Raw genomic sequence first — 106,030 nt, 5'->3', positions numbered from 1 at the left:
TGAAAAATGCCAATCACTTGTTTTTAAAATTTTAAAAGTTTAATAGTAATAAAATGGTTATAAAATAGTAATACAATTAGAGTAACAATAATTTGGACAATTTGAATTAGGACAATATGAGGCAATAGAAACAGAGTTACGGACGTCCAGGTACCTTTTTCTGGGCAGCATAAGCCCAATAAAGGACACACATTAACAGAGGATTAACCCTTAAAAACAATAGCCTGTTGCATATTCCTACATCTCATACATGATGCATAAATTCCATTCAAATACAGGATTCTGTCTGGTCATCGTCAGCTTCTTCTTCTTAACCCGAACGGCATCGTCCTGCCCGAGCAAGGCGGGAAGAAATTCGTTTCTCCTGGTAATGGAGCAATAAATTCTCTTTCTCTGAAAGATTTAGATATCCTGTGGCAGCTATCTCAGTCCTTTCTTTAAAAAAATATCTTACATAGCATAGTTTCTATTTTAACATTTTGTTATAACCTAAAACTATATTTAACATACTACTTAAGAGAATTAATATAGCATTATTTTCTAACACAACACATATAATATTCATTTTAATATTTGCGAAAAGCCAATCATAAAATACGCATTTTTCACATACACAACAATGGCTACGAACTTCCAGGGCACCGCTGGGTTATCTCAGAGCGCTCAGAAATACAGAAGCGGGTTGGCAGGACGCACCACTCCACAGCCGCCCGGGCCCCAGCCGGATCCCTCTCCTCGCAGGCCGCGCCGGGGCTGCCGTCACCGCGCCGGGCTCCTCCTCCCCGTCCCGGCCCGGGCTCCTCCCTCGCCGCGGCTGCGCGGCGGGAGCGGTGCCGGGCCGAGGGGCCGAGCGGGGTCGATGCTGCGCGGGGCCGCGCTGCTCCCCCGCGCCCTGGGCGGTGGCGGCGGCTGCTGCTGCTGCGCGGCCCGCGGCTGGGCGGGCGCGGCGGGCGGCGGCTCCCGCCCGAGGGCCGCCCCGGGGCTGCCGCCGGGCCGCGCCTGGGACCGGCCCGCGGCCGTGGCGGCGGTGCCGCTGGGCGCCCGCGGGCTGCGCTGGGCCGGTGAGCGCCGTGTCGGGCCCCGGGACATGGGGGCGGGGGCGGCTGCGCTGCGGGTGGGCGGGCTGGGCCGGGCGGGTCGGGGTCGGGTTCGGGATCGGGATCGGGATCGGGATCGTCGGGGCCTTGTTGTGTCCGGCGCTTCCTGCCGTGCGTGCCGGAGCCTGGGAGCGGGGCGCCGCGCAGCTCCGTGCCAAGGGCGGTGTGCTGGGAGTAGAGCTGTGTTCTCTCCCCGCAGGTAAATTGTACCAACATGCCCCGACTGAGAGCTCCCAAGCCACCCTGGCCAGCGTGTCTCCTGTTTTTGCCGTGGTAAGTACCTGCAGGCACTTCCGCCAGCTACGGCGGCCGGTGCAAGATGATGGTGCTGTTTTCTCTGTTGTTTGTTTGGTTGTTTTTTAATCTTAAGGCGTCATAAAAACAGGTGGATTTGTGTCTCGGAGAACATCCCTGAGTTCTAAATTGTTGGTTTGAGCTACTGTGATTTGAGGACCAGCTGGAGTACATAGTGTTGATGAAAATGCTTTTCTAAGGCCCAGCATCTGCTGGAGGTTCTCTGGCTCTAATTGTGAAAGCAAGTCAACTACTGGAAGTGCTGCAGTCAGAACCTTATTAGTCCTGTGTCTTGATAGCTGCAATTTTAAGCAGACATAGAATTTGGTGGAAAACAGGCTCTGTCTATGCTGTCTTTTTAAAGGTGACTGAAGGCTGTTTGCAAGCTGCTTGGTTTGCACATTATTGTTTTCTTTTAAATATATATATCGTGAAAAATCCCATTATTAGTGCCAGTGAAAAAAGATGTGGTCTCCTTGTTGATAACAAAAATCAGTCATTCTGCTTTTCAACAAGGTGCTATGTAACCTCCACTGCAGCTCTACTGGAATGGATGCTTAGGTAGGCTTAATTCACTGAAAGTCAGTTTAAAAGTCAGTAATGTTGAATTAAGCTATACAGTTTATGAGGAAAAAGAATAAACTTCATTAATCCAGAATGGCAGTCTTTCCGAGAACATAACTTTACTAGGAAATACAAGCATTAAGCGAATAATAAGAATGACAGATGCTAAGACAAGAAGTATTTAGGTGCAGGCTACAAGCTAAATAGTATGTCTTTGCAATACTTGATGTGGGCACAAAGCCTAACCATACAGTCTGTGGTAATCTTTACTTTTTAAGTTTCATTTGTAAATTTTTCAGAATGTTACAGAGAAAATAGCTGAATTTTCAATCCCAGATGTGGGATGCCTTGCTGGTCTCCTCTCCATGAGATCCACTGATGGGGATGTATGGGAATAGCTGAAAGCCGTGCCAGGGAGGTTTAGACTGGACATTAGGAAGCAGTTCTTTACCAAGAGAGCGGTCAGACTCTGGAACAGGCTTCCTGGAGAGGTGGTCAATATCCCAAGCCTGCCAGCATTTGAGGCATTTGGACAGCATCCTTAATATCAGGCTTTAACTTCTGGTCAGCCCTGAACTGGTCAAGCAGCTGGACTCTGATCATTGTAGGTCTTTTCCAACAGAAATAGTCTGCTCTAAGTCTGATCCTCTGTAAATCACCTTAGCAAGGTTTGTGTAGGAACACGGACATGCAGATGACACTGATCACAAACACAGTGAAACGTGGTCAATTCATGCAATTATTTTGTTTAATTGTGAATAGAGAGCATAAAAGTTGCTTTCTCTTCATAATGTGTTTTCCATTTGGCTTCTAGGGAAGTGCAAATAATTTTAGAAATTGATTTATTGTTTTATAGTGTTTCTGTGAAACAAATTTTTTTTTTCCCCATTCCTCCAGATGAAGTTTGACAAAGAGGGAAATACTACCTATTTTGGTAAGTTTTCATTGAATTTTGGTTGGATTTGTTTGAGCTTTTTCCTTGTCCAGTGCAGAAAAGCCCAATTGAAATCTACTTGGTTAAAAAAATTATGGTTTAGATATTTCACTGTGTTTATGTTTGAGATATTGCAGCATTTCTTCTGTTTTGCTGCCTTCCATTGGGCCTTCATAGCATCTCTATTGTTACAGTTTTTGTATATTAAGTAATATTTTGAAAATAATATATTACCATCTGTCACAGGAAGGTAATTTTTGCTTTGCCTTTTTTTTGTCTGACTACCATGCTACTTTTCTTGCCTTGTCCGTCCATGTAGGATTATATGTGCTTTCTTAAAGGAGTCACTTGTTTCTGATGTGAAATTAATTGTCATGGCCAACTTTTTCACTTATATCTAGAATTTTTCCATTCAAAATACAATCTTTTAAATGTTGTAGAAAATAATTTGAATTGAGATATCAATAGGAGGAAAACCTTTAAGAATAGCTGGGTTGTTTTGTTGTGGGACTTGCTAACAGACTAGGATGTAATTTTGGAACATACATGCTTGTCCTCTAAATGTTTTCATCTAAAAATATTTTCATGATAGAAAAGAAGAAAACAGAATTGTACCAGGAGTTGGGTCTTCAAGCTCGAGATCTAAGATTTCAACATGTGATGAGCATTGCAACCAGGAACAACAGGATCATCATGAGAATGGAGGTAGTGGTTTCCCTATAGCTGAATGTAAACCCTGTCTCATCCTTGCACCGTGATTTTCTTGCACAGCAAGAATACAGCAGCTTTCTGTGACATGCAGTCCAGCAGTAAATGTTTCTTTGGAGCTCTGCCTAGCAATGAACTGTACACATTAGTGACCATTTTCCTTGTTGGACCCTGGAGAAACATTACTAACATTGTCACAGAAGTAAAGGCTGGTGCAGAGCCTCTTCTCAATCCCTGGCACAGTGCTGTGTCTGAGCCTCTTTGCAGTTAGCATGAGATTTTGTTATTTTCCTGCCTGAAATTACATTTGAAGATTGGTTTTATCAAAGCCCAAATCATCAAATGTGCTACAGTGTTACGAGAAATCTTCAGTGAGGTTTTTTTCAGACTCCTTACATGTACTGTCTTTTTCAGTTCTTGAAGGCTGTCATAACACCAGAGTTTCTTCTGATACTAGATTATCGTAATTTAAGTCTGGAACACTGGCTCCTCAATGAACTAGCATCTCAGCTGGCCGGGGAAGGTCAACTAGTCACATATTCCCTGCCCTTTGAATTCCGAGCCATAGAAGCAATTCTGCAGTACTGGGTGAGCTATCTCATTTTGTAAAAATATTTAGGAAGTTCTTGCTACACAGAAAGGGCAGTATGACTTTAGTCTTGTGTTAATATTTACATGTATATATTTTTATATGTATTCTGCATTTTCACTTTATCTTTTTTGTTTTGACCCCTTAGTTCTTACCATTTTGTGTGTATGTGTGTTTTCCTTCCCTTTCCAATAAATGCTATTTGGATATGATGGCTTCACCATCATTTGGAAAATGAAAAAACAAGTCAGAATTCCTTTCTAGAGACATGTTGTAGCTGGAATGAAAATCACACAAATGTGCTGAGGTTTTGGCCTCTGAAGCAGGAGTTAGATGAGATTTCTAGCTATCATCTGTGCTTGCTAATTGTAATATAACATTTATAGACAATAGTGTTTTAGCTTTATTAGCCTTATTGGTGTGGTTGTCACTGGGTTTCAGTTCACTTTCTATGAAATACTGTATTGTGCACTGGCTTTGTGTTTATGGGGTATCCATATAGGAAGTATTTCTCAGGCACTGGAAAGCAGGTTGTATTAAATACCTATTACTGTGAATTCTGTGTTGAGAGACAGGAGTCAGTTGCCCAAATCATTCTAAATGAATTATTTTAATTCTTATGAAGGATCATGTTGTTATCTAGATCAGCAAACTGCAGGGAAGACTTAACACTTTGCAGCCTCAGATCCTTGAGACACTGGAAGCCCTAGTGGATCCCAAGCTTTTATCCGTGGATAGGAGTAAACTACATGTTCTTCTGCAAAATGGCAAGAGGTAACTAAGAATAAGTTGTGAAGGCACTAGAAGATGACCATAGAAAATGGCATGCATTAAAGTGTTAGAAAAATGGTATCTGATAATAATTTCCTAAATTACTGTAATGCTGGATTGCGCATCTTGTTTGGAAATGTAAAAGTCAGTATATTAATTACCTGTGATATGGTGGGAAAGGGAAAGAAATTCTGAAGAGTCAGAAATAGTGTCATGCTTCTTAAATAGCATTTGACAAAACAAAATAATACCTAAGAGAATCAAACAGTGTGGAAATGTAAACCTTAAAAAACCTTCCCTTTAATGTAAACCTTTGTAAATCTGTGTACATCTGTGCTTTGAAGTTACTTGTACAGTGCTACCTTCATGTATTGGCCTCTCTCATGTGATAGGGCAAACATGTGCTTGCTATGTGCTCAAAGAGTGCTTGTTTTTTTGGTTTACAAATACATCCAGAAACACATCTGGATGCCTTTAATGTGTGTCTGTACCTCACTGGTCCCAGACAGATCACTGCCACAGCTAAGTGTGTGGCTTGTAGAGCATGTTTTGAAGCAGCTCTTACAGCCCTGCAAGGAAGTCTTCCCTGGCCACTCTGTCTGATGAGGGTGCTGGCTGGCAAACTCATGTAGAGATTACCTTTGGGCACTGGTGCCATTGGGTATTATTTAAGCCTTTGCCTGTTCTTTCAGCTTGTCAGAACTGGAAACAGATGTTAAAGTCTTCAAAGAAACGATTCTGGAGATCTTAGACGAAGAGGAAGTAATAGAAGAACTCTGTCTGTCTAAATGGACTGATCCACAAGTATTGTATGTATCGTTTGAAACCACATACATTTTTTTTTAAACAGTGGATTTTGGTTGAGGAAAACTTGAACACTAAACTGGATGTTTACTGCTAAAAGCCAGAAAGGAAAAGTCTTTCTATTTTTTTTAACCCTAATGCTTGCTACTTCAGAAACCATTGTAGTTGCCATTTTGGAGAGGAACTCCATTGTTACACAGTTACAAATAGTTCTTGACATAGCAGGCTGGATCATCTAGTATGTGATGGGACAGGAGCCCGATGGCAGAAAAAGCAAATGTTATTTTTCAATATAAATCAACACATGCTGGGAGCATTTTCTTCACTTTTACCAAAATATAGCAGGTTTTAAAGCTTGTTTTGATTAGGTCAGACTCCACACTTCCTTTACTAGAAGTGTTCTGAACACCTTGCTCCTAGCTTTTTTGCTCACCAGCAGAACCTGAAAGAAGGAGGCCTTAGAGTAACCTTGGTGACCTGAAGGACAGCATTCTAGGAGATGTATGTGCAGAAACAATCCTATTGCACCCTGGGGTTCTGGTGCAGGACAGCACACAGCAACAGCAGCACTGGTCACTTTAATAAAAACTAAAAAAGATAAAAATAATGTATACAATTTCCACATATATTTTGGGCTGAATTGTATTTAAATCTCGGGCATAGAGATGTATTTTATATATAAGCAGACAACAGAAGTTACCTTCCAGGGTACTTTGTGAAGTGGCTGAATGATACTTTTGCCTGACTGCAGTGCCTGTATGTTGTAATCCTGTTCACATGGTGTGTGGGTTCGAAGTCTTGCCCTGCAGAGCTTAATCTAAATGTGCAGTTCTGGAAACTCTCTTCCAGAAGTGGGACATGGTTTGCATCTTCTGGAACAGTATCAGAAGTAGCTCTAAATTCTAGCTGCTCCTGAGTCAGCAGCTGGTCTCTTTCTGGTTTTGCTCACAGCCTTCCTTTATATTCAATACAGTCTGCTGGCAAAGCCTTTGTTGCCTCATCTTAGACAGTGTGTAGGGGATCTAGGAAAGATCCCAATGGCACCTTATGCTTGTGTCAAGAGAAACACACAGGCATCCCTTCTTTCAGACACCAGTGCACAAGGGTAGGAGAGGTAGTAGGGGGTTGTGTGAAGAGCTGTGCTGCAGGATGCACAAGGCACACCAGCAAACGCAAGCCATGACAACACATTTGGAGGCACATTGGCCATGTGTGAACAGCTCTTTTTGGATCCAGGATTGATACAACTGATGGGTGATATTTGGTGAACTCAAATTTGAGTTCATCCTGAAAGGATGTGGAGGAGCACAGTTAGGCAGTAGGTGCCATCAGAGATCTGCAGCAGAATGGTGAACTTAGCTCAGAGAGATGAGGCAGACTTGACTTGGTGTGAGGAATTGCCAGAATGTGGAAGAGTCATGAGACAGATGGAGACTAGTTAATGAAAGCATATCCAGTGGCAGTTATTTTCATGTCTTTGTGGCTGTCTTTATTTTGTATATCCCCAGAGGAGCTGATGTAAATGCAAAGATGCTCATCAAGAATGACCTTGAGCTGAATCTGTAATACTGCAGATAGTTCTCTAAGACTTTCAAGTCTGCAGCTCCTCTCATCTCCATGCAGTGCAGTGAAAACCTCAAGGTTTGGAGGGCTTTCAAATCAGGTTGGCTAACTCAGTTTCTGCCCCAGAAAGAGAAAAACTAGGTGCTCTGTTAAAGGTCCTCAGGGAGCTTACATTAATTGATTTGTAAGATGTAGCACTGATTTTTACGGAAAACCATTTCAGAGATGTTCCTTTAGCAGTCAGTAGTGCCAAGAGGAGATTCATTAAAAACTTCAGTCTCTCTAGAGAAATGAGATCATACCACAAAACAAAAAAATATTCAGAACAAAGCCAGAACAATCTTCCTGGCTTTGCTGCTTAGTTTCCAAGCTCTTGTGGACCTCAGATGTCTCAGTTTCATCTACACAATGCCAGAAACATGTATTTCAGAGGAAGGCTGCTGCTCTAGCAGCAGCACTCTGAAGTTAGATGAAAGTCTTTCAAAATTCACTTAAGAGAGGAGCATCTTTCATTAAGATAGTCACTCCTTGGCTGCTTCAGGATTGAAGAATGCTTTGGAGCAATTACTGTGGACAGCTCAAATACTTTACTACTAAACCATTTTAATATAAGCTAAACCATCTCCATCACTGTGTAATTGTGTATTGGCTTTGTGTTGTTTTATTGTTGGAGAATTTTTGACTGCACTGTTACCATCTCTCACCACTTGAGGGCACCAAAAAGTTAATATACTCAAGTTTATAATAACTTGAGTAATATATATATATTTAATAATATATAAATTTAGTAATATATAAAGTTTTTATAACCCTTTAACTTTTTAATATCCAAAAAATTAACATTTTTGGTGGTGTGCATACTTTGAGCACGTTAAATGTTAACATATGAATGTATATACATATATGTACATATAACCAGGAAAATATAAATTGTTGCTCACAGTGAGGAGAGTACATCTGGGATTGACCATGCAGAGGAAATGGAGCTGCTGTTGGAGAATTATTACAGACAAGCAGAAGATCTTTTAAATGAAGCTCGTGAACTCAGAGTACTGATTGACGACTCAGAAAGCATCATCTTTATCAACCTGGACAGGTTAGCTACCATCTGTTAGATTACCAAAATTTGGAATTTAGACTTTCTTGGCCTAGACTTTCTCAAATTTTACTACAAGGAAAGTTGGAGAATTCTGTCTTAGTGAGGGACTTGTAGTCACAGCAGCTGTATTGCACTTTTCTAGTCATTAACTGGATAAAACTAAGCAAGAAGACAGCCTAATTACTGAGTGGAATTAGTATGTAACTCTGTAGCTAGGCATCAGTCTTCTCTAGCAGCAAAACCCAGCTTCTCCTAGACTTTTCAGGGGAGCTGTCCAATACAGGAAATATCTGCAAATTGAGAAGCATATTAAAATTCTGTTCAGAAAAGATTACTAACTAGTAATCTAACTACTCTTTCTCTCTGTATGCTACATTTTTCACTTTTAGTCAGATTTCTTACTGAAAAAGAGTTGTAGTTTGCATTTGCACGAACATGCCCCCCTGAGGTCAGTATTTAATATTCTTTCTCCTCTACACTGAGGAGTTACCTGTAGAAACACTTTTTGGATGCTGTATCAGGAAACCACAAAAATCTTTTTGTGGAAGACTTGAATATGAAATTCACCCAAAAGGACTGAAGTTTGTAGTCTGCAGCATTTAGCAACTCCATTTTTTGTAAAATGTATTAATTTGCAAGGTAACAAAAAATTTTTGTTACCTTGCAAATTAATTTGTCACCGTTGTGAATACAGACATAGAAATTGCAGCCAGGTGGTGGTGAGAAGTTACAAATCTCAGCAGAAATTTACTGTTACTCTGTATATACACTTCTGAGAAGTGAGCAATACTGGAAAGTCTGATGATGGTTAAGCAGAACCTGCTGCCTTTAGAGGTGTCCAAATGTAGCAATGTCAAAATAATAGTTTCTTTGTACTGTTGTTTCATGATCTTTGCAACTGAGTTACATAATTTCAGCATGACTTCCTCTCTTTCGCTATTTGTTTTTAGTGCATTTTATATGGAATTTAAGAATTTAGGCAGCAAATAAATTTTTGGGTTCCCCTTACAGATGTTTCTCCCTTCTTTAGCCACCGTAATGTGATGATGAGGCTGAACTTGCAGCTGACCATGGGGACTTTCTCTGTCTCTCTCTTTGGACTCATAGGAGTTGCATTTGGTATGAACTTGGAGTCATCCCTTGAAGAGGTAAGGAACAAGTCCTGTGTTTATCATAAAATGTGTGTCCTGCTCTTAGAGCTTATTTCATATTTGGTACAACTTCATTCTTTCCATAGACAAAGCTCCAGTGATTCATGTGTTCATACAGTCACTTCTTTTGTAAGCAAATTACTGCAAGGCAAACTGCACAGTATTGTATTGCAGCCTTTTTTCTGTGTCATGTCCATGGAAAAGAAATGGGAAGACACATTTTTGGTTGTATAAGTAGTTGATTATAAAGTAGTATTAAAGTTTTGTTAATGATCATCTATTCTGACAAGAGCAGCTTTGTCTTCCAGACACAAGGGTATCTGTCAAGCAGCCAGGGCATTTCCAGCACATCAGAGGAAGTACTCTACTGTCAATAATTGCTTATACCAGCTGGGGGGGTACAACTTTAAAACTGCACTTACCACCTTTAAAACAAACAAACAAACAAAGCAAAGACTTCGTCCTTTTCAAATCAGTTAAATATAAGGATTGAATTTTCAGACTTCCCAATGAAGGAAGGAAAACTGCATGGAACAGTAACAGAATACAGTACAGTGATCCTAAATAAAATGCTTTGCTGTGAAACAGCCCTTTTTCCAAGGAAGGATTTGGCTGTTGATGGTGAAGAGTTTACTACTTCCTCTTATAAAGGAAGAAATACTGGTGGGGAGTGAGAGATTATCTTTGGATAATCCCTTTTCTGGAGAGATAATTGGATGACTAATGGGAGTGTTCTCTTGGTAGGACCCCAGGATATTTTGGTTGGTGACAGGGATTATGTTTCTGGGAAGTGGTCTGATCTGGCGGCGCTTACTTTCCTTCCTTGGGCGGCACCTGGATCCTCCGCTACCTCCTCACGTACGTATGGCTGCCTGGGGCTCCTGCCTACACTCTGCTTCTACACTTCATTCCTAAGGCAGAAGATAAGATGGCTTAGATGGATAGGCCACAAAGCATGGCAAAATTCAGCTCAGGGTCTGCTCCATGACAGAGAAGGTGCTCCATAGCTGGACTGGAGGAGATGGGGAGCCCCAGCACTGGGCAGAAGTGAAGCTGCAAGCTGTTCCATGAGAAGTGTTGTATTTGCTTTCACCTGGAAGCCCAAGGAGAGCTGGGACTAATGGTAGAAGAAGTCCTTTTCCTTCTACCCACATACTAACTCTGGATCCATAGTCCCTGACTTGTAAAAGAGTAAGGAGAGCTAAATATACATGAAGATGTATATTTACATGATGATGTATATGATGAAGATGAGCACTAGCAGTAACATCACTCTGGAGAATGATGCCGTGGTTGTAATGCCTGACTCTCAGTCTGAAGTTTGTAATAGTTTCTTACATATACACCAGTTATCTTTGTCATTGAGGGTACAGAGCTGTAGGAAGATTTCCAAAGAGACCATGCTCAGATTAGCATGTATGGGTCATTTTCCCTATTGACTGCACTCTCCAGGACTTGTGGAACTGTGTTGTCTATCTCATCTCTGCATATCAGTAAAGTCAAAACTTAAGTTGCTACAAATGACACAGGGAGGCTCAGATAAATTCTCCTTCCCTCTTCTCCTTTGCTACTAAGAATCAGCTGGCAGTAGTTGTGGATTGTTGCTATGGCTACAATTTACTAGAATAAGTGTAGTTCAAAACTAAGTCCAGCACATACTGACTGACTTGGAGAAAGATATTGGGAGGTATTAGGGAGGGAGAAGCCAAAGACACTGCTCTGAAAATAAGGGGAGCAAACTCAGGGTTCAAGCATCTGTGGAGCCTTACTTCCTTCTGCCACATGTAGAGCAGCTTCTCATGTAACCAGGCTATTTTGTTTCTTGCCTAGGTTCCTGCAGCTTTGAAAAAATCCCAACCAGCAGCTGGAAGAGTGGACATAAAGACCAGTCTTAAAGGAGAAACATTTGGGCTGAGCAGAAGCACATTAACAAACCAGTAGGAACAGCAGGAATGAAGAGACTTCCATTGTTACAGGGTGGACTTTGGACTCTTTCCTTGTATTTGTTCTTCCTTACTGAAAACTGCAAGAATTTCTAAACTTGCTAATTTAATATATATTTTGTGCCAAAAACCTACAACGAAATTTTTAATGCTCACACACATAAGGAGAGAAACATGAGGGCAAATAGCAAAATGCTTTCTATAGTAGTTTCACCTCCCCCCCATGTATGTGCCTTTAGTTTTCTGTATCACATACATGTACTTACTTTTTGGGCATTCTCATTTGTAGTGTAGTCAAATACTGCTTTGCTTAATGGCCTTTATTACAGAGAACAGAATTTTTGGCTTAAAGAAGGAAGCAGTCAGGATTTATCAATAATTCTGGTTCTGAACTGCAGATTTAGGAATCTGACTTCAAAAAAAAATCCATTCCAAGAGTGACTTCCTGAATGGATTTTTAAGACCCTATTTAATTGCAAAAAGTTTTTCCAAAGCAAAAAGCATACCTGCATCTCTCATGAAGCATGAGTTCTAGATTGGAGGCAATGAGAAAAAAGGAGCAATAAAAGGCTTTGAAATGTAGCTGCTAATCTTGTATGTTCCTTAACAATTAATTTAGGCTCCAAACAGCAGTTCTAGGAACAGGGCAAGTGGGCCTATGGGCCACTTGAGTTTTCCATCTGATACTGTTTCAACACACATTGGTACAGCTGCAGTTTAACACCTCCGTGTGTTGCCATAATTCAAATTCTGGTAAAAATCATTGGATGGGTTGTTTGTTTTTCTTAAGGTAGGATGTGCTTTCTCTCTTCCCTCCAAGACAAAGCATGGACTAGCCTGCACCACAGTAAGTAGCCAGGTTAGTTAAAGGTGTGGAAGCCTGTTGTCCTGTGATAGGCTGCAGGAAGGAGTAAAAGTCTTATGGCAACTATTTCTGTTGTTCTTAGGACTTCTCTTTAAGGGTGTAGTTCTCCACTGGTTTCTCTCAGGTTGTAGAGGAAGCATGAAATGTGTCTAAATCACGTCACATTCTGTCCATTTCTTCTTTGGGATTTTTTAATCTATCTGTAAACACAGTGAGCTGCTCCTTAGGTGCTACCATGTAAATCATTGTACTGGCAGGGTTGAAAAGACAGTAGCTGTAGCTGTGAATATTCTTCTCAGGACTAATGAGTCAAAGATGGAAATAAAAAGGTTCTTAAATTAAAGTTGTCCAGGCCTGTGATTCTGGTTTGGTTCAAGTCAGTTGGATGTGGTTACTTTCCAACAACAGTTCTTCTGTATGTGACTTTAAGTACAGATACTAATGGCATGAGAAGGTGAGAAGGATAATGGGGCTTGTAATGCTTTTGAGTTTTTTAGCTGATTTTTTTGCAGCCTTTAAGCTTAGCAGGTAAAGTAATAAAAAATCACCCAACTGAGCAGTCCAATGAAAAAAAAACCAATTACATACCTTGCTGATAAACCCCAGGAATCTCAGTGTGTGAAGGGAGATAGATGCTGATATTTTCAAATGAGCTGTAGTTTCTTTAGGCCAGAACTGATATTGGTGCAACTGTTAGGGAAGCTTTCTCGTAAGCTTTTTTGCAGGGAGGCTTCTGTGAACTCCTTTTGACTCTTTACCTGTACATAACTGACTCAAAGCACAATAAAAAATTGTGCGAAGACATGTCTTCTACAGGACTGCCTTTTATCTGTAGACATATGCAAATGTTTAAAGTTTTTCTTACAATTCAAGTAATCAAAATGCAGTCAAGTGCAATAAAATTATGTGGAGGTCATACATAGCAAAAAGCCAGTGGAGATTGTATGCTCAGAATGAAATTGCTACAGAACTGGTTTTGTCAATTTTGATTTGAAGAGAAATATTCTGCCCTTAAAAGCACACTGCTTGTTTTGCCTCATACCACGGTTAACAGATTTGTAACATAAGTACTGCAATCCCAGTTGTAGCCAGTCACTTCTTTCACAAAGTTCAGATTTAACTTCTTTTTTAAAGTGTTCTGCTATTTGGGCAAGTCCTCAAAATAGATACCAGAATGCATTGTAAATCAAGCTACTGTTCATCTTGCCTTTTTTGATGTGTTTAGAACAACATCCTTGAGAGACAATTCCTAGGAAGGTAAGTTGAGATGTCTAATTTTGGAGTATGACCTTTAGAATTCTGTGCAATTTTATTTAAAATCAAAATAATGCCTTGCCTTTGTGAAGGAGGCAAGAGAGAGAAAACACACATATGTGTCTACAGACTAGCATTGGTAATAACAGTATCAACACATTCTGCTGCTCAAGTTGTTTAATAGAGAATTGATGCGCACTGTTAAACCTGCATCGTACAAAATTAGTGTTAATTAGTTAAAGACAATACTGTTAACAATAAAAGCCATTAACAACTCTGTGTTACCATGGTCATGGAATTTTACACAAAAGCAGAAAGGATGTCAAGAGTAACCAGCCAAATTGCATTTCCTCAAACTTTACCAGTCTTGCTTGTTCTTTTTTTCCTGGGAGATGTGAGCTGCACTACACCCTCAATGCACGCCTCAAGACTTGAGAGAGAGAAGAGAGAGAGAGACAGTCCTGTTGATCAGCACCCACCTTTCTGTCAGTCTTAAAGCTGCCCCTGCTGCATGCTTATTATTTTGTCAGTAACTTTCCATAACTTAGAATCCTTATCACAGTATGTAAGAATTGTAAATGCTGTGCTGCAGTTTCCCAGTTTTGTCAAGAAGATACTCAAATCTGGTCAGTAAAGGTGGCCACTGAACATTCCTTATACAGCCAAATACTACTACCAAAAATGCAGCTGCTTGCTCATTTCAACCTCTCAAAGGTTTTCAGACCAGCTCGCTTGTTCTAGATAAGTGATGCTGCTGCCCACCACAATTCAACAAAAGCTTGCCCACACAGTTGGTTTGTGTGGGCTCAGGAAAGTAGCACAAATACTACAGAGGTTCATCACTACAAGACCAGGTGTGCCCTGGTCTTTAAGGCTGCTGCAAACTTCTAGAGTGAGTAGACAAAAAGCCTTCCACCAAGTCGAGCTTTCGCAGAACTTCTCTCTGCTGCCACTACAACTTCTTTCTGCAGGGATAAAGAGCAAAGGTTAGCAAATGCAACTGCAGGTGCATGGCTGCCTTAAGCTTCCCTCGTAGATTATGACCATCTCGTTAGTGTCATATAGAAATGTGATGGGAAATGAGAGAGCAGCCCACCTCATTGGAGTAGCAGTTAAGAATACAGTTTGGCAAACCAGACTATTTCATTTGGGGAACTGGAGCAAGCTGGAACCAAATGAAATGAGTCTCTTGCCCATATTAACTGCTTCTCAGGGCTAAGATCAATAGGGATGAAGGGGGAGTGTGGACTAGATGGTGCTATAGCAACAGAAAGCAACTGCTTGGAGAATGGCCTCACTTGCATTTAGCAGTGCCTGTGTTTCAGGTGTTGGATTATGCACCCTAATCTAGCTGAGAAGAATTTCCAGGTGTTTCTCCATTGCATGTTTTAACACAAGAAGTCAAGCACCATTTGTTGAAGACCTCCTCAGCCTGGTACTGAGGCTTCCTCAGAGAACCCCAGTCCTCATGGAGGTGATGTTAGAGTGAGCAGAACATTGGAACTCAGCCAAATAAGCACTAAGTAACCTGCCAGCTAAAAAAAAAAAGGCTCCTTAGTGCATCATACAAATGTAGCAATGCGGGTTTGGTAAAAAAATGGGCATCTGAGAGAAGCAAAGAGAAACAGGCAGACAAACACATCCTAAACCAGTCAGGTAGGAACTGGACCTCTGTGCTTAGAAACACAGGACATATGAACAGCATTCACTGCAGGTGATAGCCAGGACAGCAAGCCTGTAAAAACTAAATCAGAGGGATGGTTTTGAGGACCTGGTTTGCTCCACAGCTGAGCATCCACTTTCCATACAGATTGGCATGAAGCTGGGAGGCATCTATGCTGCATTTCCCATGGAACCTTTCAGCATACTCCCAAGCAGTTTAGAATTCAGGCTGCTTTAAAGCGATTCAGATTTTTTAGTTTAGGTGCCAAAATTGTAGCATTCCATAGCTCATCAATCTATAAAATGTGTTTAATTATTGGTTCAGAGAGTAACTATGTAAAGAACTTAAGACTTGAAAATGTGTAAGATACATGCGAGGTGTTAGCTAGTATATGCAAGTGAGGTAGAAGGATGATATGAAACCTCCAACCATGTAATTTTTCTCACCTTTCTTTCAGATTTCACAGTGGTAACGGAACTCCCAAATCTTGATAGTTCCTGTAAAATAACATTGCTGGTTATAATGCTGCAGGTTTTTTTAAGCAGGACTTTTTAGTTTCTCTCAGTAATTTGTTTCTGGCTACTTACCTCAGGAGAAGTCAGGACATACTGCGCCTATAGAAGAAAAGAGAAGAGGAAATAAAAAGTCAGTGAAAGAGAGTAGGAGACCAGTATGATAACCCTGGCTCCTAAACAGCAAAGTAATTTAGGAACAAACAGGAGGAGCCTGAGAGTTTTGCACAGATTCAGAAGCCTGAGAAAAACTTTTGTTTTCTGGAACGAAGGCAGAACACACTTAGTATTGGTACTGGATGTAATTAATTAGTTGTCATTCTAAACTTATGTCCAGAATTCATTTTCATGTATTCTTACCCAGTCCTCAGGACAAGGAGATGTCCATGATGTGCAGTGGCCTGTCACATTCCCTGAAGATGCCTGTCTGCCATTGAAAATATAAACACGGCCAGCAGCCCCACCAGCCAGGACTGAGGTGACACCATTAGTTCGCAGTGGGGATGCCACAATCATTTCATCTGCACGTATTACAAAGAGGATATAACACAGCAGAAGTGAATTAATGGTAGACCAAAACACAGAAGAGCTGGTATGTACATGCCTCTAGATAACAAAATTTCTATTAATGATGGCAACTAAAATGTTTCAATTTCTGATTGAGTTGCTTGGGATTTTAGAGAGGCCTCCCTGTAAGGCACAATGGAATACTAGTACAATTCAATTGAGCTGTGTTTAGCACTTGTATGAATATGTAGGTGGCCAATTTTCCTGTTGCCAAAAGTCAAACACTTCACTTTTGGTCTAGCCTCATCAAGTTTTACCTAGTCCATCACTATCCAGATCACTTAGGTATATGTCTCCTCCGAAACGAGAAAACCTCCTGTCCCCACTGAATGTGCTGAGCAGAGAAGGCTTGGTGCTGTTTGACAGGTCATAAACCAGAGCCAGTCCAGCTTGATGCAGCACTGAGGACATAAATAAAATCCTAGACAGGCTGTCTGGAAAAAAAACAAACAACCAAAAACCAGATGTTGAGCATCAGACATAGGAACTCAGGTATAATACTTAAAATTATAGGTAATACTGGCATTACATAAAATGGACAAAATTAATATAATGTATCAAATGACATCAACAATTATATGGGATTAACACTAATTAGCATAGGGAAAAAATTCTTTTAGTCATAGTACCAGGGGAGAAATACATTCCAGTTAGACTTCTGCAGTTTGACGTCCTCAATTCCTTGCTGTCTACTGCCACAGTGAGGACAAAATACTGTGATGTTTCAATTCCAATAAATATGCAGTCTACTAGAAAATCACTGTTACATAAATAATGCAAAGTGGTAATGCTTTTAAGCCCATTTTTAGGAAAGAAGAAGACCCACTGAAGTTGAGGCACAGTAAAGAGGACTCTACATATAAGGCATATAGAGGTGATTACAGTGATTTCTTTTTTTTTTTTTTTTTTAACTACATGGGAATTTAAAGGTCTCTTTTCCCTTAAACATTTTATCTCTTCTCAAGTCATGCAGAAACAAACATCCTAAAGCAGAAATGGTCTCCAATTTTCAGGACATACCTGCAGTAGGTGCACCCATCACTAAAACTTTCCTTGTGTTCCCCGCCACAGACAGCACACCACTGGCCAGAGACAAACCCATTCTGCCCATCTCCTGTTAGATTTTTAAAACATCTATGTAATTTCTACATTTCTACACTTGAAGTTATTCACAAATATTCACAAATTATTCCCATAGTAAAGAAGCAGCCCTACCTTGTCTCCAGTGATCTCAAACCAGGGCTCTGTACTTGGTGGGTTATACCCGTACACCTTCCCAACACTCTGTCTGACATCCAGCAAGAGGGGATTGCAGCTTCAATTACAATGCAAAATAAATTTGTATCTAGCAACATAATATTGTACACATTCTCCCCTTTTACTTTGGAATAACAATGCCTGACAAATTCCAGAAATCTACTTTAGTAATTCCCATACTTGTTCTAACTAATTACACAATGCTTTGAGCAGAGATTTGGTCTGTCTATCCACTTGTTTATCATCCAAAACATTTTCATGTTTAATTTGCTTTTAAAAATGCTATCTCAAAGCAAGAGCTATCCATATGGTTATTTAAGGCGCATTTACCCATCAGCATTTTTGTGATCCCTCTCCTCCCTCCTCAGGGAAACCCAAGAAATTCTTAGGTGTCTTTAAATAACAAAGACCTGCTCTAGAGGGTCTAAAAATCCTTGTCTTCATAAAGAAGGGTGAAGACATAAAACTATTAATTTAATAAAAATATTCTAAGCAGAACAAAAAGGAAAGTTCCTAAAAAAGCTAGAAGTCTAATCTATTGTAAATCTTAAACCTTGCAGAAAAAGAGCAGAGTGGAGAAGGCAGCAAGCTGTCACATGCAACACACCTAGAACAAGTCTTCCATGTAGGGCTACCAATCAGCAGTAATGTCATGTTCTCCAGCTGGCAGCTAGCAAGTGAAAATCCAAACCAAGCATAATTTTCTTCCCCCTGCACCATCCAGTTGGCATCCTGTACTGAGAGAAGTCCTGAGAGACCAGAAAAAAATATGAGTTAATTCTTGGTGTGCCCTGGCATTGAAAAACCAATTTGCAATCCTCCACTGATTCATCCTGTGACAACAAGTTTCTCTGTTCAAAGTTACACTGTTCATGACATGGCATCAGTAGTTGTTGACTTTGCTTGCTCACCGTGCAGCTCTACTGGCTGGTGAAAGCTTTCCTTTGACACAGCCTGTTTCTCAATCCTTCCAATAGTACATGAAAGCTACCACTCAAGACTGCCCTAAACTACTTACTGTTTATCAGAACTTGCAATTCTTCAAGGGTGCTGGGTGGGAGCATTCTGGCTATAATTTAAATAAGTAATTCTGTGCTTTGGTTTTACAAAATTGTCAGCAGTGTTTTCAAACCCATGTTCTTGTGGTTTCTAATTTTACATTTATTAGAACAAGCTGCAAAAATCATCATCTGTCCCCATTAACTGTATTCACTTGTAGCATTCCTCTTTAGCCACATGAAGAGGAATGATAAATATTCATTTGTAGAGGTTTATTTGCAATTTTCCAAGAGAGAGCAGTGAGCCTACCCTGGACTCACAATAGATGGTTGAATCCATTGCTTTAGTAAAGTTCCCAACAAAGTTTCCCACATTTGTTCTTACTTCCAAGCTGGGACATTGCAGTCCAGATGGACAGAAAACCAGATGGGAAAAACTTGGTAGAGATTACCCCTCTGACAAGAGCCCATCTCTACCAACATGACAACAAACATGTGTTGTTCTCTGAATGCCTGCAACAAGTGGAGTGCCTTCAGGGATCCATTTTTTGACTCATCCCGTTGGTCACTTTATTATAAAATATTTAGACAAGGCAACATGATGCCCTTTTTTGAAGCTGGCAGATAACAGGAGATTGCAGGGGTTGGTCTCATTTAGAGGCACTCAGGCAGGCTGGAGTAAAAGGCTGACAGCAACCTCACAAAATTGGGTGAGGACAAATGCAAAGCCTGACCCTGGGAAAGGAGATGCCTGCACACTGATACAGCTGGGGACACACTGGCTGAGGACCTGCCATGTGGAAAAGGCCCTGGAGATCCTGGTGGGCAGGGATTGAGTGTGAGGCTCTGACACCAGACAGCCAACAGTGCCTCAAACTATGTAAGCAGGAGCACGACAAAGAGACTGAGAGAAGTGATTGTTTCCTAGATCACGCCTATAATACGTCCTTCCATAACAGGAAAGATGTTGACAAACTGGAGCAGGTTTAGTAGGGGTGTTCCATGCTTTCTATGCCTGTAAGATCACTATGCAAGGTGGGAGGACAATAGACAACGAACATAAACTGAAACAAGAAAGCTTCATACTGGCTGTAACAAGAGGTTTGGTTTTTTCCCTATGAGGACTGCCAAGAAGTAGAACTGCCCGGAGTGTCTCTGCAATTTCTACCACTGGAGGTTTTAAGATGCAGCTGGACAAAGCCCTGAGCAATTTGGTCTGGCTTCACAGCTTCAGTAGGAGGGACACCCTCTGAGATCACTTCAAACCTGAATTATGGCTTGATTAATAAGGAACAATCAATCAGTCATATAAACGATGGAAGGGTTAATTTACTCAACAAATATTACCTTGGTGGCTCCTGTTGAAATGAGAGTAAAATGCAACCACAAATCCTCTCTGCTTTCCATCACCGGGTGCATATGGAGAGCCCACAACCAGATCAGCATTTCCATTCCCATCAACATCAGCTGCCAGGAGGGACCAACCAAGATTACAGTAGGAATACTGCAATAAACAGTTAGTTTAAGCCTGAAATAGATCTGAAACCATCAATTCTGTAGCAAAATAGAGCGACATATTTCTAAAGACCTAAATTTGTTTTTGACCAAATTACCCTCCCACTCCTTGGCTTCAATTTTGTTTTCTGAGGTTTTTTGTTTAGTTTGGGTCAGGGTTTTTTGGTGGCTTTTTTTGGTTTTGAGAGCTAATGCACCTTTCTAGTCATCCTGCTGCCTTCCTGCACTGGGGTATAAATGTCTTTCCCAAATACTGCCAATCCAACCAAGTACCTGCTTGCTCCATACCCATCAGTCTATATTTCCTTGCAATGATAAGTTGAATTTTAACATTCCTTTTTTAAGCCCATAAGCTCTTTTCCCCTTTATCTCACCTCCTGCCTGTGCAGCCCTGTGTTAGCCTGGCTAACAGGGTAGTATAAACAGGACATTACATTATCAATATACCTGACATGTTATGGTAACGTTTGGCTGAGGTGCCAAGCCTCTTCTCTCCATTCCAAAGTAGACATACACAGCACCCTGAACAGCAGAAAAAGAAAATAAGGCATGAGAGCAGCTGCATGTCAGTATCAAGTATGAAATGCAAGGTCAATCACAAGGAGTGGAACAGTTCTGCAAGGGCTGTTCATACTACTTCACTTTCCCTCTCAGGGCTTTCCCATAATACTTTCTTTCCCACCCCAAGCCTAAGAATATCCATGCATAATGGGTACTGCTGTAACCAAGCAACAAAGCAGAGAAGTACATGTTCATCATATTCTGTGTAAGGAACAAGGGCAGTACAGTGTATTTATACTCATAATACACATGTTCAGATGGCTCAAATTTTGACAATTATTATGTAATGCAATGGCACAACAGATGTACACAATTTTCCAAGTGGTGAGTCTAAATAAAAGCAACTTAAATTCTTATTTAGACAGCGAAATTAGAATCTAAAATTCTGAAGAGCTTTAAGCTTAATGGATATAGTCTAAATCAAAACATTTTGCCTCTCATTTTGCATGGCCTAAAAATATTCAGGGACCATTACACAGGCTTATCTCATAAGCTGCAAGTCATAAAGCCTCTGTAACTTGATTATTTGGCAAGAGTGTCTGTGTTCATATCACATTTTAGATATAATTTGTTGGCTTTGTGAAAGCATATGACAAAATTCATTGACCCATGAGGTCCATTCCAGACTCTCTGTTCCTAAACAAAAAGGACGTTTGCATTTCATTAATGGCTCCTTACATTTCCAGCACGTCAGTGCTGCAAAATTGCAATCTGGTTTGGATTTCTAATGTGCACAAAGGCCACTCAAAGAGAACTACAGGTAGGTGTCATTGCTGTAGTCAAAGTACCCACAAAGGTTATAAACTCCTGTTTAAATTACAATGTCACCTTGAGCCACAACAGAAATTCTCTTTTTCATGTCAATATTTAAAAATTATGTATAAATAAAAAAATTCAGTTTGGAGAATTAAAAAAAACCAAAACAAACCCATGTTTGTAGCTTACTTTGTAGGTAAGAAACTGAGATCCCACAGAAGGTGCTCCAATTGCCAGATCTGGCACTCCATCCTCATTGAAGTCCAGGACTGCCAAGGCAGAACCAAATCTTCCTGAAGGCTAAAAGAAAAGGGATTACTCTCATGTTTTCCAGTCAAAACCATGAAAACCAAATGTACATTTGCCCAGGGAATAACTGGCAACAGATGACAAAAGTCTATCCCAACAATTCTTTTTCTTCTACGTAATAACCCCCATGACAACACATTTAATTCAAAGTCAACTGTGTTAAAATTAAGGACAACTGAATATAATATGGTGCTGCTTTGCTATTTCATCTCCTGAGTCCAGTGCACCATTGATGTCAAGTTTATGGTATTTCTTTTTAAAAGCATTATGACTGGGAACCACTAAAACACTCCGTAAGAAGACAGAAGCTGTTACTCCAGAGTTTATAACCACAGAAACAAATAGAAATGTATCTCATTTCTCCATATTATCTTCTTTATGAATAAAATTATTTTCTACAGACCATCATATTTAACACCCAAAAGGGTCATTTGCCCTTACTACTTGGTTACAAACCAACCATTATCATGTCTAAGAGTTTTCTCTTTTTTTTTTCAATACTCTTACTACAGACAAAATTATCTGGGGAGAAGTTATCAAATAATGAAGAAATGTAGACTCAAATGAATTAAAACTTATTAAATTAATAATTTTAAAAGGACAGGAAACACAATATTTTCTTAAATGCAGGCACCAGAATTATCTATACTGTGACTTACAGAGACACAACCGGAGTTTTATTTAAGGGCACTTTGGTGCCCTTTGGTATTACACTATGGTCTAACACTCACTTATCTGGTACAGTAATGGAAGTGAACCTACAGATCACCATAATTTCAAATGTTCCTGGGACTTTAATAATTATTATTTTCCTTGAAAAGCATATGACATCAAATGACATCAGGAGGAGCGTTTCAGAAATAATACTCATACACATTAATGATACTATTGTTCATTCAAAACTCACCAATTTTAAGGCAAAAAAAAATTAAGTGACAAATTTTTGCCTTGACCCCTTACCTGATGACCCTGTAGTACTTGGTCAGCTTTCCCATCCAGATCCATGTCCCCTGGTGGCAAACCTGACTGGTTGCCATAGACCACATACACCCTTCCTATCTGAACTCGGCCCATGGTGCTGTACCCTGGAGCTCCAGCCACCAGATCTTCATATCCATCCTGGTTTAGGTCAGCTGAGATCAGTGCCCTGTACAGCAAGGGAGTCAACAAAATCAGCATTAGTTTCCAAACTACCTCAACATCAGTGGAAAAAAGCCCCGTAATTCAGATAAACCAAGACTTGTGTTTCCCCATATTGTTTTGTAAAGACCTATACAGCATTTTAAATATTATACATTTGGTTATGTTTTTTTGAATTAAGTGAAATCAGAAGAATCATCTTCCATCAATGCATCTGAGATGTGCAGGAAATGCTTTTTACTGCCATTAGGCACCTGAGAGAAATGAGAACAAGAAGCATTAAAAAGGACTGTTTGCATATGACAAAGAATACAAAAAAAAAAAAAAAAGAAATTAAGTATCTTTTAAACTGAACATCTGATTTAATCAATGGACTTAACAGGAGATAAGCAAAAGGATCCCAGGTCTCAGTAACATGCTGGAGTTTAGAGAGGGAACATGGAAAGAACTAATTACTATTAATTTAGCCAGTGTGAAGTAAACTCAAGAATTAAATCCAAATGTTGAGACAGCATAAGGGAAGTTAAATAAGCAGCAATGCAAATTTGTTTTATTACTCTTCCTTGTTGCAGGTCAAGGAAGAACCTCATTGGCAAGGAGAGAGAATATGCCTCTCTCTGTCCTGAATCTATCTTTGAACTCCTACTAGTCTAAAGTATTTCCAAGAGGTCTCACTAGACATCATCAGTCATCAACTCATGACAGATGATTAATTTTGCACAAACATCATTCAACAACCAAAAAAGGGTAGCAACAATTTTTTACTGTTCAGAACTAGAGACAATGGTAGTATTAATGTTGGTTCCCTCCTTTTGGAGCTTGATCAACACCTGAAAGAAAAATCTTATATGTTAACTTGCTGTTCTGGTCATACAATATAAGACATTTCCTCAAATTTGTACCACTAATTGATTTGCACTGTCACCTTAGAAGAATATCCAAAGGACCAACAATAACATTTTGGTAGATACTCAAAATTTTCAGAAATTAAGAGGAAAGTAGGATGAAAAAAATTACCAACCATCCAAGCCTAGCATAGGGTGAAGTCAGAAAATATGAAGCTGCTGGCTTGGAGATGTGCTTAGAAGATTTCTGATGTGTAGCTCCTAATGCTCTCCAGACATTGGTTTTAAAAGCATGGTTTATCAAGCGGAGGGATTTCTGAAATAAAAATAATAAAGGGACACAGCAGTAGTTAAAACTCCAGAAGCTGAAACTCCAGAATGTTTTGGGACACCTCAAAAATCAAGTCACCAACAATGGAAATCACCACACGGATTTAAGAGGAGTCTGACTCAGATCATAAGCACCATTTTAGAAAGACAAAAATCTGTATGCTTTAAAGGGAGCACTAAAGGGAGCACTACTAATCATTCACTGCCAGGTTTTGCTGGGAGTTCTTAACCCAAAAAAGCCATAATATGTCTGTAAAATGTAAATACTAAATATATATTTTGTAATTTTTGGCATTGCAGGATGTGTTCTAACTTCACTATACAATGAGCAAAGTTTAAAAATTGAGTATTTATGATGTATACATATACATTAGCAATGGTACTGGAATGTCCATGAAGTCAAAGACCACCCAGAGACCCTGCTACTTCATGCAGCATTTCAGACAGAAACAAAAACAATATTATATAGAGATGACTTTTACCTGACACATCTGTTACTTCTCACTTACTGTTGCCCAAGGCTGTATGTCAAACTGAACTCCTCTCTCTGTGTAGTTTATATTCTTCTCAAGTGTTTCTGAAAGCAAAGAAGTTGTATTCTTGTGATGTTCATGTTTTGATTGTTTGTTTCTGCTAAAATAAAGAAGGCAGTGATAAGAATTAATATAACTGAAATAAAGACTCAAGGTAAAAGCTGCTCTTAGATTCTGCCCAGTTCCTTTATACAAAATTTACTCATGCTAAGAGAATCTCAAATTCATACACAAAAAGATTACCCAAAATATCTCTAATTTTCAGTAGCTCACTGTCCACACTAGCAGAAGATTCTCCTCTCATCACTGAAGCTTTAAACCATCAGAGCTATACTCACATGTGGCTGTCCTTGTGCTCCTTTGTGCAGTTTATGAACAGAGGGTTCTCAGGCAGGTAGCAATCACTAAAGAAGAATACAGAGAATGCACTTTAAAGATTTTACCACAATGGAAATGAAACTAAAAATACAACTTTTATACTTACTGATTCCTCTGTCAGAAGTCATCAGTTTTCTCAAGAAAATCAAAATCAGAGCATCATCATAACCTTAGAAATCCCATGATGTTTATTTGATGACCTTGATTCGATTCTGTATGAATATCACATCTTTATAGAGCTCTTGAAGGAAACTTATTGCAAAATGCACTCATATGAATCTAAAGCACTTTTCATCAAAGTGTTACAAAGAATATAACAGATTGTGCCATTCTGTATTTCAAGCATAATTTCCCAAAATAGCAACAGTGCTATTTTCCATATGAATGGATGGGTTAATTGCCACTGTTGGTCTTCTAATGAAGAAAGGTTGTATTTGTTATAGAGCTGTTCAAGTTTAAACTTCTACAACAATATGAAATTGTGAGAATAAGCCTGAGCTTAAAGACTAGAATATATACTCCTACTCTTTCTAATCCTATTTGCCTTCAGAGTCTGAAGGTAATATCTGGCCTCTCCTCAAAAGGGACATCTTTGCTGAGTGATGGCAGCAGCCAAAAGGTGCAGACTCAGATTGTCAGTCCAGCTAGGGCATGGGTATGCAATATTTAAGCAAATACTTGAGTATGCCTTAAAGAATGCCACAAATTTTTCCTGGTGAGTATCACCTGGGCATGCCAGAGGCACACTAGGGAAAAGGAGCACAAACATATAAAAAATACAAATGCAAGGCCTGTGTAATCCTGCGCACCCAGGCAAAAGGCAGACATGGAAATCCCCTTGTCCAAGTGAGAATCTAAAGCTCAGCACCTATTCCAGGAAAGATCCACTCTTCAGAAGAACAATTAAGTGGGTGTCAGCACTTGACTACTACATTTCATAGTTAAGGACACACACCATACCTGCTTCCATTCTCTAGCATGTGGCTCGTCAGCTCAAAAATGTTGTTGGTCCAGAATGCCATGTCATCCACTCCCCCAAGGAAATATTCGTGGAACTTGTCCACCAGAAATGGAGATTTACTAGCAAATGTTGGAAAAAGCTAAGGGACAAGTAACATACTCAGTAAGATGGATCACATCGTCTCCATGCCCATTTTTCTAAAAAAACCAGAAAACCAACCTTGCCAACAAGAAGCCTTTCTCCATGCCTGAAAAAAATGAGAAATAAAACTTGCTTAATTTAATATTTAATTAGTTTAAATAGTTGTTTTCAAAAGTCCTATATGGTAAATACTATGCAAGTCATTACATTTCCATGTTGATTGTTTATATATTTTTAAAGTTGTAATGTAAACCAATATAAACTTCATTGCCCTTAATTTTGAAGGATTCACAGTTTTTGTAGATGTTGTGTGACTATTGGTAATTAACTGAAATACAAGACAAAGTTAAGCTGTTCAGGATATTCAAAAGCAGACACTACCAGATATCCAAAGTGTTTTATGAATTATTCTTGGACTTGAAGGGATCTACACAGAATGTAGATAAGGTATGTATCTACAGACTCCTTCAGTGCATGATAATTATACTGCTAACTCACCACAGTGCAATAACACTTGAAGACACAGCTGCTCTCAAATAAATAGGCATAAATACATTAAATGCAAAATGCATTAAATAGCCAAGATTTACCATCTGTGGTGTAGTAATTTGCCAGTCATTATGTAGCCCAAATTTGAATCCTAGTCATTAAAAAAATTCAGATGTTCAGTGATTTTGGGGTCTAGGAGGGAGTCTTCGTTGCTGACATCAATGCATAAGGTGTTTCAAATATGATTATCATATTTCTCCTATACATGTTTCACTTACAAAACTCAGGCAGAGATATTCAACTTACAGTTCAAAAAACAGCAAATAAGTACATTCAGCAATTGTGCTTTCAGTTATGATCTGTTTTCCATAAAATTCCTTATAGATAGCAGCTAAGTCTTTCACAGGTACATACCTGAAAACAAAAATAATGTATTACAACAGCAGATGGTCCACATCACCTGATAAAATATTGTGGTTCTTGTAATAACAACAGCCTATAAAATATTCCAAATTTCAAAAGACTACATAAGGTCATGAAGATCTACAAATATTAGGATTGCACATGCAACTGTGAGAAAAAAAATAGTGGATATCTAAGTTTTCTGCTCATTTTTATGCTTTTAAAACTGACTTCAATATCCTCAACTTCCCAAAGTTTAAATATATCTCACTGCGGTTGTCACTTAACTGAGTTATTTAACTAGGTGCTAGGACATTCCAGCAAAAGGTTTTCAGTAGTTATTTTACATATAACTACTTATAACTTAAGATAATAAGTTAATATAGATAAGATAATATAACTTAATCTTTTTTGCTGTGTTCCTATACATAAAACTCTCTTGTGTCCTTCCAGTTTTTATGTCAGGGAACAGTAAATATGCATATAAGGAATACTGAACACATAACATTTAAAAGAGTTGCAAGGGTTTTTTTTGAAAGAAAAATAAAGGAAAACATTTTTTAAAAACATTAATAGATAGTTATGTGATATTATATGTAACTATATTAAATATGATTATACAAAAAACTCCATTAAATATGAAAGAAGACAATCTCATTATCTTACCAACTCGATGCCAGGTAACTGAAGTCCAGCTCAGACTGACTCACTACATCTCCTCCTAAGGATGAAAGAATGAAAAAAACCCTACACAGCTCAAGAAAAAAAACCTGTTAGGTATCTGTAATGGGTAACAGTGTGCATGAAGTATGTATGGCTCTTCTATATGCATTTATAAGGCAGATCTTCCAGCTATATATTTAGAATACACAAATAGTTCACCTGAAAGTATGCTGGACATTTTATACCTCTGGAGAATAATGTACAATTCAAAATCACAGTAGGGACTCCATCCATATCTTAGCATCCTTTGGTCTGCATTTTGGCTTTAATCCAAATGTCCATATGCCTTATCACATCTCCTGAAACCTGAGGACAGGTACAGCAGGGCTTTGCAAGCCATGGGGGAGGGCAAGAATAGAGTGTCCATATACCATCCTTAAGTTCTGCATTGCACAGGACAAGAGCCAGAATCAACCACCCTGGTTTTGAAGAGGACTTATTCCAATACAAGGATCTATGATTGGCAAACAGAAACATTACCAAAATCTCCAACACTGTGAGCTTCTGAGTATGAACCACGAAAATCAATCTGGAGAAAGAGAAAAACAAGAGAACTGTCTGTTTCTTTTCATATGAGCAGAAACCAACCCTCCAACAACACTAATGGTTACAGGTCCCAAACCTGGACCAGCTTCACTCTTATGAAGTTTGTGACATTGTGTTTCTCCAAAAATCTTCCTGAAACAGGGCTCCAGCTTTTCTCTTACCTCCCCACCACAGTCCAAAGCAAAGATATCCATTCCAATAAATCCAGTTGTATGAATAAATAAAGTAATACAGGCTTACTTCTCCCATGGCCTTTAGAAATCCTTGGTCGATGCCCAGGCTATGCCAGCTAACATCTGCCACCATATGTGAAGCAATTCCAAACAGGAAAGCCACCAGCTTCTCTGTAGCCTTCACAACAACAATCCATTTGTCAATAATTTGACTCCCGTCTTTAAGAAAATGTTAGCATTTTCTATAGATGCGTTAAACAAGGATACAGCTAAGAAGCTCTTATAGTCCAAGAGTTTACCAGGACAAAGTGCTGACTGCTCATTGCTTGATGCTGTGGTCAACTTTTGTAACTTGAGAAGCTTTAAGCAGTTTATACAGTCTGAGGCCATAGAATTACATGATTGATGTGAGGGTAATTTGCATACTTCAATTAAATGTGAACCAAACTGTATTTCTGGACCAAGGATAAACATTTCCACTTCCAAGGACTGAACTCCCTCTGCCACCATGGTTGTTGTGTAGGCAGACAGAGGAGAGAAATACATTCCTCAGCACGTTCACTTTTGACAAATTGTTCTTCATTTCCTCCTACATAGCTTACAGACCATTAACAAGAGCAAATCCAGACTAAGTTCAAGATTTCACAAGTAAGAAATCTAAAACATGTCTGGTTTTCAAATGGCAAACTCTGAACCAGATCTCACAGGAACGCAACACCACCAATTATATTTAAAAGTTTGGACCTATGAAATGTATGCACAAGACCACAGTGGAAATAACTGACAGACTTTATATGGAAACTAAGTTTTTTTTTGTATGGTAAAGATTAAAACAGGATTTCAAGTGTTACTATATAAGGAGAGACTTTAATATAAAAATGTAGGGTTTTTCTATACCTCACAAATGATGAAATTACAACCAGTGAAGGTGAAGCAAACAATTGAAAACAAAGTCAATCAAGCAAAAGTTAATCAACTTTCTTACCTCTTCCCAAGGCTGAGGATAATTCCTTCTGATGTAGTCAATACTTGCTTTGAGAAATGGTGACCAGTGAGTGTCTTCAGACACATCATGGAACATTCCTATTGCAATAAAATTATATCAGTATTTGATTTACTCTTTGGGGAAAAATTAAATAGAAAAAAAGAAAAAGGAAGGGTTTTTCTCCATTAAAAACCCCACAGACTTTTGCTCAATTTCATGTCAGACGATACATTTTGCACTCCAGCTCATGAAAAGAGCCAAAATAGACTTACTTTTATCTGATTCATACTAACAAAACAGATACTAGATTTACCTTCTATGATTTTGGTTTGAAGCATCTGAAAATTTTGTGCCTGCTCCTTTTCCCTGTGCCTGTGAGTGGGTACAGTACAATGAAAAGCTGCCTCCCAAGCAGAGAGAATAAAGACAGCTGACAGAGAACCTGCTAACTAAATTAATGCATCCACTTGTATGGCAGAAAAGCTGTAGGGAATGGCAGCCAACTCAAAATGTCATGTTTTCTGGCAGGTATCAGTTTCCACAGGGCAGAGGCAGGCTATGTCATCATTATCACCACAATCATTTTCAACAGAAAGGCAAACTAGCCAAGACACAGTCAGTGTAGGAGGGGAAAAAGGGAGGAAAGTAGGAAAAAATAGGTTTCATTTAGAAGACGCATTTACTACTCTCACCTGAATTTAGGCAGAAAGATTGTGTAGGAACTAACAGTGGCCTTGCCTAAAAATTTCTGTGTACCTACATAAAGCTGAGTGCAAAGGGATGTTGACATAAAGACATCGAGCAGCACACATGTTAAATTCTCTAAGGGGGAAGAAGGTAGGTGGGAGATTGTTCAGACCATCAGTACTCTTGGAGGAAGAGTGTGTGTTTGTTGACACAGCAATGTGAACCTGCACAGTGTTAGAGGAGATTAAATACTGAGAGAGAAGACCTTGTGGGGCAATTCACTTACCTTTTAGCCTCGTGACATTTTACAGTGCAGCTAAACCAGATAAAAGAAGGATGGTTCTTGCTTAGCAAAATCAGAGTAGGCTTTTACATCTAAGCTTGTCTCCTGCCCAAATAGGCAGTCTGGATGGCTTTGTTCTTGATCTTATCACACAGTTAAAACAGCTACCTGAAGAGGTATCTGTTTCTTCCATACTGACTAAAGAAATTGTAGACAAGTGGTCCAATTCTAACAAGGCAAGACAGACTCCAAGGTTAGTGAAGGAATGAAGACTGGATACTGCAGATAGAGAATCTCTGACCTGGTATAAAACAGGTCAAAATGGTTAGAAGGGAAAGATGAGATAGATAGATAGATAGATAGATAGATAGATAGATAGATAGATAGATAGATAGAGCGAGCTAAAGTAGGAACTGAAAAAAAATCCCAGGAGAATATCAGTCATGAATAAAAGGAAAGCAAGACTGAAGTTTGGGACAAGAAGTTGGCAGAGCCAGGCAGAAAACCAAGATGTGTGACCCAATGAGTGACAGAAGACAAAACCAGTATTAAATGCCAGTACAGAGAGGTGATTTGGATGTGAGCTGAGCACATCAGGATATGAAGCAGCCTGTAGCTGGCATAACCAACAGGCAGCATCAACAACCTCTGTCTGAGAAAAAGAGAACTTTGGGTGCAACTGTGTGACTTGGTTCCAAACCAAACAAAGATCCTAACTATCCCTCAAATTTCATGGAATTTGTGTGGCCCACTAAAATAAGCTACTTTCAATACTTTACACTTGCACTAATACCTCAACAATATTGAAGCCAGTAAGGCCAGATACCCTCACACAAAGTACTTACCACTGCCCTGTCTCTGGTATCTGCCTAAACACCCTAATAGCTTGTACCTGGAGGACAGGCTCTTTATCCCATTTCCTAACTGCTCACTATCCAGATTTACCCTTTCAGTAGCAAATATCCTACAGCAAGGCCTAGCTGGCTCTTTTATAGCCCTAATGTTGCTGAAGAAGCTGCTTATGATCAAGAACCGACCTTCCAGAGCTGAAAAATCAGGGGACCACTTGCAAGTCAAGACATATTTTTCATACCTATTGCAAGAGGGTGCTAATTTTGTACTGCAGTCTTTTGATCTGCAAGCAGCAAAATTAAGACTGACATTAATTTCCAACAAGAAGAGTAAAAGGCAAAAGACTGCACTCTGGAAAAAAAAAGCTTTTAAACTGGGATGTTATTAACACTTGCCCACCCACCCCCCAGCAAGTCCTACAGTATTTTGTTGCTGTGGGACTTTTAGATTGTCCTATCCTCTTTTTGACTGATCTGATAGAAACTAATAATTTTTAACACAGAAATAGCTTTAGGTCTTCCCTAAGATTTATAAAAAAATCATAATTTTGTCCTCTCTGTACTTAGTAATCTGACCTAATTTGATCAAACAACATCCTTCTATTAAATTGTCCTACCCATTAAATCGTTAAATTTGCCCAAGAGTTATTTTCTAAAACAGTTTCAAATGTGTTATGTCATTATAAATTTCTACAAAAAGGCTTTAACAAAAATGCTGGATAGTTTTTGCAGAAAAGCATTTTTGTCCACACTTTATTTCTTACAATGTAACCATTTTCAACCCACTAAACTCTGTAAGATTTCCACATAAAAATGTAATTGTTATAGCATTGGACTTATAAAGCTTCTCTTACCACGTTTGCAGATTGGAGGATAAAAGGCATCAGGATAAATGCTTCCAGCCTGAAAAGCATCTTGGTGATTTAATAATAACTGGGGAAAGGATGGGGGGGAAAGGAATCAGAATGCTATTGCACAACACAAAACCACATTTTACTGCCAACATCAAAGATACATTCTAAATAGCCAGCAAAATACAACTAGTATCTTGGTAAAATATACCATGTAGTGCACAAAACCTTGCTGCCATTTGCTGTCCTTAGGTTTATTAAATCTGCTTTCCCAAAGTACTCTACTGGTTCTTGTAATACAACTGCTCACATAGAATATGACTAAAGAAGATAGGAAAACATGCAAGAAACCACACAAAGTGTATATATATATATATATACTGGTATAATTGCTACATTTCTGTAATAATATTCAGAATCATTCAAATTATTTTGAATAAAAAAAGGTAAAAAATACAGTCTGTGCACAATATTGATGCACACATTACTGAGAATAATAAAGACAGGCAAGAAGACAGAAAGAAAAGGATTCAGAAGAAAGGTGTACAAAATTGAGAAATACTTCCTACCTTTCTATAATTAACACTCCCTTCATGATTAGTGAAAAATTCCAGAGCTCTGTGTGCTGAAAAACAATATATTGAAGTGTTGATTTACAGGTACTGGGTGCATGCCCACGTTTTGGTAGAAGCAGTAGCAGAACCAGAAGACAACACATTTTCATACCTAAGCCAAGCACCAAGTGCATGAAACACCATTTCTCACAGAGCTGTGAGAAGGTGTGCTTTCTCACCTAGGTGTGTTTTCTCACCTAGGGAGTTAATAAGGAAGTGCTCTTTCTGTGGCACATCTTCAGTCTCTCTCTAATCCCTAGCTGCCAAGCTGAGCAACCAAGCTGATCACAGAGAAATGAACTCCCCATGTCCAGAACTGAGCCACAGCAGTGAACTGACAGGACCACACACAGCACATGTAAAGCACAGACCATAAAGTTTTAGCTGTACTCAAGCTTCATTGTTGCCCTTAACAGTGAAAAAGGTATGTTGGGAATCTATGTGGGTGTTTAACGGTTTGATTAATTTTTAACATGCATGGAAAGTAACAAAAATCTAAAGGTAAATAAGCAAGGTAAATAACACTACTTATTCATTGAATTGGCAGATATTCTTACTGCCAAAATCTTTATTTAGCTGGCATAACAAGTGAATGAAATGAAATTACTTCCTTTTCATTAATGAGGTCTCCAATTAATATTAGATCCCAGGAAAAATCTATCAACACTATTCTAAAAATACATAACATTTCCTCTAAAACTATTTTCAAAGATTGATTTGTTCCTTACCAAATAAATCACATCACAAAAAAGCCCCAAAGAACCAAACAACAAAGCAAAGAAACAAAAAACTCCCCCTACCAAATCCAAAACAATTCATTCCTATTCTGGAATAAGATCTGGACAAAACTGGGGGTTTGAATGATCTTTCACTTTGAATTTTACCCAATAATCTAAATCATCCTTATACAAGTAAGATACCTTAAAGACCAGCCTTGCACCAGAAGAGAAACAGCAACAAAATAGTAAGTAATACTCTAAAATGTTAAGGCTCAGACATTTCTACACACATCTCTGCTTCCAGTGTGGGAGAGCCTCAGTTTGACAGTTTGCTTTTTCTGCCTCACACCTCCTCTGCACTTCTCTCACTACTCAAGTGGGCCCAGGTTCTACAACTCCACCTTCACAAGGAATTTTATGCCAGATCTCCACAGTCTCATAGAGCCTCATAAGTGTGACAGGAACCCCCAGGGCAAGGAGCTTCCCCACTGGGACCTGCCTCCAGACACGGCCGTGCAAGTAGGACACAGCACAGCTCTGCCAAGCACACTGAACACCACCAACATTCTGAACAGGCAGAGCTTTTCACCATTTTAAAAGTACATTCAAAACTGTGTCCAGGATTTCTTTGGTGCTGGCTTTGAGTAAGAGGAACTCCTTCTATAGTTTGTTGTTCAGTTTTTTGGTTTGTTTATGTATTTTTGGGTTTTGTTTGTTTGCTTGCTTGTTTTTGTTTTCCTGGAGTACTCAGTGTTTGAATTTTGGAAATATTTTCATCTTATCATACTAGAATTTTATGTGAACAACAATAAGAGTATTCATTTTAGCAGAGTCATAGCTGATCACAGTTTAATGTAATTTTCCGACACATGGACGAAACTATAACCCAATAGTTCAGTGTACTCACAACTCCTCAGGCAACCAAGATCTCTATATTATATAAATACAAGTTTTCTGCAAACAGAAAACTTGATTAGGAAAAGAAAAAAAACCACTGCTTTGGGACAGATCTGTAAGCTTCTCTTTGCAGATTTTTTTTTTTGCAAACACACTCTATTCTGGAAAATCTGTTATTTCAAGTCCTCAGAAGCTTGTACTCGGTAATTAGAGCCCTGAGCTTGCAGAGTGGTGTGCACTTGCCTAACCTCAGGCAGCATGGCTTCTCCTACAGATTATTATGGGTTTCTTGACACATTGTTAGAAAAAGCAAATTGTCCCAGGATGCTGACATGAGTACAACACTCAGTAAGGGAACACACTCCAGTCACAAACACCATGAACAATCCCAGTCTTTAAATTGTTCAAAGTTGTATATATTGTATTCAGTACTTAAAGCCTGAGAAAATTACCTGAATAAAGGCAACATCCTACATTTTACCACCTGTTAGAGCAACGCATTTAGAAACAAAACCAGAAGAACAAACACCATAAACTGTCAATTACTACGAGTAACTCAGAATAACCTCACACTGCTTGTGTTTGTGCTCGCAAAACTGCGGAAGAAACCAGATTTTAAAAATAGCACAGGCAAACAAGAAATTCAAAACAGAAATATTTCTCCATTTTGATGTTCACTCAGTTCTCTCCTTCATTCTCTACAAATCTAGGCTGCTCTGGCTACAGAGAGCAACCTATCAGAAAGAGATACAGAACAAAATTTTTCTGCTGTTAGTTACAGACAGAAACACATTACAGAATTTTATCTACTTGTGCAGGTATGGCATAATTAATACAAAGTGATTTAAAAACAGAGTTACCACAAAGAACTTGTGTTATTCTTTAATTTAAATATAACAATCCCACAAATTGCCTAAAGCATTCCTTTTCTTTCTCCAAACCAAACTCTGTCTGCGTAGAACTCACAGACAAAAACATTCCAGTTACATAATGCCTGTGTCTTAGGAGACGGAAAAATACGCGACCCAAGTCAACTCAAGCGTTTTACTTACAAAACCAGTAAAATTTCAAACTCCAAAAATCAAACTGCTCGTTTATCCTATCTGTTATTCACATTTTTAAAAATTATGTAGACTGCTTGTTACTTTAACATTATTTCCTCCCTCTGCTTTCCTGCTGAATCTGAATTTACTTCTCTTCACAAGAAATTCAAAACACAACAAAATCCATTTTGAACATGTCTTACCTATTTCAACATGTGTTGAAATTCCACACGGGATACATCTCTGACAGAAATGGTAGAGTATAACCAGAGAGACAGACCAAATCTTCAGACCAACCATGATGCTGGCTCCAACTGTGGTTTTCAGAAGCCTGGAGCAGTAGCACTGTGACCTTTGAAATGTAGGTTACGGAGCATGCCTTTTCTTTCACACATATTGCTGACACAGCAAGCAAACGACTGCCAAATTTGAAAGGCTATTTTATACCAATGCTTTCTTTTACTGCAAATAAAGTGATTTCTATAAAGAAATAAATAAACTGTGGGTATTCTCCCCACTTGAATTCTGTAATATCTCTGGGATTTGAGCATTTTAATCCATGCATCACTGCACAGCAGCAGTGAGATTTTTTTGTCGAATCCAACATCATGGCAAAGAGTATCCTCTCAGAGTTTGTCCAGCTCATGGTGTGCTTGCCTTACAGCAACTACATCCCATTTCACAAAAGAAATTAAAGCCAACTGCCAAAGCAGTGTTAATAGAAAAACACTAGCTCCTGAGTTGCAGGTGATACAAATTCATAACCTTTGGTGAGCTGACAGGATATTGCACACTTAAGTCTGGATCTTGTGGTCAGTATTGAAAGCACAGCTGATATGTGGGAGACTCATGGAAGTACTCCTGCCAAGTGTATTGCTATGAACTTCAGGCTGCAGAGGCTGGGCACCCTGCGCTTCACAGCCACCCTTCATGCACATGCCACAGCCACAGCAGTCCCCAGCGACATGGTGGCACTGGGCAGGGGTTTCGCGTGGTGCTTGTGCCACAGACTGACCAGCTGTCATGGGACCCAGCCCTCCTGCAGTTAAGCACAAGCTAGCCTGAGACCCTGAGAAGACTGAAAACCCTGAGATCTTATCACAACCTGCGATTTCCTCGCGAAGGGAAGAGGAGGGGCGGACACAGATCTCTGTGGTGATCAGTGGCAGGACCCGAGGGAACGGCATGAAGCTGTGTCAGTGGTGGTTTGGGTTGGGAATTAGGGGAAGGTTCCTCACCCAGAGGCTGCTTTGGCTCTGGAACAGGCTCCCCAAGGAAGCGGTCAGACCACCAAGCCTAACAGAGTTCAAGAAACATTTGGACAACGCCCTCAGGTACATGGTGTGACACCTGGCGTGTGCTGCGCAGGGCCAGGAGTTGGACTTGGACTTCCATGATCCCTGAGCGTTCCTTCCAATACAGGATGCTCTGTGACTCTGGGCCTCCCCTCACCCTATGAGGAGAGGCTCTCGATGGGGTGTGGGACACGAGGCTCCGGGAAGCAGAAGCCCCCTCCTGCCCCCACCCCGGCGGCTACGCTCCCACCCCTGCCCAGGCACACCGGGGGCTCTTGGCCGGGCGCCACGGGCTGCCAGGCTCCGCCGAGCCGTCGCTTCTGGCCCAGCCCCTCGGCAGCTCCTCCTCCGGGGCGGCGCGGGCGGGCCGTGCTGGGGCTGTGCCGGGCCCGCCGCCTGTCGCCGAGCGCGGCCATGGCCTCCCTGCTGCCGCGGGGCGCCGCCGCCGTCCGCCGCCGCCTCCTGCTGCGCCCCGCGCCGCTCGCCCCGGGGCCGGTGCGGGCCGCCAGCCAGGCGCTGTCCGCCGCCCTGGTGCGCCGGGGCGGCCTGGTGGGCGGGCGATGGGTAGAGACGGCCGCCGCTTTCCCCGTGCAGGACCCGGCCAGCGGCGAGGAGCTGGGCCGGGTATCCGACTGCGGGGCGGCCGAGGCGCGGGCGGCCGTGCGGGCCGCGCACGAAGCCGGCGCCGCCTGGGGCCGCCTCCCCGCCAAGGTGAGCGGCCGCGGGAGGTGGCGGCGAGGGGGCCCCGGGGCGGTCTGGGCCGGTCCGGTCGGGTCTCCCGGGGCCTCGCTTCCCCGTCCCTGCGTGCGACGGCCACGGCAGCCTTGTCTCTCCCTCCTCCCAGGAGAGGAGTGCGCGCCTCCGCAGATGGTACGAGCTGATGATGGAGAACAAGGAGGAGCTGGCGCGGATCATCACAGCCGAGAACGTGAGTGGGGCGGCGGGGGTGGGCACGGGCACTGCCCCGTGCTGGCACTCGCGCTGGGAAAACAGCACAGGCAGGCGAACAGGGACACGAGTAAAAGGGACAGCCATCAAGCCTCTCCCTGAGTGCCTCACCAGTTTGCCATCGTGTCCTTTTTAATAACTTTGGGCATATTGTGCACTCACATTGCTCTGCTAGGTCGGTGGGTGATGTTTCAAACATTTCTCCTCCGGACGTACATAAAGTGCGTCGGTTTGGTCACAGTAGTACCTAATCAGAGGAAACCAGACCCATGATGTGCTTCTTGGCATGCAAAAGCGTACATCCACCTATACAACCATGGTCCCCGTGGCAGAAATGTTTGTGAGTGGGAAAAATCATGCAAGTCTCCAAGCTGGATTCATACAGTCTGTATCACTGAGTAGTCTGGGAGCTCACAAACTGGTGTCCTTTTGGACCAAACCTTGCTGGAAGATACTTCAGCAGCGCCTCTGTTGTGTCACAGCTGCTAATGGTCATGCAGTCCACTGGATCAGACCTGGGGGTGGTCCAAAGCAATATCCCCAAAACAAATAACCCTGGAATAAACTTGTAACTGTTTTGCCATGAGTTGTGTCTTTCTTCAGAGTGGTAATAGCAGCTAATGTGGAGTTTGTAAATAAATGCATAGTACATTTTCTGCTTCTCTTCCTTGTATAGGCAGGTATGAATCCAGGCACAGCAATACAAATTATTGACTATATAATGATGGTATATCGAATCCACACAACTATTGCTGCTGCAATCATATAATCCTTGCTGGAGATTACAGTGTATGTCAGAGGGAGGGGATCATAAAGTACTCTGAAAAGAAGAGAAACTCCAAAATTACTTGAATTTGTTTGTATTGCTTCTGTTTGCTGCTTACAATGTATCTTCAATCTGATTTAATCAAAGGGGAAGCCTCTGAGAGAAGCACAGGGTGAAATCACCTATTCAGCCTCGTTTCTGGAGTGGTTTGCAGAGGAGGCTCGACGGATTTATGGTGATGTTATTCCAGCGTCTGCAAAGGACAGAAGAGTCCTGGTGCTGAAGCAGCCAGTAGGAGTGGCAGCCATTATAACCCCAGTAAGCATAGCTGAACTCTTCTGAGTCACATAAAGGTTTTCAGCTCAGCCCCCCAGTTCAAAATGTCACTTACTTCTGCAAAAACAGGAGGCAGAATTTTCCCAACTTTGACTGTACTATTTTCTCTCTTCCTAGTGGAACTTTCCCAGCGCTATGATTACGCGGAAGGTTGGTGCAGCTCTGGCAGCTGGCTGTACAGTCGTGGTGAAGCCTGCAGAGGACACACCTTTATCAGCATTAGCTCTTGGGGAGGTGAGCTTTCAGTACTAAGCTTTACCTCAGCAGTGGACTGATACTATAAACAGGGAACCAGATGGGCTTGGAAGGTAGCTCTGGCCAGCTTCATATGTGAAGAAAGGGCAAACTGACTTGATGCAAGTATTTTATTGAGTTTATTGAGAATCTTTGCCTCTAACATGGTCTAGAGCCTCAAAGTGTATCGGGCCATTTTGATACTCAAAATATCCTTAGATCTTTAATTTAGTTCTTTTGAACACAGCTTAAACTGGAGCAAAGGTGCTTTCTCAAGCACCTGTGGCACCTATTCCTGATTGTGCTGAGTCCTTTTGTCCTCCATTGACTTACAGACTTTTCTTCAAAATAGTGAACAATCATTAAGTGACTATTCCTCTTACAGAATGCACTAATTTTGCAAATTCTGTTTTTGTTTTGTTGCAGCTTGCAAACCAGGCTGGAATCCCAGCAGGAGTGTATAATGTTGTCCCTTGCTCCAGACAACAGACAGCAGCTGTAGGGGAAGTTTTATGCACTGATCCATTGGTATCCAAAATATCTTTTACTGGCTCTACAGCAACAGGAAAGGTACATATGTGGACAGAATATCCTTGAAGATTATTACGGGGAAAGTGTGTGCCTTTATACAGAGCCTTCTTTTCTGGCTACTGTACACAAATTGTCCAAATAATTGTGTACCTCTTGAGGTACTGCTTGTATGTTTTAGCATCAGTACTTCACAGAAGAATGCCTGTCTGTAATTCTTGATAACTGCCCTTTATTAAACTGTAATGTCAACAGTCCTGTACACAATGTTCTTGGTTTATATCGTAAGGTGACAACATACCTATAAGAGCACTGAAACTGAGTTTCAAAGGTGCCATTCAAGAATGGCTTCAGCAGTTGAGAGGAAGTATTACAGGAGTGAGGCCCTGGAATCTGCTATCAACTGTAGTCAATAAGCAATCTTGTCATCATCTCTAGTTGAATCACTAGAACTGCAGAGTGTGGCTACAAAATGACAGTTCTCTAGGATGGCTGTATGCAGGATGAAGCAAAAGTCTGGTGTCAAGGCAAATCATAATACCAAGTTCTGTCAGATCTTGGAAAACTTTTGTAAGAGTAGTCAACATTTTATTACAAAAAAAAAAACTAGAACAAAAAAAGTTTGACAATATTAGTGTATAAAAGCTTAATCTGACCTGAAGTTGATCAAAATCTTCCTCTCCATTAGTCCTTGACCAGAATTTCATCTTTAAGGATTTTAATGGATGAAAGTTGCTTTTGTCATATGAGATGGTCTAACATTGTAGAGAAGATGCAGATTATTTCCTTGCCAGAGTTAATTTTTCACTCCCTTGCATCCATGATTCCACTGTTCACATCTGTTAGAGGTACAGATGTGTGTGTCTCCCCTGTTGCCTGCAGATCTTGCTGAAACATGCAGCTGGCACTGTGAAGAGAGTTTCCATGGAGCTTGGGGGACATGCTCCTTTTATTGTGTTCGACAGCGCCAACGTGGACCGGGCTGTGGCAGGAGCCCTTGCTTCTAAGTATAGAAACTCAGGGCAGGTGAGAATCTTTGTCCTTGCTTCTAGACAGTGAAGAGCTGTACATAAAGTTTAAGTTGTAAATAAGCTATTTTATGTAAAAGGAAAGCACAGAACACTTCATTGTGAGGAGAAAGGTGCTGAGCTCACAAATGGTTCTGGGCACTAAAGCCAGTTACCAGTAAGTCTAAACAGCAACACTGAAATCCCATATATTTTTGTCAGAGCAAAGGGGTAGCACAAATAAGTAGACAAATAAATAGACAAATAAATAAATTGAAAGCACTTAAAAATAACTTTCAGGAAGAAAGCAAATTCAAACAATAAAGGAATTAGAAAAAAAGACCCCCAACCACTAAGTGTGATTTGAGTTTTTGCTGCTCAGTCCAGCATTCTGCAGTCTAATTAGAAGGTATTTCATAGGTATTTCATGCAGCTTCTGGACCTTGGTTGATCCATGTATCTGAGTCCACAAAACTCCCAAAACATTTCCCCAGTGTAAGCAACTTGGCAGTGTGACATATTTCACACACCCACTGACAGCTTGTTGAAGTTGTATTTCTGAAGTGAAATGGGAGGTGACACAAATGGCATAGCTGGGTAACAGCTTAGGATGAGGGAGGAGAGGCAAGAGACATCAGTGTAGTAACCTGATTCTGTGGCATGAGGGCCAGAATGAATTAATAGATGGATTAAATTCAATATAAACTAACGTGGTGTTGTCTTATCTTGTTTGTTTTCAGACTTGTGTTTGCACAAACCGTTTCCTGGTGCAAAAGGGAATTCATGATGAATTTGTGGAAAAGTTTGCTAAAGCTATAGACAAAGAACTACATGTTGGAAATGGATTTGATGCAAAAACTACCCAAGGACCACTAATCAATGAAAAAGCAGTGGAGAAGGTATAAGTAAATATTTCATTTTGAACATTCTAACTTTCTTTTTATGATCCATAAAATAACTTTACATTTTTGTTTCACCTTTTTTCCCTTGTTTTATTAGAGCATATTTGCAGTGTGGCTGGAACTGTGTTCTGTCCCCCAAGTCCATGTGTACATGTAGACAAACAGATGTGGGCAGTTCATGTGTCATCCCTCTGTTTCCTTTAAGGGAGAGGCCTCCTTTAGGAGAAACTGATTCCTCCTAATTACTCCCTAGCTGTTCTCAAGTCCATTCACTGAAATTGGATACACTGTGAGAGCTGTACAGTGATCCTGCAGTTCTGAAGCACTGTGATTGACAATTTCTTTTGAGGAACAGTGTTTGTTTTTGGCAAAAGCTAGGCAGAATAATTTCTCAGGGTTAAAAATACCAGAACTCTTGATACTTGAAACTTCATGTGTATGGTTTGGGTCTTCTGTTTTGGGTGACCTGCAACTCCAGGAATATTTATTTTTTTAAAAAAATGCTAGAAGTCACATATTTTATAATATTTCACTCTTCCTAAGGCTAAAGATTATTGAGTCAATTGGCCCATACTTTGTAAGATATTACAGCTCAGTTGCATGCAGGCTTGGTTTGAATCCATCACGCATGAATGCTGCTGGATTCTCTTCATAAAAAGAACGGGAAAATATTCAGTTATTTGAGAGACAAAGGATATGGTCCTTATGTCTTCCCTTTTTGCATCACAAAAGTGTAGTATGTGTATCAGATACAAATACATATACAAATAAACAAACACTGTATGTAGTCACTTTCTGTAATTTCAGAGGACAGCATTCTAGGTGGGGATTGCTACTTTAGTTTTCTTATTGCTTTGTTGTCTTTAGAGGAATTGTAAATATTGGGGGTAAGTAGAATCATAGATGTAGGAAAATGTTCTCGCCAGTTCCATCTTGAGAGTTGTTTCTCTTTCCATGGCAGTCATACACTTCATTTCCATAGTGTTTGATCACTGATGTCAGATTCAGTTTTTAGTCCTGCAAAGACTTTTTCTCATATTAGGTGTAGGCTTTTAATTTCTACAGCAAAGTGGGCTGGGGACCTCATTCATAATTTATCCCTCTAAAATAATGTCAGACTGAGAGAAACAAGAATTGAAGAGAAATTAGATAATATTGCAAATGATCCTCTGAAAAGTATAAACCTCTCTTCAAAATTTTCTCTTAAATATTGGGAGAGTTATTTCTTCAGTGGGAAATGTATTATTGCTCATTCTTAAATGCTGACTTTTAACTTTTGTTATGCATTCCTCAGGTAGAGAAACACATTAAGGATGCAGTTTCTCAAGGAGCATCTGTTGTGACTGGAGGGAAACGACACAGCTTGGGGAAGAATTTCTTTGAGCCAACATTACTTACTAACGTTACAACAAAAATGCTTTGCACCCAAGAGGAGACATTCGGCCCTTTAGCACCAGTTATCAAGTAAGATTATTAATTCTACAGATTAAAATTAACAATTAAAAAACAATGAAAGAGTATTTTGAATAAACAAAATTTGAAAGACAAAAAAGTATTTTTGTATGATCATACAAATCTTGTAAAAAGATTGGCGCACACATGTAAAAACATACTTTGGATAGGTGGCTTGTTTGTTTCTTTTTCTTGACCCAATCTTAGCATCTCTGCAACTTTTTGAAAATTAAAGTATCTCAATGGTTAAGCAAGGCTAGGTAGCAGCAAAACCTTAATTGGCTTCATGATCTGTAGTATGAAACAGGAGACAGGACTTTTGAGTTTGTCATGTGATTTGCTAGTTCTAAGCTTTTCTGACAGAGGGTGAGTTGGAGATGTCTGTTCTCCTTAAAGCGTTCCCTGCCTTTGTGCAGACCAATTGGATGTGATGGAAGAACATACAGTTATCTCTCAGACTTGAGAGTGCTGTGTAGTTGGGGAAATAGGTAGGCTAACTAACCCATGTGAAGTAAATGTCTTGGTACCATCCAGCTACCTCAGGGGGATAAAGGCAATCTTAACTACTTAACTGCAGTTTAAATTCAGAGAAAAGGTAGACACTTCAGTGTTTCAAAATGAAAGTTAAATTAATGTACACTTTTGGGAAAAATAAATTGATATTTTAATTCTTGATAAGACTGCTTCTTGTCAGTAAGTCAGCAAGACAGCATGTGAACTGCAGGCCTCATTTTTGTTTTTTTGTCTTTCTATTGACAGATTTGACACTGAAGCAGAAGCTGTTGCTATAGCAAATGCAGCTAATGTGGGTTTAGCAGGTATGCTTCTCTGCCAGATAAATGTATTTCTGTGGTTTGGTGAGCTTTAATACTGTGGGGTGATGATTTTGAATGTCATTAAGTCTCTTTTTCAGTCTTCTGCAATTGTTCTTACTGATTTTCCCTCCTGTATCTCTGTGTCTGCATGACAGGATATTTCTACTCCCAAGATCCAGCCCAGATCTGGAGAGTTGCAGAACAGCTGGAAGTTGGGATGGTTGGTGTTAATGAAGGCATAATCTCCTCACCAGAGTGTCCTTTTGGCGGGGTAAAGGAGTCTGGCTTAGGGCGAGAAGGCTCAAAATATGGCATCGATGAATACTTAGAAATAAAATATGTCTGCTTTGGAGGATTATAAAAGCCTTCAAACAGCACAATGCCCACAACTTGGGAAAGAGTGCTGTTGTTTTTATAAGCTTCTTGAGCCAGAAATATGTATGAATGCAACGTCCACCTTCATTAGAACTAATCAGCCCTGTCCTGTGTGTGTATAGAGATATCTACAGTATTCTGTGCTGCCAAATGTTTTTACACAGTCTCTGTTTATACATCCAGTTTTTCAGCAATGTGATCACAATGTCCATTATTTGTAGTAAAGAGTAAGGATGTATATTTATTGTTCTTGGATTATCCCTGTGTAACTGGGAGAACTTTGAGACTTGTGCATAACAAAAACAGATTGTGACCTATAGCAAGGGAAACTAGACCAGCATTTTTTACTACCTTTAGTATTTCAGTGTGGATAAGGGAGGCTTTGGGATGGCAGTCTACCTTTAGAATTTTTTGTGAATACTCACACTTTCTAATGTGGTTATGTGACCTTTTTTAGAAGCAAGTGTGTGGGTTTTTTGTTTTTGTGGGTGTTTTTTTGTTGTTGTTTTTGGTTTGGGTTTTTTTTTTTTTTTTTTTGTTTGGTTGGTTTTTTTTTTTTTTTTTTGTTTTTGTTTTAATTGTGGGAGAAATCTGCTGCTTACAAAAGGTGAGGAATTGTTTTGAGCTATACCTAGGCATCCACATAGGCTAACAGACAGCTTTTTCAGCACTGTTAATGCTGACTGCAAGGCTGCTTTAGGTTTTTGAGCAAAGAGGTGTACTTGGGCCTTAACAGCTTGCATATCTAGGATGAAATATAGACCTTGTTTGATGCCTGTTAGCCCCAGCAGTCCTGGGAACAGGACAGCCCAGGACAAAGAATTGCTGGCTTAGTGAGAAGCAGGAGGAAGATAAGATACTGACAGGAACAACTTGCAGAATTATAAGGGGAGACTATAAGGGCAGTGTGAAGAAAGCACAAGTGGTCATAAACTCCCTCTCTTCCATAAAAAGACCATGACTCTCCTTGGGTAGACGTACAGTCCCTGATGTAAATATTGCTGAGTGTCTATAGGAACATAACTCACCCCCTTCAAAGAACAGGAGCAGATATCCATTCCTGTTGGTTTGTGTCTTGAATTGGATTTGTGGTTACACAGGTGAAGGTCCATTAGGGAGCAAGGTTTAAAAAGCTTTGAACATGGCTCATTTGTGATCTAATAAAGATTTAAATAGTGGTGGTTAGAGGTGAGGCTTTGACCTTGGGCTTGACCTCACTATTCTGTCATCTTCAAAAGATGATGTAAGGCTTCCTCAGTATGAAATAAACAATGTTGTTGAAAACATTTTAATAGCAGTCAAACAAAGCACTTTAAATGGGCAATGTTAATTTGGTGAATAAATCAGCACAGCAGAAGTTAAGTGGAATAAATTTTGTTTCTTGTGTTATTAAAAATAAAGAAAAGAAGGCAACGGAATCCTTCTTCCTATAAAGTAATGAATGTATTCTTTAAAATGAAATATTATAAAATATTTTTATCCCATCAGGCAAAGAGGTACCAGGTAACACAAGACTTAGAGGGAGAGTGAGCAAGCTGGAACAGAGTTACACAGGGTTTTTGTTTAAAGCGCACATAAAGTAGCATTGACTGCTACTCCTTATTTTTAAATATTTTTTATGGTTGTATTTGTGCAGCAGTTGAGACCAGGTGGGTCTGCAGCACATTATTGTCAGTACTGTGTGCATCATGCCAACTGAAGGGCAGTTAAAGGATATTTACTGCCCCTCCAGTAATTCCCAATGCACCAAACCCATGTATTTGTGGTAGTGAGGACTTTAATACTGTTATCTGTGCTTGTCAAAAACACAAAAAGGATGTCCTCTTTCTACACTAGTTGCAAGAAACTTTCCTATACCCAACTTCTAAGATAACACTGTTGAGCACACAGGCTGCCTGAATTTGGGGAATTCAGGAGAAAGCTGTTTGCCAGCCTTGGCTACTGATGTGTTTAGTATTAATTGGAAAAAACAACAGGGTGAAAGAAGGTCATGCCTAGGTTCCCAGCTTCCACAACACAGTGATGCGGGCATAGTTACAGGTATTGTACACAGGTAGAATATCTGTCACTGAAATTCAATTGTATCTGCCTGTGAACTGTAGAAGGTCAAAATGAAAATCATCTTACTTACAGCGTATGACAGGGTAGTATTTAACGCGAGTGTACTTCTTGGGACAGTGCAGTTGGAGGATAAGTTATTTAACCCTTGCTCTCTTCACTACAAGTTACTGATGATGCATTGGTACATTTAAAATCTTATTGCCTTTTAATGTGCTTTTCTGATAATGGCACTTCTAATGAGTGTTTACTTTTTTTTTATTGCAAATAATACCTTTTACAATGCCTGATAACAAGCACAAACAGTAATTAAAGATAATGTTTGTAAGAAACTTAAGAAATACTTTTGTCTAGATTGGATTGTGGTTGGATCCCAGCTAATATCCTCATGTCAGTAAAGTCTACATCAGTTAAGCACAGAATAATCAAAGTTATCTTCATAGCAAAAGCTGGGATTCTTCAACAAAAGACTTACTTGAATTCTCACACCTCCGTTGTGGATTGCACTTGTGATAGTTTAGCAATTCCTGGATATTAAAACTGTGATTAAAAAAATGTTTTCAGTTAATAAATAACTTCTGTGAAAGCATCAGATTTTGTGGTTTATTATGTTATTCAGTGCTGAATTGATGAATTTACAGCAGCCACATTAAATTCAGTCTCTCAGATTTGCAGAGATTTTCTTCTGACATCTTTATCACTGGAAAAGACAGCACTTCTTTGCATCCACATATTCATATAGTGTAAGATTTTGGTACCCCCAATTACAGTCCCTTGAAGCTAAATCAGATAGATGAGACTACTTGGCATAGTAATATGCCATCAGTCATTTTGTATGCCAGTCTTTTATGCTGAGTCAAACATTTTTATCACAAAACAGATCAGAGTGTCTGCCCTGCTTTTGTAATATGATTACTTGCATAATTCTTTATTTCATTCATTAAGATTTAAAATAGAGTTTTGGGAGCTCTTGTACTTCTATTTATTTAATACAATCTTACAATAATACAATCACACACCCCCACTGCTTGACTTCTCTGTATAAAAAGCGCTCAGAAACTATGTTTACCTGTTCTACTACATATTAACAACTTAGCTATTTTAAAGATTTAAGTTTGGTGTTCAGAAGCTCTAAGTTACATTTTAGCACTTGTTTAAAGGGTTCCTAGGTCAAAATTTCCTGCTTAGGTCCTTCCAAGAAGAACCATGAGAAGCTGGTGGTTTGGTCAGTTCATCAGTGAGGGCCAAAGCAGCTTAGCACAAGTGGCTGAAGTTGTGTTGGAATCATGCCCATTATCTTCTGCTGCACGCCTTACTCACAGGGATGGGGGAAGGCTACTGCTATTACCAAACGTTCAGTGCAATAGCAAAGGGGCAGATTCCATCCTTCAACAAAGGACACATATCTCATCAGCTCATTTAGCTGCCAGGATTCCCTTGCAGTCCAGTGGCAATGTTTTGTGCCACCCAGACTGTGGCACTGTGTATCCAAACAGACTTCAAAAGTTGCTCTCATGCTGTGTGATTTTTCCTTACAGAAAGACACTTGTATCTCATAGCACCGTTTATTATCACCATTCAGCACAAACTTAATTCACAGTGATGGAAGGAGTTTTCTTTTCCAGTTCAGAAACAAGCAGCATAACCTACCCCTCTCTAACAGCATATTTGGGTTATATTGCACACCTGTATCTCTGATTACTGCTAAGCAGCTGACTCCAGTATGGAATCTGTTACAGAGTAAGCCACAGCACCTGTGAAACCAACACACTTGGCATGACAGCTAGTGATTACTTCCACACAGCCAGTTAAACCAAGTAAGGACAAGCACCACATGAAAATTTATTGTGAAGTGCAGTAAATTATTTTTTTCCTGCTCTCTGATCTACTGAATTATATCACCTCTCTAGTAAAAGATGCTTCTGCAAGTAGGGAGGGAAGGAATCAACTACTGCATTGCTTTTATGTTTGAGTATGGACAAACTGTGGAAGACAACATATGTCTATTAACCTGTCCTGACTGTGGGATCCAATACAGAATACCATGCCTAAAAAAGTACCTGACAAGTTTCTAAAAGGAAAGACAAAACTTTATTAATCGTTACATAAATGTAGTAATTTCAGCTCAGAAATGGTTCCAATTACAATACAATAGCATTTGCAATAAATAACATTTTCTAGAAACAGATTCCTAATATAAATTCTGTAATAGCTCACCCATCCACCCACAGGGAGAAGTGCTTTCATACAGAGACAAAATACAGATGTGCAGCTCATCTGCACCTGATTCATGGCCTGTACAAAAATCATTTGCCTTTGTTGCCTCCTTAAAATTTTAGTTCTAAATTTTATATTTCCCTCCTTTGCCTTGGGGAGTTAAGGTTATAAAAGGTACATGAAATGGGTTTTTCTTCACTGCAGAATTATAGGATTAGTATTCAAGTTAGGGATCCCTGATAAGCAATAATTGACATTAAGAAACTAATTCACCTGTATCCCATTTCCCTTCTCCTGGAGGAACGTTTTCCTCTCTCAAATCTCACCTAAATGTCAGAAGACTACACTTACTGTTCTTTTATTACCACCACCCTGAAGCTCCAACTGACTACTGCCCATTACTGGTATACAGGGAGCAAAATTAATTTCACTTGAGGTGAGCAGGAACAGGACAGGAATAAAAGCAGGAATAGAACATTTCCCTAGGAACTCAATTATTTCAAGAACATCAGAGTATCTGAGGAAAGTTTGCAACAGCACAGAGAACACATGCATGCACTCACTGTCTCACTGTTAAGTTCCTTGCATGTGTGTGAACTTCCGATTGCCCAAAGGAGACAAAAGAAAGGAAAATTGACATTGTATAAGCAAACAGCTGACAGCACAAAATAGACGCTTGAACAGCACTTTTATCTGATGCATCTGACAGAGGGAGAGTAAAATTGTTTACTAAAAGGACAGAGTTGATAATCTATTCTTACACACAAAACAAGAATAACCTTTTTCACCTATGTAAATAAACAATTGTCTGTAATTAGACATATTGCATTTCGCTTTGTTTTTTCTACTTAATATTGCAGGTTGAACCACAGGACAGAGAAATTGGATGTGGATCTCAACAGATTTGCCAAGGTAAACTTTCTTCCATACTGCAGTATGATTCTAGTTAGGAAAATAAAATCCACAAGACAATTACCTGTTCACAGCCATGGCAGTTTCATGCTGTGTATGTACTGCATGGAATACTACAATTGGATACTGAACCTGTTTAATACTTGGGAAGTTTTCTTCCAAAATGCAAACAAAGGCAGTCCTTTTACATAGCTGGAGAATCCCTTGTGCGTGTAAAATCAATATGCAAAAGAAAATCCAGTGCTTACACTTCAAGGCAATGAGGCACTGCCTGCCTTCAACAAGAGGCAGTATCTTAGCAGTGCCAAACTGAATTATTCTTTATTTTCAGTAGACTCTGAGCCACAAAAGACAAGCTCTATCTGGTCTCCTCTGCTTTTCAGTGCAGATGAGTCTTTGGGGAATTTTACAGATCAGCTGCCAGTACTCTTTCTGTATGTGAAGGAAAACAGTGTGCAGAAGTAAACATGAGGACTGAGAACCTGCTTGGAATCTATAATAACCTGAAACAAAGGGTTAGAATCCAAATTCTGCCATTGTGTTTGCATTACAGCCAGTTTTCTGACCCTTCATTCAAGGTATGAACTGACATTCTGCAAGAAAGCAGTAGTTCTAGAAGTAACAATTATACTGAATCAAGATACAATGCTTGCTTACATATTTAATATGTGCAAGTGCCACATATTAAAAGCAAGCCTGCTCTTATGGTAAGAGGAATAACTTCTTTCAAGCAGATGGAATAATCAAACTAGAATCAGAAGCAGCTGAAAAATGTAATCTATATTCAACTTTGAAAACACAGCTAAAATACTGTTAGCAACAAAGACGTTAAAGTACCATCAGAGAACTGAATTGGCCAAGCAACTTCCACTTGCTAGGGCCTTATACAATGAGAAACTGGTCTAAATATTTCTTATTTGTTAGAGTGAGAAACACTTAGCCAAATCATGCATATGTTCTCATGGCCCATGAACTTACCAGGGATCCAAAGGATCTGGGCCCACCAGTGTGCATCAGTGGGCAGGGGAATAGTCCTGGAGGAAATTCTGCAACATTAAGGAATGCAGGTTTATGATTCCTGGAGTTGTTTACTAGAGAAACAACTCTTCATTTTGGTGGGGTTTGTATGTTTGTTTGTTGGTTTTTTTTAAGATATTTTAATACCTTCAAAGAAAAATATCCTAGGTTTCAGCAGTGGCTTTAAAAACATAAAATAAACCCAAAAGACATAAGTCACTAATTTCACAAAACTGATAGATGCTGCAGACTGCACTGACATGTCCTAGAAGGTAAGCTAACAGATAAAGGCACACTGGAGACAGTATTTAGCAGAAGCATCAATGGCAGCACAGCACGTACAAACTTGAAATTATTTAGGCAACTTATTTCCTTGTTTAAAAACGCATGTTTTCAAGAGAATAATTCCTGCTAGAACATTCTGTCTAGTTGTTCATAATGGATCGAGCCCAACATTTGGATTTCAAAGGACAGAAATAAATTACTGTTTTGAGCGGGCTTTAAGTTTTTTCAGGAATGCTTTAAAATTAACACTGCTTTTATTATGTTAACACATCTGGAGCAGGAACTGAATGACATCAGAAGCTGACCTTGCTTTTGTTGACCAAGATACTTAAAAATATATATACACATACACACTCACACTCTCAAGAAGAGGGAGAGTGTGAGAAAGTAGATTTGTTTCAAGAAATAGCCTAAACCCCCACACACAGAGCTGAAACTTGGTTTCTGAATAAAGCAAATCATACCATTCCTACTGCAGTCCTTATGGAAAAAACATAGAGAACACCTGTATTAGCCCTTTTTAGCTCTTCACAGCCTCTCCCACCACAATGACTCCTGCCACCACACAAAGATCTCCAGAAAAATGCAGGGCTGGACAGAGGGTAAATACTCCTCAGTGCTGAATTAGTAGCCTTAGGGATTGTTGCTGACTGCACTTGATAATCAAAAGTATGAAACAAGTGATGAGCATGCTATGTTGCTGCACCTTCTGACCACTGATTTCTTCCAGCCTAGACAGTTCTGAGTGTTGCCCAAGTCCATTAACAAGAGAAGCACAGAAGCCACAGCTACTCTGTGTCAGACTTCAAAGAAAGGATGGAGAAAGCCCCAAAATCCTCAACTACATTATTCTTCATGATGGAAATGGGCTATGTACCCTCCCTGACCCTTCTAACTGCTCCCCTTGATCTCTATACTGCTCCAGCCTCTGATAACAGGTTCTCTACCACTGGATTAAAAAAAATCCAAAACAACAAAACAAATCCCCAAAACATTAAAAAAAAAACCCTCTTCAAAAATGCTCTCAGAGGAATGCTTTCTCCATCAAAACACATCTTCCTCCATCGCAGCCCTAGACTTCAGTACATCAGTAGAGCACCCCCAGGAGAAGCTGATGTCATGGCTAAACAGTACCACTGATACAGATGCTCCCACAAGTGAGGCCTGTGTATAAAAGTCAGGTCTTTAGTTAGGGATTTCAAAAGCAGTACTGGGGACATGATTTCAAAGCCTAACAAGCAGACTGTGAAGAAATTACCCAGACTGTGAACAAGAATGTCACATCTGCAATACACCTACCCTTGCCAAAGACCAAAAAGGATCTCTTTAGGCCAATACATCCAGTCACTCAAGAGCAAGAGAGAAAAAAGTCAAACAATCTCATGTTCAAGCTAAAACATTGCTCAATACCAATTACCATGACAATGAAAATACAATGAACCTCCTGCTCCACACAGGGTATTTGCCACAAACATTTCACTGCAGGAGTGCCCAGCACATCCTTTAATTGGGCACTTGATGTTGACGGATGGAAACTCACCTCAGCTGAGCATTCTGTCTTAAAAGGTCCAGAGCTCCTCAAAGTGATCTACAAAGATTGTTTGGGATGCTCAAAATGCTTCTCAAGGTGCATCACACCAAGTCCTTCCTGCTACAGTTTCCCGGATGGACATGGCAGAGTTAAAGCAATTTGATCATTACAGAAGCAACCTAAGGCTGGATTTCCCTGCAGACATCACACCTCCTATGTGAATACAGGGAACATTGCATCCTACAGGACACATACAGGATGTACCATGTTACATTACAGCTGATCCAGTGCAACTGCTCCAGTTTTTAACTTTCTCTGAAAACAAGAATGTTTTCACCCAATGAACACCACCCTACCCAATGAGCACTATCGTAGTAAAAGAAGTCCCAAAATACAGATGGATAAAGACAATGCACTAAAAATGCCCTTTTTGTTTCCATCCTAAACTAAAAATTAAGATGGAGCCTGTGTCCACATATTGCTCTCTATAATTGTAAGGAACTTCATCTATATTGGCTTTTGCTGTTGTAAATCACACCACTTCTCAAAGAGAGCATTAGGAGCACATATGAATCTGTATGCCGTTGTTAGTTACCATAGTTTGTAGCAGAACAGCCTGGGCTAGTTTTGTAGCAGTGATACAGAAAAAAAGGCCTTCTGAAGTTCAAACATTCAGCACAGAACATGCAAGAAATAAGATGTGCATTTTCTTGTTCCTATGATGGTGACAAGAGGAGTTAGCTGACCATCTAATCCTTTCTCCCTCCTTCTGCCTTCCCCTACCTGTGCTAAAAATTTACCCTTTAATCTGCAATTAGTTGATATTTTAGGAAGATTTTCGTTCTGGAAAAACAGAAGTGGGCCAACATGTTTCAGATGTGTCACACCAGTGTGTTCTGTGCTTTTACCCTCATGCAGTTATCTGTCTTTGGAGCTGTAGTTGAAGGAAACTCCATTTCTGACGGACCCATTTATAAGTGTTCTAGAATTCTCTCTTTCAATCTTTTCTCTGCTGAAGATAGTGTCCTGATCACTGTCAAACTCTGACTCAGAGACCATCAGACTGGAGTTGTGTTCTGTACTTCTGTGTTTTATGCCTGACAATAAAAAAGCAAAACAAACTCATTAGAAAGGCTTGGATTTTTAGTAGCATATTACCATGTTCTCGCCTGCTGTGATATGAAAGGTAAGTGAAAACATTCCCTGAAGTGCAATGTAACAGCACACACCAATACAAAAACTGACTTTAGAAGTATCATATACCATTTCAGATACTTTTATGACTTCATTGCAGGCCCATCAATTTACAACTCTGAAATGTGAATATAAGTATTTAAATTTAAATGTAGTTGAACAACTAGATTATCTTAGTACACAACCAATATATTATTAATATCTTGAATCTGGAATCAATCTGTCCACTCAATGACCTTATTAACATGAGTGGCAATGAAAGGTCAAGATTTCTACAAAAACATTATCTCTGTCTGTCTAGGACAGCAATTTCTCTGAATGATTTTGCTTCCTTGGATTCCAACATTTCCCTTGCTAAAAACGGAAAGTCAGGTAAATTAAAAGACATGTAAACAGCAGCTGAAATCTACTGATGTCCAACAGGGCACTGATGGGTCAGGAGGGAACTGCTGGGCAGCCACAAAACCAGCTCCAAATTAAAGCATGTGCTGAGGAGGAAGGCTTACATGGAGAAAATCTGTGGGGCAATTGAATTTTCTAAATTAAGATAAACTCTGAAGCTCAGAGCAGAAGTTGAGCCCAAGGCTTTATTAAAGGAATTAACTGATTCTCCCCCAGCCACTTCACTGTCTGCTTGTCTCTGCCATTCCCAAACTTGTAGGCCTGCTTCTGGGCTCCTCCTGCCTACAGGTATCAATATAGATACACTGGCTGCTCACCTGGTGGGTGAGCTCCTGGGCTGCCAAACAGCACTTACCATATTTGGGCCGTAGCTCCATCCTCTCCTGTTCATCTATGTTATCCAGGATGGTATATTTTGTTTTCTTTCTTATCTTTGTCCTCTTGCGGCTAAAAAGATAGTAACCAAAAAGACATTTAATTCTCATGTGCACACATAAATCTGCCCCCCACTTCCTTTTCATATACATACCCCAATATACAGATATATAACAAAAAATAAAATATTGTATTTTCTCACCTCCACTTAAAAATATTGCTAGTTTATCCCTGAGTAAGGCAGTTGTACAATATGGACAAGACAATATAGCTAATTTTCACTGATATAAAAAAGATGAAGAAAGCAAGGCAGATTGATTTGCTCTCCTAAGCCACAGTTTGTTCAATTTCAGCATAGCAACTACAAACATGGTAGATGAATATTCATGTGCCCCACAGTTCACAGTGGAGAAGCTACCTTACTGCTCAGCCAGCATTACAGCAACAGCCAGCCTTGGCCTCCCCTCCATGACCTTCTGTAGAATTCATCTGGCAACTCAAAGTTTTTAAAAACTCCAAATCTCCAGCCAAATCTTGAGTCTACACTGTCTTTTTCATGTGGTTTCCACAAGGCAAAGGGAATCTCTTGACATTCTGTCCCATGCTGTAATTCCCTCCTCTTTTTCACATGGACCTGTATCAACCAGCCCTCACTCTCAGGCACAAGCCATATGAGGGCAAAGGACAGAAGCAGCTGAACTTAAAAAAAAAATCCCACAAATAATCATCCAATATGCACAAGCCTGTGAGGCTCCACCCCACACTGTGGGAGTGGAATGGGACACACTTCACTATTTAAAGTTTTCTATTTACAGCGCTGTTCCTTCAACCATAAAAAATAAAATTGGTATCAACTCCTACACATCCTTTACATACTGCAAAGACACCCTAGAAAAAGATGAAAACCCAGAAAGATTGTGATGGCATTTTATTTTTGCTAACACCTGAACAAGCTATCTATTTGCTGAGCTGTTTGAGCTGCAGCAAAAACACTTGCTCTAGTGACAGAACTTGCAGGGGCTTGTCACTTGAAAGAGAATTTCTTATCAGCTCACTAGGAAAGACTGGAGGGGAGGCAGGGAGGGAAACAACATTCAGTAGTATGAATGCTCCTGTGTAAAGAAAGATGAAGCAAGAAGTCTGCATGACTGAGATCACTAGAGTACTCCTTGCCTGTAAGCCACATGCAGCCTAGGCACCCACCCTTCTTGTCCAAAGCCTAAAACAGATTGGGAGCAGATCCTTTCCCATGGCCTGGAACATTCCTACATCAGTGACCTTCAGGGTGTGCCTTTTATTTTTTTAGCATGGAGTACCTGCAGGGCTCAGTAGGAGACTGAAGATCTGCAGTATACTCTCAGCATTTTAACATCAATTATCACTTAATATGAAGGATACTGCAACATCAACTTTTTGGTTTTCATAATGCAGAAGAGCAGAGACAAATGGATACTCCTTTTTTTCAAAAGAAGGATGTGTCTACAGAAACAGCTACAGGAAGCTCCTTACATGTCCAAAATGAGCTCAGTGGTTTAGTGCTATGGACTGGACTAAAATGTGGCAGTTGTGTGCAATTTTTTTGTGTACCCCATCAAAAAGAAACACAAATCATGTACCTTTTACAGCAGCAGATGCAGAACCAGGCAAGCCCTACCATGACCACAATGAAAATAAAAACAGATACAGTCACATAGAGTATACTCCACTCTGAAAAAAGAAACACAACAGTGCTTTGTAAGGTCATGTGAATAGAATAATTTCTAATACAACTCCATTAAAATAACCAATCCTGAGGAATGGGGAGTGACAAAAGGAATGTAGGAAAACAGCACCAACATATTCTTAGATGAATCCCTAAAAATCTTTAAGTTTTAAGATTAGAAGTGCACATTATATATACTATTAGATATCAGATACTCTAAAATCACTTTCACCACCTCAAGATATCTGAAGTCTGTGTGGGAACTGACAGTCCTGCAAAGGGTCATGGTTATCACCTCAGTTATCATTCCCTAACTAAAATAAAAAGAGGTGCTTTGGGTCTGGCACTTTAGTAGTGCTTCATAAGAGGAGCTGATTAGATGTAGATCCTTCTAGCTCCACATTTATATTTATAAATCCAGGTAAACAGGACAGGATATAGAGAGATGTGCAATTTGAACTCCAACATGTGTATACTCACAGTTGTCAGTGTTATCAGGTTCTAAAGGTCAGTATTGGTCAGTCTGGAAGACTGATGTCTTCTTTGCTTACATCAGATCATATTCTGGCACAGAAGCATCAATCACCCAGTCAGAGAAATTGAAATAATTGCCTCTTTTCCAGCTTTGCAACAGAGGTGCCCAAAAGCTTTGCAATGCCCATGTTATTCAACAAATCCTCCAACTGGCCCCAAATTGTTGCAAAATCTCCCTCTCATTACCAAGTTTTCACATTATTTATTCAAATAGTGATTCTCTTCAAAATGTAGGCTACTACTGTCAAGATATCATTTCAAGAAATTATTCAAATATTTTTCTATAGAAAGGTATTGTTAGGCTGGAAAACACAGACTCTTTTAGTCTCCCCTCACCATCTACCTCTTAAGTATTCCCCATTCCAAGAACAAATAATTAACAGTCTCACATGACAACAAGTTACTCTTGAAAGACATCCCACAACACCCAAACTCACCACAATTACTCTCTCCATCACTGAGATAACGATGAATCAAGTTTTCCATCCACAGCTGGTAGCAAATGCAGCGCTTTGTTATGGGGTCACAGTGCCCATGTCCAGAGCATTTCAAAAGACAGGCTAAGAACAGAACCAAACACAGGGTCTGTTGTGTAAATGGACAACTTTTCATACATCCTCTTAATGTTAGACTAGATTGGTGGTAAAGCATCTGGCTCATAACACTGTGATATGTTTTGAAACTCCCCTTCCTTTGGGGTTATGTGTCAAATAGATCTACAGAGTAGCAGACTGCTGGCTGTGTGAACAAAGAATGTGATCAGAGTATATTTATAACAGAACAACAACCTTTTCACCCAGTAAATAAAGCCAGAATTTACTGCACAGTCAGTGACTATTTTATCACCAGAGCTTGCTTACTTTGTTTGTACTTGAATTGTTGTGTCCTGATTTTAAATTATGGAGAAGTTATGTCTGTAATACCTAAGGATCATAAAGGGTTGACATTACTAGTGTAGTTTAAAATAAGCTTAGAAGTTCAAGCATCTTTTGGGGCAAAATAAAGAGTTCATTATAGGAAACCCCAGTGGCCTGTGTATATTGCAAAGATTAGAAGACCAGGTGGTAACACAGCTATCATCCATTTTGCCTAATACAGGCAGACAAGAACAAGTTAGATTACAAGCCTGTTTACTGTAAAAGCCCTGAAGGAAGCATAGACATGAAACATATCTACTTTATGGCTATATTAAGTTTTGCACATCTTGTAAGAAAAGGTATCTTTATGCTCATATCCTCATTATCCTATACCTTTAAGGTATTTTTATCCTCATTCCACAGGCCTTCCTAATGCAGACCAGATTAAGATGTGCCTGCTGATACAGATGGCATCTTTTAAGAGTGACTGACACCAGTCTACCTACTACACATCATGAAGCATTTTAAGTATTTTCCTCAACATCATCTTTTGTAAAGCTACCAAGCCCAGACACCAGATGGCAGCCAGAAAGACTTCATGCAGTGTTTCCAGGTGCTGTGTTAGCCAAATGTCTGCAAAGTTCTGAGATGGGCAAGCACAACCAAAACATACCAGCCGTGTCCACTCGCAGGACTTTAAAAAGCAGGAAGTCAGCCTTCTGTTTCAAAAGCTGCACGTGCAGAGTCCGTGAGACATCTGACGCCTTGATCACCATGGAAGGATGCCCGTTCTGCACATAGAACACAACTGCAGTGCTGCAGAAAGAACAGCTAAAGTCAGGACTGCTGTCACAGACCACTTTTGCCATGCATTTAGCAATAAAGTCTAAAGGCATATCGCATTTAGTCTTTTTTGCTTCTGGAAAGCCAACATCACTACTGATAAAGATTAGGGAACTATGTCTGTGGAGCCCTGAACTGATCTTCATTCTGAGCTGGGAACACCAGCAGTTCTTGAGATGCTCAGTTTCACAGATGATAGAGAACGATAACAGCAAATATAATTCCCTCCTTGGTCTTCCTGACCTTTAAGTATGTATACATTTGCTTTCTCCACTGTCATATAAAGCCTGTCACAAAACACTCTGAAGCAATTTCACTAAATTTAGGAAACTGAATTTAATAGGAGAAAAAGCTCAGAAGGAAGGGATCTAGAGAACTTAATGTGGAAGCCCTCCTGCCCTGTCATCCACAACTTGTAAGTTGGGTGGTGTTGATCTCACCCTGTATCAGACATTTCAGGGAACATTTTAATTTGAATGTGAACAATTTAATTTGAAAAGCTGTGATAAAAAATACCGTAGGTATAAATGGTAGACTTTCCACACTGTGTTTTAAAATTTTAAGAAGCTCCCCAAAAGCTAAACAAACATCAAAATGGGTTTTAAATTACTAAGTGGTTGACAACAAGCAATTTAAAGCTAACTCATGTAAATAGGTTCTACCAATCATGCTGACAAGTTTCTCAGGGTACACACAGCCATCTCTAGCATTCTACACCAACTGCAGGGACTATTTCTTCTTCACGGTGAAATACCACATTTAAGAGAATCCACTGTGGAGTTTTCTGTGCAAAAAATGGATTTTCACCACCAGTTACCTGGGAAAATGTTTATAAAATATTAAGAATATCAAAACCATGGAGAAGAAGTAGAAAAAAAAGGGGAAATAAAATAGGTTTGATTAAACAGAGCTGGAACATTACTTTGAAATACAATAAATGCTTCACTGTGAGAAAGTCTGTTTATCTCACTCCATCCAACATTTGGAAAAAACAGCAGCACTGTATGGAACAAAGACACTGAAATATGCATGCACTTTAAAGGAAAAAGAAAAAAATTGTACAGAAGAAATGGGATTTTTTTTAAAAACAAAACAGTCTACAGAGTTTACTTCATCAATTTTCTACCTTCTACCAAGAAATTCACCTTTTACAGTATATTCTGTTGAGAAGTATAGCATTTTTTGTCATCTTAGGAAAGATTATTTTGCAACTAATTATGAGCAGTGAGAGAGGCAAAGTAAATCACAAGTCTTTCTGGCACAACAGGACATCTTTGTACCTTATATCCGAGTAGGCTTGTATCTTCTGAACTTTGATATCTGAATCCAAAACATTCAGCAGCACAGCCAGCTGTCTCACCAGAGTGTCCTTCTGCTGCTCACTTAGTTGTCCCACTCCAACCTGCAGGATCAACTCCACCAGACCATTCCTTTTGGGATCTGACAGAAGAAGAATATGCTATTCCTTCAGAGCCTGGCAAGTATTTTAGTACCAACATGCAGTACTTGAAAGTATTTATTAGCACTATAGTTTTCTGCATAGGACCCTATCACTGATAAGCCAACTTTTTTGTGTTCTTAGAGAAGTACTCAGCTTATTTTTTCAAATTATCTATGAAACAAACCTGGTGGGTCCTAAAATAGTAACCCATCTTATCAATAGAAATAAAGTACTTCAGAGTGCACTTCCAGCATTTACACATTTCTGTGCAGAAGATCAACTTCTGCTCTCCTAAATGCTGCCTTCTTAAAGTCAGAGGTAAGCACTAGATGAGTTCAATTACCAAATTCCCTGCTAGTAATCTACTGCTGACAACTCAGGAAAAGGGAGCCAAAGATGGACTTGTATTGTAGCATGCAAGACAGTGAACAAGTCTAAATGAAGATGGTAAATTTGAGAAATATCAGGTATGTTTACCCTGCCTACCCTTACAAACTGAGTTTTCTGTTATATGGTGCTTGAACTTCTATAGTGCCTTGCAAACAAAACAAACTTCACAGATATCTCATGAGAATCAGAATCCAATTACTATGACTACATTATCATTGCCCAGAAGCCAGATAAACAAGGTCTCTCTGACAGACCCAAGATTTCAGACTCTATTCCTGAGACTTCAACGTCCATCCTTTAGCTATTTCACCTGCAATTACAACCCCCTGAAATTATTTGAGGAATTTTTTGGTCTTTCAGGATGAAAGGAGAAAAATGAACAAAGCCACACTTTCAACCATCAAACAGCAGCATTTGTGCTTAAATTCAGTGGTCATCTCCCATCTCTTTCTATTGACCAATCGAATTAACAACCAGAAAAAGAAACAACCTATAATTAATGAGAAGCAACAAAATCCTAATGAAAATATTAACTAGTAAGTATAATTTTTATTTATTTATGGTCCTAACTGTGGCAACTGTAGCAGTTAAGAATCCTTATGTCACCTTTTAACACACTTGGGCCTAGTCACAGAAGAGTAAGAAGGCAGAAAGAGAGAGACCTGTTTGCTCTGTCTTTTAACTTGAGAGATTCTCATCAACATCTGAACAAATAAGTGAAGAGGAGAACAAAGATGTGGTATTCACAACATGTTGATGACCTTTTAATTGTCATACCAGGCTGCACTTCAACAGTTGCTGAATCAACATCTGAGTCTCCCTTAGCATCTGTCACCTTCAAGTGGAAAATATAGGTTCCTTCCACAAGATTAGTTAGCTGCAGTACTGCCTCATGGTCAGAGCCATGGATCACATCCTGCAAAAACAAGGTCCAGAATAGTTACACCCTCCGAGAAAGATTTCATTTGCAGTTTTCATTATCAAGTCAGCTATCTGGTATGATGCTGTGTGCTCTTGCTTTGACTTTTGGGACAAATGTGACCTACCCACAGTTTGTAGCAGAGTAATGAAATTTGGAAGCAACCAAATTTCATGGTCTGCACACTGTGGATATTTTCACTAAAAACACCCAAAGAGAGAACAGCTGACAATCTGAATAACTCATCTTCTTCAAAATCCAAGACAGTTACATTATTATTTCTCAATTTTAGTAGGGTATCCTTAGTTCTGCTTCCTTAACTCCTAATTTCTTCTCCTTGGAGTTCATGCATTTTCAACTATCAACTCTACCAGCTATATTTAAGCTAAACCTCTTCAATTCATACAGCCTCCTGTGAATTGCTTCTAGAAGTTTTTTTAATGGCTTTGCTTCTTCTCCTCTCCCAGTACTTGCTGATTTACTGATCTTGCTGATCTTCCCGAGACCAAAGAGCTGTCCAGAAAACTTTTTGCAAATAGGGAAAAAATTATCCCAGTTTTATTAGTTGACACTAACTGAAGTTTTTCCTCAGGTATTTCTGCTGTTTGCCCCACTCAGGGAGCAGAATCCCCTGCCATAATGCCCCAGGCTAATAGTCGGCCTGGGAAGGTGCCTATACATGTAATGCCAAACACTATTTTTACCTTAAACTTTACCTTGCATGCTACCAGGCAGGATTCCTCAAACTTTATTGGTACTTGCTCTCTCAGACCCTTCCTCCTTTGGAATATCTGGATTTCAGATTTTATTTTTCCCTCAAACACATTAGCTTCATACTATCACCAATTACTGTGCACTGCCGCAGTCCTTAATTACTATATTCTCTAGCTGTACTGAAAATATCACCAGTCTCTTGAACTACAGCATTACAGAGAGCAGGAGAGACAAACCAGAAACAGGCAGCACACCTGACAGCATCTTATGGGTCATACCTGCTCTCCCTGCTGCAGTTACGTGCACAACAAAAGCCAAATTACGTTAAAACCTTCAAGAAACTTACCCCAGCTGCTGGGCTTTGACCATCCCGAATCCACAAATATGACACAATGCCCTGGTCATCAGCAGACCCTGAGCCATCCAAGGTAACAGAGTTGTTTGGAAGCACTAGAACATGCTTCCCACCAGCATGTGCCCGGGGTGGACTGTTGTTTTCTAGCCATAAAAATAGTGGAGAAGGATTTGCTTTCAAAACATGTGACATGCCATTGCCAATACACCCACACTGCAATTCTTTACCTGCTGATTACAGACAATAACAACAGAACCTCGTATCAAAGCTACAGAGAAAGGATGAGTGGGCATACAAAATCTGGCTCTAAGCATATTGCACTTGAGCAGAAAGATCTTTTCCAAAAAGCATTGTGGGATATTTTATTTATAGTCTCACAATAACTTAGGCATCAGATCTTCTTGGTCAAGCAAAAAGACTTTCTGCCTACTTAGAAACACAGCACAGCGTGAGATCACAGCTGGGACTTTTTCATCTGGAAAATCACTTATTACCCAGTAAGACCTTGTATCTTCAAAATGCCGGTATGTAGGCAAAACGCAATCAGGAAATTTAAGAGTAAGTCTAATTCCCAAATGTTTTTTGCTCGCCACTACCAGTGAAACTAAGTCATGCATTGGACATATGGTGAAAAAAAGCCAAAGAAGGATGAACATGTTCTCTTTTCAGAAACTAGATGTCACTGATTTTTTTCAGAACACAACCAGTAAGCTAGGGCTCAAGGAAGCTGTGGGGCTGAGTGGAATACCTCACTGTACACAAATAGTTGGACATAAATAATTCAATCCTGGGCAGATCTCAAGGGCATTGTCTGTTAACAGCACAGGGCTGTGCCTCTTCCAAGTAAAATCAGTTGACTAAACTTGGTTATTGGAAAACTGTGTATTTTTAATATCAAACCCGCACCTGTAGGTAGAACTTAATGTGGCTACACTTCACAGTACAAACAAGACCATGGACACATTAGGGCAGAGCTCTTGCCACATACTTCTAACTAAACACTAACTGAAATTCTGAAACAGTTCAAGCAATGTTGCTCATGAGTAAAACAAAGTCCAGCTTCTTCTCCAAGATGCACATGGGTCACAGCAATGCCAATCCCAAGTATAAGTTGGGCAGAGACTGGATTGGGAGTAGTCAGCATAATGCCTCTAATCCTTGAAGAGAAGGACTTGGGGTGTTGACTGACAAGAAGCTCAGCATGACCCAGCAATGTGCACTTGCAGTCCAGAAAGCCAACTGCATCCTGGGCTTGCTGAAGTCAACACGTCCCTGGAAGTGTCCAAGGCCAGACTGCATGGGGCTTTGAGCTACCTGGTCTAGTGGAAGGTGTCCCAACCTATGGCAGGAGGTTTGGAGGAAGATAATTTTCAAGGTCTCTCCAAACCCAAACCACTCTATCATACTGTGATTATCCTAAAGCCTCTTCTGCAGCATGCATGTTGGGAAAAAACCCCACAAAATAAATACCCCACACTAAAGCAACTGATTCTCTGTATAATTAAAAAAAAACCTACCCCAACAAAAACAAACCCACCATAAGAACACACCACATCAAAAAATTAAAAAAAAACAAACCAAAACAAACAATCCAGGTCTTTTAATATTAAATTTTTAAGTGGAACTTGGTTCACTGAGATGTCACTTCTTGGATGTTACTTTAAAATTCACAGTAAAACTGCTTTTCTGCTCAAAGCTTAATTTCAAAGATAAAATAAAAACATATCTTCTTAATGATGTAGACATACAATTGTAGAAAATATTATTTTGGAGCATGTTTATTATAACTAATTTTGCATATACTGAACATCGAAACAGCTTGTAACAAAGGAAATTAATTCTTCAAAGGAAATTAATTAATACTACCTCACTACAAAAGAGCAGTTTTCTTAAACACATTTGAAATGTAACACCAAATATGTTACCCCTTTCTGTTCTGATTTCCTTCACATTCCACCAGCGACTGAATGAAGTGTCCAGTTGCCCACCATGCCCTAAGAGGCAGCAGCCAGGCTTACCTTCCTTCACAGTAATGGAGAGCACAGATGCACTGCTCAAGCCCTGCTGGTCTTTCACAGTCAGCCTGAAGTGATAGGTGCCAACCTGGAGGCCAGTCACAGTAGCTATTGCCTTGTCAGTGTTTTCCATCAGTACAGAGCTTGGCCCACTGAAACAAAACATCTCACAAAAATAATTGTGCCCAGCCACCCAAACTGTGACGTCAGCAGAATTGCTCAGGCTTTTGATTTTGTGTGTTATAGTTCTACTACTGCTGTAAGCACTGATGGCTAAAGAACTATTTGAGACATGAGTTTAAGTTAGAGAATTAATTAATACCTTTTCTCAAGACATTCAAAGCACCCAAGCATACATCCCCACCTATCAGAAGAGTAGAAAACACCCCCCAGAAGTTCAACCTCAACACAGGGTTCTATTCATCAGAGCATAAAAACAGAACTATAACTAATAACTATTTCATGCAAATGATATTGCTCTAAGAGCCCTCACAACCCTGCCAGTATAACTGTCTGCCAGCATAACTCTTCCTGTACCAGGTACAACAGCTGCAGGAGCTAAAATACCTGTCCCTTTTATTAAGGATCAGTTAGGTTTACACATAAACATAGAGTTATAGGCTTTTGTAAAATATTTTCCATTATCATTTAAGAGTGATTTAGTCACCCATTACTGGAAGTTCAAGGCAATATGACTGACACTTTATTTTCAATAAACAAGTGACTGAGAAACCCTAGTTCTGAGCACAAATGGAAAAACTTTGTATATTACAGGATGCAACCCAAACCTGCTACTTGCTTTTTAACAGGAGACACAGAAGTTCCTGTCATTTTCTCTTAATTTTATAAAAGTAGGCCTCAAAATGAAACATTGCAAAACATAGGCAGAGAGTGTCTGAGCTTTTCAAGTTCAGCTTAAAATTGTTATTTCTTACACTATTACTTACCCAAGTGAGATTGTCCTGAAAACGATTTTCAAACATAATTCACGATTCATCATTCAACATGATTGGATAAGAGGCTCTAGACTCAACCATTTCCACTTTTTTACTAAGGATGAGTAAAATCTTTCGATACCTGATATTTTCCCAGTGATAGAAGACAATGCCTTGGTCATCTTGGCTTTTGCTTCCATCCAGTGTAGTACTTTCTACTGGGAAGGTCAACTCCTTGTCAGGGCCAGCCACTGCTACTGGAGGACTGTTATTTTCTGCAAAATTAGCATTTAGTGTATGACATTTTTGAGGTAGTCACTGGCAATGCTTGCCAATCAAATTTTACATAGGGTATTTCAATAAAAATTTGATATATTGGCTCAAAAGGTACAAACCACAAGTATGACATGCACAAGCCAGCAGGTGGGAGGTCTGCTCTGCAGCAAGTCAAGTCCCACAGCAAGCAGGATCCCAAATCCCACAGCAATTACTTCTCTTTTTCATATTCATATCTGAAGGCACAGTCACACTCCCAAAAATCTTGCTGCATGCTCAATGCATTATATAAAATGTCATAAAACATGAGGGGTATTCTCCTGGTTCTACCAGTCCACCCCTTTCAAAACCTCCCACACAAATTTGATTCTTTGCCCTCAGAGAAGATACTGACCCCTTCTCTCTGCTGCTCAAGGCCACTAAGTTAATGCCAATTGAGAGGCTTTGAGAATTTAGCAAAGAAACATAACCTGCTACTCTGTTTTCAGCCTCTGCTTTTGTGACATGGTAAAACTGGCAACAATACAATTTTCCTGCATATTCATTTACCCTTGAGCCTGACTTCAGCAATAGCATCTTTCTAATTCCACATTATGACGGGTTCTAAAAGGCACCACCACACACCACACTTCCAATTCATGTTCTTGTTTCTGCAGTGAATGACTGCTGTAAAGTTGCCCCAGAAGGAATAATCTACAAAGGAGGTATATTAAGCAGTAACAGGAAGATAAAACATTTCCCCATGGTGGAATGTCAGACCTGCACAGGGGCAGAAAAGGCTACTGTGGATGTAAAAGGCAAACATACTGTGAAAAAATAAGGAATTAAAAAGATCACATGAGGCCCAGATCATTTTGGCTTATTCATCATTTGGCTCCCAAACATAAATAAACATGTGAAAGATGCAGCTTTCAAAAAGTCCTTGGTCGACACTTCTTCCTTGGCAATTTGTTTAAGTGAATTCAAATCACACAAGGACTCTTGCAGGAGAATTGCAAAACAATAAGAAAACTGAACAAAGCGCTGATTGATACTCTGAGCAGCTTTCAAAACACACTCTGTAGGACATTAAACTCAAGAGCTACAATTTGGGTTTTACAAGCAGATTCAAACAGACCTCTGTTGCCTTACATAACCAGGCTGGTGTGTGCCCTCAGGATCACCACCTGGATTTTGTTTGATTTTGTTTGATTCTACACTTAACGGCCTGCTTTGACAGAAAATGGAGGTGGACAAGTCCTTGTTGCAGGGGTACCAGGCACTGGGGCTGCCATATCAGTGGAACAATGTGAGGAGAGGAGGTGTTGGAGCCAAGGCAGCAGGCTGGGCCAGCCCTTAGGCAGCCAGCCATGCCTGCACTGACTTACCAGGCTGCACGATCAGCGTCACCTCGGCCGTGGAGCGCTGGTGTGCAGAGTCTGTCACAGTCAGCTGGAAGGTGTAATCTCCCTCCTGCATTGCAGAGAGCTGCAGGTACGGCGTCCGCACTCCCTTCGCAGCACCGGCAAGGACAGGGCACAAGATTAAACAGAAATGGGTTGTGGGTAATGAAAGGTCTTACAGAGAAATGTAAGGAGAAAGAAATGCTTAAAGTCATAAATACAGTGTTTGAGCAAGGAGTTATGCACCTTGCAGATAAAGAGGAGGCTTAAAATTTGGGACATAGACAGAAGTAATGTGTTCACTATTCAAACTCTTCCTACCAACCCAGAGAAATATCTATAGGCAATAAATCCTATTTTCTTCTGTTGGTATAACCACTGCATAGATCACATCTCCACAATAATAACTGTGAAACACATGGAACACTACCCACTCTCAATTAGGAAATTAGGCACTGGTGAAAATTCCTACAGTTTATTCCATTTCCTTAGGGATATTTTAAAAACAAACATAATGACATCCCTTGGTACTTATAAAAACTGTTAAATGCAAAACCAAGCTTGACTTGAATCCAGAATAATAGGGTTATGGAAAAAAACCCCCATATTAAACAAGACAACTCTGTTCTGAGTTTACTCTTCTAGCAGCATTTGCTGATACCTACAGAAGTCATAAAATGACTGGGCCCAGCTATAGGTCCTTTTGCTAATAAAAGGAACATTTGCGGCATCTCTCATATGAGGAATACCAAAGCATAATGCAAATAGATTTGGCTTTCTTTTTTTCTTTTGGATAAAGATGACAATAAGAACAGAGACTTGATAAACAATTACTAACCAGCAGAGGTACTTGCTACATTGCACTCTAACAGTGGATACCATTTAAAACACCACAGACCAGCATCCTCTGGCGTGGTTGAAAGAAGGGCCATGAAGATGGGTCAGAGGGCTGGAGCTGCTCTCCAAAAAAAGGCTGAGAAAGTTGGGGTTGTTCAGTCTGGAGAAACGAAGGCTCTGGAGAGACCTCACTACAGTCTTCCAGTACCTAAAGAGGGCTTATAAAAGGAGGGAGAGGGACTTTTTATATGGGCAGATGGTGACAAGACAAGAGGGAATAGCTTCAAAGTAAAAGAGGGCAGGCTTAGATTAGATATTAGAAGAAATTATTTACTCAGAAGATGGTGAAGCACCAGCACAGGTTGCCCAGAGAAGCTGTGGATACTCCATCACTGGAACTGTTTAAGGCCAAACTGGATGGGACCCTGAACAATCTTGTCTAGTGAGTGACATTCCTGGCCATGGCAAGGTGTTGGAACAAGGTGATCTTCAATGTCCCTTCCAACCCAAACCATTCTATGATTCTGTAATCCTCAGCTTCAGGCACATGACAAAGATTACTAGTCTGTTGAAAAGAAACTGTAACATGTACTTGCATTTCCACATTAAATACCCACTGAATCCATTGGATCATTTGAGCAGTCATTCACTTCCTTCAGAAAGACTGCTCTACGATTGAACAGCTCTCAAAAACTACAAGTTCAGTTTGCTTGGGTGCTTTTGGAAAGTTTTTGTTCTGGTGAACGATCAGAAAAAGTCATCATGCTGTAAGTCCTTCCATAATTTTTAATTTCCTCTACACTGTAGTCTTGCATTAATAATATTACTTCTTTCCTGAATAGATCTACAGTGATCTCTTTTAAGTTCTGAAGGTCTAAAGCATTTGCCAACATGTCAGAAATCAAGTCTCATAAAAAATGGCTCCTGAGTTTCAGCTGGATTCATTACATTAATTATCTCAACCGCCTACAGAGCTGTAAGAATCTCCAATTTACCAAATGCAAGTCCAATGAAAATATTTATTAACTTCTCAGATTAAAAAAAAAAAACAAAACCAAAACAACAACAATAGAAACAGTCATGAAAATACGAGAATAAATTCTGTAAGGCTTCACTGGAAACCCATGTTTTAGTGAGGATAAAAATCCACCACAGAGTGTGGCTGCATAAACACTGCCAAAAGGTCTTGTCATCTTTCACTCAGAAAATGAAGTTTCTATTTGAGTTCTACTCTCTCCAGGAGAGAGTGTTACAAGAAAACTGTGACCATCCCCACATTCTCCTACAACCAGTTTTCAGCCTGCCCAGAGGCTCAAAAGATGGGAGTCTGTGAAACAGCTTCTAGGGTTCAAGGACAGACAATGTGATCGCTAAGTCTTTACAAACCACCAGAGAACAAGCAGGTTTGTTTGGCCCCAAATAATTAAAAAAAAAAAGTAGTTAAAAGTAGTATCTAAAATAAGAACTGAATACATGTGAGAGAAAAACAAAAAAATAACATAACTCTAGGTATTTCAGTGCTCCTGAGCAGTTACTTAGATATGTGTTTGCCCATGTTAGAGGCAAAGATAAAAGAGCTTTTCAATCCTATGAAAGGAGAAATACACATACCTGCATTGCTACAACCTTGCCTTTGCTTTTGGGACTAAGTGACCACTCATAGCTGACAATTTCATGGTCATCACTGCTCTGGTTTCCATTCAGTGTGATGAAGTTCTGGGGCAAAGTGACAGCCTGATTCGGTCCTGCGTTAGCAATAGGTGGGTAATCCACTGGCTTGTTGACAGTCAGAGATGCAATGGTGGAGTTGGCTGCTCCATCCGAATCAATCACTGTGAGTCTACAACAGGAAAAACAGAATCTGCTAAGATGAACTTCTGCCAAATGGAAGTATTAATCTTTTTCTGGCACTTTTTCAAACACCACCTAAACAAAAACCACTGATTATATTATATGAACTTCTGCTTCAGACACACATACCCCTCAGCTAAGGGAAGAAAGAAATTCAGAAAACTTTACAAAGCCAAATTTCAACCTTTCACAAAAAAAAAAAAAAAAATCCAAAAAACAAAACTAGATATTCTGAATCCCTATACCTGCTGTCAATAGCAACTTCACCATTCAGTACAAAATCTTTTAGAAATGTACTCAGCAAAAAACAAGGATTTTATTCATCACCTATAGTGAAACAGTACAGAGAAACATCTAAAACTACTCTGGATGTTCAGAAGCTCTGCTTATAGAACAGTAGCAGATCCTCACTTCTTATTTTTTGTGGCACATCATTACTAATTTTAATTAATATCAATGTCAAGTTACAAAACTAAAAATGTGCAGGGTTTTAAAAACCTCAGACATTACTGCCTCTCAGAAGCACAAAGTAATCCTAAAATGAGACTACTGCAGGCACTCCAAAGGTGACCAATTAATCTGTAATCTACCTCTGTTATGAAAATTGCATACAGCTGACCACATGGAAGGGAACCTGAGCAGATCAAAACTAGTGCTCATTATCTCAGACAGTAGGGAACCCATACATTTTGCAATGAGTGCACATCCATGTGTATCAAGGGCACTGGACATTTTTGTTCACATTAGTCAGCCTCCCTGAAAGTTGCAGAGATGCAACAACTGACTTCTGAATTCCCTATGGTTTGGAACACACTTAGAAGCATTGCTTGTAAGCCAGACTCTGCCCATTCAACACGGAAAAAAATTAACACTCATTTCTGCTACTGTCCGATATGGAACAATTCCAGTAAAAAATACAGAATTAAGAAGCAGAAGCTGTAAAACTTTGGGTGGAACTTATGTGAAGCACCACAGTTAATGTATATGTAAGCCAATCTGCTGATTGTAGATAATATATTGACTGTCAGGCAACCCACTGACAGCCAAAGAACCCAAGATGGGTCAGTGGGAAGTCTGCCTCGGTAGAGACTGAGCTTTAAGTTAAACAGTTCAGAAAAAGGACTGATTTTTACTAAAGCACCTTGAACCACAAACATTCCTTCCACTATCTGGGCAGCCCCCAGCTTCAACAATCCATAAATGGAGGAAACCATTAGCAAGGTAAATGCTTTTATAAAGAACATAAAGAACAGAATGACTCTTAGTAAAATCAGCGCACAACAATGTCTTGTGAGGACCAGTCTGCCAATATTATTCTGTCTGCCACCACCCTTCAGAGGATGACTTTCACAGCCTGACTCAGTTTCATTCAGGGCACTAGCCAGCTTCTAGGCTAGGGAAAAAATTAGTCTGTCACAGTTGTTACTGCTGAAAGTGGGGACATTAATTTATGATACTTTCCTTTATGTAATTTTGAGTTATAAAGGATCACTGCAAGCATTTTTTGATAAAACCACTCCATATGTTTCTCCACTGAGAAAAATGAAGAGTAACAGCATGCAGAAGAAAAATTCTTTTGTTAGAGGAGATACAGATGAGCACAGAAAAAAATGAAAATTTAGCTGATATCACAGATAGGCCTCCAAGAAAATAATCATGCAGGTACCTGAAGGTGTAGTTTCCAGGAAGAAGGTTAGACAAGTGCAAGACAGGTGTGTCAGCAGATGCCTTCTGCTCTCTCAGGGGACCTTTAATTTCCTCCCAGTGGTAACTCACTATCTTCACATCATCTATGCTTTCTACATTCATTAAAGAAAAACACATCAGTTTCTTGTAGCAATTGCTGGAATGAATATTTAAGTAATTCATTTGTTCATCCCTAACTGGTTTTCTACAATTGTCTCTACAAGTATAATTGAACAAGCTTCATTAACCACAGAGTCATACCAAGTTACCTTTGGTACAATTTATCTACACAATTCTTCACACGCATGAATTTAAAAAAAAAATAAATCAGCCTCATATTCTACACCTTCTGACTTGTCTGCACTCATTAATTATGAATATAGTTACAACATCTCATCACACCCTATCTGACAGCTCTCTGCTATGGCCCCAGCTGTACTGGCACAGAGATTTTCTGGGCAGGACAGGAAGAAGCTGTAAGAGTAGCTGCTGTCTGGATGCAGCAGTCTCTGACACACTGCATCTCAATCTCCACGTGCAAGGTTGTGTTTTATAATTTTTTAATTTATTAAAATAATTTATAACTGGACACATATTCCCAAAATAAATAATTATGCAGGGAACTTCTGAGAAGAGTGAGAATAAGAAATTTCACTTGAAATTGACAAACAATAATGTTTTAACTGTATATTAAAAATGTAGGATATAAGCACAGGATGGTCCAGTACATACGACTGCCATCGATGAAGGTAGAAGTTGTAGGCAAGGAAACTTCTTGCACTTTGGGTGAAGCAACAGCAACAGGTGGCTGATTAATTCTGACTGCTGTGAGAAAGATAGGGGAGGAAGAAAAAAAGGGGGAGAAAAAAAATATTAGTGAAAGCCCAGGCAAAACTTATGTTAAGTCTACAAATCAATAGTCCCCAGTGATTAAATCTAGGACACACAGCTTTGCAGCATCTGCTGTCCTTTTTGGACAAGGCAAAGAAGAGGTTAGTGATGAGCAGTGTGCTGACACAGCAGTGTTCCACTGCAGTGCTCCTACGTGGTGTAATTCAGATCAGAGCTGTGCACTGTAACCTGCAGATAGAGCCAGATCAGCACAGGATTGTTGTCCCTAGCTGGAGAAAAGGACTAGTAAAGGTGGCATGATGATATCTCAGGCTTTGCCTGAGGAGGGGGAAAGACTAGAGAGCACTCAAACACAGTGAGCAGGACCCTTAGCTCCACTTTCTTAAAACTCCTTCTACACACCAAGATATGAAACACATCAGTATGACTGGACCGCCAGATATCCTTGACAAACAGTAACTGAGAGACTGTTTGATAAGTATGCTGCTGAATAAATGTGTTATAATATTGTGTTGAATAAATTTATTGTATCAGTCAACTGATTTACCTGGTTTGACTGTGACATTTACAAAACCTTCACCAAAGGCATTTTCACCAGAAACTGTCACTTTGAAGGCATAAAGTCCCACTGATAACTGAAACAAATACAGAACAAATAGGGTCACATGTTGGATTATACAAAAGTATGCTTAAATGTGACAATCATATCACAAAAGAGTAAATAGGGATGTCTGAATCCTCAATCTACTTTTATAAACACATACATAAAAAGCCACTAGCCACTGCCTGGAAGTGGGGAATATGAAGTAAACACTGCAGAGTTTTTCCTTTATCTTAGAAAATTATTAGAGCACTCTAAGATACTGGCATAAATTTGGTGACAAAAACAAGTGAAGAGACTCAGGATGGCTTGAACTCCTTAAATCAAGGTGCCCTTCCCCACAGGTTACAGTTCTGTGAAAGGACACAAGCACACAAACACGAGCCTGAGCTTACAGCTCACTTACATGAGAGAGCTTCAAAGTCTGGCTGTGCCTGCGCTCCATTTCCCCACTATAGTCAGCAGGGTGACTGATTAAGCTCCACTCATAGGTGTAGGCTGTTTCTAAGAGCAATAACACAATGTCAGAACAATCAGTTTTGTGTTCAAGATAAGCCCAGAAAACAAAGAAATCAAGTTCACCACTCATCAGATAAAACACTACAGTATGAGATCATGACTGCTACTGCCTAAGCCTGTAAAATGAAGCAGTATGACCACATGTTAAACTCCCAGTGTGTTCCAACTTGGTAAAGCAGCAAGGATGTAATGGACTTCACAAATAATCAACTTCTTCACAAAAAACTTCTTAATGTGAAGCCAACATATTTTACATAGCTACTTATGAAACATCTTATACTTGCTCCTGCAATTCAGAAGCTGGCAGTTTTAAGGCAAATGTTGCATGCAAACCTGCTTTCCCACCTCCCCTGCCCTGAGCTTTTCAGCAAGATGCTAAAATCTAGGCCTCGTCATCTTTTGGTAGAAATTACAGGCTTTCTATTGAATCAGCTGGCTAATAAGTTCAGGTTCTGAAAGTAAAAGCCACTTAAAAATTCCTCTTTAAAATCCAACAGAGGAAATCCTCTCTGCAGTTAGAGCTGTAAAAGAGGCAGTATTAGAAATAAGAAAAATTGTTTTATCTGAAGTGGTAGATGTTCACATAACTCAGAACTTGTCTGCATTTACAAGTTGGTAGTGTATGCATTCCCTGTATACCAAGGCATTCAACTGACCTGTAGGTGGTGGTGGGACAGCAAAGGCATTCAGTTCAACCTCATTTTTGGGTAACACCACTTGTATGTTATCTCCAGCAGACACAGTAAGTTCTTTAACTGCATATAGAACAGGATGAGTACATTGTTATAACAGATGGAACTGATACAAATTTAGTATCATCAAATATCATTTGCACTGGATTAAGTAAAATTTGACAAGTACTCTACAGAGAACAGTCAGCAATAATTAAAAAAAATCCTTAATGCATTATAAAATAATGATCTATTAATCATTATTAATCATTATCAATAATGATCTAATAATCATGACTGTGATTCCTTCACCTTTTACCAAACAAAAGTTGTTTTTTTTCTTCTCCAGCTATGATGCCTCATTTTCCCTGCTTCTGTTTCAGAGAAAAGCATTCTCATTCTTCCTTTATATCAGAGGTAACAATGCTCTGCATAAAGAGTTATGTATTTTTCTCAGTAATTGGAAGTGCAGGAAGACAAAAAAATCATAGTAGAACTTTATTATCACACTTTCCTTGACCAAGAAGTACTATTCCTATGTTCGTGGGGCACTTGGCAAGGCAGGTTCCAATGTCCATCTTGTGTTCCTTTTAAAAAATTCATTTGCATAGCAAGGGAAATGGTTATTGATTATCTGAACTGCCCATTCAATCTACTTGCTATCCAGTCCTTGTCTGTGAAAACTTTTTCCTTTCAAAAAATGCCAAAGTACACAAAAACAGCCCCCAGAAGAAATATACCCAAGCACAACTTAGTCCTGTATTTCAAATGTTTCAAATATCTTCCTTTTAATATTGGAAAAACACAGAACAAAAGTTCTCTGAAGGCAGTGTTCACTAGTGTCTACATGTCCAACTCACAAACTCAGAAGAGATGCCAAAGAAGCTACTCAGTAGTGGCAGCTGATGGGTCTAAAAATGATGAAATGAAGACACTGACAACACACTTTCTGTCACTGCTACCTAAATTCCCCCAAGGCTTCACAATTGATCATGGAAGTTGCCCTAGACACCTGTGGAGCAAAGGTTTGCACTTGGACCTTCACATGAGATGATAATAAAATGGCTAGAAGAGGGTGATGGCCAAAAGAGAGAATGAGGGACTGTCATTGAGACTTTCTAGACACTCTGGCTGAGAACACACAAACTTTAGGCAATTCTTGTATAAAGCAGTACCTACTGTGAGATTCATCACAACCTTCCCTTCAGCTTCTTCTTCCAATCTCCTTTTTGGGCCCTCTTCAACCTGCTCCTTCACAGGAGGAGGAGAAAAAGCTGCCTAGCTAACAGTCAGTGGTAATGATGATCCACTGTCTTGGAGAGGAATCTCTTGTAGCTTATCTCTTCCTCTTACCTGCTACTGCTATCCTGGCTGGCAGGTTGCATTTTGGTAGAGGGTGTCAAGAATGTTCTAAACCAGACTTCCTCTACCAGGAAGCAAAGGGCTTAGCTCTCCATGTCCCTCAGTACATTAGGAGTGCAGAAAAACACACATCTGTGCTTCTCTGCTTCTTGTGGTCCTTCTAACCCTTTGTCAGTGTGCACAGGGAGGCAGGAAACTCAGCAGGAGAAAGGAGATACATGAACATACACACAGAATTTAACACAACTACAGAGGACATGGTAGTTAGAAGTCCTTTTCAAAATAAAACCAACTGTTCTGCAGCTTTAAGTGTGATAAGCTTCCCCACAGTTTTGAAATGAAAGCAAAATTTTGTTTTCCCAGGATTTGGAGGCCGTGTTCTCCACTGTTAAGGGCTGAGCTTCCTCATGTCCCATCTATGTTGCTGCATGGTGTCTGGCAACTATGGATAGGCTTCTACTGCAGAGTTTCTGAGAGGGAGCAGTGCCCTGAAGAGACACACCAAAAACAACAATATGGCTTCAAGAGACTATTCTGAAATCCCAGAAAGCTTCAGGTATTGCTTACAAAGTAAAAAAAAAAACAAACACCAAAACCTAAAACGTTTGAAACAGGTCTTTAATCTTGGCTTTTTACTTTGCTGTATTTCCTTGAGTTGTCATTTCTCACAATGGTGGACTTGGTCAGAGTTTTGCCTCAGAATTAAGTGACTACAGGGTCTAAAGTTTGCAGTATTACTGTAGGTCTACAGGTTTAAAGTGGGATTATGTAACATTTGGATAAAAAATGAGCTCTTACTTACAACAGGTTGGAAACCTGACAGTAGAAATGTCATGCCCACCCTCTGTCCAACCTGCAGGTACCCCTCAGATCACAAGCTCTGTTGAAACATTACCTGCTTGAGCAGCAGTAGCAGGTGGTGTGAACAGCTGCATGGGCTCGGATGGTGCAGCATTAGTGGGAAGTAGCATGATCCCACCTTCAGTGGCATTCTCTGGGGCCACTGTGGGAATCTGGGTTTTCTCTGACATGCCTGGGGAGAAATCTGGTTTATCTGAAGAAGAGGAAGGTGTAGCAGCCTGAAAAAAGGAATTATAGGGAAAGAGTTGTTGTGAGACATTTTCCACATTTCTAGATTTAGAGGTATGCTGTTTTTTAAATAGCATGTAGGATGACCCTGGTGATTTATGTTACTAGAAGATTTTATTCACATACAGAATACCCATTGAACAAGGACTGTTTTTTTTTCCAACCAGGAACAATTGCTAATTTTCCAAGTTTCAGATGTAGAACAATCATGTGGTAACCTGGAATACAACTAATGCTACCAGTTACCAAAATATTAAAAAATTCAGTACAACAGGTCTAAATACAGTTATAAACCTTTAAAAGACAATATCAGAAAGTCTATGTGGTATTATTGTCTTTGTGCCATACACAAACATAACAGAGTGTTTGCTTCTTACTACATCTGCTCAGTACCCAAGTTGCTTGTGTCCTTTTATCTCCTCAACAGGAATAAAACACCCGACATGTTCTCTACTTCAGGCATCAAGCAGCACTGCCTGACCTTGTTAGTAAATCAGAACTGCCTCAAAGGACATGGCAAGTGTGGCACAAATAACTCAGCACTGGGTTAATCTTACCTTACAATGACACATTACCCTCAATGAGCCAGCAGGTTTTCCTTAATATTCTTAGGATTAATTTCTGATCTAATGATATGGGAAAAGCATTTTTCTAATTATGGCTACTGTATTTGGCATATGAAGGTACAGCAAAATACTATTATTTGTACACTGTCTATTAACTGAAGAATAGGATTATGAAGGTTGGCAAAGTGTACACTAACATCAAAAACAGTTGAGGTGGCAAGGGACCCCTGGAGGTATCCCAGTTCAGCCCCTGCTCCCAAAGCAGGGTCAGGTACAGCAGACTGCTCAGGACCAAATTCAGTCAGGTTATGAGCATCTCCAAGGACAGAGAATCCATCTCTCTGGAAAACCTCCAATGTTTGGGCATTCTCACAGAAAAAAATACGGTGTTTAGTGTTCAAATAAAATTCCCTGTATTTCATTTTGTGTCCATTGTATCTTACCCTGACACAGAACAGCACTGAGAAGAGCCTGGATCCATCTTCATCACATCCATAAGAGTTATTTATACACATCTGTAAAATCCCCTGAACCCTTTCTGCTCAAGGCTGAACAGTCCCAATTCTCTACTCTTTGCATTTCAGGTGCTCTACTTTCCCTTTGCAGTTTGCCTCCCTAGGAAATAAGAGCAGCCCTGCCTTCTGGACAAGAGAAAAAGCTCCTTGTGCAGCTGGGAATGTGAAAGCAATGCCAGAAACTGTTCCTTCCCAGCCTACAAGAAAACAGAGCATGGAAGTCATGGGCAACTCCATCTCAACCTTCAACAATGGACACAGAGCACAAATCCCTGTGCAGTGTCAGGGATTACAGCTACCCACTCTTGAGGATGCTGAGGACAACACCAAGAGCTGCCCTTTTGGGTGAGTCCATAACACAGACAAGGCAAGCACCTTTGAGGTCACACCTCCAGCTCTGCTCCATTTGCAGACAGTACTCTCTGAGCAGCTGGACCCTGAGAGCAGGACCAGGGACTGCAGCTCTCCTAAAGTAGTGCCTTCAGGAATCCCACCCTTGACAGCATCATGTACAGGGAGAACCTCAAGCCCATCCTGTTTTGTATCTTGACAAAAGGTCTTTCCTCCAGATAGGTCTCCTTGACATACTCACTCCAACCTTCATCTTTATAAAAGATTTTCTTCCCATACTTGAGCAAACCACAGTGGTTTTTTGCCTTCTGAATTTGAGGGAACTCTACTTTCCTGAGCTTCCTCTGGCTCCTCTCCTCTCCCTCGCCTCTCCTCATTCTTTGCCAATCTAGCAGCTGAAAAGCAGCCATCATGGCTTTTTAGGACGGATGGAGACAAAGTCACCTCAAATATACCTTTCCAGGGTGCCTCTTCTGCAGTGGCACCAAACATCACTTCAGTCAGCAAGCCTAGGCAAGGCACTGCAGTCAAAAGAGGTGCCCTGTGGCACTGTCACGTCTGAAGAGGTGTCACAGCCAAAAAGACAAACTAAAAATGTTAGCAGACAGCAGACAAATGGGGCAGGGACAATATCAGAAATTAAGCTCTCAGACAGAAACTGTTACTGAGAGATTTGCTGGAATAGATATTGAGGGCAAGATTAACTTAAATTCCAGCTTGGGAAGTGAAAGTTAAAGGAAAGAAAAGAATTCCCTCTGGGAGTGAGTCTGATAGGCAGTTCTGCTGGTAGGGTCTTTGTGGGTTGTTTGCTTTTACCCTTTTTTACAGCCACTATTGCTTGATACAAAGACACCAATGGTGAGGGCCCACATCCTCCAGTTCCCTGGGTTTGACTTGAGGGCAAATCTCTTGAGAATTCCAACAGAAAATAAGAACAACAAAATACCATGAAGAACCTACTTCAAAATAGAAAAAAAAAGGTAAATCTAAGTATCAAAACATCTTCCAGAGATTTTATACATCCTATGGATCAAGTCAATGTATTTTTAACCAAACAGAACTGTTGAGCTTCTGCAGGCATAAAAACTGAAACAAAGCCAAAACAAGAGATGAATATCTATGTTATTCAACTGCATTCTAAGTCTTAAATATGAATTCTGAAGGCAAGCAAATCAGACACTAAAAGGCTCACCATCACATAGAGTCTGTCAGCCATGTTAAGGCTTCTTAGGTAGAGCTTTATGTATTTTGACTGCACCATTATCCCTGCAAATACAATAAGCACAAGAATTAAGTCAGGCCTTATCTACTGAGTAAATGTTTGGAACATTGCAGCGTCAACATAGCAGCAGCTAGACTCTGGCTAAGACCTTAAAAACTTTACTTAACTTAGCAGATCAGCTGGAAATTAACAGGAAATTTTAAATAAATTTTAACTAGAAATTTTAAAGAGAAAAAATTTTGCTGATATCTCACTTGAAGGATGGGCAGCACTGCAGATTTCTCATCTGGGCAGGTGGACAGCACATACTCTGTACAGGTTTCTGAACATACTCATGTTATTGAGCTGCCAGAGACTGACAGTCCATAAGATCCCTCTGAACTCTGATGTAAACCCAACAGTCAGGTGACTCATTTAAGTGACAAACCCCATATTCTCTCTCCCAAATCACATACAGAAACTCCCTGCATCTGACTACATTTATGACAAGGATACTCCAAGGGCACAGACTCCAGAGGTCTGTGTTTGGTTGGTTTCTCAGTTTAAAATCTCTGTGCAGGTCCTTGCTCAAAGAACACAGCACCTGACACTGCATCCTGCTGACTACTGTGAAGGGAGGGAATCAGGGAATTGCATTTTTGCCACCTTGCTCTGTCTGGCTTGTCAAAACAGCTTTGTCTGGAAGCTGCAGAAGGGAGTGCATCAGCATGGATCCAGGAACGGAGATATAGAGCTTCTGTGGCAGAACTGAGAGGATGATAGGAAAACACAATATTGCATAATGTGGGCAAAGTGGGCAATTCATTAAACTTAGTAGCAAGCATGATTTTAAGACCTTCATATTTTCATAACCTATACAAAACCACCACAGTTTGAGAGGTTGTTTGGATTATATATCAATGGAAAAATTATTTGGAGACCTCTCGGCACTTTTAATCCAGGGTAAAAATTTAAGATTTCCTTCATAACAAAATCTGGTTTTCAAAAACCAACCTTTTTTCAGAAGGAAACACAAATATGTGCTAAACAATCCATATGAGATTTGATGAAAATATCTGCTTGCTGGAGAAAGAGACACATAGGAAGGAAATCCTATCACCACTATACACCACAGGCAGTTTCTATTTCACTAGGGTCACAAGTAAAGTTTCCAAACCAGAAAAACTTGAAGCCAAGATGAAAAATTGTGTTGGGCATACCTGGCAGGGCTTAGGTGGCAGAGGACTGGCTGCAGGGGCCACTCTGGTGGTCCCAGTCAGCTTGGCAGTGGATGGAATCATGGCACGATGCACCAGCACCATAACCTCTCAAACCTAGTCAAACAAGGGCAATGGCCACTGTGGGCAGGGGACACAGGAGGATGTGGGGGGATGCACAACAGGAAACATCTGGAAGCAAACATAATTGTGCACAGGGCTGGAGACACCCTCCTGGAAACAGGAACTCCATGCCACCTCCCAGGGAATTGAGGCCCACAGAGAAGCCACACCAGTGCAGATGAAACAAAAAGAAAGGAACAGTGGCAGAAGAGAGAAAGAAATGACAAGTGGCAGAAAGGAGACTGCCATGCACTGACTCCAACCTCCTGTGCCACCTGTTTCCTCATCAAAGCAACTGAACATAATCTGCATTGAAAGGAAGGGGAGTGGAGACTAGGAAGGGGACAGGAGATAGGTCTGGACTGAAGCTCATTCTAGGGAAGGTCATTCAAGGGAAAACTATTTGCTAAAACTGCGCACCATCTTCATTTCTCCACACATGTCTAAATTCAAAGGAATTCTCACCTAGGAAACAAAGGTCACTTAGACTTTGGCACTTTCTGAAAGTCTTCTGCTTCCCCAGATTCTATCTTTACATGAATAGAGAGCCTTTAGAGCTGTATCTCAATACAAGTCATGAACAGCTTTTGATGTTATCCCATTAACATGCTTTCTACAGCTCTGATCACAGAGCATGTCCCAACCACCTTCTAATTACACTTGTCTTACCAGTTCTTCAGCATCATTATCAGCTGTGGCTAAAGACTAACCCAGGTTCGGCATCTCATCCCTTCTGCAGGGAAAGCAGCCGTCTCATTCTTCAGCCTTTTTATTGGAATTTCAGTGGCTGTGCTAGCATAATATAAAGATCACACAAAAATAACTCTGTGTCCCAGTGAGAAGTAGGTTTCTCTCCATTTCACATTACAATAAACTCCCATCTACAGTCAGTGTAAAAAGATAAAGCAAAATCTTTATATTTTGGCCGGGGTGGGAAAATCAAAGTAAAGATCTACAAAGTAGGCTTGGCCAAATATATTTATCACTGCTGCAGGATGTGAAATCTCAACTTTCATAAAATAGTATTCACGTGATCCCTTAGAGACAGGGAACAAACTTGCTCAGCTCTGACACATAGTTTAGGTGAACCTGAAGTTTTATGACTCCTGTAAGGCACAAGGCATAAGCAATTCAGTCAGCAAGGATCCTGACAACTGGCTAAAGATTAGCACCATGCTAATGGCTCTTCCATTAGACAGCAAAATGCAATGGAAACAAGTTTCAAGTCTTACTGCATACCTAAAGCACACAAATATAGTGGAGCATAGAGCTACTGCAGGTTCTTGGTGTGGCTTAATTTCCGCCACACTACACAGGCAGCAACTAAAAGATGCTTGCAAGTCTCCCCTTGCAGATGGAAGGAAACATGGGAGATGAGCTTAGTATAGCAGTGGTTGGATGTCCTTTATCTTAGCTCAGCTATTGCCCTGTGCTAGGACTAACTGCACCACTAGTGCATGACAGAATTTCACTCTAAATTTTATTAGCAGTGACAGTCTACTTTGTTCTCATACTCTTCATATATACATATATACATATTTTTTGCATACTAAGAAAAAAACAACCAATATCTACTCTTCTCACCTAAACCCCCATGTAAATTATGCTCATGGGGAAGTGTGCATAGAAGGAACTTTTAAAAACAAGTCTCCTATCATCAACTCTGCTTGCAGAAGCAGTACCTAATTTGCAGTTTGGCACAGCATTCATTCTGTTTTCAAGTGTTCTTCCATACACATGAAAATGAGTTCTGATCTCTTCTCACTTGTGCCAATACACTCCAGACCAACTTAGTCAGTCATAAAAGGCACAGGCTACCTTGACTCTACAGGAGATGGTCCTCAAAAAGCAGCCTGCTGTCATGGCCCCCACTTAACTCCAGGGCAATCATCTCCCTTGCAATTCTTCCAAACAGATCCCACAACAGACCAAAGACTGCAGCCCATGGTAGTGACTCTGCTTCCTCACTTATTCCTGCCCCTCTTAGGAGCTTCTACCTCATGCCTGCATCCCTAACCAATCCTTTGTTTCCTGCAAGGGTGAGGTCCAGCAGAGTCTCTCCTTCTCAATTCCTGGAAGCAACTCAAACCAATAACCTTCTTGAAGTTATCAACAACCTTCAGAAACTTTCTGCACAGCTTTTGCCCCGCTCTCTTGCCCTCCCAGTAGGTATTGGGGTGTCTTAAATCCACCAAGAGGACCAGGGCTGTTAATAGGAGGTTCCTTCCAGTTACCTGAAGTCTTTATCTGTTTCTTATGACTTGCTGCTCTCCACACATCAGTCATCCCCTCCCAGAACTGCAGTTGTCACAGATTTCATGCAACTTTCTTATTTGCTTGCATTTTACTTCCCTACAGTAATAATAATAAATTACCATTTTTACAACAAGAGATACTCGCTAGTTACAAAATCTTGTAGTATTTAGAGCAAGTCAGCTAAAACTGATCAATTTCCTCTTTCCTCTGGCAAGGGGAGTCAAACCCAGGGAATGCTGAATTTACAGCTGGTTTAAACTTTCCAGCTGAACCCATCCCTGTTATTAAGAAACCAAGGCCCTTCGAGTGTCAACTGATCAAACTAGTTGGCATAAACAGAGAACAGGTGCACCTTATGAAAATAGAGAACAGGTGCACCTCACGTATATTGACTTACATATTGGATTTTAGGTAATTAACTTATTTTTATAATTATCAGACTCAAGGATTCTGAGAACAGAAACACCTTATCCACTTTATCCTGCTGCACATCATGGTCCAAAACTGCTATCATGCCTCCTTAAGTTCCATGCCCTTCTCATGTTTTAAAAGCATTATAAAAATTAACTCAGCACTTACACCTGTAACACCACTGTGCATTAGTAGCATGAAACCATGAAGAAGGCCTAATTTTATTGATGGAGGAGCTTATGTTCCCTGATTCTGGCCTTTGGATACCACAGGGTCTACCAGTACTGCCCTGCTAACTTCTTCCAGTGAGTCACCAGGGGTCAGAAGTGAAGAACGCTGTAACACTATAACACCAGATCCAGGTTCCCTAATTTGTACACTTCCAAGGAAACCTCAGAGTGCCCTAAAGGGAGCGTTACTCCTTATCATCTGATGAAAAAAAAAAAATCCTTTAGTGATTCATCTGTCTCTTAAGACAATCCTCTTCCCTTCAGCCTCTTCTACACAGTAACACAACTATAAGTCATTTGAGAGTTGTAATATTATAAAGCAATAACCTAAGATTTTAAAAGATTTGAAAACTAAAATAATTGCCAAGTAGCCTCACCATAGCCTGCTTCCTTAGGGGCAAACATACCTCTTTTTGCAAAGCATCCTCAGGTTGTAAAAGGAGTGGAACTGCTGCTTCCCTTTCAAATGTCTTCCCAGGGAGTGGTGTAATCTCCAGAGGGGACGACCTCTCTGTGGGGTGTTCATTGACAGAAGTCAGTTCAGAGCTGTTTTTATTCAGAAGGCTTTCCACCTTCCCAGCCACCCCTTTCTTTTCAGCAAAATCTTCCTGGTTATCTCCATCATCACCCGTGGAAGTGTTGAAGCCATTTTCACCTGCCACTATCAGGCCCCAGTCAGCATAATCCATATTATCCTTCTGCTCATGTTTGATGCCCACCTGAAAGGGGTCCTGCTCCAACTCTTTATAATCATCAATATATTCAGGTATCTCCTCAAGGCTGGGATCTTTGCCAAGCAGAGACAGCTTCTTCAGGCTACTCACTTCCTCTGATGGCTCATTCTGGAGTCCCACGGAGTGGACCATGCTTGGGATCACTTGGCCAAGCCCTAGCAGTGAGGCTGGCCTCTGAGAAGGCCTCAGCACAAAGGTAAGGTAGGACTTGACAGTTTCAATTTTTTTAGGCTCACAATTGTCCTTGTGTTGGCAGTTGACGATGTAACAGCGTCGTTCAAACATCCAGGACAAGTCACAACCGGAGAGGTCACAGCACGCCGCAATGCAGTCGGACACGGACAAAGCGTGAGGAACTCGCATGATTTTAGTGGTTTCTAAGTTGGGAGATATTACTGCACCTGAGTATGTGGCTCCTTCTCTGCACTGCTCACAACTGGAACCTGTAACAACACCACCAACGTAAGGCACAGCACTACATCCAAGTGATAACAGAGTTTATTGTAACCATAAATAGCTTTCAAGATAGAGACACGTGGTATCCTGTTTAGAAGAGCTCATTTCCTTTCACTAACATCATCACTACCTTTTTAAGCATGTCCCTTTGCAGTAAAAATTGTACTTTAGAGGATTTTTCAGTGTAGGACCTTGACATATTTTGTAGAAGTAACTTTTACTCCTGTGCTACAATTCAAATACATAGAGATGAAAACAAATTGCCAATACTTAAAAAAAAGAAAAGAGCAGAGAATAAAAAAAAAATACAACACCAAAAAAACCAAACCAAGCAAAAAAACCCAACCCAAAACCATGTGGTACCTTCATTACTTCTGCAGCATGTTCCTACTGGGATCTTTAGAAACATGTTTAGAAACAAAACTCAAATAAGAGGCTGTAACCTCATTTTTTCACTTGAGAGAGAAGGGAGCAAAACTCTAAATAGGAGAAAGATTTGCCATCTCATCTGAATGTCAGGAAGAGTTCCTCACCCCAATGTACTCACTGATCTTAATATAAAACCTGGATCAATTTCTCAAACTTCTGTTGCTTTACCCACAAGTTCATGTGAAAACCCAAGAGCTTGCTCCAGTATGGAGCTCTTTTCTTCATTTCCAGTAACGCTGAAATTTTTTAACATGACATCGGAATTATTTTCATAGCACATTACAGACTGAGAGTGAAATGGTCAAAAAAGCATGATTCAACATATTACATATTCCAGTCAGTTTTTAACATCTTTTCTAGGTGTTTTTTCCCTGCTTATAACTGCTCTTCATAATTCTTCTCCCTAAAATCTGATTATGTTTCAAGAAAGTTGAGTAAAGCTAGAAAATTATTCTCTTTGGTTTTCAACTGGAATTGCTATCTCAATGAAAGAAACAAACGTGCCCCCACTGTGGAGCTAATACAGGAATGGAAGACAAAGCTGATTTTGCTTGCTTTCTACCTCATTATTCACAATAGGAAAAATGCAATCAAGGAGTAGGAATAGGCTGGCAATAGGGGTTAAGTCAGAATATGAGATGCAGAGATTCTCCAGCGCCACATTACAGTTCCCACCACCTCATCTGGGTGGAACTGCAGCACACTCCTTCACAATACATGGTCTGAACATAGCTATCAAAATATATGTGCAGAGTCAAACTGCCTGGGAAGAATGTAAAGCTTGCAAAGTAGGTTCGTTCAATGCAAAAAAACAAAAAAAAAAATTGCACGATATACTGAGGGACAGAGAGGGCAAGATGGTATATGATGGTTTTGCAGAGCTGGCTGTGTGGGGTAAGGAAGAACATGAAATGAAACAAATTTTAAAGAAGATTGATGATATGCAAAAATATAGCTGATTAGGAAGCTGACAAAAAGGATAAGAACTTCAAGAACCATTTTTCTGACTGCAGCTGCTCCTTCACACAGAACTAGGATGCTGTCAACTGTTCCACTTTACACTCTCAGTGAAAAAAATCTACCCAGGGAAACGTGCACTTAAAACAACCTATCCTGTTCTTATACAGCCCAAACATGAAGTATCCTTATCTGTACCCAGAAGACGCTCAAGATTTCTGCAATTTTTTTCTGTTACACTGCATATTAACATTTTCTCTACATTCCCTTTTACCTCCAAGAACATAAGACGGTGGCAGAGACTCAGATTTGCCATCATAAGTCTTTCGTTTAAGTTGTCTGCACAACTTAGAACAGGGGAGCCAGAAAAACTCTGGGTTAAAATGAAGTATAGGAGTCAGGCATACCATTCAACCATTCTGTCTTTTTGCAGCTCAAATGCATTTAGTTAATCCCATAAATCAGTAGAGAGATGAGTAACAGGCCTTTAAAAAGGGAAAACAGAAACATGACTCTGTGCAAATGTGTAATATCAGGTCAGTAACGAATCATTACAATGACTACTTTAGGAACAGCACTATTAATGTGGGCCAAAAAGCTCCTTTGATGGCTGTTTTCATCACCCTCCCCCTCTTTAACGTATTCCTGAAACAGAACGTGAAGAGTATGTTAAAAAAAAGAAAAAAACAAACTGAAGGTTTCACTATTTATTTGCTCAGAACAGAATGACCAATAGTTCTTGCTTAAGAGACAGGCCTACACAACTGGGACATTCCACAGCTCTATCCTGAGGCCAGACTTCAAGTCCTCAATCAACTTCAAATCTCACTGCACCACTTTCAGTTTGACACATCAGTTATCACACTGCAGAGTCAACATCCCTCAAGAGTCATGGTGCTTTTTCAACCACAGAGAGAAACTTGTCCAGCATATTTCTAAGATGATACATGACTTTGAACCTAGATCTCCCCAAGTACGCAACCTAGCCACAAATCTTGGCTACCTGCTTTTGCAAATGTGAGAAGGTTTCATCCCAACAAGGAGCAGAAAAAAATCTCAAAGTAATGGAAGTTTCATCTTGCTTTATCTAGCATTACACCTGAGTTGAATTGTAGCAGTAGGTGTGCAAGAAAGGATGAATTTATCAAGCTCTTTTGGCCTCATACTGGGTGTGTCCACTTCACATGAAAAATATGTATGATGTACTTAGAGTGAACTTGATCTGATCTCTAATATTATATTCTCTTACATCTCATCTCCAGTCTGCAGTGGACTCAGAGATAGCAAGGTGTCTTATTTACATAAAATTTACTGAAGGTGTGCAATATGAAAGGTCACTTAGTACCATTTGTATCTGCCACAGTACTACCCACTGTGTGAGATCATAGCACAACTATTTTATTTTAGTAAACTGATCTCAGGTATTAAACCTCTGTTCTACTCCAACCACTAATGGCAAAACACAGCATCATGCAATTCTATTTCAGTAGAACTCATTCAAGTTACCGATAGGAAGACTGATTCCCTTTATTAAAACCCCCCAAAACACTCTGGAACATGAGTCAAAAGCCTAAAACTTCTGCAAGCAAAGTGTTTCCCTTCCTCTTAGGTGCAATCTGTTACATCTACAGCAGGACAACACTGACATATCCAGAGACCTAGTCAGGCAAGATGGTTACCATTAAAAAAACCCCAACCTGTATCCCTTACCAAAATCCTAACAGAGTCACAGTGTGGAATACAGTTTCATTTTAAAGAGATTCACTCCTTTAATGAGGGAACATCCACACGTTTCTTTGAGCTTCACACTTCTGCTCCTTCACATCTTGGAGCATGAGTCCATTGATGCCAGGAGCCCATCAGGAACACAGCTCTGTGTCTGATATATAATTGTCCCCCTGTTGCAGTTGGCTGGAGACCATTCCGCAAGTGGACATGGAAACCTAAGAGTCTCTCTCCCCCGTGCTCACACAGCCATGAGCACTTGAAAGATTTGCCAGCAAGTATTCTTTTCTTTAGTCAGTCAGTAGAAAATTGACCGTGTACTAACACTTAGGTCATCACAGCTCATCACCCCAGCAGAACTATCCACTCTGTTTGCTTTCCCTAGCAGCAAACACTGCAAGAAGAAGCAGAAGGAAGTGGCAAGAGGAAATGTACAGTAATAGAGAAAAGCTCAGATTCAAACGTTGCACCAAGAAATGTCACATTTGACCAGAATCCCATTACCTTTTTGCTGGCAGCACAACATTGTGAGCCCACATAGCACATTATTCTCACAGCCTAAAAGCCTCTCAACTACCTGAGCATGGAGGATCCTATATCAGCTTGCTACAGGAAGAGTAGGATTGTCCCTTTTTTCTTGCCATATGCTCCATCTACTGTCTTTTAACAGCAAACTAGTTCTATTCTGGTTTTAGGCTTAGTGATCTTTTTTTAAATCTATTCAAGTAACTTTTACCTCACTTGGTGAATTTTGAGATGAAAGACATTGCATCAGTAAAAAATAAGTTTTGTTTTTTCCTACTACCATTACAACACACTGAAACAATTTTGATAAATTTCTTGAAGCAAAATTAAAGTAAGTTTTTCATTTTAGTTACAATCATCTAAGAGGAGAAATTAAAATTCCAGTTATCAAGCTAGAGATAATTTCCACAGCAGAGCTATAAACCCCTGCAAAGTGCACTTCATATCATAAATGATGAAAAAGGCTTATACTCAATCAGCTTTGGTAATGCCCTACAGAGGGTACTGTCCTTGAAACCAGAAAAGTAGTAGAACTGACATCTGAACATTTCAACATCTGAACTGTCACTTCATTGGTTCCTCGCAGCAGCTAACATCTCTGCACACCATGAAAGCATTTTCATTCTTTTACTTCAGGCTGCCCTGAGGCTGTCTCTCAGGTCTTTAAACACAAATACATATGCAACAACTAAGGCTATCAACAGTAAACATCTGCAAATAATGATCTGCAAAGCCTTTATGGTCTTTACAGCAGTCTTCACACTTCTTTTGTCCAGAATCTGTCAAGGCATCATAATTAGTTCAGTGGGTCTGATCATCCTTTCCAAGTATTGTTTTCATTCCATCAATTGTTATTGTCCCTGTTTGTCACTGATAAACCAACTAGGTGCTATTTAAAAAGAAGGAAAAAAAATAATAATAAAAAAAAGGGTAGATGCACAGCTGCAACTATTGCATCTCTCCACAAGGAAATACCAGACCACTTCCAATGGAGGCATGGACAATGTGAACTAACCTGGCATATGGCATAACTCACTAAGATCTCAGAGATCATAATCAAGCACCACACCATCCTGTATCTCTGGAAAGACCTGTGTGAACCAGGACACTAGAACATCTAGGCATGGTAGTAAAAGTAACAAAGAATGCACCACGACCCCAGGGCAGTGGTTCCACTGTCATTTCAAAGGCACACGCACATCATAAAGTGTTCCTTGACACTCCTGGCCTGGGCTTTACATGTTAGACATGTAGGAAGAAAAGGGTATTAATATTTTTCAAAATCCAAGACCAGTAGTACTGAAACATGTTGAAAATTGAGGGCTTGTAATATATTTAGAAACACCTTCTGCTAGAGTAAAGAACAGGACATTGGTGAAGGCTATCAAGGAATATGGGAGGTCATATAATCTACATCTGGGCTATGTGGATCTGAAAACAGGAGACCAGACAACACAAGACCTATGACTGCAATTACCTGGTAATTGCTGTCTATATTTTTGTTGGAGTGGCTAATCTCAAAACAAAGCACACAACACACACACACAATATGACAAAACCAAGAGTCAGCCACGAGAATGCTATTCATAATATTTGCAGAAATGCATTTTAACAGCACTATTTGCAAGGTCTGCATCATATGCCAAATTAAATATGCCTGCTCAAGATGAGAGCTAGACTTAATTGCTTCCAAGATACTGGACTCCCAGTTGCAAAGTAAACTCACTTTTCTGTGCTGGAAAACAATGTCTCCTCTTTCTCATAGAGAAAAAAGAAATTGATACATTAGCAAAAAAACATTAATTAATGGCCAGAATAATTGAAATGTATTTCAATATATGCTGCTTTCATCAATGAATGGATTCAAAAAACTGAAACAAGATTATAAGCACACTAAGGAATTATGTATATGGATAAATTAGGAACTGCATCCAGAGATTTTGGAAATCAATCACCCAAAATGCATGAGATGTTGAGTGACAGAGGCAGGGTACCCATTGCTACACTCAGCTCAAGCCTCCTGAGAGGCATGGACGTTAGTCAGTGATGGATATCTGTATCAATTAGGTTTATGTGGCACATCTTGCTAGTAGGGGTGGGGGAAAATGGACTGCCAGAATGTCTTTGTGAGAGGACACCAGAAAATGCCCCATGTCAGGACAGAACCTGTTACAAGACTGACTCACAACTGGCTAAGGTTGAGCCAAATGGATGGTGGCTCAACACAGCTCCTCTGTGATAAAGCTTTATAAAGAGGCAAAAAGTCTGGCACAAGTGCAGCAGGCAGAAGAGAGGAGTAAGAAAATGTGAGAAAAGCCATCCTGTACACAGCAAGGTCACTGAAGAAGGGGTAGGAGGTGCTCCAGTGCCAGTGCAGGGATTCTCCTGCAGCTGTGGTAAAAACCATGGTGATTCACTGCTTCATTGTCCTGCTGTGGCCCATGGAGATCCACATTGCAGCAGATACCCACCCCTAAAGCCCATGCAGGACCCCACCTTGAACCAGGTGGGTAAGCCCTGAAGGAAGCTGTGAACCCTTGCTTGAACTCCTGGCTGGAGCAGGCTCCTGGCCTGAACCCCAAGCCCATGAAGAGGACTCCACACAGAAACACATTTTCCAGCAGGACCTGTGACCCTACAGGGGATCCACACTGGAACAGCTTGTTCCTGAAGGACCTTCATGTGAAAAGATGGTGTAGTTCTTGAAGAGTGTGAGCCTATGGGAAAGACCCATTGGCTCAAGAAAGAATAATTGGGAGTAAAGTTGAATAAAGAAAGATGGGAGAAGTGAGGGCAAGGTGTTTTTATAGTAGTTCTTACTTCTCATTATCCTGCTCTGCTTAATTGACAATAAATTAAATAAATTTCACTAAGTCAAGTTTTGTCAGCTCTTGACTGTAACTGGTACATGAACGAGACATGACCTGTCTCAATCTCAATCTCAGTCCATGGAGTTTTTAATCTTATTTTTCTCTCCTATCTTTCTGAGAAAGGGAAGTGATAGAGTGACTTGCTGTGTGCCTAGCAGCCAGCAAAGGTAAACCTACACATTCATTAAAAGCAGTAAAACACTATTAGTCAAAAACTATCATGCACAAAATAAAACTAAACAAACATCACCTAAACAGGACAGAGCAGCCCACCTCAATTTCTTTTAATGAACCAGAGCGTATTTTTCAATATCCTTCCAACATTATTAATCAGTGAGGCTGTTTCTCTCTTCTCTCAGTGATGGAGTATCAAGCCTTTCTTTCCTATATTAAGTCAGTCTTCTCCTTATTTCAAATTAAAACAAGTGTTGAGATAACCTGAGGTCTTTTAAAGAAAAGGTAACCTTTAAAAGCACAAGCTCATGGGCAGAAAAAACCTGCAGAATGAACAACTAGCAAATTCCTGAGCACCAGTCAATTCACCTTAAAGCCAGCACTGAAAAGAAGCCCTTTTGACTTAGAAGAGGTAAGCATTTACTGATACATTGTAGCAAACACATCCTGGAAATTAGAAGGAATCTCCCAGTTTAAATTAATATCAATTGTATTAAAAATACTGCAAACTACTGAGATGGAAATAAATACTAACATTTTTACTAAAATAATATGAGCTATTAGGTTATATTATCCTCTGAACACTATGAACTGGTAGTTGAGATACAGGTAGAGGCTTGAAGTACAGCCAGCATTTTGAGAGCAATGGTCTTGTTCTCAGATAAGCCAAGAGAGCATAGCAAATTTGCAATTTAAAACAGATAACTTCCTATATGCATGTGGAAGATGTTCTAATCTGCTAACAATTAACAGTATTATCACAAGCATGAAACTGTGACATTCTCTACAGGCAAATTTCAGCATTTACTGCACAATACTGTCTTCTGCTGAAGTTGCTGTGGGTTTATTTTTCCTAAAGATGCTAGTATAGACCCTACAGCAGGTATTCAGTATCTCATAGGAGAGGATTTTATTTACAAAAAGCACACTTCTTCATTACAGCAACCAAAAACTCAGCTCCATGTTCTCTTCAAAAAGCTTGGCACTAGGAGATCCTCTTGGTGATCTTGATGATTACCTCAAACACCACCTACAAGTTCAGACATAGGTAATGACTACCCCCCTCAGCTGTAGGCTAATATCTATCCCCTTTAATCCAACTTTTCCAAATTCAGCAGTCAAATTAAGCTTTAGCAAATTAATCAAGTCTCTCTCTCATGAAACAGCTCATTCTGTTTATACTACAAGAAGTAAGAGCCAGACAGCAGTGCATTATTTTCTCCATTTCTGCTAATATGGATACTACCAGTACCAGCAGAGACAGAATTCAAACAATATTTTTATAAGCAAATAAACCCCACTTCTTAATATATTTTTCTTCAGTTATCATATCAAAACTACCTGCACTAGATTAAGTCTCTCTCTGACAGAAGCAGTATCAACTATCATTCTTCATCTTTCTGGTTATGGAAATAAATTACCTATTCCTGTGGCTGAAGCAGAAATGTACAGGACTTTCCTGTTTTTGAAAGGATAGATATGTTTGTAGGGAGTATGATGAGGTGAGAGATGTGAACCAGTGCACTCATGCTACTCATATATAAACCACCTTATGATAATTCAGAACAAAAATGTAGCTCACAATGCAAGCAACACATTATTCTTCAATTGCTCTCCTGCAAGTAAAAAAGTGAGAAAACTCTTTGAACTCTCCCACCACCCACTCTTGCCCCATGTATCTCCCCCAAAACAGCCTGCTGAAATTGGCTTCAAACATCTACTCACAACTGCCCTCCTCCATTGCAACTTACGAAGCTGTAACTTACCAAAGCTTTTTGCACTGAGGAATCACAGGATTTCCCAACTTTTGCCTTATTCATATTTATTTCACAGCTGTACACACACTCCAGGAGTATTAAATTCATTTGTTCTGTCTGGATGATTCAAACACAGGAGAAGTGCTCCTACCTGTTATTGTCCACAGGAACAGGCAGAGTACACCAGGTCCAAATGCCATGCTGCACCAGGAAGGCAGTGACAACCACTCTTCCAGCCAGTGGTGTGGGAGTTATAGGTCTTAATGCTGGGGTTTTTTTCTAATACTGTTTAGTGCCCTGCTGTGGCCATCAAGCACTGAAACAGACAGCACAGGAAAAATTAGGTCAGATGTGAGCATTAGAATTAGAATTAATTAGAATGTCACAGTTAAAGACAATAGACAGGTGACATGCAGGCTTTATCATTACTTCCTGACTTCTTGATGGATGACATAGTAGATCAGGCATGCTGAAGATACAGAACAAGTTACCCACCTGGAAATCTTTTTCTCTAGATACACAGAAACACCCCAGAAATATTTGCACTCTTGGCCTCCAGTACCTCAAACCCCACAAATGCTCTGTCTGCAATTATCCAGACCCTGGTTTAGCTGTAACTTCAAACAAGCAGGTACTTTTAACACAGGAAGCACAGACAGCATTCTCCATGCTAAAATCCATGCAGTGTTAAGTCAGCTTTTGAGTGCTCAAGCTATTCTTTCCCAGCTATCAAGGCAATGCAAGCAGAATTTCTAGGCAGACATTCCTTGTCAGGACACTAAATTCTCCAAGTAAGGTATCCTGAGCAACAAACAGATGTAAGGAATGAATAGTTCAAAGCAACATTACTCATGCAAGACTCATGCAACAAAAAAACCAGTTTAGCCAAACTCCCCCCACATAAAGGATCCTAAATGGATGCTTGACCAAGAGACACTTTTGTAAATGAAAACACAGGCAGTGATTTTTCAGTGAACAGCCCTTTTCAAGGCACATTCATTACGTGACTTTCATATTTCAGCTGCCTATATCTACATGTGATAGAAACGCTGCTAACTGGCTGCTCTTGGCAGGTTCCTTGCCACACATAATTTTATATGATGAAAAACCGCCTAGATTTTTTCCCTTGCAAAAGGAAAAATAAGTTACTTAGAAAAGCCAGGGCTGACTGAACTAGATTAGAAACCCTAGAAGCTCAGCAGTTGGACTTTTGCTCTCTGAAAAGGGATCCTTTATAGGTGGCATGTCTCTTAAGTCATACAAACGACTGGACTCTGATCTGTAACTTGCACTTCTGTGACTGACCACAGCTTCTGCAAAGCAAGACATGTATTTATCTCAAGAAGAAAGGGACCAGATGTTTGTTTTAGATGTTAGGAGTTCTATCAAAAGCTTAATGGATCAACTGATGGAATAAATATTCCTCCAGTCAGTTCACTAAAGGGCTGCCTCCCTGAGGAAGCTGGACCAGCACAAGCCAAGTGAACAATAACAGGTCGCTTAACCCGATACAGAGTATAAAAACTAAACAACTAACAAAAAAATTTAAAAGACAGCAATGGGCCTGAGCTAGCTTCAACTCACATGTCCCATTCCACTGACAGAAGATGCTGTGATGCTGGGATTATAGAAATCAGTGAAGGGAATCATATTGGTATTCAGATAAAACTGCATATTGCCACTGCTACATTTTGCCAAGTATAATGGATTTTGCATTGTGATTTCAGCATACTCTGTATTGCTTCACTAAATCAGAAATCCCATGTCACAGTAAGTATCTCCAAATAATGAAGTCTGATATTAGACATTGCATTATTCTTACTCTTACTAACTTTCCAAAAGCCTGATCCTTGACTTCTTGTTTTGCTCTATCCAACATAAAACAAAATCCCCTTCCTAAGGCAGCTGCCTTAGTGAGGAGTAAGCTGGTCTCCCAACCTATTCCTATGCTGCACAATTAGAAAAATTATCTCTGATCACAAAAAAAAAACAAAAAAAAAAAAAAAAACCAAAACAACAAAATACCAGACAAACACACATTATACTGCTTCTAAGATGACGCTATTTTAATATCTGTAGTTAGATGTTCTCTCAGGAAGCAATTCCTGCCAGAGGAGCTGTGCTCCTCTGTAGCAAATTTAGTAAGGCTTGACCTGAGAAAGACCAAAAGGTTGTCTGGATGCTTCCAGGTACTACTTCTATGATACAAAATTTTCAGCAACAGGGCCATTTTTGCTTTCTTGCATTACCTAATTGCTCCTCTGTCCTTCCATCAACTATAGCCTTATTCAGTTTTGTAGCAAACAAAAAGACCAAAAGTTCTTATTTTCTTTAAGCCAAGTCATTCTAAATGATCCAATTATGCAGCCACTGAGCAGGGTCAGGGTACAGGATCATTGGCAACTGAAGAGAAACAAGCACTTTTGCACAAGAAGGAAAGTGTCAGTCCTGAAGGTCCCACAACATGGAGCCTTGTATTTTGATTTCACTGCAAAGGTGAAGCGAATGGAATTGCTTGATTTCACGCTGAAATACACTATGGAGATTAACACAACCCATGCACAGAATGGTTGAGGTTAGAAGGGACTTCTGTAAGATACCTTATCCACACCCCTCATGTGAGGCAGCCTGGAGTTGGCTCTCAAGGACCACATCCAGACAGATCCAGTATCTCCGAAGATGGAGACTCCACAACCTTCCTGGACAATCTGCCAGTATATGGTCACCCTCACCATGAGAAAGTCTATTTATCCAGAGCTCAGTTTTGCAGACAGGGATCTCCAGCTGAAAAGAGATGGCTTCTTTAGCCTTTCCTTAAGCTGAATCCAGCAGCATACACTTGCCCATGTACATTTATTCTAACACATTACTCAAAGTGATTATTTTTATTTGGTGCTTTATTTCAGACACTCAAACTAAACCAAAGAGATGTGCAGAGCATATAATTTTTACAGGCTTCATCTTTCAGTGGTTTTTGAAATGTTCCTGTGGATTTTGAGAAAAAAAACAGAGTAGCAGAATTATGCTATGTTCCTACTAAATATCCCCATCTTATTAGCACAAACCCCAAATACTTCATCCTTGAGGGATAGAAGAGATTATTATGGTAAGATCACAATTTCACATATAGCCTTTTTCTTGTTTCTATGGAAATCCTTGTAGACTTGGAAAAGTTGTTAGCCACAAAAAAAAAAAAAATTACAATTTGCAGAAGAACTTACTACAGCAGATAAACGTTTCTGAGATACTGCGCATTTGCTGTAACCTTCACCCATTCCCAGAAACAGCCAAATGGACCAGATGCCTAAGAGAGACTTTTAGTTCTTTAGCCTAAGGAAAAATGTATCAGGCTTGGTATCAGAACATCACAAGGTAAAAATTAACCACAACCAGAGGCAGAAAAATATTTATTTTACAGGCCTTTTCCTCTGCAAGGCCAACTTTACAATCTCACTGTCACAAAAAAGAGTAAAGTAGCTTCTTTTTACCATAGAACAGTTTCCTGAGGAGTCCACATAATAGCAACACTGACATGAGAGTCCACATTTTAGCAACACTAAGAAAAACACTGAGAAATGGTGCAAATTATCCAGAATTTTTCAATGTTATTGTCCCAGGTTCAGAACCAAAAGTTCCTGAAGCAAATGGTCATGGATTTGGTTGTTTGTTTTGGGGTTTTGTTTGTTTGTTTGGATTTTGTTTGGTTTATGTTGTTGTTGTTTGTGAATTTTTAGGGGTTTTTTTGTTTGTTTTGGCTTTTTTATCATTTATATTAAGAAAACATGACTTAACAAAGCTGCAAGATGCTAGACTTTGGACCACATGTACAATCTTCACTGAATCCTGATGGGACAAATCATGTGAGGATACAGTGAATGCACAAAAGCAGCACTGTGTCCTCCCATGCTCCATTGTGGCTCCACATCTATTGATGTTTAATTTCCACATAATAAAAGAGCTCACATTCACTGCAACACTAGCTTGTGCTTCCTGATATTAGGATCAAGCTCAGACACAAAGCACACCCAGTCACAATTCAGTGCACAGCTTCTGACCCACAGATGAGAACAAAGCTACCAGACACTGTGGGCTTTCTTAAACTGTTAAAACAGCAAACAGTGCTGCAGTGTGTGCATGCAAGGCTCCTCTTATCTTCCCCATGGTACTTTTCTGTCCCACACAAGTGCAAGTTTCATCACACAAACACAAGACATATTAAAATTTAAGGTGGCCAGCCCTGAGATCCCAGCAATTAAAAATAACTAAGGCCACAAGATTATTTTGCTAGCTGAATCTCTATCCTTCACATATAACACAAAGCCTGTTATTTTTATAACAACACAAGCAGATAGCATTGCTGGTAATTACTTTGGCATTTCTTGGCTCTTAAAAGTTCAAGTCTGACTTGCACTCTTAGCTAGAAGAGGGATGGCAACCTTGAGCAGCAGGTATGGTCAAAACAGGTGTGTATTATACATATATTGCCTTACCCTGAAAACTATGTTTTTCTGTTCCAGCTGGCAGCTTTTGACAGTTCTCAACGCAACAGGATAAAAGAAAAGTCTGAACTGATCCCTCTATACAAACATTTTGACTCCATGACCTTTTAAACATTCACAGCTGCTGATCAGGACCGCATCTTTTATTAGCTAACACATGAACTACAACAGATTTCCAAGGAAAGGAATTACCTCCATATTCCTCTTCTCCTCCACGTCAAATCTCACTCTGCATTTTGGTTCACCTTAACTTTAAGGCAGACTCAAGTAATTTTCTCCCATAGAGAGAGAAAGGGGTCAGCCAAGCAGAATTATATTGCCACTTCCTACACATAATTAGGCCAGGGCCATTAGCAGCAAGAACGTGTACAGACTGAATTACCTGTGTCTGGGAATACATTCAAATCCTTCAGCTGTGAAACTGCAAAGAGAGCATAAGGTAGTATGCTGGTGCTGCACAGAAGGTGTAGCAGAATCCCTGCATGCCAAAAGAATCAGAGACAGGGACAAATGGTGCCATGAAGGCAGTCAGAGAGCACTGCCTGGCAGCAGAAACCTCCAGGAGAATGAGGGGTCTGAACACTGGGCCCAGCCACACTGGCATCAGTGAGAAAGGCAGGCAGGAGGTCCTTGCCTCCTTGCCCTTCTGGTCACCAGCACAGCTAGGTAACATATCAAAAGAAATACTGAAACAGCATCCAAAACTCAAGCCACAGTAAAGCAAATCCCTATTTTTGAACTGACAGCATTTCCTTTATAAAGCAGCCTGGCTGAGTACATGAACATATAACCACAGTTAATGAAAGTGTCTATATGCATAAACACACACACATACACACATATTTGTCAGCCTTTCTATTAAATGTAGTACAAAACAATCCTTCAGGAAATCCACCTCTCATGAAGAATTAAAATTAGTTATTTTATAAGTTATGGTACCTGCATTAGTGTAGGGGCCTGAATATATGTATTAGGTATGGAATCCCCCGGACAGCCGAGAGCTGTGGCAGCCTAGGAGAGCTGGGACAGATATGGATATTGTAACTGTGTAATGGAGAAATTGTTAAAAGAAAAGGGGGGAAATGTAGGGGCCTGAATATATGTATTGTTATAAAGGAGTCCTTGTGAATATATATATGTAGTGAGAGTCCTATGTATTAGATAGGTGGGTCCTGTTGCTCTGGATGAGCTACAGCTGTGGGATCCTTGGTTGGGTAGCAGCTGTAGCTCATGAAGGGCTCTGGGATAAAAGGGGGTTGGGTCGAGAGCCCAGGAGGAGCCCCTATGGAAGCCATGAGGAACTGTGCTGCAGAGAGGAGCTGCATAATAGGACCAGCAAGAAGGTATGGACTTTAAGATGGGACTCCAGAAATATGAAATACAATAAGATAACGACAACAATTGGTGACCCCGACGTGATAAAGAACATGCAGCCAAGGAGAAGGTATGGAATCCCCCGGACAGCCGAGAGCTGTGGCAGCCGGAGAGCTGGGACAGTGGAAGATAGGACAGCTGAGAGCTGTGGCAGCCTGGGAGCTGGGACAGATATGGATATTGTAACTGTGTAATGGAGAAATTGTTAAAAGAAAAGGGGGGAAATGTAGGGGCCTGAATATATGTATTAGGTATGGAATCCCCCGGACAGCCGAGAGCTGTGGCAGCCTGAGAGCTGGGACAGATATGGATATTGTAACTGTGTAATGGAGAAATTGTTAAAAGAAAAGGGGGGAAATGTAGGGGCCTGAATATATGTATTAGGTATGGAATCCCCCGGACAGCCGAGAGCTGGGACAGATATGGATATTGTAACTGTGTAATGGAGAAATTGTTAAAAGAAAAGGGGGGAAATGTAGGGGCCTGAATATATGTATTGTTATAAAGGAGTCCTTGTGAATATATATATATGTAGTGAGAGTCCTATGTATTAGATAGGTGGGTCCTGTTGCTCTGGATGAGCTACAGCTGTGGGATCCTTGGTTGGGTAGCAGCTGTAGCTCATGAAGGGCTCTGGGATAAAAGGGGGTTGGGTCGAGAGCCCAGGAGGAGCCCCTATGGAAGCCATGAGGAACTGTGCTGCAGAGAGGAGCTGCATAATAGGACCAGCAAGAAGGTATGGACTTTAAGATGGGACTCCAGAAATATGAAATACAATAAGATAACGACAACAATTAGTGACCCCGACGTGATAAAGAACATGCAGCCAAGGAGAAGGTATGGAATCCCCCGGACAGCCGAGAGCTGTGGCAGCCGGAGAGCTGGGACAGTGGAAGATAGGACAGCTGAGAGCTGTGGCAGCCTGGGAGCTGGGACAGATATGGATATTGTAACTGTGTAATTGAGAAATTGTTAAAAGAAAAGGGGGGAAATGTAGGGGCCTGAATATATGTATTGTTATAAAGGAGTCCTTGTGAATATATATATATGTAGTGAGAGTCCTATGTATTAGATAGGTGGGTCCTGTTGCTCTGGATGAGCTACAGCTGTGGGATCCTTGGTTGGGTAGCAGCTGTAGCTCATGAAGGCCTCTGGGATAAAAGGGGGTTGGGTCGAGAGCCCAGAAGGAGCCCCTATGGAAGCCATGAGGAACTGTGCTGCAGAGAGGAGCTGCATAATAGGACCAGCAAGAAGGTATGGACTTTAAGATGGGACTCCAGAAATATGAAATACAATAAGATAACAACAACACATTAGTACCTGAGACAGTTACTTAATAGCTGAGCATTAACATTGCATAAATACTGCAGAAGGAAAGAAAATTAAACTTCATGCCAGTAGCATTTGTCCCTAGTAACAGAGAGAAATACTCAGGACACGTGCAGCCACTAGGACTTCTAACAATAACATGTGTTGCCTGAACACACATCATCAAAACTGCCACAAGTTAGGCATCTAAATAAATGAGATAATTTTCAAGCCCTTCAGCAGATGTGGAAGGTATTGCAGAGTCATCAATGCTTATGACCTGTGCAAAGTCACCTTCCTCTCACACAATTTGCTAACTCTTGTACCTATACTTGAAAACAAAACCATGACTTCTGATGGAATGTTATTATAGCAGCAGGGTATAACTATAATTGCAAATGTCTCTCTGCTTTATTAACAGGGTCTCCCACAGGTCTTAGTGAAGGCTGACATTAGATTGGTATTACATCCCAACTCTGTATCAATTTCCTCAGTCAGGTCCAGGACACAAACAGCAAGGTAATGGTGATAGAACAACAAACTGAATAGCTGAATATGTTCTCCCATGTTTAGCTGGATTGGATATGTGCTCAACTAGCTCCACTGGTAACCACAGCTCTGTCAACTGCTAAGTGACACCAAACAGCCCGACAAAGAGAAAAGAGCAGTGCTGCACAGAAGGAGCAATTTTATTATACAAGATCACAGGAAATCTGCTACAACATTTCCTTCATTACAACTGGGGTGGAGAGTACAAACAATAGTGGAAATGCTAAAGCTGAGAGGGTTAGCAGGGGTATATGGGGTGAAGAGCTATTGAAAAGGAAGGAAATATTCTGAACCCACCAATGAATGGTGGAGCTACTCTGCTAAGGTATAAAAACACCATAATTAGTGTCAGGATTGACATGTTTCATGATTGTTACTACTTAATTTTCAATACAGACATTTGCATAGCCCTGAGGTCATACAGCCCAGCAAGGAGGGAAGGCTAATCAAAAACTAACCCTTAGGAAAATTAATAGCACAGAGTGAGATCAGTAAACACCTGAGAGCCTTTCTCTCTCCTCAACAGGCCAGACACATCAAAATACCTCTCTTCAGAAGGCAGACAAACTGTTGGACAGCTCCTCTATACCATTATACTCAGTTTCCATTTGTTTTCCACTTTCACAAGGACATAGAGGACAGAGAGAACTGATAAGTGAGGCAATCTACAAACATGTACTCCACGATGAAAATTAAGTGAGACCCATAAAGGAAGAGCTTGAAAGAACAAGATGGTATCTTGTGCCTTCCAGAGCAGAGGTAAAGCAACCTTGCATAATCCTCTGGATCTTCATCTAGCCTGTCATTAGCCTTTCACGAAGGGTAGTTCAGAATGAATCTATCTATCTATCTATCTTCCAGTACTGAAATACTTTTTTCCCAACAGGAAAACAGGTAACAGAAGAAAACTATTCAACGGGTGTACATAACATCGGTTTTGAACTTTGGATGGAAAAAGCAAAATCAGATTTAGCAAACTGCCTGCAAAAAGACACGTACAACTGCAGAGAAGATGGTAGAAATCATCTTCAGTTTGCAGACTCCAAATTTTCTGCTGCCCAACTGCTGACTGAAGGCCTGTGTGACAAAGTTGTGTGGTCTCAGTCGACTGCCTGGTTCCTTCAAGTGCCATTCTGGCAGAAAGCAATTACACACAGCAGGCTGCAGTGCACAGCAGGCTCCAGCTTGGTACTGAGGCATCTCTGTGCAGCTCAGGGACAATCTGCAAGTGCAGGCTGATGCTTCTGGAGAAACTTGAGGAAATTAAAAGGAGAGGTGCAAGAAAGATTCTCACATGGATAGTTTAATCTGGATCACATAATTGCAAAGAACACAAGAATGTATTTATTTTGCACTTGCTCGAGGTCAAAAATGACTATATTAAAGCTATGAAAAGCTTTGCTATAGCATTGAGCTGCAACTAAGAGCAATTTTTTTCCGCTTACATTCTACATCCTCAAATTAAAAGGAAAAATTAATTGATTCAAAATGCCATTATTAAATTGCAGTTCTTAGGATTTTGACAAATTTTCTTAAAGTGCCATTTCCTGAACTACAGTAATTACTGAAAAAGTCTCAATCTTCAGTAGGGAAAAAACCCTCTCTCTACCAAAGAGAAAAATCCCACAATTTAAACCCAGAAGATTCATGGTTTTCATAGATTGGTAAAGACCTTAAATATTGCCATTTTTTTTTTAAGAAAAACTTCATGGGGCAAAGTCATGACCACATTTAAATCAGTGCTAGGATTTAGATAATCTCTTTTATGATAACTTCAACTGTTGCAATTGTTAATTCTGATATTCAGTATCTAATACTTAAAAAAAAAAAAAAGAAAAATTACTGTTCTTGTAACATGATCTCTACTTAAGCATCAAACTAGTATTTGCAGACTGGTGACCAAATTTTCAAACATACTATGCAGGAACACCAGACACTGATCTCAGAAGTGCTGAATACAGAGATGATCACACTTCAAAGGAAATGGCAGACACTTTCTATCTTTGAAATGTAGAGGACAGCTGTCACATAAAACATGAGGGTGTCTCAAAAAAACCCAAGTTTGTAAGTACCCTCAGTCAAAGCAACACTAGCTACAGAAAGAGTTGCAAAAACATCTATGTTATTGTCCAGTGCAATTTGTTGCACCTAAATTAATGATTACATTTTACTTTGACACTCTAGCCCTAATAGCACTCACAAGGCAAACACTGTGAAGAAAGACAATGCAAAACTACTACAGTAAAATTTAAGTTTTACTGTAGAAGTTGTCTGAACCCATTTCCCTTACAGGAGATTCAAGCTTTTTGATTTATGGCCTTCAGGTGATAAATACTATCTTCATTAATGAACAAAGCACCATACAGTAGGAGAAATGACAGCCTGACACTTGAAGTCAAATGGATGCACTAGGATGTTAGATAATGTTTTTTGTATCATGCTATGGTGTGATAAAACCAGACTTAGAGGTGCATCTAGTTTATGAAATCTTTCCAAGCTTACACAGATTGATTGGCAGAGACTGGATCAAGAAATATAAGTATTAACATCAACTAAATCAATTAACCATTTCTGAGATTAGAGTACTGAACTCAGTGACTGCCTGAGATAAAATAACACACACTGCAGGAAAAAAGCTTGCATAAGGGGCATGGATACAACAGCAGATAGCCAGAAAAGCCCCAGTGTTTCAGATCAAGTACACAAACATTCTCTCCATTTGTCTTGCTATTTTATCACCTTCAAGAGAAGAGCTTTAGAGCAGTTGGATGCTGCAAATCCATTTCTAGACACGGGGAAGTCTTTTGACCCACATGAAAAAGGCAACTTTTTATGTCCATTGTTAGTCTGCTGCCCTGTAGAGAAAAATCTTGTCTGAAATATTTTTTTCACTTATATACCCTTTAAGCCATTCATTGATTTCAACCAGAGAAGAACTGATTACCAGAAGGCAATTAAATTCTCATGACTTTTGTAAAATAAGCTAGGCCAGAGAAAACAAAACTGCAATTTGAACATCTTTAGGCTCAAACCTCATACAACGTGCCATCCAGTTTCATAATTGAAAATGGCAGCCCATGTGTTGTGAAATCAGTCCAGTCTGTGGAAAGAGAAAGCAGCGTGGCAAAAAAATGCAGAGGTACAGGGAACGACAATGAAAAAAATCAGGTTTTGACCTCAATACACAACTTTACAGAAATTTTAATTAACTCTGCTGTTCAGGAAATCGCTTGTAATAAACAACTAAAGCACATGTGCACACACAGACTCCCCTCAGATGCAAACTTCTGGAGCCCAATCTCAGATAACTGAGTACATTTTACTTCTCTAAAATCCATCTGTATTTTATGAGGGGAACTCCTTGCAACATGCAAAGCAATTAACAAACTGTACAGGGAACAGATTTATCAAAGAAAATACATTATGATAGGAAATAACCTTTGAACTGTCTCTTCATCAAGGTTAACTAGCCTGAAAACTGGCATTAGCCTTACAACATTTATATTATCACCAATTGGACTGACTCAATTCCAATCTGCTCAGTAAAAAATCACATCACCCTGAAAAATACTCAGTGGTCATACCCTGGCATCATTCAGGAAGAGATTAGATGCTTAAATGGAAAAGCAACTATATCTGCTGTTAAATTAGATTATAAATTTGTACAGAAAGATACCTTGTGGCAGAAATTGAAAGCTAACAGCCCGACAGTAGGAAAGATTTCTCTCTATGGGTACAATATCCATTACAATGGTTTTTTGCCTTCTCCACTGTCCTGAAATTGGAGACTGCTGGATACGCAGCACTTCCTTTAATCACAGCTCTACCTTTAATCACTGGTCTTCCATTAAGGATATACATTTAGTACTTCACATACTTACATATCAAAACTAGCATACATAAACCTTTCCCACACACTAAATAAAAGCAAACCTGTACCACTGGTATGCATGGAAGCCCACAGAAAGCCTTTTCCAACATTGCAGAAAGAACAGCTGGGAAGGTTTAGAAAGACTCCACCTGAAACAGATATTGTGTCTTTGCACATGGGTAGGAGAGAGAATAAACTGTTTTTAAAGCATTCCTGACGGAGATTTCACTAGCAGGTTCAGAAACCTGCCCATGGTAACTCCTCCATCTTCATGCCACTGAAATTAGCAGCCAGCTCAGCCAGCATCCAAAACCAAAGTGGTGAGAGGTCAACACAATGCAAAGCTCAACCAAACTACAGCATCTCCAGGTCACCAAAACTTTGTCACTTCATGCAGTTTGTTACAGCTCACTGATACACAGCTAGTGAAGATGAAACAGATTAATAGTTGCATGTGTTCTCTGTGGAATCTGAAGTTTTCAGAAGTATTGCTTCAGCCCTCCACCACAGTATTCCCCAAAGGACACGGTGGGGAAAAGACTAAGCTGGGCAAGCAATCACTGCGCACAGCATCCTCGACAGACCACCATGATCATGATTCCACTTATCTTAAACAATGTAAAATCCAGGCTATACTGCATTCTCCACTGCCTTGTGCTTAGGGAAAAGCATCAGCCCAAGAAGCTTGTACACACCACTCTCACCTTACCTGCACTCAGACCTACAACATGCTGAGCAGCTCACCTCCCATCATCTAAGCTACCAAAATGAGCATAGACAATATCACCTATTAACTCTGGTTTCTACAGATTCAAATTTGGCTCAACACAATGTCTAACTGTGAAATATCAACTGAACTGCAACAGTTAAATTTTGTAAAGCACAAGGATACTTACATGATACTTACATTTCTCAGAATTGTGTTGCTGAGGATCAGTCTCTAACTACAAGACATTGCAAAGGCAAAAAGAGATAGAGAACCTACCCCAAAGAGTTTAATATATCAACTGCACTATCTTGTCATGCAGTCAGTGTGAGGAACATGAGAGTGTTCCTGCAGTATAAACAGATAAGGGAGGAACAGAGGGCAAAACAGTTTGCATTTCATTTTGTTCCCTCAACTATCTGACTATTCTGCAATAGGTGCTTGAAGGGAGTCAGAAGAAGGATGGAAATGTTTCTGTATAGCAACCATCATGCAGATAACACCCAAAACTGCAGTGATATAAAAATCACACATAGCACTTTCTCCTGTTTAAGCTCTGTCCTACTGCTCAGAATGCAATCTAACAAAGCCTTTCACATACTACACATTAGCACCATTCTCAGCAGGCACATAAATACACGTCTGGGCTGTAACAAAAACACACTTTGACAGAAGACTGGAGGGCAGCTTCGTGAGAGCAATATTCTTACATTCCTCGGATATATAAATATCAATATATACACACACATAGAGAACAACATGAAGCTATGATTTCTGATCTCAAATTCACATAGCTAAATGCACATGAATACCTAGGAAATATGCTATCAAAACTGATCCTTCATACATAAATAAATGCATCTACCTGCCAACACGCACGCTCGTTTCCCCAAAGCAGCCCACTGTTGTATCTCCCCACGCTCCCGGCCTAACAGGTCGCACAGAACACACACTTTGCCTCACGCAGACGGGGGAGTCATGGAGTGAAGGAGAACTCCCTGGAAGACCGGGTGGCTCATCGCTGCCGCTGCCCCGCAGCCTTGCAGCCCGGCGTTCCCAGCTGCTTCCCGCGGAGCCCGGGCTGCGCCCCGCCGGGAGCCGAGGGCGGCCGCCCAGCGCTCAGCTGCGGAGCGCCTCGCCCGGAGCACCGGCTGCGCTTTCCGCCCCTTCCCCACCCTCGCCCAGGCCGCGGCGGCGATCCCATCTCCCGGCGACCCTACCTAGCGGAGGGCGGGAGCCGGCGCTGCCCCGCCGCCCCTCCTCGCTCCCTCCCGCGGGTGCAGGGCGCCGGGAGCGGGCGTGGGGCCGGAGCGGGGCCGGGCTGGGCAGGGCGGGAGGTGCCGCCACCTCCTCCTCGCCGCTGCTGACTCAGGAGCAGGCG

At 40.2% G+C, this 106,030-nt stretch overlaps 4 protein-coding genes across 6 annotated transcripts; 2 read left to right on the top strand and 2 right to left on the bottom strand.

The window, feature by feature from the left end:
* The first annotated feature begins 619 nt into the window (after positions 1 to 619).
* Positions 620 to 12,725, top strand: MRS2 (magnesium transporter MRS2). Its single transcript, XM_059467049.1, has 11 exons — positions 620 to 1,061; positions 1,297 to 1,370; positions 2,853 to 2,889; positions 3,482 to 3,594; positions 4,012 to 4,185; positions 4,830 to 4,960; positions 5,650 to 5,766; positions 8,268 to 8,420; positions 9,454 to 9,571; positions 10,319 to 10,432; positions 11,405 to 12,725. Exons 1-11 carry the CDS (start codon positions 620 to 622, stop codon positions 11,513 to 11,515), a joined length of 1,584 nt encoding a protein of 527 aa, XP_059323032.1. The 3' UTR covers positions 11,516 to 12,725.
* Positions 12,726 to 13,274: 549 nt separating this feature from the next.
* GPLD1 (glycosylphosphatidylinositol specific phospholipase D1) lies at positions 13,275 to 35,674 on the bottom strand. 3 transcript variants are annotated; one of them, XM_059479943.1, is made up of 25 exons: positions 35,569 to 35,674; positions 32,662 to 32,717; positions 32,096 to 32,174; positions 29,421 to 29,518; positions 28,503 to 28,613; positions 28,197 to 28,245; positions 27,660 to 27,714; positions 26,898 to 27,005; positions 26,181 to 26,208; positions 25,961 to 26,100; positions 24,961 to 25,026; positions 24,599 to 24,722; positions 23,936 to 24,075; positions 22,735 to 22,921; positions 21,655 to 21,765; positions 20,596 to 20,670; positions 19,981 to 20,137; positions 18,243 to 18,384; positions 17,594 to 17,693; positions 17,399 to 17,492; positions 16,636 to 16,812; positions 16,172 to 16,332; positions 15,887 to 15,913; positions 15,746 to 15,796; positions 13,275 to 14,601 (listed from the first exon to the last, which is right to left on the bottom strand). In XM_059479943.1, the coding sequence occupies exons 1-25, from the start codon at positions 35,663 to 35,665 to the stop codon at positions 14,524 to 14,526; spliced, it is 2,511 nt and encodes an 836-aa protein (XP_059335926.1). In that variant the 5' UTR covers positions 35,666 to 35,674; the 3' UTR covers positions 13,275 to 14,523. The 3 variants fall into 3 exon arrangements, with proteins under 3 accessions (XP_059335926.1, XP_059335934.1, XP_059335945.1); XM_059479951.1 differs by having other exon boundaries at positions 24,599 to 24,719; XM_059479962.1 differs by lacking the exon at positions 26,898 to 27,005.
* A 1,400-nt stretch (positions 35,675 to 37,074) lies between these two features.
* Positions 37,075 to 46,670, top strand: ALDH5A1 (aldehyde dehydrogenase 5 family member A1). Its single transcript, XM_059479974.1, has 10 exons — positions 37,075 to 37,371; positions 37,505 to 37,588; positions 38,522 to 38,692; positions 38,828 to 38,944; positions 39,371 to 39,514; positions 40,355 to 40,498; positions 41,220 to 41,378; positions 42,676 to 42,845; positions 43,593 to 43,651; positions 43,804 to 46,670. Exons 1-10 carry the CDS (start codon positions 37,075 to 37,077, stop codon positions 44,007 to 44,009), a joined length of 1,551 nt encoding a protein of 516 aa, XP_059335957.1. The 3' UTR covers positions 44,010 to 46,670.
* A 1,479-nt stretch (positions 46,671 to 48,149) lies between these two features.
* Positions 48,150 to 92,661, bottom strand: KIAA0319 (KIAA0319 ortholog). Its single transcript, XM_059483076.1, has 20 exons — positions 92,494 to 92,661; positions 83,123 to 83,892; positions 75,652 to 75,835; positions 73,380 to 73,478; positions 72,611 to 72,708; positions 72,151 to 72,238; positions 71,484 to 71,576; positions 70,732 to 70,864; positions 68,826 to 69,054; positions 66,363 to 66,486; positions 64,862 to 64,994; positions 63,788 to 63,936; positions 61,761 to 61,912; positions 60,559 to 60,697; positions 59,231 to 59,390; positions 57,781 to 57,923; positions 56,688 to 56,810; positions 55,631 to 55,721; positions 53,995 to 54,086; positions 48,150 to 53,140 (listed from the first exon to the last, which is right to left on the bottom strand). The coding sequence occupies exons 1-20, from the start codon at positions 92,540 to 92,542 to the stop codon at positions 52,962 to 52,964; spliced, it is 3,228 nt and encodes a 1,075-aa protein (XP_059339059.1). The 5' UTR covers positions 92,543 to 92,661; the 3' UTR covers positions 48,150 to 52,961.
* Positions 92,662 to 106,030: the final 13,369 nt, after the last annotated feature.

The sequence above is a fragment of the Ammospiza nelsoni genome, chromosome 1, assembly GCF_027579445.1.
Source record: "Ammospiza nelsoni isolate bAmmNel1 chromosome 1, bAmmNel1.pri, whole genome shotgun sequence".
NCBI classification, from domain to species: Eukaryota; Metazoa; Chordata; class Aves; order Passeriformes; family Passerellidae; genus Ammospiza; species Ammospiza nelsoni.
The sequence above is the reverse complement of the archived record's forward strand: the minus strand, read 5'-3'. Positions and strand labels throughout refer to the sequence as shown.

Excerpts from the sequence above, each read along its gene's own strand:
- MRS2 (XM_059467049.1), top strand. The coding sequence starts at position 620 with ATGGCTACGAACTTCCAGGGCACCGCTGGGTTATCTCAGAGCGCTCAG. Across the intron at positions 4,186-4,829 it reads AAGCAATTCTGCAGTACTGG|ATCAGCAAACTGCAGGGAAG; the intron begins GTGAGCTATCTC and ends GTTGTTATCTAG. Across the intron at positions 4,961-5,649 it reads CTTCTGCAAAATGGCAAGAG|CTTGTCAGAACTGGAAACAG; the intron begins GTAACTAAGAAT and ends CTGTTCTTTCAG.
- GPLD1 (XM_059479943.1), bottom strand. The coding sequence starts at position 35,665 with ATGGTTGGTCTGAAGATTTGGTCTGTCTCTCTGGTTATACTCTACCAT. Across the intron at positions 32,718-35,568 it reads TTCAACACATGTTGAAATAG|CACACAGAGCTCTGGAATTT; the intron begins GTAAGACATGTT and ends ATTGTTTTTCAG. Across the intron at positions 28,614-29,420 it reads ATCCTCAGCCTTGGGAAGAG|GCTACAGAGAAGCTGGTGGC; the intron begins GTAAGAAAGTTG and ends GTTGTTGTGAAG.
- ALDH5A1 (XM_059479974.1), top strand. The coding sequence starts at position 37,075 with ATGGCCTCCCTGCTGCCGCGGGGCGCCGCCGCCGTCCGCCGCCGCCTC. Across the intron at positions 40,499-41,219 it reads AGTATAGAAACTCAGGGCAG|ACTTGTGTTTGCACAAACCG; the intron begins GTGAGAATCTTT and ends GTTTGTTTTCAG. Across the intron at positions 41,379-42,675 it reads ATGAAAAAGCAGTGGAGAAG|GTAGAGAAACACATTAAGGA; the intron begins GTATAAGTAAAT and ends TGCATTCCTCAG.
- KIAA0319 (XM_059483076.1), bottom strand. The coding sequence starts at position 92,542 with ATGGCATTTGGACCTGGTGTACTCTGCCTGTTCCTGTGGACAATAACA. Across the intron at positions 83,893-92,493 it reads GTTCCTGTGGACAATAACAG|GTTCCAGTTGTGAGCAGTGC; the intron begins GTAGGAGCACTT and ends GTGTTGTTACAG. Across the intron at positions 69,055-70,731 it reads CCTGGAAACTACACCTTCAG|ACTCACAGTGATTGATTCGG; the intron begins GTACCTGCATGA and ends TTCCTGTTGTAG.